Here is a 112,344-nt window from a genome sequence, read left to right on the forward strand (position 1 = left end):
CAGGGAAGAAACGTATATCTTTTTCCAACCTCTCCAGGTAACGAGTATCATTAATACACGACGTGCCCCAGGCACAACATTTAGCTCCAAATCCACAAAACCAGCCTGAAAATGAAGGAAATCTGAAACGACTGCATTAGAGTCAATGGAGCACAGCTGTGTTGTTGTTGGACCCTTGTCTGAGCCGGCCCGATGTTACGTTATGATTGAGCAGTCTGGTGTCCAGGGGCTGTACTTAACAAAGGGTCAGTTGCCTTTTACTTTAAAACTTTTTGTATTGTTCTGTCATGCTATTTTTTAATTACTAAAAACTATCTATGAATTTTTTATCAATAGAATTAGATTTTACTTGCAAAAAAGTATAATGCTGAAGTCTGAATAGAGTTTAATTGTTGATTAAGTAAACAATCCAAACACTTTGAATTTAATAGATAAACTAAAAGTATAAATATTGAAAAAAGCAGTTAATTCACTGACTCTGAAGCTACTTTTGGGAGTCTGGTTTCTCACAATAATCTATGCACCCTATGAGCATATTTACACCATCAACAGATATGAGAGAAAACAATTCCTACATTACTGACACACTTTAACAGTGAAGACATAAATGCACTGTCGGTGTTTAAAAGGCTAAGTGCAGTGCAGTGGTGAAAGTGCTGCCCAAATAGCCACTGAAGGACTGATATGCTGTGCAGAGTTGCAGTTTAACAGTTCCTAGAATATGAACGGGCATATCTGATGTCCCATTTCAGGCACTGTCATAGAGGCGCGCATCCCCTGATGTGAAATAGGTTGTTAATGGGGCATGGAAAAAAAACTCTTAACTGTGGCTGAAAATCTGACTTGTGGAACTGGCGGCATTGACAGCTGCATAGCATTTGCTGAGGCACAGTTACAGCACAGTATATGCTCTACTGAGTGCCATGTAGCATTGGGTTGGAGTTGAACTGTGGAACAAGTCGCTGGAGCAAGATGGAAAAATCAGCCACACAATAATAGACGTGTACATAAATATGTTGCACTCAAGCCATGTCATCTGAGAGTCTGCCTCTGTCTCTCAGCCATCTGTTGTTGTGCGGGTGAAGTCTGTACGCCTTGATTTATGTTTGCATGACCACGTCTGGCTTGAAACACACCATATTTGTGTGAGAGCCATTACGTAATTAGGCAGCACACTGACACTGCAATAGGCATTATTGACAAAGTCTTAAATCCCCAATGAGCTGCAGCCATGTGTGGGTGGGATGGATGTGAATGAGGCTGCTGATGCTGAAATGGCAGGACAAGGGTACAGTCACCTCACTATGATGCGAACAAGAGTGCGTGGTGCAACTCACAATGGATGACACATTTATGCTGAAGTCAGAGAGTGGGTGCATCCCTACTGGCTTATTGATTGAAGGAAGCTGGCAAGGTGCACTAACGGGGAATCAAATTCACTGACAAATCAGAACATGGAGAGTCAGCAATTTCCCTCATTAGCATTCAAAGCATTTTTCTATTGACAGCTGTTTTGGCATGGGCTCTCTTATTCACTTGTCAACCTGAGAGGTTCCTTTTCTGTGAGACGGCTGGTGTGAACTCCGCACTGAACTTTGCGAACCGAAATCAGAGATCGCTCATCACCGTGAGTAAATCTCCAATTATTCTGTCAGTCTCATAGTGAGAGTTAAAGGCCCCTAATTAGCTTTTTTAACAGTAAGTGATGAGGTCATACACTGACACACAATAACAGTTACAGTTATACATGAAAGGTTTTCTGTGTTTCTCAACTCCTCCGGGCTCCTCGCACTTATCTGAAAACAGTGACACACAATTCTGGGCACTGTTCAGGATTTAGAAATATTTCAAACCAAACCAATGACAGCTTGCTCATGGTGCCAGGGCAGGGTCAAGCAAACATGATCAAACCACACCTACACAGTCCTGATGAAGCACGAGCTGAGGTTTTGATTAGCAATCGGTAATAAAACATAATAAGGGGGGAACTATTTTCAGTCTACAATCTACCTCGAAGCGGGTTTATGGGGAATCGCCCACAGGAAATAAAAAAGGAAACTGGAGCATTTTGAAACAATAATCTTTGATCAGTTCTTAAAGTTATGATGATTGCGTGTCGTTTTGTTCACTTTACACATCGTACATATCCCACAAAATCATGAGCCAGTGATTTAAACCCTTTTGCTCCTTGGGGAGCATAGGTCATTCACGAACTTTCTCCAGCTGGTTCAGTGTCGGGCGATCTTCTCTGCTTCCTTCCAGGATGTTCTTGATTCCTTGATTTCTGCCTCGACAGACCTTCTCCAGGTGTTCTTTGGTCTTCCAGGCTTTCTTTTCCCCTGTTGGTTCCAGGATAAGGACTGTCTGGTCGTGTTGAAAGGGGGTTTCCTCAAGGTGTGGCCAATCCAGCCCCATTTTCTGCGTTTGACTTGTGCTTCAAGTGGTTCTTGTTGTTTGGTTTGCCAGAGCTCTTCATTTGTTATTGTATTATCATGAGCCAGTAGTTTGTGTATCACCCACATATTTGGGAAGGCTTTAATCATGTGACCAGTGCACTGACAGGAGTAAATAAGGAAGTGGTCCCTTAAAGACACAGGTTGGAGTGGTGGATGGGTCATGAAACACTTCCCAAGAGACTGCTGTTTGGAACAGTGTGAACTTATGTTAAGGTACATTATCACCATGTTTCTTTTCCTAAACCCAAGCTCTGTACTTTACATTCAATATGTGTAACTCTGTGCTAGCTATGTAATGTAATTCATGGGGTGCTAATTCCTAGAATATCCTATACAAACCATTGTATGAGGATATGATGTTTTACAACATACTATAATGACTTTTTCATGACATAATATACTATGACTTTTTATGTCCCCCCAGAGATCTGAACTTTTGTTTGGTATGCATTTTTAATTTCTCCTAGCTATTTGGGATCAGTAGGACCTGATAAATAATAAAAACTAAACACTGTAAACAAGAATTAAGTCTCAATGTCCTCAAACAAGACGATAACAAAGTCCCAGGGGGTGAGCATAATTAATTAATGGGAGGGATGTGTCCCCCCAACATATATATTATAACTACTGCCAAGGCACATTTAGTGATGGATATTTCAGGTTGTATATACATACATCACATTTGAAGTCATGTTTTCAGAGGCTTTAATGCAAGGTTGACGTCTTATGCTGCTATCTTGTTTGAAGATGTTTCCTTTGGTGCTTTCTAAAGTTCCCAAGTAGCTTTTTGATGCAAATAAACGTCAATTCTGAGGTGCAGTGTTCACAAATAGGTTCATGACGCACACTGAGCATCCACTTCAAGGGGATTACATTGCAGCTGCGGAAGGGTTGTGGGGGTCGGTGTGTGAAACGGCACATTAGTGAAGCATATTTGTCCTATTTATTATATTATAATCTTGGTGTCTGATCAAACGATAATGTATAATGAAGCCACGCAGCAGTGTACAGCACAGATTGCAGATCAGCTTTCAATCACACTTCACCTTGTCAGGGGGGATGAAAGACAGCATGTGCATCCGATGTCACACACATATGGACGCACACATAATTGTATGTACATATATGTAAAGCCCTCAGTATGCATTGATGCATGTCTGGCGTGCATGGAGAGTGAACCCTTCACCTTGACAGCAGCTTGTGTTTGAGATTGATTTACAACTTTCAGCCACGAGTGGTTCGACACCTCTGTTTCCCCTGTGAGCTGTTGCAGTTTCAGACACCGCAAGGCCGGCTGGTAAATATTCATTAGCTATGAATCAGACCACTGCTGCACCGGTGCAGCGCTGCTGTGTCGATGTGTCAGGTTGTGTGGCATGGCGCCTGTGTGTGCACACCAAACATGCTTCCACCACGTCACCTTCCATTCCCAAAGGTCCCTCAGTATTGTGCATGGTGTGACCAAGTGCTGCTGTTCATTTTGCATCAGCTAACAGGATGGATCCCCGTCCTCCCTCAGACCGACAGCGGGCTAATGGCTCTGGCTTTCTTCCAGTGGCCAGAGAGAGATGGGAAGACACAACATGATGGATGAGAGAAAGAGAGAGAGAGTGGGTAATAAGGAATAAAGCAGTGAAGAAGAGCAGAGTGACATGAATCTGGAGCAGCAAGAACTCCTTCTCCATGTTGGTGTCACAGCAAAGCCAATGCAGACAATAATTGTGTGTGACAGTTTTGAAAGGAATCATACAATTAGATGCCGCCTGGATCTGAAATGCATGTGCTACAGTGGATATGCCTCTTTGTAGAAAAGCCGCTGTTGAGCATGATGAGTGCCTGATGGGGAAACCCAGGGTTACGTGCTTTGTTTGGACAATTTCGTCACTTGTAGCAAACCATTACCCAGGCACACAGAAGAGCTATATTGCACTCAGCTAAGGAGAATGGGCAGTTAAGTGTTTCTCTTACTCATTCCAAGACAGGAGAAATGAGCAATGAGGACAGGTGGGAGCGTTTAAGTGACAGTAATAGTTTGAGGAAGGACTCAAATCACTGCGTGCGAGGCATCTGGCTGGCAAGTAGGAGGCTATACTTGAATTGCTACATAAACACAAAAACTCAGAATTGTTGCCGTGAATAAGCAAGATCAAATACAGAGCTCTGGTTAAAAAAAATAAAGTGCAGCTATTGAAGCATGCACGTTCCTGTCCACTTCCTATCACTAAGACGTCGCACGCATTGCCTTAGCTGCCCTTTCAGGAGCAAATCATCTGCCACAGAATGACTCAAGAACGTGCATCTTTGACCCCAAATGAAGAAAGTCAACTTGAATTTGGGGAGATTCACCTGCAGGATAACAGACACACACACACACACACACACACACACATGCACACACAACATCCCCTCTTATCTTCATTTCCCTCCACTCAGGAGTAATCTGGTCCAGGTGTCAATCACCAGTCCTGACTTTATTCAGGGTTAAATAGCACAGATCACAATTTCCCATCCCTCTAGAATTGACTTAACATTGGCAGAGTGTATTTTTTTTATAATCGGGCGACTACATCATAGCCACTGGCACATTGGGACTGTCAGTGCATGACCTCTATAAACAGGGGGAAATGAAAGACCATTTCAGATCAGCTATTACCTAAATAAGCTGTCTCTCGAGAACAGGTGCTCCTGCCTGAAAAGAAGAAAATGAAGCGAAGGGTATTATTTCAATAGGTCAAAATGCCTTAACACTTGACAGAAGCCCATATGCTGTAAAAGCTGTTTTGAGAGGCGGGAGCCCCTTTTATTCAATCTGTCAAGGTGAAGATGTTAATTCAGGAGTGTAGAAGCCTCTCTGTGGGCCACCACTTAATAGGTGCCCTTCCCTTACTTCCGCCCCTCTGCCATATAGTGCCCTTGCGAACCAGTTTAGCGGGATTAGCGAGGCCCTTGACTGGAGTCATTCTCCGCATAACCCCTGGGTGAACTTCTGCTCCACTAGGTCTTGAGAGACGGCTCACCTTCAGGCCTTACCAAGGATTATTAGCGTCCACTGAATCCGTGCCCTCTTCATAAGCCAGCAGGATGCTGTCAGATGAGTTAGAGCGGACGGCAGGAGACGCTCTTGGATGTTCCAAACGACTGGTTTAGTGCCTCCAGCCTGTGAAGGGAATAGCAACAGACGGCCAAACAGAAGAGTCATTTTCGATTCCAGTCAGGCTTTGTTGTTATTCCCTTTCTGTCTTTGCTCACTCTTATCTTTTTCTTCTTCTTCTTCAAGTGGATTCATTCCTTCCTGATGTTGACATTAGCATTGGAGCATTATTGATCAGCACTCTGCAGGAGCATGTCAGGTAGATTAAATCACCTGACCCTAGCTTGGTCTCTCAGCATCCATTCAGGACTTTCAGACAGGCGTTCCTTATCTAATATTGAGATGCAGCTGGAGCAGTGGAAGCTGAGTGAGGTGATGCCAGTCCTCCCTCCCGACACCTCACTGGACACCAGGCACACTGCTGCAACGGCTCAGCTGCACCAGGCCCTCATATCCTGGCATGAAATGAAATCAATCTTGTATAACTTCTAAATCTCTCTTCAATTTTGTAACACTAAGAGTGAGCAGTGTTCACAGTTTTTGAAAGCTCAAATGCAATCAGAGCAGAAGAGAATAAGAGAAATGTGGGATTAGATTGTGGTCAGATGAAGCTCGGTGGACGCCTCAGATATTAGATTGTGGTCCTTTGAAGAGCTTCACGTGACCCTGTAAGAAATACATTTTGCTCTCTTACATCTCAAGATTGAAGCTTCCCTTCTTTTAAATTCACTGTTTACAAATACTGTCAATGTAAAACAAACCTGTTCAGCTTCAAAGCTCATGTATAATTCATGCTCATGCTTAAAACATAAACCGAGCCAGCGGTGGGGCATCAGTGACTCATAAGAGGACAGCATGTTGTAATTATGGATGTGGGCTTTAAAGAACACTGCAAAAGACTGTCTGTACTGTACATGCTCACCAAGAAGGATCACGCAATTAAGAAAGCTATGTACGCACTATGCAAGAAGTGACGGCTCATGATTCCTGGATGACTCACACTCAGTGACTCAGGACTATGATTGTATGAGGAGGAATTTTAAAAAAGAGAGAGGATGCCACGCACTGCATTCAACACCGTCAGATTTATACAATAACAATATTGTCTTCAGCTTCATCAGGTGTGTTTTTAAATCCAGTGTGAGCTGTTTAAAACTGTATTAGGATATGTGTGTGCCTCCATTCTTGGTGGTTATACAGGGAACCATTGGCAACTCTTTATAGTATATGTTTTTCTGTCTCTCAAGAAGCTAAAACATCCGTGCAATTATTTTATTATTTTTTCAGATTCACATTATAATGGAGTAGCTTGACATTTTTCCATTTCATTTTCTGTCTGAGTGTTTGTTATGTCCCCCAAGGTGGTCTAGGGGTGAAGGAAGCAACATAAGGAGAGATGAGGAAAATGAGGAGTCAGGTAGTGCAGTTTAACCCTTTTAGTGTTTGTTATGGAAGCATAAAAACATCAGGGAGGGCCCTGGCTAAAATAACAAACAAAATAGCCCTAAATACATAGAGAAAAAAAAGGAAAAAGTACAATCCTGTGGCTAACTTCCTAACCAAACATGGAAAAACAGGAGAAAAGGAGCCTCCTGGCAGTGAACTTAAGGGTTGTGAATGAGGACAGATGAAGCTCAACAGGTGACAGAGGCCTCACAAAGATAAATTCAACAACAACATGGCTTGTTTTACAGGCCACTGTAGTTTGACAAAGGTATGTCTAACAGCAAGATTGGCTCAACAAGTAACGGTACTTCAACAATCTGACATAAAGTCACAAAGAGCTCTGGATTATCTATACAAAGTGGCTCACGAACACACCAGCAAAGCATATCAGGGCAGCAAACAGAGAACCAAAAAAGCAGCTCCTCAGCCTTTATATACCCCAGATGGTCTGATTGGCTACTGGTCCCCAGCCAATGGCACAAGAGAGGAGGAGCTAGGGGTAAGGCTTGAAGAGCAACACAGCGTAGGTTAATCACCCATTCATTGAACAGGGTTCATTGGAATTCATTCCACTCTTCAGGCCCAGTAGCTCACCTGGTAGCACAGGCGCTTCATGCACAATGGGCTATGTCCTTGGCACAAAAGGCCACGGATTTGACTCCAACCTACGGCCCTAGCTGCATGTCCTCCCCTCCCTCTCCCCCTTTCATTCTCAGACTATCCTGTCCATTAGAGGCAAAAAGCTAGAACAAACTGATACCACTCTTGTGTCTGCACCGTAAATATGTAGCTGGAGCCAGCAGATAGTTAGCTCATCACAAAGATAGGAAACAAAAACAGACAAAATATAACGTGTAATAGGACAGCTTTAAACATTACCTTTGGACAGAGCCACGCTAGCTGTGACTCCCTGCCAGAGGCGCCCCCAAGGAGGGGCCAGAAGGGGCTATGGCCCCCCGATACAATCGCTATTCACCCCCAATAATTGAAGGTCTTAAATTGTCTTTAAGATACTGTGGTGCGCTTTTCAACTTAGTGCGAAGGTAGTCGTATCTTGTAAAACCAGACATCCTAAAGCTCAGTTCAGACCAAAGATTTGTGACGAGACGAGTTGAAACAGGCAACTACTTGCAATGCGCTGTTCTCCAACACTCTAAAACCCTGCTGATTTACGCCAATGCAGCTAGATGAGATGGTGTATCATCTCTATGCAACAACACTCTGTACTTCTCTTCTGTTTTCCAGCTTTTCAGGCTTATTTTGTGTCTGAATATAATTTGTAGCTTCTTAAAATATGAATGAGGATAGTGATAGTGAGATACTGACTACAGTTGCATTTGTAGTGATGAAATGGTGAAAAACAGAAACAAAGGGAGCATCAGATGGACTGTATTCACAATCAATACGCCACAATAATATAAGTAAGCAGCGCCAATTAGTTAGTCGAGGATAATAGGTGTGGTTCTAAAAGGAGCCGTTGCAGGTGACACCATCAGCCGTCTTGACTCGAGTTCAGACCGGCCAGTTCACACCGCTGCAGCTTTTCTCTGCAGAGTTCGAAAATGGTTTCATCTCATCATGAATCTTTGGTCTGAGATGGGTTTACGGCATCCACTGGCCAACATGTCAGCATAGCTTGATGGGAAAGAGGCTGGAAGAAGCTCCAATGGCTAAAACTGGCTAAAGGAACAACTTCCATGGCCATTTTCAGCAGGGTCCTTTGAACTCTTACGTAACGATATCTGAATAAAAATGGGTTCTATGGGTAAATATGAGTCTCTTCTAAACTGAAGAAAGCTCGCTCACAGTAAATGTTTTGTTCCTTACACTCATGTTCTTCAAATTAAAGCTGCATTTTTTTTCTTTTTAAGGGAAAGGACAACCAGCCTATCTGAAGAACAATGAATCACCGAACATCTATAGATACATAACACACTAAAACAGGATTGCTGTGGAATTGAAAATGTCGAATGTACTGGTATTAGTCTATGCACATCAGATAATTAGTGATTTTAACTGTAAAATGAGAAACCAAAATATGACTTAACTCTCCATATGAGTATAGTTTTCAACTAGCCTATATACTCCAACAGCATAAGCAAATTCCTCAAAATCAGTTATGGTTGTTTATGGTTTTGGTGTGCCATCCCAAGATTGTCAGTGGCCCATCTGGCCACCCCTATCAAATATTTCTGGGGGCGCATCACTGCCGCCTGCTCACAGTCTTTATGCTAATCTAACCACCACTACTACTCACTCCAGCTATAGTGCCGTGCGAAAGTGTTCACATCCCTTGGTATTTTTCTTTTTTTGTTGCTTTACTGGAATTAAAATGGATTTTTGGGGGGGATTTGCTTCACTTGATTTACACAACATGCCTACCATTTTGAAGAAGCACATGTAGTCACTGGGACTTTTGCCCATGCTCCGAGGCAAAACTGCTCCACCTCCTTCATGTTGGATGGGTTCTGCTGGTGTATAGCAATCTTTAAGTCCTACCACAGATTCCCAGCTGGATTAAGGTCTGATCTTTGACGAGGCTATTCCAAGAGATTTAAATGTTCCCCCTTAAACCGCTCGTATGTTGTCCTGCTGGAGGGTGAACCTCCATCCCACTCTCAAACCTCTGGGAAATTGAAACAGGATTTCCTCAAGGATTTTCATGCGTTTAGCACCATCCATCATTCCCTATATTCTGACAAGTCCCTGCTAATGAAACAAATCCCCACAGTGTGGTGCTGCCACCACCATACTTCACTGTGGAGATGGTGTTCTCGCCTCCTGGAATTATGAGTGCCGAGAACATAACGTTTTCCTTGATGGCCAAAAGGTTAAAATTTAGTCCCAATTTACCAGAGTATCTTCTTGTATTTGTTTGAAGAGTCTCCCACGTGCTTGTTTGGATAACTCCAAAATTCATGTTTTCTTATTTGGTCTCTTTGTTGCCTTCTGATTAATGCTCTCCTTGCGTGGTTCGTGAGTTCTGGTGGGCGGCCCTCTCTTGGCAGGTTTGTTGTGGTGCCAGATTTGTTTTTCTGTTTTGTAAAAATGGATTTAATGGTGCTCCCAGGATTGTTTGAAATTTCACTTTTTTTTTTTTTGTAACTCACCCCTGACCTGTACTTCCCAAGAACTTTGTCCCTGACCTGTTCAGAGACCTCCTTGGTTGCTTGGCGGTGTTGCAGACTGTTGGCCATTTTAGAACAGATGTATATATACTGAGGTCATGTGACACTTAGATTGCACACAGGTGGATTCTATTTAACTAATTATGTGACACCTGAAGATAATTGGCAGCATCCGACCTCATGTAGAGGCCTTATAGTAAGGGAAGTGAACACATGAGCACACACATTTTTCAGTTTTTTATTTCTTAAAATTTTTAAAGCTTCTTTTTTCCATTTCACTTCCACATAAATCCAAATAAAATCCCCTTAAATTGCAGTTTGTCAACGAGGGGTGAATACTTTTGCAAGACACTGTACATATTTACCAAACAAACATGAGAGTGGCACTGATCGTCTTATCTAAGCCTCCGCAGGAAAGCAAATGATCGTCAAACTATTCCTTTAATGGTTAAAATAAAGATGTATTCTACTGTGTTGTGTTCTTGTTGAATCACTCTTCTCCTTATGTGTGTGTAAATCATGGCAGCCATGTATTAAGGATGATAAATAACCAATCAATTTCGTCTCTCGAACAAATCCAGCATCAGGAGGAGCAAGGCTGTCTCCATTCATCGCTGTCACAAACTGTAACAGAGGACCCATCACATGCCCAGAGGACAAAACAAAGCAGCTGACTCCAGCCATATGTCTATCAACCCACACTGTGTTGTCTGATTTTCTGATTTAGTTTACCTTTCTCCCTCTACTTTTATGTCACAACACCAGACACTCTCTGCCCAACTAACCTGGCAGGACAGCAGCAGCAGCTGTGCACCTTGCCAGTGGTGGTCACCAAAATCAGCAGGAGCACGCCTGCCAAAAAGTGCCATCGATTTCTGCTGCGGCTCTGAGCTACGTTAAGCTGGGTCCCAGGTCACAGCTCAACAGCTCAACGCCTCTCTTTGGTTTCTCTTTCACAGCAGACTGAACCGGGGAGCCCGATGCCAGCTGGCCTGCCCCGAGCTTTTTACCCAGATACTCCATCAAAGTGCGGTGTGGTAATTAGACAGGGTTAACGCCAAGGCCCGCCACAGGTGCCTATTTATTAGGTTGATTATCAAGTGTCCCGCGGCAACAGCCACTGAATAGGCTCAGGTATCGCTTTTGTTGCTTTTGCACACATGACTCTGTGCTCTTTCTGCCGCACATATTTTAGCATATTCCCCCCATTCAAAGGAGTCAGTTCATTCATCTCTCAGCATCGGCTTAACACATCCTCTCCGCGTCTCGCCAGGCTCATTGTTGTGCTTGGGACAGTGATTACTCCAGAGAGGCCATGGATTAATCAGACTGTGGAGCGCACATTGATCTTCAGTCCAATCCATCAGATATTGGCTTCTGCTCGATGAAGGGGGAGCAGTGCAGCATGAAAATCAATCCCATAAGGTCAGGGGTTCCAGTTTGAGAAACAGATTATAATTGAGGTGACTGTGTTACATACAATCATGAAATATCCTTGACTGACGACAGCATGTATGTGACAGTTCCACCTGATTACAAACAGGCTTTTGACAAAGTGATTTACGAGAAAAGAACAACATATAGTTTTGATTCACTTCTTAAATGTAAGAATTAACAACAGGAAATTAATATTTAAAGCAGAGAGAGAGAAAAACAAACCAATTTTTCTACCCTGACAAGCAGTTAGGAACATTTTTCCTTCCTCCCCTCCTTCTCCCCCCAAAAAGGGAACAGCCACAGCCATAAATCACCATCTGAATAGTTTATTTATTTAAGTTTTTAGGAGCAGTCCACTTTATTTTCTACTTTACTTATTTCCTCCACAGCTTGAAACATAAAAGTCTTTGATATGCTGAACAAGACAGTGATTTATTGCATTGGGAACCAACCCTACTGTGACTCTACTAGACAAGGTACTCCGAAATAATGAGGATGAAATAATTATTTTGTTGACTGAGTTTGACCTCACGGAATCTCACCGATCCTACCGGTGACTGACCATATACTGGTGAGAACAGCAGCTGGGCCTGTGCACTCTGCTGCGTATGAATATTGATGAAGAGCGCACTCCACCAAACCTGTAAATAGGCGCACAGAATGGAGAATGAGGCCCATTCTGTGCATGATTTGCTGAGTGACAACATCAAGTTTTAACACAGGTAGTGACACTGAATACCTATCTGTGTGACAACACCAGGCGTAGCAACCAGTCATGCAGCAACAATGGATTTTGTTTCAATTCTATATAGCTCTGCTGCAGACAGGCTGGTGTGTAAATATATAAGACCTGAGACATCCGAGTGGTAATAGATGCACTTGTAAGTGTATTAGCATATTGATGAGAAACTCTTTTGGGACAGAGACATGCACACATATATGTTGTTCAGAGTTTGATGGTAGCAAAGCTGTTTGGGGAGATGTGGATTTCAAAAAAAAAAGAAAAAGGCCACATCCTCTTGAAATCCTACTTGTTTGTTTCCTGTCACAGGTGAGTTATTTAGTCAAGCATCCTTATCTTGGAATTAAGCCCCCATGGCAACAACCATAATGATGCGCTCCACCATAATCACCCGCAACAGTTCTCTGTGGCACACAGCATCAGGTAAACACATCAGATCCTCAACTTGATTTTCAGCCTTGGATGTGTGACCAAAATTTATGCAAATTGATGTCTGAAAACATTTTTTTCTGCTCTGTTTTTATACCACATTTAAAGGATGACACAACATTTTGGGTGAAAAACAACAATGCAGGTCTTTGATTTGGTTAAAGCTTTGGTTAAGGGATAAAGCTTCATTTTCCTGGCTCACAGCACTGTTGCATAGCAGAGAGGAAGGAGGAGGAGGGGGAGGAGGAGAAAGGCTCGTCTCATCAGAGCTTGACTCGAACTGCCCTCCTGAAAGGCTCTGATGTGACTGACACCTCTCTCCTCTTTGTCTTCGCCACTCCAATTAGCTCGGTGACAGGTGCATGTGGAGAAACGAGACAATCAATTACCATCCCCACTCTTTTCCCTCTGTCCCCTCATCATCTTCCCCATGTCTTTATCACACTCTGTCCCCCTCCTCTTCCTTTCTATTACTCTTAATTTATCGTCTTTTCTTCCTCTTTTCTCGCCACCTTCCCATTCATACCTTGTCAGGCTTCAAAGCACATCCTCTCCCTCTCCTTACTCCTCTCTCTGTGTTTCACTGCAGCATGCCTACAGTCGGGGTGACGGGGAGAGAGAGAAGGAGAGGGAACATGTCACTCAGACTGTGAGGCGCCCTCCTGCTTTCCACTCAGACACACCAAGCAAAATCACTGCCAGGCATAACACTGATGTGACTCCACTACTATAGGTAGCAGTGAGCCCCGACAAAGTCACAATAAATGCTGCACAGTCCTCTGTGGGATCCTCTTGACCACAGCTTTGTCGCATTACGGAGGCAAACTGGATCCATTTCTTAGTCCATTTATTTGTCAGACGCTGGAGTCAAATGTATCTGGAAACTCAATAGGTACCCTGGGTTATTTAAAACACTGATGTCACTGCAGGTTTCAGGGTGGGTCTTCTTGACTGGATGTTTAATGGTGGAAGTTTGCCACCTGCTGGTAATGATCATCACCTCTGATGAATCCTTTAAAAATACTCACTCTCCTGACATTTAAAACATCCACAAAAAGCATTTCATTCTCTTAAGGTCAGAAGGAAATTCCCAACGTCTGACCGAGAGGATCAAATTATAATGCCTTAAAATGTCCGTGTTGTCCAGATTTCCAACCCTGTTTCAAATTTTGAAATGTCTTCAGGTGGAAACATGCTTAACATCTTGTGGGTCATTCAGGTTTTGTTACTCACATATGAGGGGTTATCTTTCACATGTCCAAGGTTAAAGCCCTGGATCCATTAACACTGACCACTGCCAGCTGCAATGCAACACGCAGTAACACGTTACTGTCTGTCTAAATGCTCCTGCGCATTACTGAATAGCTACTGTGGTTCTCTGACTCACACTTTAATGGAGTTGGAGTCCTGTGATTCAACAAAAACATGCAGCTACATAACTCCAACTCTTTACTATATGCTCAAATTGCATTTTCAGCCAATGCCAATTTTAGGATTTTAATTTAAATTAAAGGTACAGCATGTAGGATTTAGGGGCATCTATTGTCAAAAACTGTATACAATACTCATTACTATGTTTTCATTAGTTTATATTCTCCTCATAATCAGTCAGCACCTCCAAGTCTGAGGCCATCACTGTCTGCCAGAAACCACTGGATTGCCCCCCTAGGGGTTGGGAGAGACATTCTGCCCCAAGTGAGGGAGTTCATGTATCTCGGGGTCCTGTTAACGAGTGAGGGTAGAATGGAGCATGAGATGGATTGGCGGTTCGGTGCGGCATCTGCAGCGATGCAGGTGCTGCACTGGACTGTTGTGGTGAAGAGGGAGTTGAGCCAAAAAGCTTTCGATTTACTGGTCCATCTATGTCCCAACCCTCACCTATAGTCTTATACTCTGGGTAGTGACCAAAAGAATGAAGTCGCAAATACAAGCAGCTGAAATGAGTTTCCTCCGTGGGGTGGCTGGACTCAGCCTTAGAGATAGGGTGAGGAGCTTGGACATCTGGAGGGAGCTCGGAGTAGAGCCGCTGCTCCTTTGCGTCGAAAGGGGTCAGTTGAGGTGGTTCAGGCATCTGATCAGGATGCCTCCTGGGCGCCTCCCGTTGGAAGTGTTCCGGGCACGTCCCACTGGTAGGAGGCCCCGGGGTAGACCCAGAACACTTGGAGGATAAGCGGATGAAAATGGATGGATGGATGGATGTGTTTTTGTTATCTTAGAATGAGCGTTTATGTCTTCATATGAAATGGATCCTCTTCAGTTGAGCTACCATGTTGTTCTACAGTAGCCCAGAACAGACAATTCGCATTTTCACATTTTTGTATCTTCATGTCGGCCCCTGTAGTTGTCCCACACACTTGGCACACAGGAGGTGTTTCAGTTCTGCAACCTCACAACGAGATGCCACGAAATCCTGCACACTGGACCTTTAAGTCAAGCTGTCAAAGAGACAAAGTTGTTTTCAGACAGACAAACAGACAAACAAACAGATGGGGCAAAAAACTATCCCTCGGCGTCAGGTACTGATCTGATGAAACATAGGGATGAGGCAATATGGTCTCACTGCCAGGGTATCAAAATACAACATTAGGGTGGTGTCCTGGCATCATAGGGCACCCCATAGTGTCTGTATAAGACACACCAGGCTTTCAACCAACCACAATGTAAACCCATCCACGTCATTATTAGAGGGACATAGCAATGGATGTAAAGGTTGCTTAGGGTGGGTTGGTTCATCAAGCACACGACTTTGACCCTGGAAACTGGTGTTTGTTTCCTGTGTGAAACTAAAAGTCGTGACTAACATCAACCATTCTCTTTTGCTGAACCTAACCTAGCAGTTTTGTTGCCTAACTCATGGACCCTTCTTAGTAACATTAGTCAACTTACGTAACTTACCACCAACCCCTTCTGTGTCAATACACAATGCAAAAGGTTGCCCCTAGCATCATTGTTACAACTGGCGAAAAAAAGGATGAATAAAAATAAATAACAGCAATACCTGGCACCTCTGGCCAAGCATCAACATATGGCAAGCAGGGATGAAATCACGGTGTGAAAGGGAACCTAGGGTGGAGAGAAAATAGACGTGCTCCCTGTGAGGATGTATGGAGGTGACATTTCTGTAACAAGGACGAGATTGCAGCAGTGCTGACATTTGACAAATGTATATTATCTTAAACAAGTAAGGACGAGAGGTCAGCATGCTGCACAGATATATTATGACAAGTGGAGATAATTCACTGATTAAACACTGATCCTCCTCAACAGGAACTATAATTCAACCAGGAGCAAAAACAGGGTGCATACTGCACAGTCAGGATCTGATGTCTTGGTTATTTAAAGTTTATAGATTAATAGCATAACTGAACATTTGTCACTTTGATAGAATGGAGAGGTTCTTACAACAGGCTGAGTGAAAAATTCAAGGATAAGCTACTTTTTTTAAGACACTTGGCTGATTCATCATGACTAATGCTCAGGTGTCCTTGATCTCTCTCATCATGCTTTAAGTGAAAAAGTGGTCTTCAATCACGTCTTCGTGACTAGGATCGTCACCATAAGTGCTGTACAAATAAAATAAACTGGCCAATGGTCATCAGTGTAGCCGCCTGACAATGAGGTCATTTTTTATCTTTTCATGAGATTCACAGAAAAAATGTGTGTACATAAAAGCTTAGAGGAATAATTAACCCTCCAAAAGACCATTTGAATGTCAGTCATCACCCTGTGTGACACTGATGCAGTGGAGAAAATGGTATTTTTCTTGCATGTGCCCAGTGAATGAGGAATCCAAAAACAGAGAAACTCTTGGTGAACTCAAGTCAGAGGTGACCACGATCAACAACACCTAAACTTTATCAAAACATCTGTTTACAAACTCTCACACAACTCGTGCAGTATAATCCAAGTCTCATTTGTCTAGTCGTATGCTCAGTGTAGCCTCTCACGACCAGGGAACAAAAAGGGAAACTTAGGCTCTCTTTAAAGCCAGACTCCATTGGCAAAAACAGTAATTTTACCTCACTAAACACAGTAGCTGCTGGTCTTATCACTGCCTCGCTTGGTAATTTGTTTGGGTTATTGCATGGCTTTGATGAATCCGAACAAACCCTTTAAAACGGTGGTTCCCAACTGGTGGGTCGCAGTCAGAAAGTGGGTCGCGGGTCCATTCTGAAAGGACCGCAAGTTAGGGGTGGGCCATTTCATCTCGTTCACGATAATACCGGTAAATATCATGAAAAATTCATATTGTGATATTCGCGATATTTGGACTTGTTGACACATTGACGTCACACTGTTACCCACAGCAACAACAAACATGACTGAAAGCGAAATTATCACCAACTCCGTGGTGGTTTCAAAATAAAGAGCAGCTTCGGTAGTGTGGAATAAAGCGTGACTTTGTTAGGCCTGGATGTCCTGAATGGTTTATGAACAGCCCCGGACTTGTCAGACTCTTTCGCCCAGAGGGAACACATTCAGCAGCTCCTCTGGCAGCAGCACAGTGTCTCTCCCTCTCCTCGCTTGCTGTGCGCACATGGGAGTCGGTTTCGTCATGTAATTTTCTCATAAACCTTTGGTAATGTAAACCTATGTGACGCTCACGGCTTGACAAAAAACTCCATATATGTGAAAGTGCGATAGTTGTGGTATCATAACAGCCTGTCACAGGTTACAGCCTGATGATTAGAGGAGAAATGGCAGAGCATAAAGGTCCAGGTGGAAAACACACAACTCAGTCATTCAGACTGCTTTTGCTAAAAGAGAAGGAAATTGCCTCTTCATTTATAAATACAGATCCTAGGGTACATTCTTTTTTGCATTCGGGAGCTGTTTACAGTTGTATTTTGTGGTGGATTTTATTTTGTTGAACAATTAATATTTTATACAGCATCTGAATCTCACTGAGGTACTGTTGTTGTTTACAAATTGAAGAAATCAGAGATAATCTTAGTTCAATTTTTACTGAATATTTGAACGCAAACTGTCAGGCTGACATGTACAACTATATCTCTCATTTTGTTGCAATATTGTTTTCTTAATTAATAATAAAACATATCCTTTTTTTTTTAAACAAATTTGTCATATCGTCCAGAATATCATTATTGCAAAAACACCCTGAGCTACTGTGTTATTATTTTAGGGCCATATCGCCCACCCTTACTGCAAGTGACTCGTGTTAACCTGTCAAATTTATCATTTTGAAGTGTGGAGAATTTCTGGCACAGAACTTTTATCTTGGAATGCAGTTTCGAGCTGTAGAGTGAGTGAGAGAATTAACAGCTACTTGACAGAGACAATAAACTAGCTCAACGACATGGCCAAATGCAAATATGACGCTGAATATACTAAACTGTGAGGACCTTGAACTAATAAATAAGGAAGAATCTGTTGGGGACCACTGCTTAAAAACACCAAAGACACACAATTACACAAACTAAATGATCAAGGCAGCAGTAGATCAGCAGCTCTTTTGTTCAGGGAGGTAAATGACTGTTTTTGTCAATGGCAACTGGCTTTGAAGAGAGCATAGATAAGTTTCACTTTCCATTCAGTTCCCCATCAGAAAGGGCTGTCTGGGCACACGTCTGAATAAATGACTCTTGAGTTATAGCGTACGAGTTGTGTGAGAATTTGTAAATGGATGTTTATAGCTTTGCTTCTATTAAACACTTAACCCTTTGACTTCAATTCATCAAGAATTTTTCGTTTTTGGACTCTTGTTGATGGAGGCATGCGAGCAAAACAAATTTTTCTTTACAAATTCAACATTACCGGGTGAGTAAATGATACACAAATGGTCCTTTGGGAGGTGAAGTATTCCTTTAAAGAAAGAAAAAAAGCAGGCAAGGTTTTTCCTTTTTGAATGTGTCATGGCACCATTTATTTATTAAAGTTATGCATAACCTTCCAACTTGATCATTGTACATATGTTGAACTTCATGACATTATTAGAATATCAGGCAGTCAGATCAGCATCGCCAACAGTAGCAGAAAGAAGCAGCGTTTCTGTCAGGAGCTGATACAGAAAGAGCGTGAGCGCTCCTTGGAGAAGAGGAGGGGGAACGGGGCGAGATACCCAAAGGCAGATGAGGAAGCATGACATATAGAGTGTGAGTGGGGATAAATAAGCATGAAAGCCACTGGGCTGTGAGGAAAAGGAGAAGGATGACACCCATAAGTGTTTACAGGGAAAAGAAGGGAGAGGGTCACACGCAAAGGAGATGAGGAGGCAGACGAGAGGCAAAGCACCCCTCACAGTGAGGAGGAGGAGGAGGAGGAGGAAGAAGCAGCAAGGAAATGCAACAGGACCAGATCAGAGCCTTCAGACTCTTCATTCTAGTTAACACCACACCTAGAATTTATCTGAAATTCTAGACTTTAACACAATTCAAGAGTTTGTAACACAATGGGATCTATCCATCACCAGTGCAACTCTGGCCTCTATCAGTCTGATTATATTCCTGCCATTTCATCAGGGTACACTAGGCTAGCGTGCATGTATGCTCACACACTCACACTAACCCTGTATGACTGAAGCAGGAAAAGCAGCCAAAACGGTAACACCATGGCCAAAAGCATGCAAGCAATGTGGGAAACACTTAAAAAAAAAAAAAAAAAAAAAAAAATGAAAAGAAAGAAAATAAATACATCTTGGGATAAAAAAAATCTTAATACATTATCTTAAAATTTTCCTTTTCTTGTTTTGTGTTTCATATATATATATTCTAAACACACATCTTTGTACATTTTGGTATAAGTTCTCTTTCTTGCAGGGAGGTCCGGGGGGAAAATGGGTGTTAGATGGTGGAGGGGGGGTGAGGTTTCGAGGGGCAATCCCACTTCCCTGATTGCCTTGTGCTGATGGAGGGGGGCGCGGCATCAAAAAGATGACTCCACCCTTCAAACGCTTCTGCTCACACTCAAGTCTCTCGTTCTCTGTGGCAACCGTGGGCAACGGTGATGGAAAGAAGGGGGCTCAGCAGTGAGAGGACAAGCTTATAGGATGTCCAGAAAGTCCAGGACACACGAAGTAGGAACAGACTACGAGTCGGTACTTCCTCTTTGGAACCAGAGCCAAAGGCTGCCGTACGGACTTCCACTATCTCTTATCTAGAGAGGAAAAAACGAGGCGTCAGATCAGAGAAAAAATGACACATAAGGAACTATATCATCAGCAAAAATCTGGTAATTCATATGTTGACGCTGAGCCTGAATGAGATACCTTTGCTTCCATCCGTGTCCGCTGCTGGCCTCTCCGGCCTTTGGCGTATTAGATTATTGTACTTGGCCTCAACCTCCTGCAAGAGCAACAATCAATTCACATGGCGGACCACAAAGATTGAATATCACACTATTTTTACAACAACGTATGCTGATGAGCTCATCGACTGTTACATACCTTCAGATAGTTGAGGTTGGCCTGAAGGTTTCTAAGGTGAGACAAGACCTGTCTGCTAAAAGAGGAGAGGCTGCCGGCCTGTGACGTCGAAGAAAACCTCAAGTTGATGCCAGAGTCGGCGGCGCAGCCTTGTGAGGTCCTCAGCTGCTTCCCTGTGGTTGATGCCAATATGTCATCATCTGTGCTGCTCTCCCCCGGGCCACCGTAACCCTCCAGGACTAAATACCCTGCTGAGAGAATCAAAGGAAGCCATTTAGTACTACTGTAGTGAAAAAACGTCAGGATCAATGAGCGACAAAGAGCAAGAAGACAGCTGCAACTTACAATGACCACTGTAAGAAACGTTTATCTGTGAGTACAATGTATCTAAATGGCTCACCATAATCTTCAGGAGAATCAAAGAAGCCTGTGTCCCCAGAGCCCAGGTCCTGAGTCGGGTCCTCTGTCTGAGAGCTGTTCTTCTCTGAGCCATTATGGACCATCACCCGTGCGCGGCTGTCTACAGGGGTCCGCAGAGAGGTGGTCCTTAGGAGACGTGCCCCTGTGGAGCGTTTGGTTTGCTCCACAGCCTCCTGGGACATCAGCTGGGTCACCAACACCTGCTTTAATGCTGCCACTGAGCAACAGATAAGACGTACAGGTTTATGATTTTTACATACATACATACATTATCTATGTATATTTGAATAATTGAGTCGTCTGTTGCGGTGCTTACATGTTTTCAGTGCTTCGTCTGCTCTGGAGGGAAACATGTTGAAAGAGTCTCCTTCTTTGCCATCTTCAGCCACTTGGTAAGGAGGCTCTGGGTCCACGAAACCTTCCTCCTCCTCCTCTTCCTCTGCCTTTACGCCCTCAAAGGGATTGTTACCAGGTAGAGAACTCTGCGTCACACTTCTCGGGGCTGGACTGCTCTCTTTATCTTGAGGGGGAGTAATTGCACAAGGATTATCTAAACAGTTGAGATTACGGTAGAATATTTATAGTAAAACGGGGAAAACATGTTTCTCCAGCTACCTGTGGACTGGGTGCTGCCGGTGGATGTGCGGTCTGGGTCTCGACTCAGCCTGGAAACGCCCGCCGTGATGATCTCCACACCGTCTCTCTCCCCACTGGCACACAAGCAACGTCTCATGTTAGTAACAAGCTCAAACCCTGAGAACCATCTCATCAAATTAGGCAGGTGATCGAACAACATACTCAGTCTGAGGTAAAGGTATGACGCTGTGAGGTTTCACTTTCATGGCGTCAGCTCTCTGGGTGATTAGACGCTGCCACCTTGTGAAAGGAAAACGGTTATCAGCACATCTAATGACGGCAGCAACAAAATTCAATTAATCAATCAAAAGGTACGTGGACTTACGTTCTCTGATCTGAGACTGTGGGTGCCATCAGCTCGTAGATCTGGGCTCCGTTGTCAGACATGGATAGGACGAAAAAGGACTTGTTGTCTGGCGGGAGAGAGCATGGACAGAAGGTTTGGGGTGAGATTATCACTACACTGCCCTACATGCATGAAGCCACAGACTTCCTGATAAAAATCTGAGTGCAATATCCCAGTCTTTTGTGCTGCGTTTAGTTGCCATTGCAATGACAAGAATAGTGAGGGGGTTCTTTGTTGCTTCTTAAAACGATTTGCTCTCATCCCTCATTATAGTAAAATGCAAAACAAAGAACAGATTGCGTGTTAACGGACCTGTGGCCACAGAGCGCACCAGCACAGTATTGAGTTTGATGATGGGGCTGAAGATCTGTTTGGTGTCTGCAGTGCCTGCCAGGTTTTTACTGTGACACTTCAGGATTAGACGCTCGTCTTGTTTCTGCAGCAGAACCAGGATGTCCTCCAGGAGGAGTGTGTACAACTCTGAGAGGAGACAAAGAGGATTCTTGTGTTTAGTTCTTGGCAGCGACATCAAAGTTTAATTCCAGTCAAACTCATATAATATGCTGACTACACACCAATAGTCTTGTCCTTGTTCACTTTCCATGACAGTGGTCCCTCATGCACCATCGTTCTCTTGGTTAGATCCAAGTTCTGAAGGAAGGTAGGACGGGAAAATAAATTTAAAGCTTATAAGTACTCGCTACAGGTCCATTGAGCCGTTTCCACACAGGACCACCTTTCTACAGAGCAGATATTTCAAACAGCGTATGTGGGTGTACAACAAGTGAGTGTGCTTTAACTGAAGCTAAAAGGGCCGTGTAGATAACTCACCTTTAGCTCCAGGATCATGGCGTTGTCTGTCTGCTTTAGAGAGGAGAGGTCCAATCTTCTCTGATAGTCCTCCAACCTCTAGAGGAAGGACAGAGAGAAATAGAGGAAGGGGGATAAAGTGAGCGCTCTTTAAAAAAGGAAGCCACTGCCTGGGGAGCAAAGACGGTAGTGAAAAAATAAATTGCAGTTGAGCGGGGGAAAAAGGAAGGACTTAGGATGAGACTGAAGGGGAAGAAGAGAAAAGTCTAGGGGACGGCATGAAATGGAAAGGAGATTTAAAAAAAACATCCTACCTGCTTGTCCTCGGATTCCTTCACAGCCTGGTTGACGTGATTGAGGATCTTTCTACAGCAGTCTGCTGCCTGCTTCACTTTGTCCTTCTCTGCTGCGTTGTCTGAAAGATATTATGACATCAAATAAGAAGTAAGGCCTCCTTAGTTCTGCAGGGGGCTGTCCGGCAAATTGATATTTCCTCTGCCCATTAACACACCATCATTCTCAAAAATTATGATAAAGCAGGGGGGCATTATGATCCCGTAATAGCTGGTTATACTTTATCGTTAGTGCATTCTCTCTGTGTGAGACCCAAACCCCAGCCAAGACTAAAATGATGGACCAAATAATGGGTAAGACATTTCCCAAAATGTGCACTGCCGCTCCAGGACCATTAAAATGCTAATCTCTCCATTTGTCTCTGTAATTCACTAATGGCTGGCATGTTGCCACACAGAACCTTGCTTAAGACTTCATTTGGTTCATTTTTACCCACTTTCTTCTATCTCAAGAGTTTCCATTTTAGCTACTGTATTATATTACATTCCCAATATACAATTCAAACAAGGTATTATTCCTGTTTTACCCGCTTCCATGGTTACTCGCAACACGGGTAAATTAGTTTCCATACTGAATTAATTGCCTCAGAGGATCTAATTGATTTCAGGATCACCAAAGAGAAAGGCTGGATACCATAATTTAACTCTACTCATGGAGGTCACGTGCAGAGGTGCTGCAGCAGTGCAGGGAAAAAAAAATTTGGAGCAAGAATTAATTTCTAGTCAGTTCAGGAGAGTCTAAAATGGTGTGCAGTAGTGGGAAGACTAAGTATAATAGTGGTTTGAAGCTGTCATTTTTTAAAATAGATCACAATTCCTCTCCCTGTGACAGAGTCGGTGATTGACTAAGTATTCGTGACTGAGTGGAACAGACTCTGAAGTGCTCCACTCAGTCTCTGCAGGAGAGGGATCAGTTTTTGTTCCTCCATGAACTGTAAGTGGTTAGTATGAATGTGAAAATCAGTTTTGTGGCTCCTCCTGCAGGCGTGTTGACATCAAACATTAGACTTCATGTTTGTCCACAGCCAGAACAGGTGGATGGCAGATGTTTCATTGTATGTTTTAATCACATTAAGTGTCATGCCCACCATATTCTGTTTTAAAGCTGCAGATATTCGTCCAAGGCCAGAAAATTAATACATCTGTTACATAACCAGTATCGATAATGCTCCGATACTGCCTAAAATGTTCAATCAGGTATGGGCAGTGTTTTTAGAGGGTTAATAAAACAAATTAATCCAACTATGAATGTCTTCTGTGGTTATTCATCCATTTATCTGTGTTGAAAGCAGTCATGTTTTCATGAGCCATCATCTGAAGCCCACTGAGCATCAGTCTTACACTGGGTCGAGTACCCACCCATGAATCACCGCAAAAAAGGTGATTCATAGGTGGTGTTTTGTCTTAATCTTATTTGCAGGTATGGTTCTGGGTGAAAAAAAAAAAAAGACATGTAGGTTGGATCGCAGGTGTAAAATAAAATGTGCATTTTATGTTTGAACGTTTTAATCCTCTCTCTTGACTTTGTGTTGGCTATGTTTTCTGCACCAGCTGGAATATGACAGCTGCTTTAATCAGGTGTGTTACAAACAGGCACGTTAATTGTGCAGCTCAACGTTATAAAAATACACAAAATATATTCATTTAAATTGTATATATGGAATTACCTTCATTCTAAAATATATTATTTTAGTTTCACATACATAAAACAGCCCATAACGATCACTATAAATGTGCTAACTAAACAAATTATTCGCACATGGTTATAATAGGATTTGCTGTTTTGGGTTGGGCCATGGAATTTTTGTCAACAGGTCAGGTCTATTCACGTAACTAATTGGTCATAGCGGGGTGGGGCGGGTGCAGTTTGCCCCTCGCATTTCCGATTTGAAGCAGATCTTGAAAATCAGACGCATGCAGGACTCTGCTGAGCACAAGATGTATCCCATGATGCACTAGGTTGAGTCTCTCGACGAATCAGAGGCTGTGTTGCTGTGACATTAATATAATCCTAGTATCAGGAGATCTGTGCAGTTTCTGCAACAACTGAAAAGAGTAAAATATCCTGAGTGTAATAAATAAAGTGTAGATTGTCCCTTGTGCACTTGTATAGTTTTGTAGAGCATTATGCATATCTTAAAGACTTTATTTTTTGGGGGTTTTGCCTTTAGGACAGAGTGAGACAGGGTGAGAGAGAGAGAGCGGCGGGGTCACATGCAGCGGATGGTTGCAAGCCGGACTCAATCCTGCGACCGCTGCAGCAAGGCATCGCCTCTGCCGGCGCTATCCACTACGCTACTGACACCCCAACTTTATTTGGCTTCTTGACATAGAAATGGGTTACTGGTATAAAGCTGTTAAATTTTGTTATTAATTGCATTGGCATGGGATCGGTACTCGGTATTGAAACAGTATTGAAAAGGAAAAAATGGCAACGAAACATCTCTGAAAAATGAATCAGCAACAATCTTGATAACTGATGAAGTGATTTTTTTAAGTAAAAATTCCTCGCTCTAAACTTCTCAAATGTGAATGTTGGTTAGTTTCTCAGTCTTCTGGGGGATATTTGAAGACACTGGACTTTGGGAACTTGTGGGGAATTTCATATTATGGAACAAATAAATCAAGACAATACTTGTTAGACTAATCCAAAATCAAACTGATCATTAGTTGCAGCTATTCTATAATCATTCATGCAGGACCGTGCACTAAAATAATCATGTGCACCAACATTAACAAATAACTGCAAACTGCTGTGAAGGACCTGTGACTGGTAAGGCAACACTACAGCACCTGTGTACTTGGCGATGTTGTCTAGTAGCAGGGGGTACTTGGTGAGCCGCAGCATCTCTACGGGAATGATGTCCTTAAGCTGCAGTCGGCGACACAGTCTGTTGCTCTCTGCCTCCTGCAAAGCAATAACAAAGAAAAAACGATACAAGATGGGTGAACTTAAGCTGTCGCCAAACAGCCAAATACATCTGTGAACAAGTATGAATGTTGACTGAGCAGGACTAAATGTAAACTCAGTGTATGCTCAGGGAGGTGACATTTTAGCTGAATTTCTTGAATTAAACAGATGTATGTATTGCTTGTTTAAACCCTCTGCATGACACACTCTGAGCATTCATTCAGTAAATTGGCTAAATAGACACTTTGGAGATTAAAACAATTTGTGAAGCATAATGACAGTACCTGGATGAACGAAGTAAACCGCGAGTCTTTCTTCTGCTTGCTCTTGATGATCTCCAGAGCAAAAGGCTGGTTGCTGCAAAACGTCCCCACCGCCTGCTTGATCTTCTCCTCCTCTCCACCACTGAACTGTTACCACCCGACCCAAGACAGGACAGAGCAGAGATGGACAGAGACGGTTATCAGTCACTCGGTCGATCTGGGTCAGGGGCATTTGCCATGGAAATGTCTAGTATTTAACCACCACAATGAGCACCAACTCCCAGAAGGGGGCCAGGCTTAAATCCTCATAGCAGGGACGGCTTAAGTTTAAATGTAGACTAGATCAATGCTCGGACCCTCAGGGGACCGTTTACCCTACTTATCCCCCATAGAGACATTTCAGACGAGGCTGCCAGCTGATAAGCAGCTAACTCGCATTTAATGTATCACACATGATATCAAGATGCAGAGATGTCAGCCAAATCTAGGGCATTGTCTGACATAACCATTTGCTGAGAAACAGGCTTCCATTTCACTCGTTCGCTTCCATTCTGATTACATTTCTTGGCAGAGTTGTTCTTTTGTGTCACATAACATTTTGTCTTCCAGCACTTGGGGGGAGGATTTAGGACTTAACGTTAACCCCTTCTCTGTCCTAACCTGCACACAACCATTTTCATGTACATATGACATTTCAAAATTAACCATTGAGGAAAGCAATCTCATGCCAACACCCACATTTTTTTTCTTGCTGTAAAGCAATTTTGGGCAACAGTTCAATTTCTTTGTGCACAATACGTTTTTTTCCCCACCACATCAGTCATCTTGAAATTTATTCAATATAAGAAAATGTTTGAAAGAGGAAATACAATTTCAGCCTGAGAATTGTACTCACCCAAGAGAGCAAGTCGTCTCCTATCTGATCAATTACTGAAGACTCATTTCTCTTCCGAACGGCTGCCATTTGCTCCAGTATTGAAACTGAAATTCAAAGGAGAGGCACCAATGGGCAGTGAGAGTGTGTGTATGTGTGTGTGTGTGAAAGATAAAAATGAATAATACAACATGAAAATACGAGGGTGCTGTGTGTATTGCTGTTGTAGTTCATTTTACTTAAAACTTTATTTTGATTCTCAAAACTACTTTGAGGTTTTTTTTCCCACTGTGTCTTAATGGTTTGATTTCTGATGGATTTCAAGATGTGTGTATGTTCATGTGTTTGTGTACCATGCAGCTGTAGAATCTCCTCCAGGTTAGTGAAGATGTTCTTAATGTCAGCAGGAGGCAGGATGGCCTCTTTGGAGAGCTTCTGATAGAAAATGTGGTCCAAAACTCTCAGCATCCGTACATGTGCGCGCTCTGTGTAGAACAGCTCTGCAGACACAATGTAAGACGTTAATTCAAAATGGCAGATCATTTGCACAGCTCAACATGATGTACATTCGACAGCAACTTGGGTTAGATCCCAGCAGATGCTCTGCTACTGCATCTCACTCTTCTCCCCTCTACTCGCTATATCCTAAAACACAACAGTATTTTTTAAAGACACTGAGTGGGAACCTTTTTATATCCAGTGAAAATACAGCTGGCTTTAATAAACTGGCATATTAAGTGAAGGGGTTAGCCATGTCCTCACCGTTAATAACTTCCTGTCTCTTGATTTCCTGAGGCCTGAGACCCGCTAGGACCTCTCGCCCCACCAGCTGCTGCCAGTTTGGAGGGTCATGCTCGGAGTCTGTTCCCTGGTCGTCCTCACTCTGGACATCAGCTGCACCCAGTCCCTCGAGCCTAGGGCAAGATAAAAAGTTAGCATTTCATGTAGGTACTTAAATTCCACCACTGCTTATCACAACTTCTTAGGGTGCTTTCACACCTGAGCTTTTTGGTCCAGTTTAACCGAACCCCGGAGCATTTCGCTGGATAGTCCAATTCATTTGGGGTGACATGAAGGCTGTCAATCAAACGCTTGCAGCAGACCAAACAACCAAATGGTTAGTCTCAGTCAGCTTCCAAGCTACAGGGTTTTATGGTAGCAAATGATGATGTGATTTTAGCACGACTTCAAAAGTTAAACTACAAATAAATCCATCTGCTGATTCTGAAATCTGACCATGATCTTATAATTGATCTGCATTTGCATATACCCTATTTATGCATTTGGTAACCATGGTTAACACATATGCAGCGTGGGTATTTTCACAGATTAATATGCCAAAAGCTGTTAAAACTGCTGTGCTTGGATCTGACTCTGTGTAGGCTACTTTGTTAGTTCATTAAGTCCATTAAAAAGTGTGTGTCAGTGATCCCACAGTAATAAGCCCAGAATAATATGTGGTCAATTTGCAGCCTAATAATACGTATAATCAGTTATTTCTTTGTGGGCTCTTTGTAACACCAAAGAACATTAATATCCACATCAGAAGCTTCAAAGTGCGGCATAAACTTCAGTCAGTCAACAGAATTTGATTTCCCCATGTGGGTCCTGATGACACAGGATGGCAATCACCAAAACTGTCCAATCAACGAGTTTCCTTTCAGTCTGTACAAATTCATTTTTACTTGCCTTGGTTTGTTTGTAAATGTGTTCCCCTTGCTCCGCGTCAAAATAACTGAAGTCCAGGTGTGAAAGCACACTTAGTTTTTAGATGAATTTAAATCTAAAATTGATCACGTTTCCTCACCTTCTTATGGCCTTTGGTGTTCCCTCGTGGACTCTACAAAAACAATAACAGTAAAATCAATGTAAAAATTAATATTCTCTGCACAAGGAAGCAAAATGTTACTGCAAATGTGACTATAAATGCACCTGTCGCTTTCTCTGTCATCCTCTTGCAGCTGGTCGAGGCTGTAAAGGTCAAAGTGCGAAGCAGGGTATGACAACCCATCAAGAGCGTCGGACTGAAGGCCGTCACTCAGCCTGGAAGGGCCTGAGGTTGGAGTCCCACCTGAGAGACAAGTTATAAGTTATTATAACGACAATCGCCTCCACCGGTTTTCCCTCCTACTAATGTGTTTAGTTTCGTCGGTCAGTAGCTCACCCATATCAGTGTCTCGGCTTGTATCCGAGCTATAGGTGGCGCTGTTTGGGGATGAGGTGTTGAGAGACATGGAGTGTGTGAGTTCAGAGCCCTCGCTCGATTGGCTGCCTCTTAGACGACCAGCTTCCATGTGATCACTCGCTCCCAGTGTGGGCTGAGACAACTGTTTCTGTGGCCTGGGGCGACCATCCAAGGCTTTACCCACTGAATACAGAGAAATGTGGTGTCAAAACTTGATGAACCTTTGGTGTTCCCTTGTGGACTCAACAAAACCCAAGTAGGGTAATAATTTGTCTTATTCAAAAGTTCTAACTCACCTGATGCTGCTTCGATGCGGCTGGGCCGACGCTGAGGTCCAAGAATACTGGGAAATCTGGGTTTCTTCACCTTCTCTTCTCCTTCCTTTTCTGTCTTGATGCTTTTCTGTATGTAATTAAATAAACAAGAGAGGTGTCAGGTAGATGATAAAGGGAGAGAGAGAAGGGCAAAGGTGGAAAAAGAAATCTTACGTACCTTAATCTTGGGAAGGAAGTTGATCCTGACCCGTTTGGACTCCAGACTGCGAGGTTCCTTGACCCTCACACCAAGGTGCTTCATGTATGTATAGATGACATACTGCATTGTAGTGCTGAGCAAAAACAAAAGTGACAACTCCCGAGTTAAGTCGCGCTATTCTGAATTCAAACCGACAAAACAATTTCGAAGGGAAGTGTCCATATTGTGACTTGCACCATATGTCATACCAGTCCTTCTCGTACAATTTCTACACAAACCATCTGGGGTGTGCTGCGACCATATGGCATTTCAAACAAGACTCTTTCAATCAGTCACACTTTTGAATTATTTAATATAAACACACTGCATAAATTACGTGTTTTCTTTAAGAGACTGCCCAAGTGCTTAATTTGTAAACTGTGGGGGATGCAGAATGGGGTTTAGATGACACCAATATGTTATGTGTTCTTGGCTGGAACATCAAAGGCAATAAATTTAAGGTTAAAAAAATGACTACCACTGTCGGATAATACTCATTTAGCACAGGATGTTTTTAAATAATTAGTTTAAAGGAGTCAAAAAGTCTAATAAAGTAATAGTTTCTTTTAGATTACTGTGAGACACATGACAAACACAGATGGTTCAAGGGGCCATGAGAGGCCCTGAAGTCCTAAACGATTCGCGTCATATGCTTTAAGAAATACTCTTCATACCAATCAACCACATGCTCCACAATATAAGTCTGCTTACCATTTCTCTTCCTCTGTGGTCTGAGTTGTTACCCTATAATCAATACAAAGAAAACAAACCGTCTGAGTGGCTGATGATGGTTAGAAACATGAGATATGTGTGCATGCGAGCAACATATGTCTGTATGCATGGCATGTGTGTCATGTAACTGTGTGTGCTACTTACAGGATATCCTCTATCTTGGTGATGATGTTCTCAGCATAAGAGCGCTCTCGCTCCAGAGTGACACGGTCTCTGACTCTCTCTTGGTCCAGTCTGGCCAGCTCTACTTCAGCCACCGTTAGGCCCATACTGCGCTTTTGCCTACATGAGTCATACACTGTGGTTAGGTAGATATTGCCTTTTTTCATTAGCTTGTTATGACAACCAAATTCTCAAGTTCTGCTCTTAATCAGAGCCTACCACACCGAGGAAATAAAATTCAGAGCTGACAAGTGTACCTGAAATCCTCCAGGTTCTTCTGGATGTCAGGGAGCAGAGAGTCCTGCAGTGTTTGTACATGTTGCCTGTTTATTTCCTCTGGGATCAGCTCTGTCCGCCGCCGGTCTGCAAACACACGCACACACACTCACATATACTGTACACCAAGTCTCTAACAGGATTATGTCGAGTGCGCGCTAAATATGTGCTGTTAAGGTTTAGCAATACTTTCCAAACCATCAGAGCATTTGATTTCTTAACACCTTAGTCGGGAGTGTGCATGGCTTACAGGGGCTGTATAATGAGGATGGCCAAGTGGATGAAGTGAGCCAACAGCAGTACAAAAGGTGACCGTAACAAAAAAATTGCCTCCTCAAAATGACACTGGGCAGACGACCAAATGTAGCAAAAGCACAGTGTGAAACACTTACCGAGATCAGTAGAGATGGATTCAGGAACAGCAACTTTTAAATTCTGGAAAAAAGACAAAACATAAGTAGTTTATACCTCATTAAAAAATTGGAACAAAAAAAACTCCTGTCCAGCACGTCCAAAACAAAACCCCTTTCAGATGATATTAAATATCAGTGTGAGTGCTGATCATAAATCAACGCACTCATAATCACGTCATTACCTCTGCATGATGTAATGCTTGCACAGGACTGGTATTACCTGGGGGCCTCTAGTAATTTGTCATCTCTGTGGCGGTGGCCTGTGATCTTAATCCCCTGTGAATCTGCCGTAATTTGTCGAGTAAAAATTCCAGCGTGATTTATCTGCCATATTTTGCGAAACACAGAGCTTGTGTGATAACATTAGTCCTGTACGAACCGGTCTTGGGGTCATATTTGGGTTCTTGTTTTCTCCATGCCTCTTTCCCAGCTGGGAATTATGGTGGCTGCGTTGGCAATTATAAATGAATGCTTTGATAAGATTTTGGGTGCAGGAGGCTCATCTCACTACACAGCATGGAGAGCCATCCTCAGAGAGACCAAAGCCAAATCCATCGGAAGAGAAAGAATCTCAAATGATGATGAGATGGATGACATGCGGACAGTGTGTGGAGAGTTGGGGTTGTTTATTTAACCACATTTAAAAGAAAGAAAGGAGGTTAAAACTGCACATCAGCGCTAGTGGTGCTGGGTGGTGTTTCTATCTTGTGTAGAGTGGAGTTACAAGTGACTGTGTGCATCATATCCAGGGAGTTAAGAACATGTTTTGTCTAAAAATTTCATCATGGTTTTCCAGATGAAAGTTTGTGCTTTGGATTTAAAAACAACAATAACAGATGTTTGGCGCTGTCCTTTGTGTAAATAGTGTGATTTTGACGATGCGGTGACATGCAACATTTCACCCGCTTTGTCAAAATCTAATCAGTGACGGACTGTGCGCACAGATGGATGAACATTGGATGAGTGTGCCCTGCAGCGCTGCCCATATTTCACAGTGGGGAGCAAAAACTGTACTTACCGCTCCACGGTCAATGAAGAAGGTGTGGAGATCCATGAACACCCGTCTGGTCTCTTTGGAGTTGGTCTGCTTATAGAAGTCAGCATAGAGGTAGCACAGCTGAGGACATAAGAGTATGATTAATTACAATAAAAAAAACAGTGAGCAGTAGTGTCTGCTATGCTGCATTTTAACGAGGCATGAAGGAAGAGGGTCTTACCACAGGAGCAGGGTCGAACTGAGAGATGACATGGTGAAGGAAGGCTGCGAGGTGGGCAGGACGAGACTTGAGCTGCTCAATACTGTTAAAGCTGTTACACTGGCCATTTGTCTGCAACAAAATCGGTACAACAGTTAGCACCAGTTTGAGTTTGAAAAATTTTGAAAAGGACAGCTGTGTTTAGGGTTATGATTGACAAAGATGTTAAGATTGCCCTGTGGTAAAATACCTGCTCCTGGTCTGAATCAAAATAGTCGTCCTCAGCTCCAATGATTTGTGAGACGAGGCGGGAGGAAGAGGGACTGCTGACTGTGGTAGGGGACAGAGAGTCCTGAGGAAAAGACAGGAGTGCATTGTAAAATTAGTGTTTTTTAAAAAGCATCTGACCATTTATAACCCAACTGATCTGGGGTATACTTCCACCGACAGAAATTCATCCACATGCAATATAATCTATGACAAACAAACCCAGTTAAACCAGGAAAGGAAGGGAATAAGTACATTTCTTAGGCAGAACTGGCCAAGGTGCAAAGAGTATAGTTACCAGGTCAGTGGCGTCCTCCCCCTCTGGAGAGTGGCAGGAGTTGAAGCTGTTCCTGGGTGTGCTCTTTGGGCTGGGGCAGGATGACTCTCTTGAGTAAAGATTCTCTGGAGATCCAGGTCCAAACCCACGAGATATCTGGAAGTGGGATGGAACACAACATTACACAATCTGTTGCCAAACTGTTGCCGGATAATTTATTCTGTCAGTTATCATAAATGGCCGACAGTGATTTGAATGCAGAATCAATACATACACTTCCTGTGCTTGCACTGATGTTGTCTAAATCTAAACTTGCCAAGGCTGAGCGCTGCTAATTAAGACTATAATTTCAATTCAGCACAAGGCCATTAAGTGTAACTAGTCTTTGAATCAACTTTCAAAATGAAGTTCAGAGGGAAACTTAAATTATGTTGGCTGGCGTTGCTGACAACTTACAGGAGTGCTGCTCCAGGACAGGTCTGTACTGTTGTCTCCCTTAGAGGGAGTGTGCTCTGTCTCAAACATGCTACCATCATCTGCATCACCACCTGGAACAGCCTCCTGCGGATTCATGTAAACACAAGATTTGTTATTAATTATGAACAACCTTATTACATAACAACAAGATCCACAACGTCCAGAATGTAACATGTTTTAAGACAGACAAGCTAAGAGGAGGCTGCACTGGTAAAAATTACTACGTGTGTCATAAAACATGACTTTTTAAAATTGAGATAGACTCATACGCTGACAAACATAACAATGTTCAGTGAATGATGTGTATAAAATAAGCTGTCACACAGACACAATAGAACGGCTTCCCACAGAGAAAGCCAAAAGCCTAATCCTTTGATAAGATTAGGATTAATGTTTGTCTGGAGCGATCCCTAAACGCGCTACACAAAATTATACAGCTTGGATGTTGCTGGTAGATCAGTGTCCCGACACACCCAATTGTGTATGCACATACATGGAGGTACTTAGTTAGTTAGGGAGGTTATCTGCTTTACCTGTGTTGCCCCAGTGGCCTTGAAGAGCTGACCCTGCAGCTGAGGAATGTGTTTCTTAGCTTCCTGGATGTCTTTCAGTAGTTTGGGGGAGGGGTTCCTGCTGTACTCCTCCTTCATGGCCTTTATAGCAGAAGGAAATCAAAACAAGCAGTCAGGACCAGTAGTATGCCATTGTTTGTGTGCTAACAGGCAAGTAAAACATGTAAAATGTTGACTCTGGTGCGAACAATGGGATGTCTCAATTTCCTGCATGAAAAACAGCAGTCTTATCAAGTGTACACATACAACCTGCCTCCTACCCACAGTGATGTTCTGTTTAAAAATGGATGAGAGCTGATCCTTTCATTTTCAGCACAGATAATACCACAACACTCCATGCGAGGGTTTAAATATTCACAACTGTGCAATAACGGGTGCAAATCACCTCCCTACTGCAAACACCTACCAAGCAAACAGGGTTTCAATAGAGAGAAGTGAGTGCCAGTGATTGTTATGCTAACCTGCAGCTCCTGCTGCTCTTTTGAGAGCATCTTTTGCAACATGTCAACCCTCTGGCTGCAGACACTGCTATTCTCATCCTGTGGGGGAAACGAAAAGGAAAGTTGAAAAGCATATGGAGAAACTGTGCGTGCATTAGACTACAGATGAGAAGCATTCAAGCAAACAGCATATAGAAAATTTGTGAGAAAAGATGAAATATGGAGAAGCCGAGAAGAGAAAGAAATAGATAACCCAGGTGAAAACCTCAAAGAGGATGAGGATGGAGGATGAAGAAGGAAGGCAGGTTTGTGGAAAAAGGGCAACAGAAGTAACGAATGGCTTTAGTACCCATGGTGGTTGTGTGGAGGAGAGTCGGTCCAGGGGACTGTAGGGGCGTTCTGCTGCTGGGGAGTTAGGTGATGAAATGCTAACACCCAACATTTCAGACTCTGCTTCAGACAAAGGGATCTGGGCGAGCCCTGGAGGCCGCCCCAACACTGTGAGGGCCACATAGGAGCCCGCTAGAATGAAACAAATCATAGCAAAGTGTCAGTTCTACATAAAGGTTTATTTCTAAAATGTGGCATTTGCTAGAACACAGACAAAGGAACTTACATTTGATAAGCTTCACCACCTCAATGTGATTAGAATGTGTAACAAGGGTCCCATTAACCTGAAAGACAGCAGTGGTACTATGATGAGTATTTGAAACAGATACTGAGTCCAAAACCTCCCATTCTGGCTCCAGCTTTGCAGTCTGACACATCACTCCACTCCCAGATGCAGCTTCATGGAGCAGAGCTGCTGACTGACCAGAAGGTGGCAGCCTACAGCCTCTGTACTGGCCTTGGACAAGAAAACAGTGATGTTGGCAGTTTAAAGACATGGAGGCAGATGAACACAATACCTTGATGATCCTGTCTCCTGTCTGAACACCTGCCCGCATAGCAGCCCCATCTGCCAAACACAGAGGAAAAAGAGCGTTAAAGCAACACAAGAGGCGAGGAAAGAAACAGAACCAATGGAAGAATGAAATGGATGGAGGGGGGGGAAAAACACATCAGACATGCTGCTTCATGGTGCTATTGTTGATATCTCTGCACAACAAATACACCATATCGCCTTGACAGAGCAGATGTTGCAAAGTGACAATTTGAGTGCTATTTTGAAAGACCATAACAGTGGTTATATTACGAGAAGGACCTGTTTCACAGCTCCACCCAAAACAAAGGGATTTAGGCATGAGACAGGTTATTATGAGATCCACGTCTGACTCTGTAGTCAGCAACATACAGCTGAAGTATTTTGTAAACCAAATACAGTTTTACTAATACACTACTTATGACGTGCATTTTGGGTTTTCGGTTTTCTATTAGTATGGAAATTTTAACTGGTGTCACTAAGAAAAGGACATAAACTGGCCTGACCAGTTGGGCTGAATGTTTAAGGACAGGTGTGACTGGAAACTTGTAAATTATTCGTCTATATGTGATCAGATATTTGGATTTAATCTGCTTCAGAGCAACAAAAGATTAAGCTTTGCAGGGGTGACAAGCAAAAGCTTAGTTAGATTTCATCTTGCTCATTTTAAACCTAACCACAAGTATAAAGGAGGAAAGCCACAGCAAGAAACTCCAGATACATTTTGTTTGCTTTTCAGTTCACAGCAAAATACAAAAAGAAGTTGTATAAATTATTCAGATGAAATTAAGCAGATTGCTCTTTGTGTTGAGTCGGTGATGAAAGCACAAATGGGGAGCCATACAGGGATAGTTAAACACTGCCAAGCTCTGATGACAGTGCAACAAAAGTCCTCGATCAGTTCCTTCCTCTTCTGTCTCTCTCCACTACTGTACAGACCGTGTAATGTTTTTCATGACCTGATAACAGCCCACATCATCCTCTACAGACAAGGGAAGACTGCCGGGGACCATATAAGTATCCTGTCAAAGTCCCCTCTTTAAAAGACAACATGATAAAGCAGAAGCTGCAGCTGCTGCGAAACTACTGAGGAGGAAATATACAGTCAGTGGCTTCACTTCTCTAAGTGAGTGCCGGAGTGGTGGTTGCTGAGTCCCAATTACCCCTCACATCTGTGAGTTCAGAGCAAACTACCATGACAGTTTGATGTCAGAGCATGAAAAAGGAAGCCCATATCTCTATTACAAATGCTTAGACCAGAAGTAGTCTTTGTAACAACGTCTTTTTCTTCTTCCTTTTAAGTTCGAGTCCACACCTTACCTTCTTTGACAAGCTGCACAAACACTGGGTTGTCACCACTGACAGTGAGCCCAAAGCCATTTTCATCTTTCTGGATGATTACACATCGCTGGACCAGACCTGCAAGTGAGACAGAGAGACATAACAACAGTGTCTTCAAAAGGACCAGGAAGTCACTACAGGAAATGTACTTTTAACTCACTGGAGCCAGGGCACCAAATACAATCTTTCTAAAAGAAAATATAAAACTTCACCCTGAGCACATATGTTAAATAACTTTAAACATGTACGGTGGAGGGATATGACGGAAGGACAATAATCACACTTTGCAGGTTTTATTTTTTAAATGTGATTTTTTGAGTGAGTTCTGGTATAAGCTGCACAGGTGGGTTTCACTTAAGGACAAGAGATTAGACTCCTCATTTAAAGTCTGTTAAAACAATACTCTCACGCCCATATGTACTTTAAAATAATTACTGATCTCTATATTTGTTCCTCCTGTTCGTACTGACTGAAGAGATTTTGTGCCCCTTCACTTAAGGCCCTGACACACTAAGCTGACGGTTCGTCGTGGGTCAATGGCGGGCCGTCGGTGAGTGTCTGTCGCCCTAGTTTTTGCAGTGTGTCCCGAACTGTTGGCACTAGTCAGCCCATACTGACTTTTTTCTGGCCAATTCAGCAAGTTGAATTGTCGAGATATCACTGAAATCACTTTGATTGGCAGACTCTGAGCACAAGATGAACGGCTAAAGTTAAGAGGGCATGAGATTGAAACAAACTTGTTATATAAAGTCAGATAACTTTTTATTAGCCATTGATCTCTTTAGTAGAGATGGTTTGTAATGGTTTGTGTTATTGTTCGTTGGGCACCGTAGATGCGGTTTGTTCTTTCAACATCAGGCTGTGTTGTTAATGTGCTACTTAGCTAACCAGTATCTCGAATACGTCCAGTCGCTCTTCTAGTTTCCCTTTTTGAATAACAAATACAGACTACCATTGACTGCTGGTATGCAGAGTTATCCTCTCTCACGCAGGCACAGAACATGCGTGTGAGTTGGCCATTGGTGTAGTCTTTGCGGTGTGTTCAAGTGCAACTTTTGGCCGAGACACAGGCGACACGAGGCGACCCAACAGAGGGCCTTTGTCACCATTAGTTCCTTTATGTCGGATTGGTGTGTCTGGGCCTTTACACTAAAACTGGTTTGAGACAAGGACATGAGAAACAATCACAGCATCAAATGATGTTTTCAATGTAAAGTGCATATGGGCATGTGAGTATTGTTTTAAGACATGCTTGAAAATAACCTTTAACATATCAGGACTGTTGTCAGGATAGCATGACAACAACATCTCATAATCTAAGCATGTGCAGTAAAGACAGGTTGTTCTAAGGCTGGCCAGCAAACACTTAAACGACTGTAGTTTGGACATAGAAAAAAAAGTTTCACATTGTCTCCTAACTCATTTGGTGACAAGACACCACCAATAGAAATAAATCCTCTTAAAAATGTAAACACCAATGATGATGGTCCTTCTGTGTGAGATGATGTCAGGCATCCCAGACATTTCTGGTTGCCGACTCACAGGCCAGAAGGAGGAACGTTACTTTTCAGGTTTTTTATGAGATGTAGCATAGCATTAAGAGATAAGAGCTTATCTGATGTCTGGCTGACACTGACTAGACTTACAGGACAGTACAGACAATAAACACATAATGTAAATGCTCAAATAAAAATAAAAATAATGTTGTCTCATGTTATCATGAACAAGAAGTTGAGTATATTTTCCAACGCAAGCAAACTATCGTAGATTTTTTGAGTAACCCAAACTGAGTGAGGTGACCCTTGAGCTGATTTCTTGTGCAGAATCAACCAGAGAGGTGAGTCGATCGATAACGGCAGTGGTGGGGTGGGGGTTGGAGTGTGGAAGGAACAGGAGCTAATACATGGAGAGAGGTTAGGGGAGGCAAAAGCCCCAGGCTGGGGGGAGGGGCAAGGAGACAGGGTTAGGTAGAGCTGAGGGAGCAGGGGGAAGGGAAAGGGGGAGAGGGCAGGGGTGTCAATGAAACAGATGAAGCCAAATGTGTTAAAGAGCTGGTGTGAATTTGCCTCTAGATGTTGATCTTTAGCCTGTGTTTTATGCTAAACAGTATTTTAGAGATCTTTGGGCTGGTATTTAGAAACCAAAGGGGAGTGGGAATGCTGACATAATCACTGATCAGGTTAATCCATCTAAGATAATGTATTATTCAGAGGTCTGACTGATCTGTAATCGGCTCCCTTTGCTGAAACACAAGGAAATGTACTCTATAAACTGACCTTTAACACTAACAGAGAACCTTAGGCCCGACAATCACAAAAAGAAGGGAACCAAAATCATTAGAATACCGCACACAAAGGTCAGACTACTTTCCTTAAATCTAAAAGTCTGCTTAAAATAATTCAGAGCTTCAGTGCTCTTCAATGATAAAGGCTTTGTATCTGTTCATATCTTCAATTCTAAATTGGTGCAAGACCAGACACAATGACGATAACTGGTTCAAACAGTGACCCAATGCATTTATGCTATGTTTAATATGATAGGAGAGGATTGTCTTGATAAATTGTGTTCAAGCAGAGACTAGACATCGGCAGAAATGGGTACTTAAAGAAGTATTTCACTGCTGGAGAGATGTTTTTTTTTTTTTTTTAAATGGGCTGTCTGTGCAGAAGTAAGACACAAATACTTTTAAAACTGGTCCTACATGAAAAGAGAAAACAGAGGAAAGGGGCTATGGCATTCCCTTTTGCTCAGGAGGTAGAAAACCTACAACTACCACAATGCATTGTGCCACACTTGACCAATTAATGCTCTTGCTGGTGGATGACACAATGCCAGCTTGTCCATTTTGACACAGGACACAATATGACGACCGACTGGTAACAAACAATCTCGAATTACAGTTAAATGTTGTTGTTGTTGTGATAATTCATCGCATGTGAGCTCAGGCACCCAATAGAAGTCATTTTGCTGGAAATCTTAATTAAACGATGTCTGCCCTGACTGAAGACAGTTATTTAAGAAAAGGTGTCCCTGAAGATGTAAGAAGCAAGACAGAGAACAGGGTTATTAGGACACTCTCAGGCTCCATAATGACCCTGCCAACGTGGATTCTAAAAAAGCACTTTGTTCAGTGGGTGCTTGGCTTTACTCTAAAAGAAAGTAAATCCCCGCAAGCATGTAAGTATCATTTTCTGTGTCGGCTTAATTTCTAATCTCATTTAGATGATCATTTAACTGGAAATTTATATCAATATTAGGACCTCGCTTAAGTGTGGGATTATGGTTTAAAGTAAACTACACGACTGCATCCTGGTAATCCAAAATATGTGTTTTAAGTAGTGTTGACCACAGCTGCTTAGGTCTTCTGCAATGGATTCCATTAGTAACCGTTTCTCAGCGAAGGATAAAGTTACTAAAACATCCATCAAACCTCCGTCCATTTAAGGATTAAGATGGAAGCGATGTATTTAGATGTATAGACGAATTCGGCGAGCGATTTGTGTATGAAGCCATCTTGCGGCAGCGCCATTGCTGCGGTGACATGCGTCAGTCATCAATTCATTATGCTGCCATTGTGAACTGACTCTCTACAATGACAGCATCATGAATAGCTGGATTGATGATGTTAGACAGTGGCCTCCGGTAACGGATGAAGGTATCTTAAATGAGTACCGATATTAATTTAGAAATTAATCATTTGTTTGAGAGATAAGCAGGAAAGATTAGAGTAATAGGGAGATAACAGACTGTATCATTAAACACTGTGTAATATAATCATTAAACACTGTGTAATATAACGTTAGCATACGTTACGTGTGCTGACGTTAGCAAGCTAGCAGAGTGACATTTAATCATTATGGACAGGCTACGTGACTAAAAACAACAACAACAACACGTGTTTGTGTTTTGTTTTAGGTATTCAAGAATATTTTATTGATTGCCTGGCCTCCGATGACCAGAAAAACGTCAATTACAGGTCTCTGATTGAGGGTCAAAATTACCTGAGCTCCGGATGGGTCGGGCAAATTTTACACCGCCTTTTAGACGACCATCACATCATATTGAAGGCGATCAATATTGATCGCCTTCAATATGATGTGATGGTCACGTAGCCTGTCCATAATGATGGCGGCATACACAAATCGCTTGCCGAATTCGTCTATACTGGCAAAGAAAAGAAGACTAGAATTCAGTGAGCAAATCGATGGACAGCAGAAAGGAAGTAATAGCTTTATAGTTTAACATACAGTATATTTTCTTTTGAAAGTATTAAAATTGAAATATCTTACAACCTGGCAAATTAATTATGAAGCCAGTTGTAGTCATTACCATCAAGCACAAAGACCAAACATTTGGTGAGTGGAAACACCAAAGGTCGACTGTGCATAATAATGGTAATGTATGCTTTGTGCTGTCTTGAACGATGATGCCAAACCTTGCAACAGTGCTACACTGAATGCTACACACTGCTCAGAATTTAAACTTTGTAACTGCACTGAACAATATAATAATTTAAACCATAATCCCTTTCATCACTGACATGTCAAAGTGGAGGTGAAATAATGAATTAACCACCATTTTCAAGCAAAACTGCCAAATATTCCCGAGTTACAGCTTCTCAGTTGTTAGAATTTGCTGTTTTCATTTGTTGTATTAGTAGTGAACCTAAGTATTTTCCAGTTTATGAAATGACTAAATCAAAAATAAATGCATTTTAAGACACCAACTTGGGCTTTACAAAATTGTGATGGGCCTTATAAACTATTTTCTGCTATTTTATGGACCAAATCACTGGCAGATGAAGATAATAGTTAGTTACAGCCACATGTCAGAACACATCTAGTTGCCAGGGAAGTGCAAACACGCAGAAAACGGTCTGCTAAATTATTCTAATTTAAAATGTGTACTGATATTTCCTTTCAGCATGTTGTAACAAGGCAGCTAAATCATATGATGATATATCCCAGTTAAGACGATCTCTTGGCATTTATTCTGCACCCAACTAATAATGGCATGCAATCCAAACCTTCGACCATGCAGTGAAATATTATAATGATTAAAAATAAATGAAATAAATATATCTCCCCTGCTATCGCTCTTTCTACAACAAACATCTAGTGGCAATTTCACACCACAATCTGAAGCATGTATAGTTGCAGCTGTCACACCAGCCATTCCAGCAGGAGCATCTTACCACAGGACTCAGGCTTCCCCTCTGCTAGCACACTGCTGCTGCCACTCTTCTGCACCACCAGAGCTTCTGCTCACAGCCCCCACCACGCAGACCACAGCGCAGACAGCACAGCAGCAAACAAACACATGTACACGACGTACACACGCACACAAACAGAACAAGAACCAACACAAGGAAAAGGAAACACAAAACAGGAAAGAGAAAATCATGAGGGAGAAACAATCATGGGAGATGAAAAAATAATAAGGTAGTTTAATAAAATATAATGGTTTGGACAGGCAGGAGTGCAGCCACTAAAAATGAACTAGCTTGGATTTTGTTGAAAGTACTCCTTATAAGATACCTCCACCCCTGTAGGTGTCACTCTAACGGTTCATTGTGACTTCAATAACACAGGGCAACTTTTCCAAACTTTGTATTCTGCATTAAAATCACAAGCCTAAGTAGTATAAGTGCAGATTAGATTTTAAAATGCACCACAATCTTCATAAATTAAAAGCATTTGGGGCTTTGTGTTCCAAAAATAGTCTGGAAATACTTCAGTGGCCTTACTTAACTGGAACTGAGCCTTCACATTAGGGCTCCTGTATGCTAATAATGCAATATATTTTAGCACGAAGACGACATGGCTGGTGACGCTGCCGTTACACTCAATGCATTCTCAGGTCTGTCTGTCAACACCAGAAGGTGGTTTTACAAGTTGTTGCAGAAGAGCTGCTGATAAAAATAAACAAAACAAAGCTGCAGCCAATATCACAGGAGGAACCGGTTTTGGTCCAAGCCTTATTTTAATGTCCAGTATATTTTTGGATATTTTTAGGATATAATTACTGCACATGAATCATTTGGAAACATTTGAGTCTAAGGAGCCAGTGTTAGAATACATTTCCAGAGTATCAGACTACTCCTGCCCATCCCGAATAAACCCAAACCACTTTGAAATTATAACAGAAAAGGTGCAATCAGGAGAAAACTGGGAAGAGATTGTTAAAGAGTTCATGCAGCTTGCAGATAACTAAAAAGGGATGAACAGAAACACAGACTAAAACCATGCAGGCATGCAAAACTTCAAGACAGACTTAAACATGAGTCATGTTTAGAAGAAATATCCTATGGAAGACCTAAAGATGTAGGCCTTGATAAAATATATTAGGGATGCACCGATTGTAAAATTCCAGGCTGATACCGATACATTTTCACCTATGGTCAATACTGTTGTTCTGTTGTTGTTTATTTTGCTTTTGTTGTTATTTACTCCTACTTTTGTGCAAGTGAAAAAATAGTTGTGATAAAAAAATTACTGAACTGTTTTACAGTCATTCAGTCCTTCATTACACTAACTTTTAATGAGAATAAATTCAATCAAACGCATTTATAAAACAACCTTTCATATCACCTTCTATTAGATAAAACAGCAAACAAATGCTGCTACCTGTTTTACATTGCTGTGAAAATGTCAACAAATTTCTCCCTTAAACAACTGTTTTCACTCAGTTTTCTTGCCCCAAAAACAAATTCTTCTATTCATAGTACAATTGAGGGTCTGCGGCAGGCCTTGCAGTAAACAGGAGGACTGCAAGGTGAGTTTACCATCCTTCTACGGCCAGTGTCAGGTAAAACTGAAACTAGGAAGATGCTGCTGGGTCCAGAGTGAACGTCTCTCAAATATCCAACTTAAAATCAACTTCACCACAATGCAGCAGCTGCTGCCAGCTTGACCACAGTGTTTTGGACTGGATTGGAGTTGGAACCAGGGTTTAGAGCATGCACCTTCAACACGCATGCTATGCGTAGAACCTGCATGGCCACAAAAAATGGGCTGTATGCAGACGTCTACAAGAGGTTTATGTGGACCCTTGCGAACATAGGTGGTAGGGTTGGGTACCGTTCATAATTGAACCGATACGGTATCGGTATCTGGAATTCAGTACCGGTACCAAACGGTACCTTATTTCGGTACTTTATAAAGTCTAAACTTCTCAGTTTCAACATTTTATTGAGAACATTTAGGAACAGTGCTGCACGTTAACTTTTGTCTGCACATTTTTTTTCTCGCCATTGTTGCTGAGTCTGAGATGCGAGTCATGCACTCTTGCTCCGCCTCCACCTCAGGTACTGAAATTTGGCACCAATTCATTTTAAGTGAATCGGTACTCGGTAGTACCGACGTGAATCGGTACAAAAGTACAAAAGTACAAAAGTTCCGAGTTTCGGTACCCAACCCTAATAGGTGGATGATGATATGTACCATGTGGACCGAAGCAGTAGTAATTAGTAGTAAGCAGCATGGAGGTCAGTGAAAATGTTGTGGTGGTTACTTCTTTTTATATATCTGTTACTCTCTTTCAAACTTGGTATAGACTAATTTGGAACGATGTTTGAGCACTGCTTGGGCAGAGATGAACGGTATTTTGTGGTGGCTCGTCTTGTTGGAAACGGGGCTAAAAGTAGCGCCTTCTCCCAGGTTGTATTTTCATTAATGCTGACTGGAGCCAGAGCTGATCAATACCTGTGTCCAGTTGTGACCTTTCCCACTGCATACAAAAGCCATATGTTAGCAAGGGTTAGAAGGAAAGTGGCTAATGTTACTCAATGCAACCTTGGCAAACTGTTAGTTCTAGTCGCCAGCTGCTAATAGCTAACATTAACTAGCTCTCCTTGGGCCAATTTCAACACAGATTTATCGATCACAATGGAGCATTATGAGAGGAAAAAATAGGGTGCGTCCCCTGATGCTTTAATAGTGAGTTTACTGCTTCCTTTCATCCTAAAGGCATCCCAGGGAAGATCTCTGTTTGTCCCAAACACGTTTTCTATCGTCTCTGGGACGGTGTCCTTTGTCTCGCGCCCTGCCTTTTAGCCTGCACAAAATTGATATGACATAACAACAACAAAAAAGGCCTCTGCCATTGGAGAATGTCATCGTATTTGCCGATAGGCTGATGAAAGTCAGCAAGGCAGATATCGGCTTATATATCCTGATGTTCTGCTGATGAATCGGTGCATCCCTAGAACAAAGAATCATTTGCTTCTCTGTAGTTACATTGCAGTGGGTTTTATCACGGCATCATTCCAAAAATGGACCAAAGCATCAGAGAAATACATGGAAAAAGGTTTTAGTGTGGTGCTTCACACAAACAGGCAGCAAAGTGCATGCCTTGTGTAACCACTGAGAGAGCACATCTTGTCTATGTTTTGTTGCATCATACAGAGATAAGCCACCATGTGGTGCAACGGATTTTCTATTTTGTTTTGAATACAGAAGCTTCAGTCATATCTCAAATCATAATGCCCTGATTGCTGACAAATACCACAGGGAGTGTCACCATATCAAACTAGTCTCTTTCTGAACCCTAACAATCTCACCATGCAATAAACTTGACGCTGGAGTGCATAACAGGCTTAGTGGCTTTTTGTGCCCTTCAAGTATGCATCGAGACCACCCAACCACTTTGAACATACAAAACCCACAGTGCACTGATTTATGTAAAACTACCAGAACCATGTGGACATGAAACACGCAGCTGCAAGTTTTAAGGTCCTAGAATAAAATCTTTCTTTGCTTATCCGCTTAAAACCTGCAACATGTAACGTAACATAAGCTTCAGCCAAACAGTTGGTATAGTGCAGCGTAATGCAGACTTAGCCAATAAAGACATATCATACTGTCCATTAGTTGAGTTAACACAAAAAAACTGTTCAGACCGTTCACAATAAGTTGTTAGGCTCCAGTGGTAGGACTCAAACAATTATCTCAGATCAGACCACACAAGTAAAATGAATGTACAGTTTCAGAGAGAGCACAAATCATAGAGCAAGATACACACACCACCTTTCACCATCCCAGCATGCCTTGTGCATCAAGCAAACCGTCATCGGAGCAATTGTTTTATGAGACTGTGTGTGTGTCAGAGAAAGATAGAGAGAGAAATGGGTGAAAGGGATAGAAAGAAATGTTTGAGGCAGTCAGATAAAGTGATGCATACAGAGATAGAGGGACATGATGAAAAAGGCTGAGAGCAGAGAGTAAAAGAAAAAGATTGAATAAGAAAAACTGAAAAGGAGTATGAGCCTGGAAATGAAAGTGGGAAGTTACCTGTAGGGTCAAACTCATTGGAGGGAAGTGAGGTTTTGTCACTTTTGGGTTTCTTGTCTGGGGGGTGGTCTTTACTGAGAATGCTGCTGGTTCTAGAGAAAGAGAAACAGCCATGAGGAACAGGCACTCCCACCACAAACAGGTGGTTAAACATTGGCATTTATCCAGTATGTGCTGCCGTACGTAACACTGTAGTCTTTCATGAGTAGCATTTTTTACGGGCAGTGTCATCGTCTTGCTGTGCTACTACCCTATATGTGCACAAGATGCAGGCAAGTGCCGGTTTAGGGGGAATTACAACAACACACAGAACCAGCAATTGTTCACTTCAGCATTGAGAATAATGTGGCGAGAGGACCTCCGAGTGTATGAATCGTGCTGAGTGTGTCTACTGTATAATGTGACAGCCAGAGAGGATGTGGAGCCGCTCCGCTGAGTGCCCAGGGAGCAAGGCCAGAGAAAGGACGCTCCTCAGAGGAGGTGCTACAAGGCCAGACTCCGGCTTGAACCTCAGGAGGCTATGTATGGCTGCCTCTGCCTATACCGGCCCCAACTGTGAAAGGCCACTGTTCTGTTCACAGTGAAAGGCAGTGATGGACCGCCCTCAGAAGAGGGACCCCTTTGTCCCTCACTGTGTATGTATGTGTGTATGTGTGTGCGTGTGTGTACATGAGTGGTGGGGGGGGTGTTTGGTCCAAGCTCTGAAGACTTCTGTGTTGCAGCACACCAGTTCCTAGTAAAACCTGCCTCATTTCCCTCATCTGGAGCTCTGTGTAAGTGAATCACTGGTGTGTACGTGTGTGTGGCCACAGGATTACCTACTCATAAACACGCATATATCTTTGCAAGAAAATATGAGAAAACACAGCTTCTTACCTGTTTGCTTTCTTGGGAAACCTGCAAGATAAAACAGAAGGACCATCAGTACCTCAAAGAAATGAAGTGAAAGACTGTTAATGTGACGAAGTACACAAAAGCTGAGCTCTTTATGCTTATATGGAGGGTGAAAAACAAGATGCCAAGCTGACAGCTTCCCCTGAGACCCATACAGTGGTAAACATGATAATCCTGATCAAACATCAGAGTTCTTCAGCTGCAGATTAAAGCCTTTTCCAGGTCAAATGTCCTCCGCCTCTCAGATCTCAGCTGTGTGTGTATGTGTGTGTGTGCCGTGATTTAGCTCCTCACAGACATCATGACTTGACTGTAATAATCATATCCTAATCACATCCATGGCCTGTTTCCTTCGAGGCAGCCTGCCCTGAGACTGATTACTGCCACAGAGTGATGTAGTGATGAAATAATTTTGGGATACTGTCAGCACCGTATTGGAAAAGGCCATGATTTCCAGGAAGTTAGAGATTTTTTTTATTTTTTTTTATTGATTTGCTGTTTGGCAGACGCAAATTGAAATGACAATTTAGATTTAAGGACATCCTGCACTGTTAATGCTTGCAGGTGTTCGATCTTATCTTTAGGATAAAGCCTTTTGGACTCAGAGTAGTTCAGAGCGAAATACTGAGGTCTCCCTCTTTACTTTGACACTGCAGAGGACTGAAAAGTCTCAACTCCAGTAGTCTATAAGGGATAAATAAAGATATAAACTACTCTTTAAAATGGGCAAATTACCCTTTATGTTTTAGATTTCAGACATTGAAGGTAAATCTATCCCAAAGCTATTGAAATGGCAACACTACTCATATACTTTATCTTTACCTCACTTTCCACTGAAACGGAAAATCTCCTGAACACTCATGAAGTTGTGCCAATTATACGTGTAGCCCCACAGCTCTACATTATTCCTGGTGGGGTCTGCACAATCAGCATAGCTCAGAGGGAGCAGTATTTTGCTATTCTCCTTCATGTCGTATGAAAAAGCACTTCAGCTGGGTTAAATGTTATATTGTTACGTAGTTACCATAAAGCCTAAATTTAGATTCAGCTTTATTTTTTATTGTAATGACGTGGAAAGCATGGAAAAGACTGGTGTCTCAGCCAGGAAATAATCCCACAAAAACAAATACCTTTTTATACTTTATTGTCGAGCCCACATCTCTTTATTCAGGGGCCTATTTACTAGGCGTGACAACAGTTTACTTCAAGTAAGGTTTGACACAAAATGCCTCAGGAAATGTAAAACAGACAAAGACAATAATAAATGGGATGTAACTCTGACTTGCCCTGGCGTTCTTTAAAATCTAAATGCACACAGCCTTAGTATACAAAACAGTAGTAAGAATAACTACACCAGTCTTCCGTAATAGGGAGGACTCACGACTAACTAGCCCACATTAACTCTCTTTCTCCTGGCGACAGTGTGTCCCATTCAGAGCCATGCAGGGGCAGCTGAATGGCCCGTTTATGAAAATGCCTCAGACTGTAATAAGTTCCAGAGCCTCCAGCAGAAGAAGAAAAAAACCTAGCTTTAAGTAGCCCACTCCCTAAGAAACCTCTGAATTGGAGAGATGGAAAAGTCAGCACATAAACACACACAGTGAACTGGGACATGAGTACGCTCAAGCTCAGGGACGGCAAAACTGAGTAGGCAGATGTTGTTTTTGGTTGATCATACAGGAACAAATGAAAACGTGACAGGCAAACCGAGCTCTGAGGGGCTGGATGATGCAGCCGGCTGGCTATATGCTGAAGTAGACTTATGAAGCATGCTTTCAGAAATAATGTTGTACCCCTGTGATACGTTTTTTTTAATAGTTTTGTACATGTTAAAACAGTTCAAAGAGAACAAGAGGACACAGGAACAAGAAGTCCTGAGCAGTGGCGTATGAGGTGTGGGAGAGGCAGAAAGAAAGTGAAAGTCAAGGTAGACAGACTGGAAAAGAGTAAAAGAGAAAAAGCATGTCTAGAAACAGCCAGTTTAGCCAAAAAGAGGTAGCCTAATCATGCGACAGAAGGTTGCAGGCTGCTCACAAATTAAGTGACAGGGTTTGCTGTTGTGTATGTTTTAAGGATATTAAACATACTGTGATTTTCACAATTACAATAAATATACAGCGAAATGCTCAGTTTTCTCAAAATACAGCATTTCTAAATGTGCAAACCAAAAATATCCCCTTTTACAGAATCCTGAACTGCCAGGCCTCTGGAAGAAGTTGGTAAAAACACACAAACCACTTGAGTGAGTGTAAAATATCCATAGTTGCCCCTTGCAACCAGATCTGGATCACTGGAAACCATTTTTAGGTTGACAACCACTTTTCCAATGTTAATATAAAATTAAAGGTTTTGTAAAATAAAATAAAAACTTTCTAAGGACAGCTCTAAACTTGGGTGGTCAGATTGCTGCCGCCACACTGCCGATTTTCACTTTAAAACAGCAAAATGGGTGCTGGAAAGAAAACTGAAAGAAATAATAAAATGACAAGCCGCCAGCAACACAGTGTGAATACACGACACAGCAGTACTGATAGTGAGACAGTCGAACCTTTCTGAAAAAGATGCAGAAACTTCATCACAACCTGAGAAGCAAAGAAAACCTCAATCTCGAGAAACTGCTTCCAAATATACAAACTGTTGAATGCAACAATCAGCTGTGTGATGTGCACGTTTTAATAAGCGACACATGCCACTGAACAGAAATTCAAAGAGGCCAAATCATTTGTACAACATTGCATGCCACGTAACTAAAACGATTTGGTACAATGAAGTGCTGCAACCTGATATAATCCATCTTTGCAGCGATGGTTATTTCATTAAGTTAAATTCATTTACCATATCTCTGTGCATTCCTGTACACAGTAGAGTCTACATGGTGTCCTCATTATCACAAACACACAAATGCCTCCTCAGAGCTACAATGGGAGCTTTCTGAGACAGAAATGGGTAATAGCTATTTTGAAATTGCAAAGTAAACTAAAAAAAAGTAGTTACATACAATGTGGAAGCAACAGTGTCCTCTGCTTGAAAATAGGAAATTTACAAATAAGTATTTCAGTCTCTACTGCAGGACATAAGCACCACCATTAGCTTGGATGTTAGCATCACAGCTAACTGACAACTCAAGTCATTATGCCTGATTTATGTGGTCGCATTACAAACAATTAGAAAGGTTTACAAGCTTCATGAATTCCCATTCTGTTTTGTTTTCGCCTCCATTACATTCTCAAAAAGGACCATTAAATACACACGACATGCGCACTCATGCTGGTAATTCAAAAAGAAGAAGAGCACAATCCTCACATTCCCTGCCTTTTTGAATTTCATTGCAAACCATAAAGACTGGAGAGAGACATACTGCAATTAGGACACAATCATTAGTACAATATAAATGCAGGATTAGCATGACACTTGCTATGCTAACCTGTAGATCGTAAACAATGCAATGGATATGGGTGAGAGGGGGTTGCACTTTTTAAAGGGTGCTTTTAATATAAGCGTATGCTAACGATAGCATGGATAATAAATCATACATGCTTCCAGGGCAAAATAATGCATATACACAGTTGTATTTGCCACTGGAAAATATAATAGTGTAATTATGACTATACATTTTCTGAGAGGAGATGTTTGTCCCAGTGTCCCAGTATCTTGCTGGATACAGTCACTGTGAAGCTAACTGGTAATATTTACTGAAAAGTATCACTGATACACACTCATAGCTCACACAGCTACTCAGTATATCTGTAGTAAACTATCACAATGGCTCCACATTAGCAGTGAATTCTTTGTCCAGTAGACAACAGTAGTTTATTGTTCTATTTCCTAACGATACTTTTAACACTCTACTACTCTGTTAAAGAACAATAAATAACTTATATGATAACTAAGAACATACCAGAGTTGGAACAGTTAGTTGACTGACAGAAAATTAAATCAACATTGACTTAACATTTTAAAAACTCACTTTTCCAAGACGGCCTACACTTTACATCATGTTTTAACGTTACTGTCTTTACATATTTAAAGTCTGTACCAAGTTTGGGTATCATCATGTGAGTACGTTTACATGAACTTCCATATAGTTTGCACTTTTATACGTTTTTAAGTCAAGTCTGTTCTTTTATTGGCATTCTATTGCTTTGTATGACATCATCTTTTGTATTTGTATCTTATCAGTTGATATATGTGGTTATTTCCTTTACTTAAATTTCACCTGTTTTACATCAGCTTATTTCCCTTATCCTTATTTCTTTTTTGCACTTGCACCTCCATCTGTAAATGTATTGTGTAAGTGCTGTTTGAGATATGTGCTCTCATGGTAACCTTTTATTGTCATACAGGGGCGGCTTTCATGGATCTCTGATTTTTTTATGTTAATTTCATTTAATCTGGGAAGTAAGTTGTGCTTCAGCATTAAGTACTATACAGATGCAATTATTGTTATCATTTTAATGCAACTGCAACTTGTGTTACTCTTTATTGACAGTAAATGTCATATTTTAGGATACTGGACTGGTGTTGACAAAAGCAAGCAGTTTAACTACGTCAGCTTGGGTTTTGTTATTGCCAATTTTCCACTATTTTCTGACATTTATTGGTCTAAATGATTAATTAAGAGATTATCAAAAAACAAGCATTAGTTGCAATGCTAGAAATCCACACTTATATTGTGAGATACTTAGTGAACAGTACTGATAATACAATTTATTCTCAGCAAGCGTGGGATTTAATCATTAATATCACTTATCACACAGTATTTGGAGGCTTATATAATCGCGTGAGTCAAGTTAGATCAACCTACAGCCTATAGAAGCTTTGCTCTGCTGCAGCACTTCAAAAAATGTTTTCTTGGACATTGTGACTCTTTCTACTTGAATAACACTGACTAATGGTAGCTGTTTTACTTCTGTGGATTTAAGTTTAGATTATTTGACAGAACCTCTGACAACAACATGCTAAAACAAAAACTTTCTTTCCTGAAAACCTACAGACAGCGTTGAAGAATCAATTTCCCTCAACGCTTTCATTCCTCAGATCCAGCTATAAAAGTCTGCGTCTAAGCTGGGACCTCTTCCTGGACGGGGCCCTTAAATGTGCAGGGAGTGAGAAAGGGAGAGAGAAGGCAGAGTCAGAACAGGGTGGGATGGGAGGGAGGGGCAGCACTGGAGCGGGCCTGGGCTTGAATGCTCCATTGAGGTTTGGTGTTTTGATGGAAAACTGTGGCAGAGCTGGGCCAACTGCAGCAACAGTGGCAGCGAGAGAGGCCGGGACCAGACCAGACCATGAGAGAGAAAAAGTAGTGAAGGAGGGAGGGATGAACAGCCCTGAGGGAGCAAGACTCTGACACACAGCCATTTCTGTGAACGGGTCTCCCAAACTGAAGAGGAAGGAAAACAGTGGACAAAAAGGAACTAGACCAGCTCAAGCAAGATTCAGGGGAAGCACTTCAGGTTATTCTCAGTTCCTCTTAGACACAGTGAGAGAGATATATATATAAAAGTATAACTGAAAGCTTATTACAAGCAGCTGATTTAATAAAAGAGCCAACACAAAAAAAGAAACTACTACCAGAGGCAGAGCAACACAGCTCTCAGCACAGGTGTTGTTGGGGCTTTGAGAGGTGGGGCCTGTCTAACACTAGGAGAAGATTGGACAGTTTGGGAGTTGCCTGCAGGCTGCAGAGATCAGACTGAGGCGTGTTTCATTCCAGGAGGTGAAATACAGCATAACCTTGCACCCTGCAAAACATCCTCAGATGTCAGATTATACTGGGAAACTTGGCAGGACTGGAGTGCAGCTCTGTGGTGACGGCACAGTGTCCTCAGCTGGGTTTTGTGCTGAGTCATGCCACTGGCCTGCCACGTTACCCTATGGAACTGGCAACGTCTCCTTTTCAGCCAGCCATTCATGCCACCTCTTTAAAACTGGTCTGTGATTCTATCTCAATGGTGTAATGATACAGTCTCCTGTGCAGCCTGCCAATGGGAGAAAACACACACACACACACCCACACACACACACACAGCTCACAGCTTGTTATCTAATCTATATACCTGAGTCACACAATGTGGGTGCACACACAAATACACAACCAGCATTACGTCACTGCTTTCCACTCCCTGTCACTGAGAAAGAAGTTGTCTACACCCACACAGTAATACTCCTCTTTAAACTACCTTCTGTATTGCAGACTATTTCAATATCAAACACAGTGATGCACTCAATGTGCACCCTGAGCAGTGTATTCATACACTATTGTGTAAACTGGGTTTAAAGAAAAAGAGCTTTAAGTGAGTGTATGAGACAGACGCACAGAGAGAAAGAGAGAGGGAGAGGTGTGTTAGAGAGACAAGAGCAATAGCTCTGGAGCTCAAGCTACAGCCTCAGGGGGAAAACAGTGCCCTTTCTGCCCCAATAAACCTCATCAGGATTCCTGACATGAGGGCCGGGGGATAGACATTTCTTCACGCTATGCTGTCTGCTGTCCTCCAGCACTGGGAAAGGAAAAGAGGTGGTTCAACATGCTACACTGTCCAGACTGCTGCTGGTCATGAGCCCTGTCACAAAAAAACCTGATAACTTTTCTAATCCACAAGTAACTTTTTTAAACTAGCTTCAACTTAGCTGTTAACTTTAGCAGTACAGCATGGGGTATGCTGAAGTGCCTGTGAGGGAAACATAAACACCTGGGATGACAGACTTTGTGTGTATCATCTGGTATTCTGCAATGATCTCAAAGATGTATTCAAAGCTCTTAGAAGCACACCTATGATGATGTTACGGATACCTCATTCTTTCCAAAGCGATAACATGTTCCATCCATTACATTACCAAGGAGATCCAGCTTTGTGAGTGCAAGATGACAGAGTGATTGATAACTACAGGAAATCATCAGGACATTTAGGGGACAACATATCTAAATCAAAGATTCTTGAAAGGATAATGTTTTAGGCCTTGGCCACACATCAGGGTTGGAAATTAGCACCAGCCACCAGTCAAATGCTGGTAAAATATGCAAGTGGCTGCAGCCAAAAAATGGTAATCTATTGAGTGGCTGGTTGAAATAGACACAGTGGCAAGTGGACAAGACAGTTCAAACTGCATTTTAGGTAAATGACTTTTTGCAAAACTCCTTCCAGGGTAAAGATTTTGAGAAACTCCACTAATGCCACTATCCTTAGGCAACATTTCGTGCAACGGTAGATGTGGTGAATAAAGTGCTGGCTCTAAAGTTGCTAACAGGACCTTTTACATGTTTGCACATAGATGTACAGTTACTCTTTCAATATACTGAAGAACAGAAGTGTCAGAATGCCCTACGGAGGTCACTGCTACAGGTAGCCTTTCTGTAATAGCTTTTTTTCAGGCTTTTGATTATTCAACATCATCTTCTCCTTAACGTGGCTATAAGGTGAGGGTCATTTTGCTGCCTGTTGGGTTGGCAGGCTCTTGACAACGCCTTAATTGTGTTTTTCTTTGGACAGAATTTTTTCACAACAGTCAGTACATTTCCATGCACGCAGTAGTCGAGCTAAGCTCATAGCTCGGCTAATCAGTCAAGTTGGACTTCTTGTCTTGTCTGAGTATACATGCAGAAAAGAAAATCGAATTTCTGATCAAGTATGTCTGACTCCGCCTCGATGGGCGGCGCTGTGTCCTTTTTAATATCATGCGTATTGAACTAGTTCCGGTTCTTGTTCAGAAACTTTTTTATATAAATCTGCGTTTCACGTTTTCATACCATCCATAAACTTCAAAATGTTTATCTCCTTCAGCTGTCGAAGCATTAATGTAGTTTCCTCGCCCGTCCAGAAGTGCGTCCTCTGCTTCTCGGTCGCCATGGTATTTGTTTGTTTTCCGGGAGTTACTGCACTGCTGCTGCGTCATCTCCTTCTTCTGGGTGAAAGCCCACGAAAGAAAAAGTGGTGCATGCACAGAACGCCGAGTCTGACTCCAGTCGGACTAAGTGGATACATGCAGCAATAGTTCGATTTTCAATCAAATTATCTAGGTGTGTTAGTGGAGCGAGGGATAGTCCAATTTCAGTCGGACTAAGCTGTTTACATGCATTAAAAAGTCTGGTTTCAGTCGGACTAAGCCAATAATTCGATTTTCTCAAGCTGCATGTAAGTGTGAGTGCTTGTGTGAATGGGATTCTTTAAGAATTAATGAAATGAAAACCCTGTTTTAAAAATACCCTTGTACGTGTGGACAGTGCAACCCTACACCTTTTCTTCCTCAGCCTCCTTTTTCCTATCCGAGCTATCAAAAGAATTTGAAGCCATGCAGAAAGCAGTGTCTTCCACTTAACCTGACTGCAGGTTGGTGACAGATCCTGTGTACTGACACTGGTTCTTGTAGAGAAAGAGTCGGGATGTGTTAGTCTGTCTAGTCACCCCTGAATCAGCAGAAACAGGCAGTGTAAGATAAATCACAGTGCTGGGGTAGGCTGCAGGTCTCTCTCTACAGTACAGTCTCTCCCAACACACAGAGACAACATTCAATTAGAGCCCAAGAACCCAATTAGACACCCAATCAACTACAGCTGCTCATTCACATCAACCATCCCATTTCCTCCCACAAAGATTACATAGGCATATGTGTGCACCTACAAAAAGGACAAATATGTATTGCTTGTATACATACAAAATCAATGTAGTGTCAAAGAAGGATTTAACAGCAAGAAATACAAGATATATCCCCAGCATCACATCTCTGGCCACTGTGCAGTCTGCAGAATATCGTGGCTTCACAAGTGTCACAGTTAGCTTGAAGGCACTACCCTAGTTCATGGCTGCAATCCCCTTAAATGGACATGTGAGGACATGACACTTGGACAAGACAGCTCGCTACCCTTGTCCCCTTTTTCTCTATTGTTGTGATCCTGTCTTTTGTGAAGTGAAAGTAATGTTTGGGCCCTGAAGCTCTATCGGCTAACAGGGAAGGATTGTAGAGGGTGTCCACAAGCATCAGCATCACAGGACTGGGTGATAGACCCCAACTCCCCCAGCAATCAGAGCCCCAGCTAATGCCTAGACTTCAACCACACTCCAACATCACTTCCCCTGGGGCATATCCTCTCTGCCATCTCCCTCTCTTTTGCTATCTGGGAATTCATTTCTGTCCTTTTAGCCTGGTTTGTCTCGACTAGGACAACTAAAGAAAAATATTAATACCCTTTAAATAACACACAAAAGGCCTGGGATAAACCACTTTTCATTTGAACTTGGCTAATTGGTGAAGACAAACTTGAAAATACAACAGTAAATACTCCCTAACGCAAGGCAGTATGAAAATGTGGTGATGATGGAAGAAGGGGACTGATTAAACCAACGAATGGTGTAAGTGATGGATGCAGTTGAGAGTGTGTGTGAAAAAGGGTGAAATGGAACCTGACAAGAATGAACAGAGTATAGTGAGAGCTGGTGTGTGCCTGCCAAAGTGACATCCAGGTGTGAGCAGAGTCTTCCTCAGGTCTTCATTTACAGTCTATAAATAAACAAAACTAAGAATTTGGTCAGTCATTCTGTGTCTACTTTCGGTAGTTGCAATTACAATGATGCAATTCTACAAATACTGTGCTTCAAACCAAGCTTTTCTTACACACATAAGTAAAACTCGGAGGATATTGCAACAGTTTTGCTACCTTAACGAAAATGTGTTGTCAATTCAAAAACCTATTTCCAGAGCACTGTGTTAAATGCACCACTGACAACTGTAATTGCAACGGTAGAATAACTCCAGGGTGGAACAAGGTGAAATGACAACATGGAAAGATGATGCGCCACTTAATTAGTACTGGCCTTTAAAACCATAATTCACATTACTAAGTAGGTGGGGTAAAAGTCGGACATGAGACAGAACGCAGGATGACTGTTCCAGGAAGAAGGGACTGATGCTGGAAAGGGATCAGAGTACTGCTGTTATGGATCAATTTCCTTTTAACCGGTGCCTTGAACCTGAATGTGTCTGTGGGTGGTTGTAGTGATGGCAGGTGTTGAAAACATGAAGGTAGCATCTATTTCAGAGTAGCTGTACTTGTAATTGTCTAATTAGTGTTCACTATCTTGACATAAAAAAATCTATTCATCTTAGAGCTTTTTACCACCTGGTATTAACATGTGTCTTGGGTTATCCGATCACAAGTGGACAACTTTACATCTGTCTGTCTGCCTGGCATTAAAATGCATCTCCGCGAATCTCCAGTGACGACATTTGATCGGCTCTAACTTCCCCGCTCCAAATGCAAATTAACACATAGCTTCCATCCTTTCTTTTTGACCATTGGGCAACTACTACTGCAGGAGTGTGAGCTCCATGCCAGGTAAAGTTGGTGAGAGTTTGCCTGCACACACACAATGACCAGGCTAACTGTTAGCATCACACTTGTAACGTTACTCAAGGGTTATTAAAGGGTTAAATGACATGGTTGAACCATTTCGGTATTGGTGCGAGTTCCTTTGGACCATTAAACAGCCAGGGACAGTTGGTGAGAGTCTGCCCGCACGCACACAGTGACTATGCTAACTATTAGCATCACACATTTAACGTTAATTAAAGGTTATTAACCGGCTAAATGACAGGGTTGATAGAGTCATTCCGCTGTTGGTGTGAGCTCGCTGTGACCATCAAACAGCTGCTGTGTTAGTTCGTTCAAACCAGGCAGATGTTGAACTAACCACTCGGCAGGAGAAAAGTAGAGTCGGATAATCAAAGACGTCAGCTGTATAGTCGGACCTTCAATGTGGCCCAGGACACATCAGTATCCGCACTGCTGAGACAATGTGGCCATATGCAGCCCAGGCCACCTCTGAATGTGGGCTGAGAGATCGGATCTCGAGACGCATTGAAGACACATCAGGCACCTTCACATTTGTACTTGGAGCTGTTTACTTGTGATCTGATCACCCAAAACACATGTTAATACCCGGTGTTAACAGGGCCTAAGTCTTAGATGCACCATGTCACCACCAACTATTCTAATTTTGAATGTGAGAAACACCCAGACCCCTTACAAGGTCTGATACCAAGCTGTTGCACAAATCAATTACCCAGTTTCTCATGAAACTGCAGGAAGTTGTGCAGCCACTCATACTGTATAAATACAATAAAACACCAGGATCAAGTTGTGACTACTGAAAGCTATGTACCTGCAACAGATCAATACGGACCTCTTAGAGCTTTTATACTTACTAATATTTAATCCTTGAAGGAGAAAACATCCTAAACACCATTCAGTATAATGCAGCAGCACAAACCACAACCTCCCACTTTGCCATAGAATTGAATCAACCCCCTTCTGACACAATCTGAATCAATTCTTAATATGATACTCTTTATAAAAGGTAGGACTTATTGCAGAGCGATTGTGTTTGATTGCAAAAGGGCCTGTGTCCATATGGTGTTTTTCTCTGGCCGTTAAGCGCTGGCAGGGCGCTACAGAGCACTTCATCCCAGCGCATTATAGAAGAAGGTGCTCCCAGTGTGTTTTCTGATGACGCTATCTTAACACACAGTTGCCTACACAGCTATCAAGTTTGTATAAGATATCACCATATCAGTATGGTGATAAAAGCACAACACTCACAAGCTACGTTCAATGCCCGGCCAATGTGCACCCACAAAGCTTCTCTGTCCTTGTTATGATAGTTTTTGTCTGACATATCATATAGCTTGGATAGACACAACCAAAACATATTTCTACTCCATCTTCCTGGTTACCAGGGTGACGTGTCCTGCCCCATATGATAGGTTCCCTGACAAAGAGCAAGAGTGATGACACCATTGCATTTCTAAAAAGTTCAGAGATATACAACTGGTAGCACTTGCAGCAGCCACGCAAAAAAGGTGGGGTGTTTAGAAATAAGAAGCTGGGTACAGAGCCTTTTTTAGAGGTGGCCACACATGCTTTCTTCTCATTGGGAGCAACCAAAAAGATGCTGGTGCTCAGAAAAACACAGTATTTGGAAACACACCCTAAGACTATACTGGTGTTTTTGGTGCAGTGGTATTTTTAGCACCATATTGTATAAAAGATGTGCTTTAATTGGCACTTGTTTTACACATAAGAGGTTCTGTAAAAAGAAATGTTCTGAGTAAAATATATTGTTTAACAGCCTTGTAAACAAACACCCTTGATTTTAATTGAAATTAAAACTGCAAAATAATTCAACTGTATGGTTTTGCTCTCTAACTCATAAGTAGGTGGGGTAGGAAGATGGGTCTTGCACACCTGCGTACAACCTGGAGCATGTTTACACTTACTATGCATTTAAAAACAAAATCAGCGTTGAGATACCACCTTTATCACATAATTAGCCAAGAAATAATAAGAATGCATCAGCTGGCAATGACCTGGTGATATTTAGGCTGACAAGAGCTTGCTGTGATCTAAATTGCTGTGACAAGTGTTTTAATGGAAAAGGAAGGTCTACAGGCTACAACAAGTAGGGGTATGCTATAGTTAGAAATGATTCACAGGATTTTCTCTCTGCTCTTGACTTTAAAATAAGGGAGAAAGTGAATTCCTTCACAATCTTGAAACATCACTGCCTTTAGGGAACTTGCACTCTTACAATTGCAGCTGGATAGGGAATATTACACAGTATAAAGAACCAGGACAGCACCTGACAAGCTTTTCAATGTTGACTAATCTTCCTATTATTACTTTAATAAGTTCTTAACTATGTGTAACACAATACACTAGCCAGTAATGAACACCATAATTTTAAAAAGCCCAAGGTGATGTGTTCTTTGAATAGACTAGCTTTTCTTGTTCAACCAACAATCAAAACTTTTCTTAACTTAATTACTATGATGTAAAACTGTGAAAAGTGACTAATCTTCATACTGGAGAAACTGGAATCACAAAATGTAGGGAGTTATCTTTCACTCAGCAACTTCCCATAAAAAAAAAAGATTTAATTGTACTACCTGGATATGACATGGTATCTTATCAGCTGCTGATACTACAGATTGCTACCTTCAATAATTGTTGATCAATTCATTTCAGGAGTTGGGTTTGATTTGAGCTAGAGTATGTTTTTTCCCAACCTGCAAAAGTTGTATCTCATTCTTTCAGTTGCAGCACACATGTCAAGAGTATAAATACCACCATCCTCCGCTGCTGTGCTAAGCTGGAGCCTTTGCACATCTGATCAGGGCTTTAAATGACTTCTGGATACTCATTTTAATGCACAGTTCAGAGCAGCTGACACAGCTTCCCTACTATCAGTGCTGACTAGATGAAGTAAAAGCATACTGCATTATAAGGGAGGGATGCCAAATACAGGAGACGCATACAAGCAGTCCGAGCTGTCGGAGCTTCTCGTGAAAATGTTCATCACAAGGAAACAAATTCCACTGCAGTAAGGCACATATCAACTCTAGTGCCCCATTATCATCATTTAGTGTTGACATAATTAGTTTATTAGTGGAATGACATCAAATCAATTGATAACAATTTTGAATAGGCTATAGACTGGATCTGAATTGTCCATCCTGTTTGAACACCAAGTATTTGCTAGTTGCAGAATCTCAAATGTGTTGTCTCGGTTTCTTTTTATTGTAAGTGCAATGCTCTGATTTTTTGGACTGTTGGCCAGGGAAAAAACTGAAGATATCATCTTGGCCTCTGTTACGCAGTGACGGGCACTTTGGCATAATAAGTGTGAGCGTCAACACTAAATGAGTGATTATCAAATCATTCACATAATCAACAGCTGTGTTCGCATCAATGACAATGGATCAATAACAAACTTGTTAGCTGCAATCCTGTTATCATTAACTAGCCGCAGACATAACTTTACACTTTCCTCCAACAGGGTAACAACGAAGACCAGCCTCCCTGAATGTACCTGACCTACACTGGTGGACCTGGAGAGGAGCATACATCGGACAGCCAGTTTGCTCCCACTAAAAGCTATTGTTTACTATTAGTGATGTCACCAGCACCACTTCCCGGGAGGGCCTCAGGGGGGGGTGGGAAAAACGTGGAGATCAGCAGAACTCTATGACAAAGAGCTAACAGCTCACTAAACTGACCCATCGGCTGGCGGCCCAACCCCAATAGATGTTGGATGCATACTCCCACTATAGCCAACAGAGCAAAAACAAAATGCACAACACCACACACACACGGGGAGAGAAAGCAAAGACAGGGGAATACAGGCAGACTTAAGAAGAGAAGGACAGACAGACAACACCATTAATCAATAAAGTCATTATCGAGCACTGTGGAAAACACCCTGCTGCAGTCTTAACCATAATTTTTGTGCAACATAAGTACAGAGCTAGGTGCTTGCACAATCTACAGACTACTGTCACGCTGTTTTGCATTTTCTTTTTGTGTTTTACATTGATACAGGGGCCTGCATCATGCTCTACTGGTAGTGTAACAATTGTGACAGATGTAAACCAAAACAAACAGATGAGCAAACTTAATCTAAAAAGACATTAACCCACATACTCTGAGTAGGGGGAGGATAGACAACAAATTTGTGTGGCACAGTCTCAAGCCTTTACATGCAGCAGCAAAACTGGGACGACTAAATATACTGTATGATATACTGCACTGTCTGATAGCAACCTGGCAGTAGGTGCTTCATGGCAATTGGAGTCTCTGTTATTTATTTGCCAATCAACCGCAGTTTACATTTCAACACAGGTTTGCTGAAGTGATTGGAAAGCACTGATTTGTTCATAAAAGCATCCAGACACATGATGGCATCCACACCGGTTTAGTGCCATGCACGGTGTTGTGGTGATACTAAAACACAATAAACAGCACCACAATAGCAGTTGGTGCCAGCCACTGTTGCCATCATTGCAGTGGGGGAGGGGGGTCATGTAAAAATGGGGTTGGGCTTTAGCCTCTAGCTCATACCCTAGCCAGGAGGACATCTCAACCTGTGCAATAAAGCTTCCTTCTGCTCTGAAGCTACCGACCACATTCCACTGTATTGGCCTGCTTTCCTTGCAGGTATGTGGGATTCAAGTGAAGGGGCTTGACGTAATGCTCACTTCTCTGTTTCACTGCCAAAGTACGTCAAATTGAGAATAGGAACCTCTTTATTATAGAGGTACAAAAAAAACACACAGGGGAATTCTGTCTTATAATGACGCAACAGCAGAATACTGGCAACTTATATCACAATGGATTAGGATGACAGACTGATCCTTGTCTACCATTTAGTGTTTTCTTCAGGCCATGACACATTATTTAGCCTGCCGGTCTTAGCAACAGTGTCCAATCTTTGACTTTAGCTTGACAGATGCCTCAGATAAGGTGATTAGTTGACGAAGCTAAGGTCTTGTCTAAATCCAGAGATTGTTTTAATAGGTGTAGGAGAAGGTTAGCTTTAAAGGCTTAGAGGTAATAGGGATGTTGAAAGGTGTACAGGGATCACAGAGGACTGTTCCCTGGCACACAAACAGTGGCAGGCCTTCTCAATCCTTTGGACAAGTACTACTTTACTGTCTGCAGAGAACTCCATTACCCATGCTGAGATCAGCAGAGTTTCCATCAAGATCTGATGTCCTTCCTTAGTAATTAGATTGTATAACATAGTTATTACTGAGCACAGCACCACAGGGAAGTGCTTTACTTGGGAGCATGCAAAACTTTCATCAGACTGTGGGGTTGTGTTTCAGTTTAATATCATCATAACTAAATCAGGAAACCTTAATAAAATGTTGCATTTTATTACTCAATGTTTGCATGTGGAGTGCAAACAGTGCATTAACAGAAGATAAAAGTCGTTGCATACTGTACCTGTCAGTGAAGCTGGACTGTGTGTCACTCATTGGGCTTCCGGTTCTAGATTTGCAGCAAATTATATCCGATTAACATTTTCCAGAGTGAGATGAGGCGATTTCCTGGAGCGTCCTTCTCTGGCATTCGTCTGAAGTGGGCAAGGATTTTGAGAATGGTGTTGAAAATAAATGGGACACTGTTGGGTTGTTGCAAGGCACGTCCAAACACTGGTAGACACCAAAATATTACCTACAGGCTATCTGTTCACCAACACTCCCTGCCAAAGCTGAGCAGCTAGGAATCTACAGTGCAGACCTTAAAAAATTAATCGGGGCCTCTGTCGTATTAGCTGTGCAGTCAGATGATATCCTACCCCGGCTATAAACAATATTTTGGCAACCAGAATAAATATACTGCGTCAGCTGGTACAAGTTGTCGTGCATGTATGAACTCCTTGGATGGATCCTGTGCATTCACATCCCAGTTTCCGCCGATATGAATTGTGTAAACAATATGTATTCCAATGTAACAGACACCTTGGCCCTGCGATGGAGTCCGTCTGCCACCACCCCAGCTCGGCTGAATGGCCTCGGTTCCTAAATGATCTTTGAAGATGCTGGAAATTCCTCCAGTCCCATTTGGTATTCCCTGCTCCCAGAAATGCCTGTCTGTGACTGTGAGGACGAGTCTCCCGTGACCATGAGAATCGCTCAATACCGAGTTTAACCGACCCGTGTTACAAATTAGCAACGACTGCAGCTAATGTTATACCGGTGTAAGACGTTAGATTCAACAAACTGGCTAGATGGTCGATTAAAATAAAAAAGCACAGTTGCCTTTTTTAGAAAATCCTTTCTCAGTGAAAGCTGGCTGGCGTTGAATCTCGCCAGCTACCAGCTAACAAAACAGATGAGCTCTTTCAGCAGAAAACTTTGCTTCGTATGCTCTTGTTTCGAGTGCAAACTAAGCAAACTCCCGTTCACAACAATGAGCCGGCCAACGACCGAAATATAGATATACAACACGGCATGAATGTTGACTGGCTTGCGATATGTCTCCGTGTTATGTCCTTCAGAAAGTCTCCTTGAGGAAAGAAAATCCAGTGAAGTCGGTTAGCACAGCGCAACGTTCCTTGACTCCATGTTTCCAGAATTCAGTCGTTTCTCGGCAGAATTCCCGTGGATGGAAGCAGCTAGCTATGTGGCCAGCTAACGGGACACAAAGTAACACCAGTCCGCTGTAAACACCGGCGAAAGGACACCGAGGCGGTTAAAACTTTTAGCGAACATCAAACGCTGTTTTTTTCAACGCAAGACGTTGTTTGTACAGGAATATAACTTGCGGAAAGGAACCAAAAATCCCACTTTCTGCCGCTAGCAACGCCCTAGCCAGCTAGCTGTTGGAGTCCAGTAGCGCTTCCACTAACCACTTCCGCCGGGAGATGGGAAAACTCATTTTGTTTCAGCATGTTTGGGAACACTGCTGCAGAATGACCCCCCCAAATGATGACAAAATAAAAACAAAAACTATGATACCACCAAAGATACTACTACTAGTAATGTTAGTATAGTATTCAGTAGTATAGTATGTTGTTTATTGTATTTTTATTGTAGGTTGTGAATGAAAAATAAAATGTTATATATTGGAATATTGGACCTGAACCGATTAACCGATTAATCACTCAGTCCACTGACCAAAACAAAAAAAGAAAAAAGAAAAGAAATGGAAACAGTCTTGATAATCAAATAATCGTCTAGTATTTTTTTTTTACAGAAAAAATGCAACATAATAATAATGATAATAATAATAATAAATCACTGGTTCCAGCTTCTCAAATGTGAAAATTTGTTTTCTTGAAGACATCACCTTACACCCTGCAAAGTATTTGTTTATCATTTTAGAACAAACTATTCATCGATAATGAGGATATAACTTTTATTTAAGCCCACATATATACAGTCAGACTATTAGTATAGTATTCAATAATATTGTATGCTTTTAATGTATGTTATTTTAGGTTATGAATAAAAAATGCAGTGTTATATAATGGACCTGCATGATCAGTCAATTAATCACTCAGTCAAAAAAATAAAATAAATTTTAAAAAAAAACAAAAAAATTGGAAACAGTCTTGATAATAAAAAATTGTCCAAAATTTTAACAGAAAAATTGCAAATAATAATAATAATAATAATAATAATAATAAATCACTGGTTCCAGCTTCTCAAATGTGAATATTTGCTTGTTTTCTTAAAGACGTCACCTTAGACTCTGGAAACTATTTGTTTATTATTTTTAGACCAAACGATTAATCGATAATGAGAATATAACTTTTAAGCCCACTTTAAGCCCAAATATATACACTTGGACTATTAGTAAGATATTATGTTTAGGTGTATTTGCTAAATAATTGAGTAGTTGATTGACAGAAAATTAATCAGCAGTAATTTAAACAATCGATTAATCATTTAAGTCAACTCTCAAGCAAAAATGCCAAGTATTATTTGGTTCCAGTTTCTCAATTATGAGGATTTTCTCTTTTCTTTATTTATTTATCTATTGTTTTGCTTTCTTATACGATTGTAACAAATATTCATGTTTATATTTGTATTTATATTATATATATATATTTTAAACTGCGAAGGATTTTGCACTATTTTCTGATGATTTATAGACTAAACAGTTGTATCGATTAGTAGATAATAAAAGTAATCATTAGTTACAGCCCTAGTTATTTAGATAGATATTGCATTGTTTATGATTCCATGTCAGGGAACCAGTCTTAAAATTTTCCCAGTAAGCAGGCACTGTTCTTCAGGTGGCTGATGAACTTGATGGTTATGTGTGTTGTTGTGTGGTTATTTCATGGTTTTTTTTGTGGCTCTCTTACTGTCTGTGGTTGGTCTGCGACTGGGACAACAGTCATTATGTTCATTATTTACAGCTTAAAGTCCAGTCCTTTGTCCATCATCCATGACTAGATACTCCTGTTTTGATAAAACTATCTTAACTCATCCACAGAGAAAGCTTGAAAGGCAAACAGAGAAAACACACTCAAGAGGCTGTATGAGTGTGTGTGAACGCGTTTAAATGACAGAATGAAAATGCAAAAGATACTTAGGCTTTCGTTCATGTCTTTGTATTTGTTTGATATCTGCAAACTATTCTCAATCAGTGCGTGTCAACAAAACTGCAATCAATATTAACTGATTCCATTAGCAATCCATTGAGCGTTTTTTAATCACTGCACATTCGCGTTTTTGTAATTTCACCAAACTAAGAAAAGAAAATGCACTTAATATCACAGCATTACCAACGCCATAATGAAGGATATGGTTAGTGGGTGGTGTTTTACAGGCAATCTTTGCACCACCACAATGAATCTGTTCATATCCTGTTTACCTTTAAATAGCTGGTGTTTGTGTACATGAGTGGACTATGTTCAGTTATTCTTCTTTACCTTCTCTCAAGCTATTTTGTTTGCTCTGATCCTTTTACCCATTTCGCATACTAAGTGAATGAAGTAATGCACTGTATATGATTATCTTCACCGTGTTGTGCATTGCAGTCCTGCTTCATTATTTATGTTTCTGGCAGCCGAAACCAAACTGTGCAATCCTTCAATATACACAATATACTGTGTATTACATACGGTGTCATACACAATATTAAACTGAGTGCTCCAATGCATGAAAACACCTTTAATACACACATATTTAAAATTGAATTCATGCCGAAAAGGACGATAAAAAGTTAAACTGGCCAACTGTGATCAACTCAAGTAGAATGTGACACTATTTTCAGTTGTCAATGAAATATTTTCTTTCATCCTTTTAATGTCTTCATACAAGCACTGCCAAATGACTCATGTCTCCTCACTGATCATTCATATATAATTGATATGACACCATCATGTGGACAGTTGAGGTAACTTCAGTCTCAGTCCAATATTACATCACAGTACTTGTGGCATTTAATGATGCAACTGCGGCTCCTCCTCTAGTTTTAGTTGAAATTTCATTGATTAAAATTTATTTGAAAGCATACAAACAATCCATCCGCGACTGAAAACGGTTCGTCATTACGTCCTTACGTTGGAGGGTTTACAGTACAGCACGGGACAAAAAACAAACGAAAAATTGGGAAAGTACATTCAGATAACTAAGGCACACACCAGTTAGATTTTTACCTTCTTGAAGACAACAGTGATGCTAACATGATTCTCAACAATGGCAGCCATGTAAACAGACTTTGTATGAGCACAACACATCAAATGTCAATCAAATATAAATAGGGAAACAAAGGGATGGCAGGTTTTTGAGCACATTACTGAAGACATCCATGTGCAGTACAATAAAAAAAAAAGATATATCATAATAATAAAAACACAGATATCAAGTCTGAGCATGAGGATGAAACCTGGAAGTGCAGTAAGCTTCAAGGCATGAAACAAATCCAGTCATGGAGCAGGCTAAATTGTAATATAATATTCTCTATGCATGACACTCTACCTGTCTTTATGCACATCTGTGTTCAGTGTGGTTGGAATCAACACCACAATATTGAGATGAATATTTTTTCTGGTAATTAATATGACATTATAGCAAATGTAGGCAAAATCACACATTAAATACTAAAACTGTCAAAACTCTTCACACACATCAATCGAAAAATTGAAATCACTATTTTTGTATGTTAGTGTGTTTGGGATGAACGAAGCAGAATTTGGCAATAACAATAACCCAATATGATTATATCATGTTGAAATGATTTCACTGACAGTCGCTAAATGATAACTAACTATAGTGTCACTGCCTTGTGTTTAAGGAGCAGCGTGTAGGATTTAGTGGCATCTATTGGTGAGGACTGCAGCCTGCAACTAGCTGAAACTTCTCCTCTGTGCCACGCATTAACTCCTGGGTAGTAATCCTTCAATGTTCGTTGTTCAGGAGGTTTTTACCAGGGGCCAAATTATCTAGAGGTCTCTTCCTCTCCAAAACAAACAGACCAGGTGGTACTTTTGAATCCTTGCTTTTTAAAATAAATGCATTTAAAATTAAATAAAAATTTAAAACTCTGGGACTACTGTCACCTTAAATCTACCAGAAAAATATCAGAAGAAGAGGGAAAAAAACTACTCTCAACATTTTCACGCGAAGAGTTTGCCTAAAATGAAACTCAAATTACTGATGGCAAGTCATGACGCCGCCAAACGTGAAAGACTGGCGTGCAGTAGAGAATCTCCAGAAAAGTCTGCACTATTTTGTGAGAGATCTTCGGATATGTGCCACGCAACTTAGGTCACATCGCTTCCAAATCCATTCAGAGAGGGGGCGCTAACTACAAAGGCAGATGCGAAAAAGCGAATGGCCCTGTCTGGAGCCAGTGTTTGGTTTGTCCATTTTGGGCTCCTGTAGAAACATGGCGGTGCAACATGGAGATCTCCGTCAACAAGCACCCGCTCCTTATGTAGATAAGAGCAGCTCTTTCTAAGGTAAATGAACGAAACGAAAAAACAATTCTTATTTTCAGGTGATAAGACGCTAAAGAAAACATACTTATTATATTATATTCCACTTCTGCCAATATATCCCCCTAAATCCTACACACGTGACCTCTGAAACTCGGCGTAAAACTCTAGGGACTAGAAACAAAAAATGAAAGCATGATTGCATAGGTTTTCATTTTGCCCTAGGATTTAAAGGTGGATACAAAAAAAAGAATTGAAGAGGAAGTCAGATAGCTCACAATAAATTGCATTTGATTGTCATGTCTAACAAGATCTCAGTGAGACTGAAACATGACTCTATTAAATTAAATTAACTGGGAGCTATCAGCACAGAGTGCAAATCGTCTGAGAGGAAACACTTCAGATAACTTAATATAATAAGTACAAACTCTGACACCATTTCATTAAACATTTCAAGATATTCATCGTTAATATAAATATCCAGATGGACTGCAAAATAGCATTACCAGTGTAGAACTATGTAATTGAGTGGTTCCTTTCCGTGTATCCCTTTACATGAGGCGAGTAAAATAACTGAAATGTTTTTTGGGCAGGCTCTGCGATAGGATTTCACACAGCAGGCAAAAGCTTATAGGAACTATAAACTAAATCTAACAAAGTAATCAAACACATCACACACATTTCTCTGGAACTTTCTGGTATGACTTCATCTCCCTGAGTACACCTTTCACATCTGCTCAGTTTCCCATGCACCGAAAAAAAGACAAAAAAAAAAACAGGGTTCCAAGGAAACCACTCCTAACTTTTTTTGAAATGACTACAAAAATTTCTCAAGCAGGACAGGCATTACATGTAAACTGTCTCTTTCCTAACATCGAGCTCTCATTTGAAGCAACACCACCACATATGACTAGGCCACAGTTCACTGCAACTGAAAGCAACATCTGCTCATGTGTTTATAGAAAGTGCTTTGGTTTTCAGTGACATAAACTACATCTGTGTTGTTAACTGCACATTTTACTCAGTAATCAAACACATGTTCAGCTGCAATAGCTGCATAAAAAATGTTTTTTCTTTCTTCCAAAAATGCACAGGTGTTAGACCTTACAGATGTCACGAGACATCACTCTGAAATATCCCTTTTTAAATCTGTTTAACATACAAAAAGTTGATTTTCTTTGCACTTTCCCTTGTGAGTCCAAAGTGAAAAACACAGATTTCCTTTAGAGAAGCACAAGCCGATCAGTCCTTCTTCCCGTCATGACCATTAGCTGCCACTATCTCTTGCTGGTCCCTCTTCTGTTTCTGCCAGCTCTTGCTCTTCCGAATGGCAAATCGAACAATGTCCACCATAAACACCCAGGATAGAGCGTACATAGCCACTCCCCCACACTTGATAAAGAATCTGGGTCTTGGGGAGATCAGCTCACAGTACAGCATTGTGCCTCCCACAAAGACTCGCATCAACACAAACAGCAGCACAAACAGGACGTCCACAACGTCCCCCAGCAGCGTCCCGTAATGTCCTGTCTGTTTGAGGAACCAGCGTGCCTGCAGGAGGGGGTTGGTGATTTCGCTGCCAAAGAGTACCGCGCAGGACTCGATGCCAGACTCCCCCAACCACAGGGTCAACAGGATTCCCAAGATGCTCATGGTGTGGTGGGCCAGCATAACGGGTCCCTCTGTGCGGAAGTACACACACCAGGCCATATCAAAGATAAAGTAGCCCAGGCTCACCACCATGGCACCTATCTGCAGAGGAGTGTTCTTAGTGCCTGGCACAAAAACAGAATCAGACAGTTCTTAGTTAGCATGTTTTTATGCAAGCAAAAACAATCATGAAATCACAAATATAATATGTGCCATCATTGTAGCATGACCACATAATTATTAATATCAATATGTAAAACAAACTTTCGAAGGAAGCTAAAATCATTTGGTCACTGATAAATAGTTTATTCACATTTTAAAATCTTTACATTTGGTAGTTTGAATCAAACTGTGCACACTATTCACTGTATCAAGAAACACTAAACATTTTCAACATGCTAAGCTATGTAGAGCTGAAACGATCAGTCAATCACGACAAATATTAATCTGCAACTATGTTAATACTCAATTTGTCTTTTAAGTAATTTTTCAAGCAAAAACACTGATATAAAAATCCCCACAGGGTAAGTGGGCTACCTGGATAAGTGAAAGGCCAGGGTCCATCCACATAGCCTATGTATCCTGTGATGCAGACTGCCAAGATGCCGTGTGCCAGGGTGACAAGTCGACAGTTCCACTCGGAGCTCCTGGACCCGTTAAGGTTACACAAGATAAAGTAGAGAGAGACCCAACAAGACAGGCTCAGGAACGCACAAACCACAACCAGTGCCATCTTCTCTTCTACAGACAAAAAAAGAAGAAGAAAACAACAACTAAACCAACTTACAGTTTCTCTCAAAAATTGTGCCTATCAGCAATCATCAAGCCAACTTTGGATCACATTCCACAGAAAACAGAAAAATGCATCGAGGAACATCTTGTGCTGTAATATCGCTTACAGTAGAAAGAGACAGCATTACCGTCCAGAGACTTGGACTGTGCAATCCTTTGTAAGTGACCAACAATTAGCCTTTGCTTGAACTATAATAGAACTATAGTTGGCCGGTCGAGGGTCTGGTGGGGTGAGGGGGACGTCTCTTCTTCTGCTGTGACGTTTGTACTAGGAGGTGAGACCATGCAGATGGTCGGGCCCACCCTCACTGGACTGGAACAAGAAGTCTCAAATACTTCAAGCAAGTTTCAAAACTAGATGAGAGGTTACTGGGTGCAGGGTCTCAGACAGTTCTCATCAGAGAGGAAGGTTATTTCAGTTGTTTTTAAATGACATGTGTCATAAAAATATTATTGTTGTCTTGCTTGTGTAGATACAAGGATGTCAGGGGGGCTTGGAGAGGTGGAGCCGTAATATTACAGTATATGTAGCAGGACAACTCAGTTTGTTGACAACTCAACTGTTAACTTAAACTGTATGCAAAACAGAGTGGCAGTTACAAACTGTTTTTTCACAATTAAGCATTTTAAAATGTCAGATAATACTGAAAAATTGTGTACGTGATTTATTCAAATTGCTGGTGTTGACCAATTAACAGTCCGAAACCCAAAAGTAGTTAATTTACTATCATATATGCTATGAAAAGCTAGAAAAGCATGAAATCCCTGTGTGAGATAATCCGGAAACTGTGAATGTTTAGAATGTATTGTATAAAAGTAACTCAAATTGTTATTTAATTACCAAATAGGGCTGCAATTAACAATTATTTTCATTGTTAAATGATTTATCAATTATATTTTCAATTAACCCATTAATTGACCAGTGTGTCACAAAGGCTTAAATGTCGTCCTCAATTGTCTTGCTATGTCCACAACCAAAAAATATTCAAGTTAACTGCCAAAGAGGAGTGGAAAAACAGAACATATTCAAATTTAGGAAGCTGGTATCAAATAATTTTGGCTTTCATTTTCTTAAAAAAAAATAAAATACTCACAATAATTATTCAACAATAAAATCAGTTGGCGAATACGTTAGCCCAATAGTTGACGCCTAATCCATTAGTCTTTAAAGCTCTATTATCAACTTCTGTCTTGATCACTTCACTTGTAACATAAAATGGCTGCAATGGGTAGGTGAAATACTGGGACTGTTTGCTGCTTTATAAATGAGAGCATATATAGAAGTTAAGTTTGGTTAGGTATTATTTTGTCAGGAACAACCCACGCCTTAACACAAACACTCAAAAAACAAACATAAAAAGAGATAAGAAAACCAAACCCAAAAACAGGATCCAAAACTAACAACCTACACAAACAAGGTGTTATGCATGAAACTAAAGTAAACACCAGAAAAACCAGGGGCGGGGGAGAGAATTGCATCATTCAAATAACATACATAGTAATTTTAATGTAATGCAATATAAGTGTGTTTTATAACCTCTGTGTCCTGTGTGGTGCTGCTGTCTTTGCCAGGAGTCTCAAGTTAAACAGGTTTAGTAAACTTTCCTGGTTAAATATAGTTATATATACACACAGGTGAGACACTGGAGCTGTTAAATGCATTTTGAATAAGAGAAATGGAACTCGTTTGGGTTTTTAAAATGCTCAACATGAGAGAGAGGTACATTTATAACGCTTTAATTACGTTCCCATGGAAACCTGTAAAAAGAAAATACAGGACAAGCAGTTAGCAACTAGCTAGCCGGATTTATGTCATCACTCACTAATGTGTTTTCCATTTTTAAACCAAGCTAGCTCCCACAGAGGGCAGCTGATGTTGGCAAACTGAAAGGGCAGGAGGACAAGGGTTTATCCCTCCATTTAAGAGGATGCTCACTGACAGGCTAAATATCCTGTTAGCTGGATCCGTTATGCTAGGCTAGCACTCTAACCGGTAGCAGGCTAACGTTAGGAGGCTAACAAAGCGTTTTCCTGTGGGATTGTGACGCGTCCACAAACGCAGTGAAATATATTTACCTTGGTGGTGCACATGTGGCTGTCTCTTCGTTTACATCCCGCGTGGTTTGTGTCCTGTGACGATGCGTTTCTAAGGCAGACTGTCAAAGGGTTGCTAGCAGACACAGTGGCTGCTATTTGTTGTCTTGTAACGTTACGGTGTCTCCGCCGGTGGCAACAGCAGCCTCCTCCAGCATCCCTTCAGTCCCGCTCCACTTTATTGGTCGCGCGCTGTACGTACAGCTGTCACAACTAACGTTAGTAGTATTAACGTGTATTGAGATCACGCTATATTATCACTTACTTCACTGTAGTTTAGAGATAATGGCAAGCTTGTTGAATATGTAAAAGTAAAATGCATGTTTCCATCCTTCCTGGTGTCTTCCCAAAGCAATGGGAAGTGGCCTTATCTTTTTTTAACAGTGGCGACACCCTGTGGTCAATTGCAGGAATTACACACAAATTCCCCTCCAGAAGGGGGACAAAATGGAAGAACTACATCATTATTAATTATTCATATTACAAATATTCTAACATGTGGAATAGGGGGGGCACACAGTGGTTTTATGGGAGGACATCTTATCTGCATGACCTGGATTGAAACACTGGTGGCAAGTCCTGCACAAGCAGTGCTTTACCCATGCTCTACCCCCCCAGGATTGGGTCACTGAGGAGATATTTTCCACATGAACTCAATGAAGCATCACATTATCATTAGAATTGAATATTAGATTCCTGGTGGCTGAGGGTTTAGGGTTAGGGTTAGGGGGTTAAGGGGTTAGGGTTAGGGCTGTTTGTGTAGCCATACATTCCCACCTCGAGTCCAGCCTGGAACCTTTGTTAGTTACCTTTCTTTTCACTCATTTATCTGTCAGCTCTCTGTTGTATGGATTGGATTACTGAATCGGCCTACTGTGCCAGGGGCCCAAATGTAGAGTGGGTCTGTTGCCCCTTACCTGCAAAATGCCCCTTACATTAACACATACTGACTAGGAAGAGATTAAAGATGACCACAAAGAGATGAAAAAGAACTGCAAAGAGACACAAAATAACTCCAAAAAGGGGCAAAACAGCCACGAAGAAAAACAAAATGACCAAAATAAAAAAGCATAAAATTACCTCGGTGAGTCACAGAACTTCTACAACGACAAAAACCACAAGGAGATGCATTACAACTACAATGAGATGCAAAACAACAATATAAAAAAGCTAATCAACTATAAAGAGTGTGTCTTCCTCTTATGTAGGATACATATCTGTGCCCAGGGACCCATTGTCTGATAATAAGACATAAAAAGTTACTTACAATGTGTGCAGTGCAAAGAAAGACTTTATTGAAACAATTCATGTAAAACTCAACTCTTAAATGGTACACCACCTAATTGCTTCATTTTTTCCTTATAGCAACTTTTTACAACATATTCAAAACTCTTTCATAGAAAAAATACCTTTACAAACTTAATCTACAATTACATAGCAAAGATATCAGTGGAAATGTTAAGGCACTTGATCACCAGTAAAGGCCACCAATAGAAATATTTCACTCATTTGGTTCTTTAGTTAGCAGGACATAGCAACACACAAAACACAAAAGGATCTTTTGATATGGCAGTAATGATGGAAATGAAGATGGAGGTAAGACAAGCCAAAATCATACTTTGACCTCTAGCTCTAAAGAACAGACAGACACAATGAGATTTGGTCCCACAAGTTCAAGAAGTGATCCTTGAATTATGTATGAAATATTATAAGGGATCTGAGTTGCATAAATTATAGACATTTACCTGCTGACATGGACAGACAAAAGTGAAACCCAATAACCAGTATTTTGGCATTGGGATACAACAGAAAACACTTAACTGACACATAGTTTAACCAGAAGATGGCAGTATAGAATATTAAAAAGGCCATACTGTAGTTACAGTGAACACTAACATGGAAAAACACCACAGTGAAGAGTCTGTTTCTAGAAACTGAAACATTACACCCTTCTTTTGACAGTATTTCCTTTGACTTTGGTTTATTTGACACTTTTGAACAGACTGATAATGTGAGTGGTGGGCATGAAATGTCCCCCATGGATATACTTATCAATGAGGCAAAGCAGAGCTACAACTGTCCTATGAAATAAGATTATAAACCTGTTTATCCACACTCTCTGTACAACCATAAAAACTTGGCAACAAAGTGGTGTCACATATGGATGAGTCGAGAAACAACACCCAAAATCCAAGAGGTTAAACATTTCTGAAACTTGTTTGAGTACTTACTGTTACTGAGGACCTATGGTTGAGACTTTAAGAGTTTAATGCAAAAAGATACAAAAATAGTCCTCAATAATTTCGCTTTGCAACCAAAATAAATAAAGCCAGCATTGAAGAAGCATTTCCTTTGTCAGCCAACTTACATTGTTATTAACAAGCTGGCTACAAACTGTTTTTCACAGAACTTTGTAAGACAGATAATTCCACCATCCAAATTTTCCTTCACCAGGATGGAGGATTATGTTTGTCCAATATGAATCCTTTGATCAGAGTGGGACTCTGTTGTTCCTCTGCTGGTGTTAAATTGACCAGAAATGCCCTGTCCAGCTTTGTGCATACAGTAGCTTGTTTGGGAGGTTATTGTTGTTGGCGTCTGTCATCTGCTCCAATAATTTCTCCAAAAAAGGCACAAAAGTGACAGCTTCCTGGCAAAGTTGCATTATAGCTGACAACGATATGTCATTTTCCCAGAAAAGGCTTAAAGTTAGTGGGTCCTCTTAGAACGACGTGCTGCATCTCTCCGTCCTCAAAGGTTTTGGTCTCATTTGGAACCTGAAATAATTTCTGTGTCAGCTCAAACATCTGGATCTCACCACTCCCCCACCTGAGACAGTTTCACTTAGCATCACGTAAACTGAGGTCCACTGTGTTCACTCTGAATAGCATGGGTGGGGAAGCATTAGCTTAATGTATTTATTTCTTAACCATCCAGAACAAAATGCTAGGTCTCCTCGTCCCATAGGCACAGCTGTTTTTGAGGAACATAGTAAGTAAAATGGTAGCCCTTGCTGCAGCTCTTTATGCCACACTTGTAGGTCGAGCCTTTGCCTGTGGTGTCCCGGCTGCGGCAGTACTTTAGCAGACATGGGTACCACTCCAGACGCAGGCTGTATGTGCAGAGACAGGGCTGCCACAAGTCTTTAGTAGAGTGACAGGCCTGAAAGCTGGGCGCCTCTGTTGTTTGGGGCAGGACCTCGAATATGGAGCCATCCACTCCTATAACACAGACAGCAGAGGGGCATTATTACCAGAGCTTGTGGTTTTAAAAACAAAAGCAAGCTATTATAGAGTTGTGTGAATCATTCTCTTTCTGATTTCACTCAATTAAACACTGAAGAGGGCAAACAAAGTGGCTAAAAAGAGGGGAGATGGTGCAGTAAAAGGGGAGCTTTGTTATGCAAAGAAGATGCTACAGTGATTCCCTCCACTGATAATGGTGCGCAGTGCTTGGTGAACCATGACCATCAACATTGTATCCTCTGTAACAGTGCTGTCAGTGCACAATAATGCTGTCATATGGATTCTCCTCAGCCTGGATAATTTGGATGTCACTGCTATTAAGATACTGGATCCTACTTCAGGAATAAAATAGTTAATGGAAATGTTGTCAGTCTCGGAAAGTGAACGTTTCTCTGACTGTTTAGAGATTCAAAGATTTTATTTTCAAGGTGAAAGTGGAAGATTAACCAGGAATGTCAAGAGACAAAGAGGAAGGTAAACAAAGATAGCACGAACAGTAATAGAGTGTTATCACCAAAGAGCCAGAGATAGTACTTGGAGTAATATCACTAAAATGGAGTGGAAAGACGTGTTTGGGTGATAGAAAAAGGAAAGATAGTGTCCCAGAGATAAAGAGTGTCAGTGCAGAGATATAGTGTACAGAGACGAACAGGAGGGATTAGAGTGACGAGAAAGAGATAGGAGAAGAGACAGAAGTTTTGCCCTCACAGAACTTGTTGCTCGTATTGAAGGCGGAAATGTTGTACCGTTATTCTGTCTCGCTATTCTGTATAAAAGAGGGAGAGGGGACAGAGTTGTCTTGCCTTTAGGCCACCCGTGAAAGCAGTAACAGCGCCCGATCAATGTCTGTGTAAAAGAGACTGCCGACAGGATGGGGCAGGTGTGACATTTTTGTGTTATGTGTGCGACCCACCACCCAGAGATTTAAAAAGCAGCAGGAGCAGTTAGCAGTTAGCAGCTAACTCAAAGAAGTGGAAGAACGGCAGCTGAAAGTGTCAGCAGATTGGGGAGAAAATGAGGTCTGGATGCTCCCTAAGCTCTGAGCAGAGGGCGAGATCAGCCCCAATATAATGATTGTTGATTGTTATGCCAAGTTATTGTTAAGAAAGCACTGCCTGACATGTATGTACTATGTCGTACAAGAGGTTGATGTTGTGTTACACGCCTCTTTTGCTTGGGGATTGCCAGCAAGGTCCCTAAATCACACTGGGGCTGCATTATGCAAGAGTTGTTTGGTTCTGCAGAAAAAAGCAAAGTCAGCATAATAAAGAGTCTTCATTGGGGCCCTTTTGCAAGATCTTTGTGTAAAAAAAGGCTGATAATAAACAAAGACAAGACAATCACTGACCTTTGTCTAGCCAGTGTTTGACATCGGACTCCCTAGTGTAGATGGCCTCCCTGGCCTCGCTGCACATGTTGTGGATGTGTGAGCTGAGCTGAGAGGCCTGACTTAGGTTGACCGCCACACTCATCGTCAGCTGCTCCAGCCCTCTCCGCTCCTCTGCCAAGCGAATGGCCTGAGGGTTTTTCTGAACAGACAGCACAAATGATCAGTGTTCACACCCTCAAATGCTCCGGACATCATACTGTAAATATTTAAGTTTTCAAGAGCTGACAATGTTGATGATACAGCACATAAATTCTGCCTGACGCCTTGACGTCATACCTGTCTGAGACGGGCCATGGACTCGCTGGGGATGATCTCATTGCGGCTGAGGCGAGAGATGAAACACAAGGCCTGGTACTGGTTCTGCCCTCTTTCCAGCTCGCCCAGGATCAGCGCTCGGAATATCTTCACATCCTGTAAGACATAAGGGATGAGAGATGACTGGCTGAACGGATAAACAGACGATTCCCAGAAGACATTGAAGTGGTGCATGAAGCGGGGTTATAATAACTTACTGTTTATATGTGCAGGCTCATACAGATTACAACAAATATTCGTTTCATTCCGGTACTTAATGTAGCACTTTTCCAGACACTCCAAGTAATTCAATATGTGGAGTTCAAAGATGTTCAAACAACTGTCTGCTAAAAGTAAAGAGGAGTTTATGTTCTCTACGCCCATAGAGCCTCATCTGACAGTTTGTTGATACTTTTTATTGTCTGTCGGCCTAAGCTACATTGCTCCAGTCAGGCTCTGGTTATTTGTACTGTCAAATTAAGGCTTTGGGCCTCCTGTTTCCTGACAAACTTATCAGAGTTGCCCACATGCCGTAAAAGTCTGAAACATTTTACCATGCTGTTTTATGTGGAACTGTAGAAGTAGGAAAATAGTGATAGTGGAGAATTCACAAAATAAATAAAAAAAACTTGTTGCTGTTGGCAAGTGTGTGAGAGATCTGGCGCCAAACCCAAGGCCATAAAGAGTTCTGTGAGAGGGCATGCAAAGCATCATGGGAAGCTCCAACAGTGGGGAGAGCAGAGCAGTAGACCTGTCCTCCTATTCATCAGACACCCCCCTCTTCTTGCTGGCTTCAGCTTCAAGAAAGACACACACAGTCCCAAACACCCCTCCTCCGCTTTTCACACACTCGTCTGAAGCAAACAGGGTGCAAAGGAGTAGCAGTTTGACGGCTTTCACTCCCTAAGCAGGAGGGACTCTGGGATAGATAAACAGCCCAGAGATAACCCTATTGAGTTCCCCTTAAGCTCTCCGGTTCCACGTCCTGTATGCAGAAGTGTACACACTGGCAAGAAAGCAACACAACCTGCCTTAGAAGTGTTTACGCTCCGTAGTTCTTTATAGACTACTTTGCATGATCACGGGTTCGTCATTCTAACGAGTGCTTTTGTCTGTGAAAAGAGTTTCTGGCAGGCGCACAATATAAGCATGGGTATTACACAAGACAATCATGCGATACTATTTGACCTTTGGAAAGCAAATTACTGAGCAAATATTGATTCACAGGCTTTATGTGATATTAACCTCAGATTTTCCCTCATGTGTCTCCATGAGCTGCTCAGTGAATTAGAACATAGACTCAAAGGACTGTAGGAACACAGAAAGCTGAAATTAAATACTTCAAATGTTGCCACACTGTGATAATGAGCCAGCGCTCTATATTATTTCATTTTATTTTTTTTACAGAAAGAACAAAGTCTGAATGATTAAAGAGAGTGTCAAGACTCTTCTGAGGCATGAATATATCATAGTGAAAAGAGTGAGATGTAAGGAAGAGGGAGCACAATGCCGACAGAAAGACGGCCAAGAGTGCCATTTCCCCCTAAGTGTAGGGAGACGCAGAGGCCACGACTTCAAGACCTCCCATATTGCAGACACATGGCGCTATGCTGGGACGCTGTGTGTATACGTGTGTGTGTGTCGGCAGAGAGGGAGAAAGAGAGAGAGACGGGGGGAAGGCATTCGTGTCAGCCACACAGATTTGCCCCAGGGCTCTCTGGGTAATTACAGAGAGGCTGTGTAGCTCCACCAACTCTGCTTCTTTGGATCTGGTAAAGGGTAGACGCTGAGATCTCCTCCTCCTCTTGTGTCATTATGTGTCCAGATTAATGATTGTCTACTTCTGCTGCCCTGCATTTGAATTTACGGCCAAAAATGGGCGAGGGGACAGCGACAGGGCTTCATGTGGCAATCACTTTGTCTATGCACATTTTTGCCTTCTTGCAGAGAGTTAGATGAGAAAAACAAAACTGCTCTCATGTCTGTATGCTAAATATCAAGCTGAAGTTAGCAGTCGATGAGCTTAGTTTTCCACAAAGTCTGAAAATTGGGATAACCAGCTGGCCCAGCTCTGTCCGAAAGTAAGAAAATTCGCCTACCAGAACCTCATTAACTGAGAAAACATATCTTGTTTAATAATTCGGGCAGACACACTAAAATATTTTTGTCTCCGGCCAAATGTTCAAGCTGTCGTGCATAACTTCTGTCTCCCCCCTCTGGTGGTGAGAGTAATTACACAAACACTATCGGCTCGTGCTTATGATGTACGCCTGCAGGTGAGCTTGCTGCATCTCCCCCCGCCCTCAGGAGCGTTTTCTCTCTCTCTCTCTCACTCCTGTTCATGTTCAGCTATATGATCTCATTTTAAAAAAGGCTAAATAAATATATAAAGCCTCTAAATGCAGAGTTTCTTTTCTATCTGGAGCATCCACTCAAGAAACTTTCCTTGGATACTTCTTAGCATTTTCCACCATAGCTTCCATCATACTCCGAGCTACTGCTCTATCGTTATGGCCTCTTCCTCCTTCCTGTCCCCTTTAGCTCTGGCTGTTTGACTTAAAACCCATCACTTCCAGTGCAAAAAATCACCACAGACACCTGAGACCCCAATTATGGTATACTGTGAAATAGACAGAGCTTCTCCAGGCGGCAAAAGGCTTAATCAGCACTGTGTGAACTTGTTTGGCTTGAATGTAACATTCATTTATATATAGAAGTCTTGCACTCCAACTTTTAAAAGAAATGATGTGTAATTGTGGCCTTTAAATCGTAATAACAAACCAATGTTGATGTCTTTACGGTTTAGGTGCTGCTGAGATAATAATCAGCGTGGCTTCTAAAAGCAAAAAGAGTAATAACAATGACATCATCTCCACATCTCCATCCAGACAGAAGCTGCTGGATTCAACGCTTTGTTTGGACAAGACTCGCCCCACTCCTGCCTGCCTGGAACCAGCACTGGCACATGCACGTTCACTGACTCATTCGTGCGGACGCACTCAGAGTGTGATAAAAGAAAACGCGGTAAAAGAGTGTAATGCACTGTGGTGTGATTAAAGGAGGTTTTACACCTGTTATGTTATGATGACAGGCAGTATTCAAACAGCAGGAGAGAGTGAGTACTGAACCGACTGATCAAACAACAGCTACGTCTTTTAAATCCTGCCAAGTGGGTTGATGGTGTTTTTTCTAAGTCAGGGAATTATGCAAACTGCAGATGAGGGAAGATACTGGTACCATTTGACTTTGACAATAGATCAGACAAATATGATTGAGGCAGGTGTCAAGCTCCTGTGGGATATCAGTAGTGGTTAATATGTGGTTTCCTGGTTTGGAAAACCTGTTTCACCTGTGCTATGGGTACAGATAAAGATTTAGTCAACTGCTGCTCAAAAATCCCAGATAAGGATCCAGTTGGTAAAGTTAAAGCTGGTGATATATCTGAAAAGGAAATTCAGCTTTAGGACATATAGTCAAGAGGGCCTGCTAGAGCTTGAAAATGAAGAGTAAGTGAATTCATAACTGCTCCTTAAAGAAGTAAAGCCTATATCAGGAAAATGAGTCACTCCCCAAAAGTACATTTCCACAGACCTACATAAAAATTAAAGGTTTGCAGACCAACATTTAGAGAAAATCACCAGGTCTGGACATTAAGAATTAAAAGAGTGACATTTCCCCATCTTGAAAAAAGCGGGTAATACCATAATCAAAGGACCGTGTAGCCTTGAGTTTTTCCTCAACCAGCGCAGTGTAAATGTCAGCACAGCTATAAATAATCCACACAAGTACAGATTCCTAAGCATTGCTCCTTGACACCCGGGACTTAGTCCATTTGCAGACAAACCAGCTACCACTGGCCAACAGCCAAACACAAGTCTGTATTCATGCAGCCTGACTAGTGGGTCATACTAAGACCTGTTAAACAGGAGAAAGGTGGGGGGCTGTTTCATTGGTGGTTACCTTTGGTGGGCCAGGTTATTTAAGAGGTGCACAAAAGCCTATTCAGACACTCAAAGGGTGCCATTTACAGTGAACATTCTCCCTCACTGTAGATGTAACCCGGCAGGCCAAATGCATTCTCCTCACAGAGGGTATACCTGGTTTACTGGCTGTGAAATGGAAGCTTTGTGAAGCCCTGCGCTGAAAGAATAATAAGGTTATTTTCTGTAAAGGTTATTTTGCTAAGAGCACTTTTAATGTCCTAGTTAAATTTTCTCACCAACTCCGACCTCAAACAAAAGATAGCTGCTCTATGCATCAACAGTAGTGAAAGCTGTAGTAATGTACAGTTTATTAGCACCTCTGTCTTATTTGTGTCTCGTTTAAACAGACACACACATAGTCAGGTCCAACTTCTATGCACAATATACAGTATAATGCCTTGTTATGAACTGATATTGCTAACAAAGGCTAATTTGGCAAGACTTGGTATTGTTCACGTCTCGGTTTACAACTTCTTGTACTGGAATGTGGCCAACCCAGGTGTGACGTAATTCCCAGGCCCGACCTCCGACTTCCGAGGTAAATGGAACGCGGCATAACTGTGCCAACTCACACTTGCATGCATGGGTGGACATTCAAACACACACAAATGCATGCACACACAGACCCACAAACACAAACAGTGTGCCAGTAGCTATCCCCTGTGCAGGAGGTCCTTCCTGTTTTCCAATCCCCTCTAAGACCCTGTCTGTTGATAAGGCTGATGGCTGGCCGGGGAGGACTGTTGGTCAGCCACGCTCTGATGAGTCATTTGGGATCACTGTGGGTCTGTGTGGGTATTTGAGTTGGTCTTTTTTTCAAGCAAGCTGTTGAAACAGGAACCAAAAAGTTCCTGGGGAATTAAAAAAAAACAACCAACAACTGCATTTTCAATTTCTGTTTTTTTGAAGGTCTTCTCCAAGTCAACAGCTACTGAGCTGGCAACCTAACAAAAATCCCCAATGCTAATATAAATGCTCACTGTTTTGGCATCACACAAGCTTTCCAGTTTATCCCTTTGGCCTTTATTTGCGGAGACGTAAGTGATGAAATGTGGTGTTTACTTTTAGGACCCATAACCTACCTAAATGACTCCGACTCACCCTTAAAAACTTTTGGTGATGGGGAGGATATTTGCCTTGGCACATGGGGGAAGCCCAGTGGAAAAGCACAGGTGTAGGCAGGGATTAAAGATCATGATGGGAGACAGAGGGAGAGGGGGTAAGACAGACTCACACAGACAAAAGGAGCGGGAGAAAAGCCGCTGCGCTAAGAAATGCTTGAGTTGAAGCTAATTACATAGGCTCCAAAGGCAGGAATGTGGAGTCACATTTGGGGCTGGTCACACCTGGCTGTCCAAAGAGTGAACCAATTAGTTAACAGTGGCAGTGAATGGACAATAAAAACACTGGAGGCCACGGAAAGAGAAGCGTTCCTCTTAGCTATTCTCCTGACCACAGTGGAAGGTAACTTCTTTTTCAACAGTTGGAGTGTTATTATTTTATGCGTTACACGTGAACTCAGAAACACAGCCACAAAACTCCACCAAACAGCCTCTACTTGAAACTTTAAGCCTTCAAACCTGTGCAAAATACTCACAGGCCACAATGAGGGAGCCTGTCATTGACACAGAATCTGGCTACAATTATCCAGACACCCAAACTGTTTATGGAGACTTTGCATTCAGGAAATGAGAGGGACACAAACAGTGAGTGCTAACAGGGAAGGAAATGAGGCAGATAGATAAGGCATAAACAATAGAGGTGGCTTAGGGCCCCATTCAGCTTCTAACTGATGGCCCACAGCTTTCATATCCTGTTTCAGGGGACACACAAACAGCTATTTAATCAGAAGGCATTTAAACATAATGGTGTAATTAAACTATATATCATTACACTAGATATTCGGATGAATAATGATGATGAATAATCCTTTTCATAGCTGTTTATCCAAATATCCTTAAACAACATACATTTACTAACATTAAACTGTCATTACAAAAAGGTTTGAATGTTATCAGTGTGTTTGACCTGAAATTGGAACATGCGACTTAAAATAAAGTTACTTTTTGCAGGAAAACCAAGCACTCTGATGCTGGTTTCTTCAGATTGTTAAAAATATATTTTCATCCCTTTGCTTTCTAGACTCTTTTTCAGAGCACTGACAATAGACACTGTGTTTTACGGCTGGAAAAGTAACACAAGAGCAGTTTATTTGACAAGAAAAAGGATGATGTAATCCCGTTCCAGGTGTAGACCCTCATAACTTCAGCACCAGAACTGACTGAACTGTCAAAGGAGCTGCACAGTGAAGTCAAACACAATAAATTAGTTTGAAGCAAGCTGGGCAAGCCAAAAAGATGCAGCCGTGAATTTGACAAAAGGACATTTCAGGACACAACAGACGGTTTGGCAGAGTAAACCCTATGTTGGCTCTTTTGCTGCCAACTGCAATCTTAAAACCTCTAAGTTAGTTCAAAATGATCACAGCTATGCACAGTGGAAGCCACAACTACTGTCTTCTTGTCCATCAAAGGCTGTTGCCAAATCACTCCTCAGCCCACTGTCCCCGATCAGTGGAAAGAATTTAAAAAAGGTGGATGATCGCTGTCCCTCCCTGCTGTGTCCGCTCTCCCTGCATGACTGTGGGAATGGGAAGCTTTTTCTTTATCAGCGGCATTACAGACGAACATCTGGCCTGCTGGCGGGAGGAGGATAAAGGATAAAGACATCAACAGGGGCCGTGGGGCCACGAGAGGCCAAAGGGGGCCCATGTGGGGGCCTTGCAGGGCCACAACAAGGCCAAAGAAGAAGCTATTTCCTGGGACTCAGAGTCAGCAGCGAACAAAGGGTGGCTAGGGGGAAGATTAAGCATATGGGTTCATCTTTGAAAAGGTCCAGTGCCTGCACAAATTGCAATTAAAGAGACAGAACAACCCACATCTGAAATAATTTCCTTCATGTGATCAATTTCATGTCAAACAGAGATCACTTTATACAAGTAGGAGCGGCACAGTAACTGTGAATCACACATCTTGCAATGCAGCAACTTATCTGTGGAGTTTCGCTCTCCCACACGGAAACAAGCCACAGCATGGAAAGGAAAACTGAGTAGGAGTAGAGGTCTTCTAAGGTGCTGTGCAACGTAAACAAGGGCTCCAATATCTGAGCATCTATTGGGGTTAAGGGGGATAGACTCAAGTCTATTTTCAGTTGTGTTTCATTTTCACTCTGTCTGGGGACAATTCCTCACATGGATGATTTCACGCAGCATTGGGTGACTCGCAGATGACTCACTGTAACCTTTCCCAACCTTTCACAACGGGGGACAGGAAAACTCTATAATGCCCCTGTAATGTGTCTTCAACTGTGTCTGTAAATGAACAACAACATTTCCCAGAACAGGTGACACTTACCTGTAACAAAAAAAAAAAAAAAAAAAAGACAAGTTTGTGCAAGTGACAAAGTGGGATGGTGTTTCAGGGTTGAGTAAGAGGCAAGGTGTGGCAGCCCAACGAAAAAAGAGCAAGACATAGAATGTGGTGACTACACTGCACCAACATGCCACTGATGCACAGTACTTGCCATCAGGGAAAAACAACCGGCAGTTGCTTCATTTGGCAAACATCGGCATTTCCCACAAATAAAAAAGAACAAAATGGATTGCCAGAAAGCCTCCCACACAGGAGAGGGTTTGCCTAATAGCTAATAAAGATCACAGCCCAAATCCATTTGAACACATTTAATGGGTGATCCATGGGTGTATGAGAATGCCAAAATGGATCATAGAAACTGTGCTATATACCCCAAAGGGAGGGCACAAAGAAAGGCCGACCAACCTGCCTCCCCCACCCCCAACTCTCATCTTGTGTTTGACAGAGCGCATAAGGGTGTGTGAAAAATCTCCAATTCATTCTTACAGCAAGCTCACTGTTGGGTGTATCCATAAAGCCTCTGTGCTTTGAAGACAATCAGAATATACACTAGAGCGAACCGAGCTGAGGGTAAATCAGATCCCGGCTGAAACACGATCCTGTTTATGAGGCCGAAATGAAATGAGAATCAATAACATGGCCGACGCACTCATTCTCACCATGGTGCCATTGTTTACAAAATCCAGAGCCATTAACATGATAGTGTGAGACAGTGAGTGTCGAGTGGCCTCCAACATCTGTTGCTCCCGTGACCCATCGGCATGGCAAAGGGTCACTCTCATGCCATGTCTGCACTGATGTGGGTACATTTAAAACTTTTCCAGCACAGAAAAATACTTCCCAAAGTGGGTTACTCTGAAAATGGTTTGATGTTGTATTATGGATAGCAATAATGAAGCTTTTGGAAACTTCACTTCAGTTGGCCTAAGTGGCTTACGCGTCCCCAAAAGACATTGTTTAAGCACTTTCCCACTATTTTTGTGAGGACAGCGGACTGTGAGAATGTGATCTCAAAACACTAGTGTGGGTGGAAAGCTTTTCAAATTTAAACAGCCTTTTCAAATTATTCTGCATCACCATAGCCAAATGTTTACTGGTATATTTGTCTTTAAATACATCAAAACACATCAAAAAATGTTAAAGCTCTCGCACATGATTTCTCAAAGAGCCAAGGTGCATGTAACAAAAGATGCACGAGGATGTGCACCATTGCATCCCAGAAATTAAACCTTCCTCTTGTGCTAACTCAGCCGAGAGGCCTGTGAAGTCACTCACATTCCTGCATTGATCAAACCCACTAGTTAGACATGAAAGCACGACACACAGAGAACAAACTGATTAGCTCCTCTGACAGAGTTTTTTTACATCTGGAAAGAGCCAGAACAGCCTCTCAAATATGTGAGACATTTCCCTTGGATTAAACTCCAAGACATGGTTTATGTTCAGCTCAAGGTCTTAGACTGTTAGACCATAAATTGTTGCAGTGGTTGCCGGAGGAAAAAAAAAAAAAAATCTGATCTGCACTGAATTGGCAAATGACTTAAGAGGGACTGTCTATTCAAGGCTACAACAACACATCTGATTTGTCTTGTGTTAAAAAAAACCCTGTACATTTAAATTGAGCGTGTGCTGAGCTGCAAACAGATTGCTGCAATTTGACATAATTGAGAGTGCATTCGGCTGTAAATACTTCACCGTGATACAAGATTGAAATGATGTAGTGTGAGATTACAAACAAGTCCCTCAAGATTTTAGCAAGTTAAGCAACCTACACAGAGGATGATCGACTCCTCCTCATGAGACCTTTCCTTCACAAAAATGTTAATAGTGCAGCTCTTCAGGGGTTTGAACTCAATAGACGATGTTATCGACACAGTGAGATTTACTCGACTTGACGCAGGGGTGTCACGAGCGAGCTAAACCACATCATCTTTTCCATATGTCGACATGCCTTCAGAACAAACGTAACCCTCCTGAAATCACAGCGCCGCTGATTCTCACAGTGATTCACTGCTTGGATAAGGTTGACTAAACTTCCTTCTCACATCCAACAGACCACTCCGCCGGTGTCTAATGGCTATAGCATTTACCATCACATCTCTGCCACGTATTCACAAAGCAGACAAGAGCAAGACGGCTGCTGTCTGATGATTATTTATAGAGGTTTTTTAATGATCCCAGTCATAGCAAACATCATGACACAGACCTCAATTCTGGATGAATAAAAAAAAAAGTTTACAAGGGAAATGCTTGTTTACTCAGCAGGAAAAACTCTTCCAAGCAGTACTTTAACCTGCACAGCACCTATCCACCTTTGGCTGTGTATTTCATTATAAATCTCCCGTGTCTAACGTCCCTGTTAAAACACTCTTCTTCCCACATGTGTTCATTTGGACTGTATATTCATGGCAGCTGGACGTGACAGCTCTTCCAACTTTCCATAAATCTTGGAGATACTGCACAAGAGCTGAATGAAAACCACATGCAGGAGAAACTGAGGAGAGAGCAGGAAGAAGTGAGCAAGAGACAGAGCGGGGGGACAGGGGGAGAAAGAGACAGAGAGAAAGGGGGGGCAGAGAGGCCAACCTACAACTGGAACAGATAAATCAAGCGGCGGAGAAGTAATATGATCTAAGAAGTCGTGTTGACTTTATTCAAATAAACAAAACCACATGTGCATATGTATGCCCGTGTGCACGGACGTGTGCACGCATGAGGTGACACAGCAGCAGGGCACCAAGCACAAGGCTCTCTGCTCACAGATCAGTGTATGTCTCTTTATATTGGTGTGTCACCAATGATTGGGGGTGACGGCCTCTTCTCTTTCAACTCTAAATTAGCTGTTTTGGTTAGTGAACCAGACGTGCAGATCAAAAAGGTCAGACATGCCCACTTAATCCTGGTAAATCTCCCCCTTCACATCTCGCCAGCCTGTCAGCTTCTGTGTGACAGCAACCATCACAGACACATGCCTTTGCTCTGTGCGCCTCTGTGAGCCCCCCCCACCACACTCCTCCTCCCTTATGCACAGCAGTTGTAGTTTTCCTTCCAGGACTGACATTTATGTGTCTCCGAGTGGTCATTGTCAAAAGTGAAACAAGTGTCATCTTTCCAAAAAATCGTGAGTGCAGTGCTGCTCGGGGAGGGACACTCGATCTGCTCCTCTACTTTTAGAAGAATGCTAAATATGGCCGCTGATGATCAGCTCTTGGGCCAGACCCGTCAGCAGCCGGGGTTTTAAGGCCACTGGGGCGTGTGGACGTCCACATCTAAGGAGCAGCAGCTGTCTTGACCTCCGTGAAACTCAAGCTGGGACGGAAAAAGATGAATGAAACTACTACCAAGTGCTACTTTAGTATATGTGTGAGTTACAATATCAGCTCCAGAGGGGGGGGTTAGGCTTTTGGGATGTTTTCCTTTGAGCTTCACACTGCATTTTTGGCTTTTACTTTAACCATTTAGCTTGACCCAGGAGGCCACTGGGGTTACTTTATGTTGGCACTGATAGGATATAGATTTGGAGCTGACCTCTTGAGATGATCAAGGAAGGAGATGATGAAAGGTGTGGAGAAAATGGTTATTTACCCCCAGCTATCACACTGTTTTGGGGCTTTAGTTACCCGTAGGGACATGACTTAGATTTGTTAGGGCTTTATGGTCACGTGAAACTTACACACACCCTCAGATTTGGGAGCGTCAACCAGGTGAAATTGTTATGTGACTGAACTTAAATCAGTGGTTCCCAAAGAAGCCCAAAAGTCCCAAAAACAAGGAGTAAGTCTTTTTGGATTCTATCAAGAATGGCATTTAACATTAAATTAACTGTATTTGACTACAATCAATTTGCTATTAGATAAATTAATACAATATGTGATGTATTTATCACTACTGGAGACCCCAAAACGCACACATGGGCCCCAACCTTCATTTTTGAGACCAAGAATTGCAATTGTACAAAGTTCTGGTTCAGGCTAAATTTGCATCTAAATTGACATCTTCCACATTTCATCAGTCTAAATTTACATCTCACACACCTCACCAGGGTGTCTGAATGAGGGGAGGAAACCGTTCCCTGAAGGCACCACAGCGTTTAGTCTGAGTGGTAAACAAGACCACCTCTCACCTGTTTGAAGTCCGCCACAAAAGTGATGAGTGTCCCATCTCCCTGCTTGAATTCGAGTGATATCGAGTCTCTTTCAGTGTCCGCCTCCAAGACCTCCTCGGTCACCAGTCCGTCAGCGAGCCGGACCCGGACCCGCAGCTCTGACCCGAGTCCCACAGCGGCCACCAGCACCAGGGCGCACAGACGGGTCAGTATCCGAACTGAAGCCGCAGAGATGCAACTCGCAAACATCCCCAAAGACGCAAAACTGAACCGGACAGAGGAAAAAACCGAGGCGAAATCAAAAGATCTGCGTTCATATCCCTTAACTATTCCCCTGGGTGTTTTCTTAAAGTCTTTTCCTTCATAGTCAAAGTGGAGTTTACAGGTCGCGCTTCCATATGCTCCCCCGTGTGCCAGCACTTCCCACAATCTCACACACGGTCATGGAAATCAGACGACAATCTTCTCCCCCCCTTTGACTGAAATCTCTGCTTTTCACTTGTGGGAGCTGAGTTCACTCCCCATTGAAAGTCTCTCGCTCCGGCGTTGTTGTTAAGATCATGCGCATTTCAGTTCCCCTCTGCGCTACAGCCAATAATACTCCGACGATCGCACGTTGCTTCTCATTCTGCTTTGTGTTGATATCCCCGTCTGCTTTTTTTCTGCCTTCTGCAATTCATGCAGTCCCGTCACTTCCTATCCGTCGGTATCCCACTGCTCGCCTGGCCTCCAAAACTTTGTGTTGTGAGTGAGTGTGAGCGGTGAGTGAGAGCAGGGATGGTAGTAAACTCTTAAAGCCATACCACCCTCTGAAAACTCTGCCCATCCCCCTAAAGGCCTCATGTGATCCTCCTGCACTCCAGCAAGCAGGCTCAACTAATAACACCCCCCGACCATTATAACAAAGGTGTTGTTGGGATTTGTAAATCACAGCTCTGCAGATGTTGCTGCTGTCATGTAGGATAAATAAAAGACTGCTGCTGCTGGTGGGGATCAAAAAGCAAATAATAACTAGTAGCTGGAAAACATTAATATTGTCTGTTTTTATCTTATAATAGATGCTGTCTAAAGTTTACAACCCTGTTATTGATATTTATTATTTCCAGTCCTACTTTTTAATGGCTTAACTCCCGTGTATTAGTTATGGGTCTGTTCTGACTGAGTTTACTTAGGTCTAATGTTTTATCTCTACACTGTCCACATGGTGTTTGTGGCTGCAACTTTCATGTTGGCTCAGGCGTTGTGCCTCCACCTGGAATTATATGGTGCATAAATACAGCTTGCTTGATTTCTTGTTTTTGATATCAAGATAAAGAGGCTATTCATTCATTAATTTTCCGTAACCGCTTATCTTGTTGGGGGACGCTGGAGCCTATCCCAGCTGACATTGTGCGAGAGGCGTGTTACACCCTGTACAGCCTGTACACATAGAGACAGACAACCATTCACACTTACATTCACAACTATGACCAATTTAGAGTTACCAATTAACCTGCATGTCTTTGGACTCTGGGAGAAAGCTGGAGTACTTGGAGGAAAACCCATGCTGACACAGGGAGAACAGGCGTGCTTGGCACGGAGGGGCTCCCCCACCCTGGGGTTCGAACCCCCCAATGCTAACCACTGCCTAAATGGGGTATAATAAATGCAAACAGTTCATGTCATAAATTTGTTTGACTATGTCATCACATTGATTAAATTCTAATATTTTGCGAGGGCGTGGGTTTGGTTTCAACATGGGCTCCCCAACACACACAGAACAGGGGCTCCAGGGTCCTTCCCTGGAAAATGTTGAGAATCTAACACTTGGAGATTTTTTTTTTTTTTTTGCATTCATTTCTGCCTCTTCTGAATCGATTTATGGTGGACGTGTCTTTACTTTTGTCGTTTATCTCAATAGTAACCACCTCGTCCTCTTTGTCTATGTTGCTGGTCTGGGATAGGTTGACTTTTTCTGTGCCCAGCTCTCCTTGGGCGGAGAACTTGACTCCATCCTTGGCGCAGGAGATAATGATGGCATCATCGATCTGGGATTTCGTGAGGGCGTAAGTTTCGTTTTGACATGAACCCCCCGTACATACGTGAAACAGGCAGTTCAGTGTCCCGCCCCGGAAAATTTTGAGAATCTAACACTTGGAGAATTTTTATGCGTCAACTTCTGCCTCCTCTGAAACGATTTATGATGGAAATGTCTTTAATTTCTGCAACTTTAATAGTTTTACTTGGTGTGGTGGCGACAAATGCACAGGTTCTGAATTTTGATGGGGATGTGCCCCCTGCATCCCCCCTGAAATCTACACCTATGCAATCTTGTGGCACATCATTGCAGCTTATTTGCATCACAGATGTGTGAAGTTGAGGCTATTACTGTGCAAATCAGTGCCACAGTTAACTGCCTGTACAGGCTAATGAAGAAAACAAGATGCCAGTTCAAAAATCTGTAACTTCAATGGGCCGATAACCAGTTTTAAGATCAATGTTTAGTATACAAATGAGGTAGGTACAGTTTCCCTTGAGAGCTCACTGTTTTGTTTTTCACTTGTTTGTCTAATCTCTCTGACACCCTCTTTATTTATGCATTTGGTTGTGATACCCTCTGAAATAAATCTGTCAGGTAATTATCACCTTTGATGACAACATATGGATAATTCACGGCTTCCAGCTAAAGAAAAAGTACAGTCACTCCTTTATTCTCCTGACATGTTATTTCATTTTATGATGTCCTCAAGGGAAAGCTTGACAAACCTGAGATAAGAGCTGGCAAACGGAGAGAAGCTGCCTATCTGACAGGAGATCTCAGAGCCACATCAAATGGTAGATAAGCAGTATGTGTGTGTTGCGAAAAGGTAGGATGACATCTTTGCAAGAAACCACCTGAACAGTTGTGTTATCTCTGTCGGCTGAGGCACTGCATTCTGGGTGGGCCGAGCCCCAGGCTGCGGTGACCCCAAATGTGGTAGGACTTGAGTGCTGCAGAGACCAAGAGGTGGTCGCTCCAGTGAAGGGGAAAGCAAACAGAGAGGCTATAAAGCAGAGCAAACATTGTTAGTTGGGCCTGGTAAACCAAACGGGGCCCTGGACCCTGATAGACTGGAGGTCAGGCAAACACACCCCGTTGTGACGGAGTTTAGTCTCAGGCTACATCTTAGTTAGAGCATTTAAACGACTGCAGGATAAAAGTTTGGGGCCCAGAATAGGTGATGGGATGCATGTTATCATCAATCACTCTCAGTTCCTCCCTTCATTCTTTCAATCACGAGCAACAATTTTATAGCGTGATTCAAAATCATGTGCTTGCTTGCTGCACTTGCTTCACCCTGCGTTTCAGTGCTTTGTCCTCACACACAGAAGTCCAAAGTGCAGTAGCTCTGCCAGGCTGTTTGCATGCAGTGACACACGCAGATAGCATGGACAGACACAAGCTACAGTGTACAGAGGGTGTATGATTAACCAGCAATTGTGCTGTCCCGGGGTTATTACGGATACAATGAGCGGTGCATGGTTAACCACGTCAGTGCCTTACTTCACTGGACTTCTATTAACAGCGGGACAGAGAGGGGAAAATCTTACAAGCACCCCGAAGATCATATTTATATGACATCTATCATTAGTGATAATAGAAAGGAATTGAAATGCCATCATAGTCCTTTCACTCTTGATTTCCTTCCGAACTGTCTTCATCCAGTTTTGCAATGGTCTGGCATATTCTCTGCAGCTGAAATGAGAGGAAATGAGAAGCTGCTTGCACTCCTTAAGGCAAAACCTGCGAAATAGGCACTGCAGTCTTGTCTGGTCAGTCTGCTCTTATGTGTTTATTCTGACAACACAGCTGCAGAAGTGTCCATATCTGAGCACATTTATTCCTTGCCCGTTGTTAAAAAGTCATGCATTGATTCCAAAAGAATCAATGCATGACTATATATAAGAGAAATAAAAGAATATGCCATGTAGAAATGGAATGCAGCATCCAATTAAAAATCTGATCTAAAACAGCATTGTTAGGTCTATTTTGTTGTTCAAACCACTGTGACATGGTTATACAATAATCCTAAACTTCTGCTAACACACACACACTTGCTCCCACTTTTACTGTTAGAAATGTTAAGTATTTCCACCCTTTGATGAGGGACAATTGTGCTTAGCCACTAATACTGCATTCCAGTCATGTGTGTGTTTATGTGTGTGCATGTGCGTGGACTTGCACAAGGTTAGCTTCAAACTGTTGCGTTTGACAGGGGATTTGTGCCACCCAGACAGAGCTTTTCACCAAAACAGCAATTTTTTGCCAGTGAACTGAACAACAACAAAAAAAAGTCTCCTCTGCATCTCATCAGGTTTGTCATATTGTAAAGAAATGCAGCAGCATGGATTAACAGCATATTCCCAAACTGGAACACTTTGCTTTCATAGTAGGGATTGAAAACTCCAGATAGAGGAAGACAATATTTGCATTGTGGGTTGATCGTCATCACATGCAGCTGAGCAGTAATACCCCTAATACTCCCTGAAAAGGCGTAATATTTTCCTCCATAATGGTTTGCTTGAAGAAAGTATTCGGAGGTAATCAGAAAGCCTCCAAAACCAACACGCTGATGATGTTTCACCTCTGCAGAGCTGCAGAACGAGGACAGCCAGTGGGGGAGAGCCAAGCTCTGTGGTCGATCTAGTTGATCTCACCTCCAGACAGATGCCAGAAGTGTTTGTGTGTGTATATGTGTGTGTGTGTGCTCTTTGAGAATGTGTACAGTATTTACATAAGGATTGCAGGAGCAGAAATCAAGCTGCTTTCCAGTCCTCTGATGATATTTTCATATCTTTGCTCCCCTTCTTTTCTTCCCTCTAACTGCTTTGCCTACAGTGTGCTGGGGCAGCAGCCAGTTGCTGTGTGAGCTCCCTGCTGTAGGCTGACTGTGGAGATATCCCCTTACACATGTGGGGCTCTGGGGCCACAGTAACCCTTCTGGAGCACAGGCTCACATGGAGGAAAAGAGAGTAGGGGAGAGAAGAGCTGGATGGTGGTGGGGAGGCAAGAAATTAGAGGCAAGGAGAGGAAAGTTTCATATTTGTAGCACATTTTCACTTAATGTGTTGCACATTAAGATTAAGAAAAATAGAAAGGGATTAAGTCCTGTTGCATATAATTGTAACAGAGCAGAAAAAGGAAATTACTGCTTTATAGGAAATAAGGGGCTGGCAGTGGTGGAATGAAAAGTACTGTACTTAAAGGTGCTCTATACAATATTCAGAGCATTAATATATCAACAAACCACTTTGCTCTGTAAAGACATAGTGGATTACTAGCGTCCTGAGCAGAGAGTAAAGTCACGCTACCTCTGTTTGTGTTGTAATCTAAGCTTCTCTGTTCTTTGCTGTGGTAGAGCTCTGGCCTTGTGTGCATCTAAGTCCTGTGTGTGTCTCGCACTAGCTAGCTAATCGCTGCCATTCTGCAACACAGTTACCTCTGATATCCTGATGGCATTGTTGCAGAAACGTATAGCGCCCACCCTTGGGTTCCTTTCTGGATAGCACCTTCCTGCACTGTTGCCGTTGTTAGCACTGTTCCCGCTGTTAGCACCATTAGCTGCTAGCTGCCAGTTTAGCCACCTCCACAGTGAGCGCCACTCTGAATATCGTAGAGAGCTGCTTTAAGTAAAAACTTGAAGTGCTTGTTTATTCTTGTTCAACTGCCGTGACATCTTCTATTGTGCTGTTTATCACTGCCTGCATCTCACATGCTTCGTTTAAAATAGTTAGTTTAAAACTATCTCCTTTTGTCTCATCTGAACGTTGCTGAAATTCCGATCGAAAATCAGTGATTTGCATCGTAATATCTTCTTTTACGCTCAGCACCAAACTTTCAAGACTCTTTCGGGCCTCCATCTCCAAGTTTGCCATTATGTTTGTCGTCTGCTCGTTGCAGTTTACGCCACATTTGTCCAAGACGAAACCGGCTTATTTAACACCTGTATATTTCGGACCTGTTGTCTGAAATTGCATGGTTTGGGGGAGATTTTGGAGAGCAGTTCACAGTGTCTCTCGCATCAGCTCAACTGGAACAGTAAAGTGCTTGTACTTTATTTGAGTATTTTTATATACTTAAAGGTCCAGTGTGTAGGATTTTGCGGCATCTCCTACACAAAAAACGCGAATGGCCCTATCTAAAGCCAGCGTTTCGTTTGTCTGTTCTGGGCTACTGTAGAACACGTGTATGTTGATATAAACGACTCATTCTCAGGTACTGAAAACACAGCAATTCTTAATTTCAGGTGATTAATAACTAATGAAAACATAGTTATAAATGTTATATACCATTTCTGCCAATAGATGCCTCTCAATCGTGCACATTGGTCCTTTCAGCTTCACTATCTCAGAGGGACACATCTACTTTTAACCCCACCATACTCATCTTTAGTTTGGTAAAGTTACTAGTTCTGTAATATGATCATCGTATAAAATATGACCTAACAGCATATTACATTGTTAAAATGAGCCTCGACCAACTAAATGCTACGTACACATTAATGCATCAGTATAAATAATCCAGCGATAGGCCTAAAAATATAATAATCCAACTCTAACTAAGGACTTTTCTGCATTATTTTTATACTTTAAGTAAAATCTGTTAATAATGAAAACTGACTGATCTCAAGAACACAAATATTTGAATGCTGTTTAATGATTCTACTTTACTTGGAATTACTCACTGCCAGAGTGGCACCAGATGTTCCCGTGTCATCACCAGCGGGGGCACAGTTCACAGGAAAAACATGGTGAAATAACAGAGGAGGGATCATTTAACCCCTGCCTCTCCAAGGAAAGCATCCCATCCCATACCATACAATCACTGATACTACGAAAGAATTCCATGGGAATTCCCATAAAGTTAATGACAGAGAGAGCAGGGAAAGAAAGAGTGGGAGTTACAGTAAGGGGGGAAAAAAGGTTCTCCTGAACTGTAAAAATAAATAAACATGTTTGGGCTTATAGCTCGGTGCATTAAACCTCACAGTGAGAATCTTTCCTGGCAGCGTCCCAGCACGAGATGAAAGACAATCCCACTTTAAACACAGGCGTAGGAACGTATCATTTATCTTTCCCCATTATGGGAGGTCAAAGCTGTTATGATCTAATAGCTGAGGTGGAGCTACCTCTTTGTTTCTTTCTAGAAAATCCATACCCCAATACTCGCATCTACCTTACGCACTTGTGTTAATTATAGAACACAAAAAGCCTGATTCATGCTGCCTGTGCGTACACATCTGGCAGACCTTAATGTCTTGTACATCAATCTTCAAGAGCCATTAATGGAAATTAAAGCTATAACCTGCCTGGGTATATTATTGATGGGAAAGCGTGGAGTTTCAAGGTAGATGATACTTGGCCAAGAACCTTCAGCAACTCTCTCTTCATCAGATGGGGTTGATTAAAGTCTTGGTCCTGAGGAAGCACATGACTCAGAAAACATCTGTTCAGGATACAGGGAAGATCTCCTCAGTATTTAATTAATCAAACTCTTGGCCTGCAGGGGTTTAAGTAGAAATGACTGCTAATTCTCAGTGGGAGGCTTTTTTGGTCGCTGGGAGTCATTTAGAGGTGAATCACTGAATGAAGTTTCCTTAGCAATTAAACTTCCTTTAATATGCGCAATACAAGTTCATCTTTTTTGAGGGAAACATTTTGCTCTGTTTTTGTATTCATTTATTAAATATCTGTAAGATGTGGTTACAATACACGTTCAGCAGTGCGTGCTGCTCTGTCTGAAGGGTAATGTCACCTGGAGTTTAGCTCACATACTTTTACTCGTGCATTTGTTGTTGTATGAAGTTCCCAGATTGTTACCTCCTTATTCCCTTCTGCCTATGGTACAAAAATGACCTTGTAAATAGGAAAGCACTATGCTGTATGTTGTGGGCTGTAGTGTGAAGGGTTAAATGGTACATAAATCCTAACAGGAGTGCTGCACATTGGCCTTCAGTGATCCCACTATTGTCCAAAAGTAAAGGATGACATCCAACACAATTATCTAGTACCCCACAAATACTGAGCCAGTATCATTTACTTGCTCATGGTCTTCTCCACGTTGGCAGAAAAATCTCCCAGCATGCAATAGGCTCATATTTTCAGGATTAATTCATAGTGGGTTCTGTTTATTACGGCCTCCCACTGAAGCCCCTTGCTCTCAGGAGAGAAGAAGTAGCTTCACGTGTATTCTCTGAGACACGTGGCCGTCTACAACCCCCACAGGACCAGTTTGAGCCAACACTGCTAACCAGCAGAGCTGAAGTGAACTACACCGTGGGCTGTGAGTGTCTCTGTTGTGAACAACAGCACAGAGGAAATTCTGACTGCCAACATGACACAGCATGGGCTTGAAACTGTCTAACATAAACTGAGAGAAATCTCATGCCAATAGAAACAAGAGCATTTGACTTCAGAGGGTTTACAAAGATAGTTCCCCTGAGCTCTCACCACTCTTATAGCGCTGCTTTCGGCCACAGTGGGCAGATGTCTCCAGCGATAAAGCTCTAAAAACCAACAGAACATGATCACCAACAAGTTGGGACTGCCCACTATCTGATGGCCAAGAATTCCGAAGCCCTGTCGGTCCAAAAAATGTCCCGTTGGAGTTGGACCAAAAGCCCATTTCTCTGACAGCCCTTTACCCCAGAAACAAACGGCCATTGCACCAAAATCCAGTTTCTCCAAAAATCAACCTGGTCTCACGTTGAAGTTGTCGAATACCAGCACTTGGTCAGTGACTAGTGGGATCAGACCCCAACAAAAAAGCCGTCCTTTAACGTCAACATGATACATGGCTGGTTGCTGTTATTGTTTTACAGTGCCATGCTGTGTCAGGGGGAAACGCAGTGGGACAACAACATAAGTTAAGGGGGCAGAAGTCTGAGTTTTGGTGAACGGGTCCAACTACCATCAATTTTCACACTGATTTAGTTCTTTTTTCCTAAACCCAACCTCGTGCGTTTGGTGTTGAAGGACAAAAATGTAAATTTGTGGTATTGTACCAACATTATGTATTTTGGAAGAATACCTTTCCTGTTAAAACAGAAGAGTATTTTGAAAACATTCAGTGCATGCAACAGGCTGAAGTTGACACAGTACCCCAGAATATCAACAACTACCGTGCCCATGGTATCTTCCACGACATATGCTGACGTCAAAAGTCCATGACCAAACGTCGATATGTGACAAGGTCAAGGTGAGAATGTGTTGCAAAAGTACAAACTTCCTGCAGTTAGTCAAGCAAAAATGTTCACATGATAGTTTCTGTAAACTACAGGTACGTTACATTTGTCAGCAGGGCTGTGGTCAATGTGTAGTTGGGTTTAGGCACAAAAGCCACAAAAAGATCATGTTTTCACCCAAAACATGGCATGAAAGTCACTGGAAAAGCAAGGATGGGTTTGTGAAAAATACCCGGGTTTGATGGCTTAAATACCGCTTTGGAAACACAGGGAAAGGTTGGTAAAAAAAAAAAGCAGTGATCGATGCTTCACACATCACTGGGAAACTGAACCTTACTGCAGGAAGTTTGTATTTTCTGAGAACTTCAGAGCAGGTGTTTGTTTTTGCAATAATGGGCTGTCAAAGAAATGGGCTTTCGGCCCAATTGGACATTTTGGGCCGTTGTAACAGTGGCATGGCACCCATTAAATGGCAGACACACAGAGTTAGCAACTAGCTGGTGAACATATTGAAGCATTAAAAAATTTAAGAGCCAGATAATCCCTGCAGTAGTGGGTGGGGACCGAAACAGAGCTGAATGGAAAGTCAGTGCTGGACTTAACATTGCTTAAGTGGTCAGGAACACAACTCCAAATGAATGCTGATGTTACTTTGTATCTGCAGGATGAGAAAATAAGCAGTTGTTTGCCAATGAGTTGGCCATATCAGCAAAAAAAGGCTATATTATGTCACTGCTCTGCTCAAGTTCTTTAATGCATATTTATCTTCATGTTCAAGCCTTTCAATGATCAGAGTATATGTGGGAACAATATCAAAGAGCAGTTCTCACTGTCATTATAATAATGGACAGCTCAGGGACTCGTCCTTTTGATAGTGATTAGCATCACTTAAAGCAGACACTAACCCAGAATCACTCCAGCCCCATGCTATCGCCCAGACTAAGCTTACTGAGGAACGACTTAAAGGTACTTTCTGCCAGTGCCCTTTTTTGTAATCATACTCCATATGTCCGTCTGTCATTAGGCCTGCTATTCATACAGATAAGAGGCCAGTGTAATTGCCGTGTAGCCCAGCAGTCACGGCACGGACGCTGATGTTCTGCCAGCACACAATCAAGATGCCTGCTTCAGATTATCACGCTGTAAACAAACTGGTGCGGGCCGCTCCCTCAGCGAACTGTCAGACCTCTTTCATGCACTGGGATTAGCATTTCCAACTGTCAGCTGCCAGACTGGGCTCTGTGCTTCTCTCCTGACATACTGAGTAAATGTGTGTGGAACAAAAGACTCAGATAAACAAATATACAAATCCTCTCCCGTCAGCGCTCCATGAGAGTATTAATTGTTCAACGTATCTGTAGTCATGTATAATATTATTACCTCCTTGATCTGATTGTGTTGTTGAATCCACATCAGTCATTTCTGGTTGTCTGGTGCTCTATTTGACAGGGGGAGCTGTTAATTTAACTGCTTCTCTCGAGAAAAACAGCCAACCAGTAAAATGTCTGTTTTTGGAGGGCTGTAAATTTTAAACGAGTGGAAATGTAAAGGCGTTTGCTTTTCCTGCCCCCAGTTTTTTTATGTGTTCAGAGTTTAATTAAACTAAAGAAACACTATGGATTGTAAATTTAAGATAATTGCTCCTGTTTTGACACATTCAAAATGTTAAAGTATGAAGAAATAACCACAGGGACTGTGACAGTGCAATATTTTGTTGTATAAAGTTGAAGTGGATGAAAATATGTCCCACAAGTTTCACAACAGCCATGGCAGCCTGTGGAAAACAAATATCTTTCCATGTCTCAATGTCTGTTGTTTGCACGCTTTTAATATTTACCCGTGAGCTCCAATCTGTTCTCATTTCTCTCCAAGAAATAGCTCAACTTATTGATTTAAATGTATGACAACACTGCCTCCGATACAAACATATAGAAAATTATAGATTAATAAAGAGGAGATTCAATAAGCAGATATTACCTCTTACTCTGTTGTTGACAGAGCATGAATGACCTTCGCAACCACAAAGTACAAAATCAGTATAAAGTTCAGCTTCTTGCATAATTCTGACCAAATACATCACATTTCAGGAATAACACAGACAGAGCAAGCAGGCTTAGGTTTTGCCAGTGTCTGACATGTATCACCAGAGAAGAAGCAACTGACGCAGGGGTCAAGCCTGAGAAAAACAAGGATACTAACCAAACGATGCTGGTATGCAGGAAATGAAAACTTGAGCTGAGATAGCCTCTATGTGTACAGCTCTCTGGAAATCAGATCTTTCAATATTTACTCAAGCCTTTGATAGTTAAACCCTGCCGTGACCTAAAAGCTGCACGGAGCAGTGATGATATGTGATATTATGGTGGATATTATTACATCTACCTCCCTAGAGGGCGCTGTTTAAAAAATGTTGGTACTGAACCTTTCAGGATGGGGGTCAGAAGTCACCTACAGAGTAATCTTAGGACACAGCTTTTACACAGTGCGTTTGTACTTAAACTGTTATTACCATTAAAAAGTATGAAGGGAGAGCTATGATTTAGTTTTGTCTTAGCGAGGCTGCTAAATGTGGTTGGTAGCTTAGTTGCTTGCAATAAATCCCAGTTGAGGATGCTTGTCACATTCTTTTCAGGGTCGCTTGTCACACCCCTTGGTTGGCATATTATTTTTGCAATATATCTAGTCCTTGCCTTCTTTTTATATAGAAAAAAATGGGCAGGAAGACAAACTGGCACTCAAATGTAAATGTGTCAATAAGTGACAGGCTGTAGGGGAGAAGGCTTATTTAAAAGTTTTGCTTCCCTCAGGACTTTGTCTCAGTTATGGAGGCTCCTCCCGGTGCTTGGTCAGAACTGGCCGGTTGGTGTAAATGTCATCCACAGGTAGAAGGAACGTGACAGTTTTTACCTTGGCCCTAAAATGTCAGAGAAATCCAAAGAGTTATGTGGTTACAAAGCTGCATAAGTATAGACAGCATCACTTCAAATTCATAAAAACTAACCATCAATGGTGACACACTTCAAAAACCTCCAACTTAAGCAAAGAATTTTTTCAAGAATGTTACTTTAACAGACCATATCTTTTGGACAGAATAAGCTTAAGAAGAGTAAGGCACTAGAATAATAATAACTAGATCCCACAACCCAAAATATTGTCTATTCAGTCCAATGGAACTGCTCCCCTGGTGCATACACCAGCTACTGGGTTTACTTCTGGGTTGTACGGCACACTGGAGTTCCTGCTCTGCTCATAGACTTTATATTATGATGACATCACAAATTTTTCGATTTCTTTTCTTTGCTTGAGGTAAAGCTTTACAAATTTAATACCTCCATGGATCAAAAATTCACAACAGAAAGAGTATTAATACGATTTTAATTTGCAGTGTCCTGACAACAGTTTAAGGGTGCTTTCACACCTGCCCTGTTTGGCTCAGTTCAGTGGAACTCAAGTTCATTTGCCCCCTAAGGGTGGTTCGTTTGGGCAGCTGTGAACACAGCAATCGCACCAAAACAACCGGACTGAGACCTTATTCAAGAGGTGGTCTTGGTCCAGTTACAAACAAACTCATGGTGCAATTCGTTTGTGGTGAGAACGTGTTCCGACCTTGATCTGAACCAACTGCAGTCACATGACACATTGTTTGGGTTAAACATGAGCATGTAACAGTCCTGGAGGATTATTAATGTGCACCTCCTCCTGTGCTGCCTTCATATGCACATTCAGCACATCCAATGCATCAAAACATTGTTTTCTAGTTGGAGCCGCGCCTCGTTTTCAAACTGTATGGTTTGACTAAAATGAACAGTGACAGCAATATAGTCCATGATGACCAGCGCTAAAATCAACCTGCGTAGTTGTCCCTCCATTGTGACATTAGAAAGTGTCACATTTATCCTGCAAGTGTTCTTCAACGTTTAGTTTACTTCCTGGATTTTTCCCGCTTGGAAATTCTGACCAATCAAGAGCAGCTTTCTTGCACAAGGCATTTGATCTGGTCCATGTGTAAATGCTGCCGTGAGAACACAAACCAACTCTAGGCAATTATGAAACTTTGAAACAAAAGTAGTCCCTGATTCGGACCAAAGCAAGACAACTCTAGGTCTGAAAGCATCCTTACAGACCTCTTTTTCATATTGTTGGTCTATGGACAAAAAGCTTTTTGGACCACAGGGGATTTTTTCACTGCAACATCGTGAATGGCCACTGGGGAAATTGGAAGCAAAGCTGGGTTGCTTTCCCCTTTCTCCCCTACTGTTTGGAGTGTTTGATCACTGCTATAGTTGTAGAGCAGTGTATTGGTGCCCTCATATTGTGTTTTACCGGCACATGAACAAGGAGGGTGAGGAAGGTGATGTAATACACTTCCTGATGAATGAAGTGGGAGGTATTGCACATCACCTGTTGGCGGTTGCCCTAATGTGCCATAATGAAAGCAATATGCCAATGAAAGAGTAGAAGAAGAAGCTGTGGTAAAAAAAAAAATGTTTTTAAAACTTTATTTTTATGAGGTAGGAATACATTCAACACATATGTACATTTTAACATCTGAAGGATGCACTGTGTGTTCAGGTGAAATATGCTGAGTGCAAACAAATACCAAAATTTAATTTAATGTGCAGGAAGCCTTCTATTTTCACTTAATTGAGTCATATTCTGCTGATACAACTTTATGGAAACATCAAGTTTAAGACCTGTTTTATCAGGATGTAGTGCAGGTGTCTTTCAGCCCTGTGGCTGACTGTGTGAGGTCTTCCTACCTTGTAAAAAAAAAAAGTTTAGCTTTTAAACCAAGTTGTTTTTGGATTGAGCTGTTTTTATCACTAGACCAAAAATGTTAACAAGGACATTTTAAGGAAGGGGAGAGGGTGAATTTCAATTACGGGGACAGATATTTGCAGAGTCAGTGCCACAGTGGATGTGTCTAAGAGAGAAAGAAGAGAAAAACAGTTTTGTTTTGGTGCTGCCGAGATTTACGCCATCTTGACACTGCCCTTTGTCTCCACTGGCACTAAGCAGTCGCAGACACAAAAATGCAGCACCAGAATTTAGAGTTGATTCTCACTTCTGACCTTTGACTTCATGCCATTCTTGACAGGGATGTAACTGTCCTCAGTAAATCTTGTGTCCTCGCAGCCCAAACAAGAAGCTGGGCATTCTTGTGAATGTGGGAGTGTGGGGAATGGGACATCCCTGATAATTTAACTGCCTCTCTCCCACAAGCATGGCTTTGTCTGCGTGCGTGTTTGCTCACATGAAACAGGCCTGAGCTTCGCTGTTGTCTGGTCAGCAGAGGAAAGCCTGTGTGAGTGACTCATTCTCTCGACCAACACCACGGTCTAATCTGTGGTCCAGCAAAAGATAAATGCAGAGTCGCATGTGTTTACATAGACTTGGCGGAGAATCCTACAGCTCACACATTCGGTTCAGTCTGATCCCTGTAAAAAGGTGGAAGTACATAACGAAGAACAGATTAATGGAGAGTGAGGTAATAAAACAGTGAGGTAGTAGTACAGTCAGAATTTATTGCACGCCATGTGCTTTGTGTTTCACCCAGTTTCACAAGAAAGTAGGCCATGGATCATCTACGGCTTCCTGCTGCAAGACTTCAGATTTGGAAAGAACACACACACACACACACACACACGCACACACAGTGTCCTTTTACCTTAACCCCTGGAAGACAGCATGCTGGGAGGAATTCTCCACGGTGTGTTCTGACCTGGGAAAGTCGTGAGTAAGACAACAAGAGAAAATGGAGAGGAGAGGAGGAAATAGAGAATGACATTTGTTTTAGTCACGGCCAAAAGTATTAACTGCACCTGTAAATCTCTTTTAATGAGAGTTTAGCAGAGCAAGCATGAGTAGTAAAACTTTTTTGGAACTGTTTCCAAGATGCTTTTTGAATGACAGTATAAATGAGAGGAAGGGTTTTTTTTAAGTAAGCACTATGACTGGCTATACTGTGGCAAAGTCAAAAAAGGCTCATACTATGGCACAAACATTTACACTGCAGACACAACATGACAGTAGATGTGTTTCTCTCTTCTCTGCGCTGCTGTGCAAACTGAATATTTTATCCATTTTGATCAACATTCCTGTATACGTCTTTCTCACCTTCCTCTTACCTGATAAGCTGCGATAAAACTAGATAGAAAGACTTAAGTTGGATCATATTACCTCAAAGTATTTCAGACTTTCTCCTGGCTCAGAATCAGGCTTTGTTGGACCACCACTGCAGATCTGTGATCTGTGATCTTGGCGCTCAGTTAAACTGTGGGTGTTGCACAATTAATATAAAGAACACACAGCGTTACAGATGACAATACTCATAACTTTTTAATTAGACTTTTAGTGTTCATTAAGGCCATGTTTACACGAAAACGATCCGCTGAAAACAGATTTTATTTCTCATTTTCATTTTGAAAAATGTTACGCGTTCAGACGACAACGTTTTGAAAACAATTGCTGTGCACACGGAGCCGCAAAAATGACCAAAAACACTGCAGTATATATTGCCAGGCCAGTAGATGGCGGTCTGACTTTGCAATGAAATGACACGTGCCTGCGCACATGCGCTTCCTTCTACAGAGTGGTAGTCTGAGTGGGTGGAAGTTCGCTGCATAGATCAGCCTCTCATTGGGCGGAGCGAGCCACCCACTGAAGTCCCGCCCTACCACCTCCAGTTATGTAGCAGTTTTCAACACGTCCTTTACTAACTTTTGTGGTGTTTGATCTTGCGGTGATGTAGCCATTTTTCTGCCATGGTTTGCGTCCTATAGGCGATATTTTTGTGGGCGTGTTACACCAAAAGCTGTTTCCCCCCGGCAATATTTTTGCAAGCGCACTGTTGCTGTGGCACTGCCCAGAACGATTTTGATTGGTTGAAAGAAATAAAAAAAGCCGGAGCGTTTTTTTTCTCCAATCTTAAAGTGAGAGTCGGCCCAGCCAGACCTTTCTTTTCTTGAGAAAGGTCTGGTGAGCGAGACTAACAGAGTGGTGATGTATAAACAAACAAAATGGCAACCACACGAACATTTGTCTGGACGGACGACGAGGTGGAGTTGTTACAGTAAATCTACTTTTCGCTGAAGAAGCGCTGATAAATTCCATAGGGTGAGCAGCACAAACAGAGCTCGGTAGTCCGCCATTATTGTTGTGATGGTCGACTTTCTCGCGCATGCCTAGTGACTGGAACCTGAATGCTCATGTGCGAAAAGTCTCCGTTTTCAGAGGAACTGCGTATTGCAAGTTTACATTGCAATTACATTCAGTTGAAATCTTTGTCACATAAATGTCTAAATCAAACATAATGCCACTCTGTGGGAAATTGTAGAAAACCAAAAAGTGAAAAAAAAAGTGAATATAACAAAAATGAAAAACTATGCATAGTATTTGAAAATTTCTAACTTTGTTGTCCCCAAGTGGTGGCGTCAAACAAGACGTGAGGATGCTGCCATGAATAGGCACGAAGTAGAACCCAGGTTGCACTGGTTTTATTCTTTAAGGAACATCAAAGAACTGCTAAGAGTTTCATCTGCTAATGGTTTGCAGATTGCAGTGCTCAGACATTATTTCTGACATTGATTTTAAGCATGGGTGTACTACAAAACAGGCTTACCAGGCCCAGGCCAAGGCCCAGGGGCCTAAGGGCTCAGGGGAGCCCTAAGCCAGAGCATCTGCTTAATGTCGCTGTTATTAACTTTGCATTTCTTGTCATAGGACTTAGTCATGCAATGTCAATAATGAAGGAAGGAATAGCCTAAACGTTCACTTTGAAGATGTCACAGCACAAAAACCATCATGATACATTTTGAAGGTGAAGTGCGTTGGTGTCTAGGATTGCAGATTGCGACCAGCTGAAACTTTTTACTTCCCTTAGTGTTAACTGTTCAGAAGGTTTAAGTGGGAGCAGAATTATCTCTAAAGATCTTTTCTTTTCCAAAATGAATGGACTAGGTGACTATAAGGGCTGAAAATGCCAAGTAAAGCATCCAGACCTAGGAAGCCAATGGAAATCACAGTCTAATGTCAACTTGGCCTCTAGTAGACACAACATTTGAGAATGATAACATACCATCAAAATAAGGTTTTGTGCATAATGTTTCATTGTTTAGAGGCCCAAAGTTCCAAAAACACATGTGATCAGTAAGGCCAGTTTGAAAATACAGCATGATACAATATGATTTATATCCTCAAAGTCAAACATTTTGGTTTATGTTGTCCATAAATCTTTCATTCATACTGCAAAAATTCCACACCTTCCTTTGCACGCTAAGGTCCTATATTGTGCAAGCCCTGTGAAAGAAAAATTAACCACTTTCTGATTTATCCACCATCAAGGCCCTTTTGTAATAGATACAGTATTCACTTCCATGTCAACAAACAGGCCCGCTGAAGTATTGTGGCGGTTCAACCTGACATGACACCCAGCCTTAAGGCAAAGAGAATGACAAAAGGGTTTTAGATATCAGTTACTTTAATTAGTGTTGCACTCATGAAAATATCTAACAGCCTGCTGAATGACAGGGTAGCAGGCAGGGCGGATGCTCAGTCTGGGCGATGTAGATGTAGGAGCTGAAATGTGACGAGATTATGAGAGTTAAAAGCACTCAAAGAAAATGCAGAATTTCTTTTCTTTCTTTTTCTTTTGAAGCGTGTGAATACAGATGAAATCATGCATTAAAAAAATGTAAGAGACAACACATTATAATGAAACTCCTTTTATGTAAGAGTGTTTTGAATCATTGGCTGTGCAGCAGTGCAGTATCTCTGTATGATAAAATGGCATGTTGTTTAACCAGAGCATTCCTGTACGTGAATGTCAATACCCTCTGTCACGCTATGTGGAGTAGGTGATGGGTAATTACACTCATTCAAACAACACTCACACTCAAATATGTTTACTCACTTTCGCTCATCTCCACTGCAACACAAACATGTGGTCGGCTGTTTTTTTTTTTTTTTTTTATTGCTTTGAGGTCATCGACATACACGTAGGACTGCAGCGGTGTGCACACAAAAGATCATGTTCACTCAAAAGAACCCATCGGACCATCAACATGTGAGTAAATATTAAGATTATTCAAGTTAAACTACAGACTAGAGGAGTGAAGCTGAAGTTTCTTAATTCCCCAACTTGATTTTGAAACGCACAAACAAACCTGTGGTGATTCATACTGTACGTCACTCCGTATTATTAATATGATTTTATCAGGCCTGTGTAGGTGGTGCTCAGAATGTGTGTGAGGTGAGGCCAACAGGTGAGGCAATAACCGCGCTGGAGTAACTGGCAACATGTTGCTAAAAACACAGTAATAAAAAAACACCATGGAGTAGCTGGAGGAAAACCACCCAGATCAGATATGGCTCAGAGGGGAGCTGTGGAGAGGGAGAGGGGTGGGGGTGGGGCGTGGTGCGAGCTGAGATAAGTGGCACCTTTGGGTGGTACAGAGGTGGATAACTAGTCATATTTCAACAGCCCTCAAGTCTAAAATGCAGCAATAAAACGTATTTCACTCAGGAGGATGGGGCAGAGAGGCATAACTGTGTCTGCCTAATAATTCATGATGTAGCGATAACACACACTTACACGCAGGGTCAAATAAAAGGCATCAGTGTGTGTTGTCAGAAGGATGAAGAGATTATTGATGAACAAAATCGAATAATCATAATCGGCATGTTACTACAGTTTCTAAACAGGCACTTGCTGCAGTGTGTTATGACCCAACACGTACCAGTAATCCACAGTGATATGATGAAACAGTCCCACCTACAGGTTTATTCACTTGCCTTTCTGTATCACATGATCTTCATCTGCAACAGTAGTTCGCTCATTTGTAATAGCGATGGATCCGTAAACAAGCGAGCATTGAGCATTTCAAAATGATTAAAAAGTAATGGATAAAAGCATAACAGCTGCTGAGCTTGCATGGAAACATCCATCCCCATGAAAACTGAACAAACTCCATCTGCTGATGAAGACTGTTTGATACGGCTGAAAGCACCAGAACTAGTTAGCTGAGATCGTTTTGTCAAGCTACTATTTCCAAGGTCATGGCGGAAGTTTCATGTTTATCTACAGTAGCATGTTACAAGTCATGTGGAGGTGTACAAAGCACAAGCCAGGGGTTAGTTTGCTGTATTAGAAATAGATATTTCTTAGGGCTTTTTTGCCTTTAATCAATAGGACAGTTGTTGTAGCGTGAAAGGGGGAGATAGGGAATGACATGCAACAAAGGGCCATAGGTGGAGGCCAAGCACATGGCCGCTGCAGTAAGAACAGGGGTGCCATTTTCAGCGGATCGTTTTCGTGTAAACATAGCCTAGATGACTAACAAAACAAACAAAGACGGTTTTGGTAAGGTTTTTTCTTTGTTTCTGTCAGGTTTAAATTTTATAATGTGTTGACAAGGCCATTTAAGCTAACATTATATTTAGTCAGAGTTCTCAAAATAGTGGGTTTGACACACTTTACAGCCCAACTAGCATGTATTGTCACCATTAACAACAAACAGGAATCGGCATTATCTTTTGAGCACGATGGCAAACAGTTCAATGTCTGCTCTACCCTCATTCTATTTTTCTGAACTTGCTTAAGAACTTGCTTCACTATGTGCGATCATTGCGTGGTCGTTATGATGCTTATTTAAATTATTCAAGTGTATTTTAACTTTTCTTTAACAAACCTTGGTTCATATTTGTTTTTTAAAAATATTTTCTATTATTTAAAGTGACTGACTTTCTGTGGAAACACTCTGAAGACACTCTCACAATGTGTGTTGTCTAACCTTTATAAATAAAGACAGTGTGTGACAGATGAACAGACATACAAAGCACAGTTTTACATCTACTGTGGGACATCAGAACTTTTTTACAGGATTGTGTAACACCTCGGACAATATGTGCTCCTGTGTGGCTTTATTTTATTGAAAAGGTGTTGAAGGTAAGAGAATACACAAAGACTTGTGATGGTTTAATGAACTGCTCAGTGTGTGTGAACAAAAAAGGTGCGAAGCTGCATTATTCTTTGGAAAAACACTCAGTGCACCATATCAATCAAACATGTATTGCTACAGTGAGGTGAAAACATCCCACTCTGGTTAATTTCATTCCTCTATTGGAAAAATTAGGAACACATATACGATCAGTTACAGTTTGTGGAAATGTTTTTCCATGAGGCCTATTTTGCAGCTGTTGTATATTCTTTAAATGCATGGTAATCAGTCTTAAAATAGGATCGCTCTTGGAGAAACTGGATCTTCAAACTCTTGAGGCACTATGAAATTTTAAAAAAAGCGTAGAGCGAACAACATAAACACCATACATATACACAGGGGTCAGCAGCTCCCTCTCTGTTACATCCAGTGCAAAAGTCTAAGTCAAAGTTCAAGATGTGCCATCTTGATGCCTAAGTTTAGTTCAGCATGCAGCCAAGCAGTCTCTTTTCTCTCCCTTCTTATCCTGATCCATCCGGCATCTTCACAACGCAGCTCAGAACGTCCTCACCGAGGCCTCACTCGGATGTTTTAAAGTCTTTCCTGAGTTTGATCACAAACGAAGACCCCTGAAATAAAATAAGAGTTCGGATTAGGGCAGAGAGAAACAGCAGGATGTTAAGGAGGAAACTAACACTAGGTTTAAAATAAAAAACTGACAAAGAGGTGCACCTAGATCAGCACAAACCATACCGTACCACCAAAAGTCTGGGTGGTTATCATCCACCACAGATAAAGACTAACGGACTGAACTTGCCTTAGAGCTGTGAGTGAGAATTGACCTCCATATGTGGAGAGTCAAAACTTACTCAGAGTCTAGTGGCGACTTTATTCCATTTCTGTGAAAAGGTTCAGTGTAAAATGATAAAAAGAGGGTTGTAGGTTCAAGTCATGAGCGGAAAATGCACCTTGTCAGTGTAAGAAAATAATGTAATATGGTGTTTAAGAGGAAAAGAAATGAGCAACAATTTCACCACTTTGATTTCAGCCCTGACAGATCTGTCATTGTGTTACGAAAATAAAAAAGAATCAGTAAAATGCTCAGGTTTCTTTCTAGTCAGCTGATGAACCGTTTTTTCCCACTGTAGGCTGTTTCACTTCTGTACAGCTGAAACCCTTGCACTTGCCAAGAATTTCTCACGCTGAACCAATTTTGCTTGAGCGGACTAAACGGAATCACCCCCTTGGTTTTCCCTTTTTATGAGTAAATTGATATGAACTCCTGTGCGCTAACTTAAAAGGCGAATCCAAGGTGATGAAAGTGCTGCACATTCCGAAAGGTGTGGCTTTTGTAGATAGAGTTCAGTATGGAGGAGGAGAGCTGCTTTGCAAAGAGGCCAGAGAGAGGCAGAGACAGAGCGCATTCATGGCACTAACACTAAACACTAAAGCACAACCAAGCAGTCAGTTGCTTTTACTTACACAGATACCACTGCGCTCGCTCACTGCAGAGCTTACTTCTTCTTCCCGCCTAATGACATATTTTCAGTTTTTTTCTTCTGTGCCTCATTGAACAAAAGACACACCTTTATGTTAGCAAGTGGCTGGATGGGTGTGTGTAGTGTGTGTGTGTGTGTGTGAGACCCAACCCATGTGACACAAATTTCACAACTGATCATTAGTAGTGTAAGTAGCTCCAGGTGAAAAGCTGAAATGATACTATGTAGATTGACTTGGATTTGTTCTCTACGTGCCTCCTTCTCACAGCAGGAAACCTGTATTACTGCAATTGTTTTAACCAATAAACTAGACTAGATTAGACTGCCAGTGTAATCCAAACTAAATTTAATGTAGTACAAATGTGGTACAGGCACAAAAATATGTTTGTGACCATGCAGAAATGTCACTTTTGCCTGTGTGTGCAGGCTCAAACCACTCCTGTTCACTGCGTTTGTTGTCACTAAAAGTATCATGATAACAATAATATTCAGATATCCAGAATTCAAATGCACAACCTTGAGGTGAAATATGCTCATTTGCTTTCTGGCAGAGAATTCATAAAAAAATGTAATTGAAATACATCAGCGTTTCACATGGAGTCTCTGCTAGTTGCCTCAAGAGTCTTAGGATAGAAGCAAAACAGAACATGATGCAGACTGTAATTTGAAGCTTCTTTTTTTGGGCTATATTAATAAAACTGGCTTGATCTGACTCGCAACTGGTCAGAGCCTAGATATATTTTGGCGCATGGCCCTCCATAAAACACAGAAATACTGCTTTTAGATGTTGCTTTTTTGAAGATGAAATGTTAGATGTTAAATATAGAGCTTTAGGGGTGTTGGTCAGCAGATTTTGTTACTATTTCACAATGCTGCGCTAGCTGTTTCCCCATTCCCAGTCTTTGTGCTAAGTTTGGCTTCCTTATATCAAATAGATACAGATGTGAGAGTGGCAAGAAAGTGAATTAGCATATTTCCCAAAATTCCGAACTGTGCCTTTACTGTAAATGGTAATTTTTTTCAAGTTTTCACATTGTGAAATGTCTCTTACTAACAAAAAAACAGTGATATTTTAACTCTCCCTACAACTTACCCACTCTATGAGTGTCAGGTGATGGAGTTTGACATGTCTGTGATCATTTGAAAATAGTTTAACAGAGTATAACATAGAGATGTGTGGGTTTTTAGTATAGCTTGACTGTGCCTAAACCTAACTGTGTAGCTTTACTTGCCTAAACCTAACCATCATAACATTATGTTGAGTACGTAGCTTTACGATAAGTATAAAACAATGAGAATACCTACAAAAAAAGTAATGCACCACAATTAATTTATAATCCAAGTAATCTTGAAGGCTATGATTACATTTCCATTGTGCTCATGGGAGTAAAGAAAGAAAGTCTGTGTAAGGAACAAACAAACACAGGACTTAACCCCAGGAAACTGGGGTTTGGGACTGTGTGAAACCAAGGAAACGTTGAGTTTATTTAACCCTATGGGCCCTAGGCGTTTTTGGGGTATTTTTACTGCCTTTACTTTTAAGCTCATATCACAGTCATTATAAAGGCTACATACACATGCAATATCTTGTTTTTTTCCAGGACAATCTGGGCTAACCAGATTTGCCATCATTTCATGTCCTTCTATGTGCCTGTATTTTATATTAATTTTTATATCAATGAAAAAAACAAATCTGTGTGCCTAAATTCTTACATTTTACATGTATCTCAGCCTGGCAAGTTGGAAGTTGACATATTCTGCCATATATGAAGAGGGGAGACTCTCTGGAATCTGGCAATATAAGAACCATGATG

General features: G+C 41.8%; 4 protein-coding genes across 10 annotated transcripts in view; all 4 read right to left on the reverse strand.

The window, feature by feature from the left end:
* Positions 1 to 18,587: 18,587 nt before the first annotated feature.
* On the reverse strand, positions 18,588 to 63,982 carry arhgef12a (Rho guanine nucleotide exchange factor (GEF) 12a). 4 transcript variants are annotated; one of them, XM_050064119.1, is made up of 42 exons: positions 62,974 to 63,979; positions 62,456 to 62,585; positions 46,663 to 46,683; positions 45,787 to 45,878; positions 41,691 to 41,756; positions 36,476 to 36,574; positions 35,142 to 35,191; positions 34,850 to 34,907; positions 34,583 to 34,755; positions 34,255 to 34,332; positions 33,755 to 33,874; positions 33,201 to 33,305; positions 32,766 to 32,900; positions 32,451 to 32,552; positions 32,222 to 32,332; positions 32,023 to 32,121; positions 30,984 to 31,026; positions 30,573 to 30,678; positions 30,298 to 30,435; positions 30,133 to 30,165; positions 29,401 to 29,515; positions 29,205 to 29,310; positions 28,888 to 29,091; positions 28,656 to 28,794; positions 28,531 to 28,563; positions 27,486 to 27,637; positions 27,077 to 27,223; positions 26,745 to 26,830; positions 25,871 to 25,996; positions 25,469 to 25,583; positions 22,637 to 22,737; positions 22,344 to 22,421; positions 22,088 to 22,163; positions 21,825 to 21,992; positions 21,492 to 21,579; positions 21,329 to 21,406; positions 21,146 to 21,240; positions 20,847 to 21,050; positions 20,511 to 20,747; positions 20,132 to 20,361; positions 19,955 to 20,030; positions 18,588 to 19,842 (listed from the first exon to the last, which is right to left on the reverse strand). In XM_050064119.1, exons 2-42 carry the CDS (start codon positions 62,485 to 62,487, stop codon positions 19,832 to 19,834), a joined length of 4,326 nt encoding a protein of 1,441 aa, XP_049920076.1. In that variant the 5' UTR covers positions 62,488 to 62,585; positions 62,974 to 63,979; the 3' UTR covers positions 18,588 to 19,831. The 4 variants fall into 4 exon arrangements, with proteins under 4 accessions (XP_049920076.1, XP_049920065.1, XP_049920087.1 ...); XM_050064108.1 differs by having other exon boundaries at positions 62,691 to 63,979; XM_050064130.1 differs by having other exon boundaries at positions 20,132 to 20,358; positions 62,456 to 63,982.
* Positions 63,983 to 66,387: 2,405 nt separating this feature from the next.
* Positions 66,388 to 72,812, reverse strand: tlcd5a (TLC domain containing 5a). Of its 2 annotated transcripts, none has more exons than XM_050073435.1 (3): positions 72,426 to 72,812; positions 70,095 to 70,298; positions 66,388 to 69,682 (listed from the first exon to the last, which is right to left on the reverse strand). In XM_050073435.1, exons 2-3 carry the CDS (start codon positions 70,288 to 70,290, stop codon positions 69,150 to 69,152), a joined length of 729 nt encoding a protein of 242 aa, XP_049929392.1. In that variant the 5' UTR covers positions 70,291 to 70,298; positions 72,426 to 72,812; the 3' UTR covers positions 66,388 to 69,149. The 2 variants fall into 2 exon arrangements, with proteins under 2 accessions (XP_049929392.1, XP_049929401.1); XM_050073444.1 differs by lacking the exon at positions 72,426 to 72,812 and adding an exon at positions 71,444 to 72,136.
* Positions 72,813 to 73,716: 904 nt separating this feature from the next.
* On the reverse strand, positions 73,717 to 89,671 carry oafa (OAF homolog a (Drosophila)). Its single transcript, XM_050067568.1, has 4 exons — positions 88,910 to 89,671; positions 77,355 to 77,489; positions 77,037 to 77,217; positions 73,717 to 75,664 (listed from the first exon to the last, which is right to left on the reverse strand). The coding sequence occupies exons 1-4, from the start codon at positions 89,138 to 89,140 to the stop codon at positions 75,390 to 75,392; spliced, it is 822 nt and encodes a 273-aa protein (XP_049923525.1). The 5' UTR covers positions 89,141 to 89,671; the 3' UTR covers positions 73,717 to 75,389.
* Positions 89,672 to 108,873: 19,202 nt separating this feature from the next.
* The window catches only part of pde9ac (phosphodiesterase 9ac), a 13,974-nt gene continuing 10,503 nt past the window's right edge, over positions 108,874 to 112,344 (reverse strand). Inside the window, exons 19-20 of one of the 3 annotated variants that reach the window (XM_050066378.1) lie at positions 110,514 to 110,590; positions 108,874 to 109,660 (exon numbers count right to left, since the gene is read on the reverse strand). In XM_050066378.1, coding sequence (XP_049922335.1) covers positions 110,546 to 110,590 — 45 coding nt within the window. In that variant the 3' untranslated portion in view covers positions 108,874 to 109,660; positions 110,514 to 110,545. Of the gene's footprint in view, positions 109,661 to 110,513; positions 110,597 to 112,344 lie in introns of all 3 variants that reach the window. The other 2 variants (XM_050066376.1, XM_050066377.1) reach the window with 2 other exon arrangements.

This window comes from Epinephelus moara, chromosome 2, assembly GCF_006386435.1.
Source record: "Epinephelus moara isolate mb chromosome 2, YSFRI_EMoa_1.0, whole genome shotgun sequence".
Taxonomy (NCBI): Eukaryota; Metazoa; Chordata; class Actinopteri; order Perciformes; family Serranidae; genus Epinephelus; species Epinephelus moara.

What these genes read in the sequence shown, in the direction of transcription:
- arhgef12a (XM_050064119.1), bottom strand. Translation starts at nt 62,487, where the DNA reads ATGAGTGACACACAGTCCAGCTTCACTGACAG. An exon ending in GAGACAGGAAGTTATTAACG is followed by an intron (nt 27,224 to 27,485) that starts GTGAGGACATGG and finishes TTGTGTCTGCAG; the next exon opens with AGCTGTTCTACACAGAGCGC. An exon ending in CGGCAGCACCCAGTCCACAG is followed by an intron (nt 21,051 to 21,145) that starts GTAGCTGGAGAA and finishes CTCCCCCTCAAG; the next exon opens with ATAAAGAGAGCAGTCCAGCC.
- tlcd5a (XM_050073435.1), bottom strand. Translation starts at nt 70,290, where the DNA reads ATGGCACTGGTTGTGGTTTGTGCGTTCCTGAGCCTGTCTTGTTGGGTC. An exon ending in CTGGCCTTTCACTTATCCAG is followed by an intron (nt 69,683 to 70,094) that starts GTAGCCCACTTA and finishes TTTTTGTGCCAG; the next exon opens with GCACTAAGAACACTCCTCTG.
- oafa (XM_050067568.1), bottom strand. Translation starts at nt 89,140, where the DNA reads ATGTTTGCGAGTTGCATCTCTGCGGCTTCAGTTCGGATACTGACCCGT. An exon ending in TTGTGGCGGACTTCAAACAG is followed by an intron (nt 77,490 to 88,909) that starts GTGAGAGGTGGT and finishes TATGTCTTACAG; the next exon opens with GATGTGAAGATATTCCGAGC. An exon ending in CAAACACTGGCTAGACAAAG is followed by an intron (nt 75,665 to 77,036) that starts GTCAGTGATTGT and finishes TCTGTGTTATAG; the next exon opens with GAGTGGATGGCTCCATATTC.